Genomic DNA, 144,179 nt, shown 5'->3' with positions numbered 1-144,179 from the left:
GCCACTGCATTTAGAATTTATAATTTACCATTTATAATTTCTAAGCCTTGTCTTTAAAAACTTGTTTTAGTCTATGGAGGCTCTAATTTTAATCTGCAATTTTGCTAGCTACTTAGTTTTTCATAAGATAAGGTCAGTATTTTTATAATGTAGAATCACACCGTGTTGGTTTTATTCCTTGTTTTTGAATGACAGTGAAAACTCTTACCAATGGCACAAACCCAAAGTTATCAAGTTGAACATTCAGGCTAAAAAAATATCATATTTCCCATTTTCATAGCTTTCTAACCTTCTGGACTACCTAAAGTCCTAACCAAATTTACCTTCCTCTTCATAAATCCAGAACAGCACCAGTGGATTTTGGCAGGTGTGCAAATGAGCTGGATATAGCATGTACTTTGAAAGCTTTGCTTTGCCTTTTAATCAATTGCACCAGCTGCTTATTGCTTCGTGTACTATAGTGCAATAGAGATTATCACCTAAATAATTAGTCGTGCTATGATGCATTGCACAGTGATAGAGTGGGTGTGTAAATATAGTAAAAACATGTGGGTATTTTATAACCTGACATCTCTTGGCTCCCCTTGGCCCTTGCACATGTGAATTTGTGCATGTCACCTTGCAAGGCTGGATCCAGAAGCACAGTGTCCTAAAACAAGGGAACCATGTGGGTCTATGAGCAGCTAGGGAAGAATATTATTATCATTATCATCATCATTATCATCATCATCATTATTGTTATCATTATCATTATTATTTAAAGTGAATGGTCTCATAGGTACAAAAGAGAGGAACCTAAATCTAAGGCAATATTTGACTCTGATCATTTGACCTCTATTCTGGAAATCCAGAAGCTGTGAACTGGTGTGTTATTAAAAGTGTTTGTAGTCCACTTTCCTGCACCTTCAACAACAAGCTGAAGCTCAAAAGCAGATGGACTGAGATGCCTGAGAACAGATTTTCACACAGTTCCCATGGCCTGGCTGCAAGCAGGCATTACTGAAAATCTCCTGAGCTACCTCAGGAGTAAATGTCTTCAAACATCTGCTAAGTCTTTCTTCATCTGCTCAGTGTCTCCCTGGGCTGGATTCTTTAGTGTGAGACTGTCAGTGGTAGCACACTTCTGGCACATCTGGACGAAGCACTTGTGACAGCCAAAACTGGAATTTCGGAGGCTCTGGGAGCAGTGAGGGAACCCAGCACACTGATGGAGACCACTGGGTCTCCATGACAGAGGTCAGGGTAAATCAAATATAGTCAGGAAAGGGAATATCTCATGAGTTGTTACAAACATTTCCTTGAAGACAAAGGAAATCAGTTTTTCTGGAACAAATGGCCTTCTCCCATCTCCCTTTTGTGTCTCTTTTGTACATTTTGTTACTATAATAGACTATGTTTCCAAAGGAGTTGGAAAACTGTTTTCATTGCCTGCCTGAGGCCACGAGCAAAAGGGATTTAAATGATTAAATTATATTGGCTGGATGTTTAACAAAAGTACTTCCCATGTGGGTGCAATTGGCAGCCTCCACAGAGAACCACAGTGGACACAATCCTTTTTCAACCAGGACAGACAGCAAACATAATATGTCTTGCAATTTCTGAAGCCACTTTTGACTTCTGTAACTCTATGCTGCACCAAAAGGGAAAACATATGGAGTGAGAAAGGGTATCTCAATCTATCACCCCAAAAAAGGGCAAAGTCTCTGCTTGACACTGTCATTCCAAGCTTCCAAAATGGAAACTTGGTGGAAACAAAATGTACCACAATTCCCACAGCTACTCCCACAGAACTTTCCTTTTTTTGCCTTGGTTACATTTTATCACAATGTATATATATATATATATATAAACAGACATCGCATCTAATTTTAATTAGCATGTATAATATTCCTCTGTGTTTATATGCTACTAGATCCAGAACAGAAGCCATATGTCTACCAGAATAGAATGATTCAGATACCTAAGAACTTAAACAAAAAATTAAAAAAAAAAACAAAAAACAACAAAAAACCCCCCCCAAAAAAAAACCAAACAAACAAACAAACAAAAAAAAAACCCAAAAACAAAAAACCCAAACAGCATTAAAAAGCTTGAATTAAGAGAGCTTTCTAGGAAATTATTTCACTTTGTATGGAAACTGTTTTCATTTTCCACTTCAAGAGAAAGTCCGTACAATTCACAGTATTCTTATAGAAGTGTTCTTGAAACTGTTGTGGGTTTTGGGAAGGCAGAATGTGTGATAATGCTTTCAAACATGACTTCCATTAAAGGCTTGATTTGAAAAGAATCACTGACTTTTGCAGCCAGAATTGCTAATGTTTATGTCAACAACTTTTTTTCCCTCAAAGCTCAGTTTTGAAATTATATGGTTTTCATTACAATGCTTTCTGTGTTCTTGCTTCCATCCTAAAGGCCTGATAGTTTTTTTGCTTTTCTCTGTCACTGGGGAAGCTAAAAAAAGTAATTTGTCAATGGGTTCTTTTCCTTCCTTCCTTCCTTCCTTCCTTCCTTCCTTCCTTCCTTCCTTCCTTCCTTCCTTCCTTCCTTCCTTCCTTCCTTCCTTCCTTCCTTCCTTCCTTCCTTCCTTCCTTCCTTCCTTCCTTCCTTCCTTCCTTCCTTCCTTCCTTCCTTCCTTCCTTCCTTCCTTCCTTCCTTCCTTCCTTCCTTCCTTCCTTCCTTCCTTCCTTCCTTCCTTCCTTCCTTCCTTCCTTCCTTCCTTCCTTCCTTCCTTCCTTCCTTCCTTCCTTCCTTCCTTCCTTCCTTCCTTCCTTCCTTCCTTCCTTCCTTCCTTCCTTCCTTCCTTCCTTCCTTCCTTCCTTCCTTCCTTCCTTCTTCCTTCCTTCCTTCCTTCCTTCCTTCCTTCCTTCCTTCCTTCCTTCCTTCCTTCCTTCCTTCCTTCCTTCCTTCCTTCCTTCCTTCCTTCCTTCCTTCCTTCCTTCCTTCCTTCCTTCCTTCCTTCCTTCCTTCCTTCCTTCCTTCCTTCCTTCCTTCCTTCCTTCCTTCCTTCCTTCCTTCCTTCCTTCCTTCCTTCCTTCCTTCCTTCCTTCCTTCCTTCCTTCCTTCCTTCCTTCCTTCCTTCCTTCCTTCCTTCCTTCCTTCCTTCCTTCCTTCCTTCCTTCCTTCCTTCCTTCCTTCCTTCCTTCCTTCCTTCCTTCCTTCCTTCCTTCCTTCCTTCCTTCCTTCCTTCCTTCCTTCCTTCCTTCCTTCCTTCCTTCCTTCCTTCCTTCCTTCCTTCCTTCCTTCCCTTCCTTCCTTCCTTCCTTCCTTCCTTCCTGCCTTCCTGCCTTCCTGCCTTCCTGCCTTCATGCCTGCCTTCATGCCTGCCTTCATGCCTGCCTTCCTGCCTTCCACAACTTCCTCTTCTTAAGTCTAACAGGTGATCAGAAAGCTCCAGAGAGGGCAGGACTGGTGGCACACAGACACCTGTAAATGAAAGCCACCCACACACCTACACTTTGCCACTTTTCCCTCTTGCTGAAGTGTACTGTGCTAAAATCAATATTGCACAAAGGGATGCACCTCTGCAGTTCTCTGTGTTAATGCCCTGTGTCTCCCAGATGGTAAAGAGTTCTAGTCTAGCCTAAAAGCAAACCAAAAGACCTCTCCTGAATCTCAAGTAATGGATGGTTTTACTGTTTGGATTCAGAAGAAGTAGGGCAAAAGTCTCTGGGCTCCCACTGCTGTGAATCAGGCATGATTATGCAAAACCAGCAGACAGCAGTGCTGAGAGAACAGTGTAAGGCAGCCCAGAGAAGAGCAGGATCCCTGTGCCAAATTTTGAGGCTGTGAGCCACTCTCTGTCGAGCAGGCAAGGATGAGCCTGGCTGCAGAGTTTTGGCCAGGGCAGCAGCTGTCCTGCTGCAAAGAGCACCCAGCAGGTCTTATTTTCTGTGGGCATTTCTCTCTATGCTTTATTTTGGCTTCTGTGATTTGCAGCTACCTGTGGCGTTCCCTCACCCCTGCACTGACTGTGGGAAGCAAAGGGACTTTTTCTGCACACGAAGGCATCTGGGGTGTCTGCAGCCAGCACTGCATCCATCCCAACTCTGGATCCTCTCTCCTTGCAAATTCTCCCTGCGGCTGGGGTTTGCCACCAGGCAGGCACCCCTCTTGTGATGAACCCTGTCACACACTGGCCTCCCATCCCTCTCTTACCCAACACAGGGCTGGCAAAAGCACTGGAACTGGCAGTCCTTCCCCTTCCTTAATCCTGGGATGTGAGTGCCTGAGGCAAAGGCCTTCCCGTGGGACAGAGGAATGGCCCAGTCATCTGAATGTACAGACTGTGTTAACTCAGACAGAACAAATTAGGACAAGACAAAAGGGACTAGCAAGGATTTTCCCATTGTTTCTCCCAATTCTTTTTCTCCACATAATGAAATAAATGGCTGTAGGCTACATGCACAGGCTACTAAACCACTTTGACACAAAACTTTTCAGGTTTGAAATCCCAAATGAAAGTCTATCTATTATTTCTGTCTGCTCCTAAGCCCTACAGTAACCATCCAAGTGTCATTCTGCATGTAAAAAAAGACTTTGAAAAGGGGGTGAGCAGGGAGAAAATAAGCAATATTCTTCATAACCTTTTTTTAATTACCATTTTACAGTTTGGTTCTTTTTCTCAGTACTTCACCTATAGTAGCTATGAACTTGCTCCAGATTAAACATTCATTTGAAAGATGGGGTGACTGGGGTGATCTAAATTTCCAAACTAGCTCATCTCCTTGGGACCATCAGCTGAGATCCCAAATGTGCTCCTTTCAATCTTGTCATTTACTGCATGTAAGCTTTACCACCATTGTGAATTTCTCCATTTGAAAGGGTGAAAAGCGAGCCAAGAGCCTTTATGTCCAATCCCAGTTCTTATGTACACACAGGATATCTTCACATCTGTATGTCTCTGCTGTTAGATTCTGGATGGGAATAGGGATAGGGGTAGGGGTAGGGATAGGAATAGGAATAGGAATAGGAATAGGAATAGGAATAGGAATAGGAATAGGAATAGGAATAGGAATAGGAATAGGAATAGGAATTCACACCGAGAAAATCACCCAGAATGGCTCATTTTAACAACTCTTCCCTCGAAGCTGTGAGGAGGTGAGAGGAGCCTTACCTTGGAGCTGCACTTGTAGAGAGGGTGGCTGATGGAGTCGACGTAGTGGTGCCTCATACAGCGGCTGGGGTCGGAGTCCATCAGGAAGGAGCCCTCTGTTTTACTGTCCGTGTCTCCCATCATCACCAGCAGCGAGAGCATGGAAATCGAAGCCGCCAGTACATGATTTCCCATTGTCGAGGAACTTCTCGCTGGTAACAGCAGAGGGGGGTAGAGCATCAAAAACCCTCTAAATTCTGGAAGCCAGTTCCTTTCCAGGATGGTGAAAAGTCTGGTTTAAGTGTCTGAGCTGTCATTCTTCTTCTCAAGTTGGAGTCTGACGAGATTGTAATCCATCAAAGAATCTCCTGCGCAGCTGGAATAAAAGCAACATAAATCACAATCCTGAGCAAAAAGACCTCTAGAGAAAATAGACATACATAGTATTAAGGTACTCAGGACCTTTGCTAGCCTGCTCAGAGTGAGCCTGCTTAGAGTGAGCATAATTCCCACAGAAGGTAGGGAATATGGTCTTAAGGAAGGAGATGTCAAGGCCTTGTTATTTTTAAGCATTGTTCTATCATTTCAGGGAGATGAAATGATTTTTGACTTTCAACATCTCAAGTGGTGCAATGCCATTCTTTTCCACTTGGTGATGAAATTCATCAGAAATTCCTGCAAATTGGAAGGACTGTGTACCCACTCAGAGTGTCAAGGCAAAGCTTGGCTGCCTTCCACATTACAGATGGGAATGTCTGGCCCAGGTAGCACATGGAGAGGCTGGAGGCAGGTTCAGCTGTGGCTCTGAAGGCTGCCTGGCTGTACCCTGCAGCTGCAGAGACAAGGGACAAGGGACACCCCCAGGGTGGAGGGATGCTGAAGGTCCGAGCCAAGGCATGAGCAAAGTGGTCTCTCAGCAAATTGCTGAGCACTGCATGAGGAACCACCCGGGCCTCTGGCTGAACTGTCCTGTCCTCTGAGCACCAAATTCCCATGCACACACATCCAGGCTTTGTTTGCTTACTTGTCAGGCAGCACTTTCTGGCTGTCAGTCTCTTCCCAGCTAATTAAAGAGCAGGATCTGAAAAATACATTTATTATTCCGTAATATCCAAGTACTATCACAGCTATCAATTGGGAAGAAATATGTTCAGGTGGAGACATATGGCTATCTACCCAGGCATCTGGATTTCTGTTTCATGTTGGAGATCAGGAGATTCTCCAGGAAACAGGTACAGGACAGCCCCTGAAACGCTGCCCAGAGCTTTGTGCATGCAGGGGAAGGAGAATATCTCCATCAGCTGCTTCTTCACAGTCCCTTGATCCTTCTCACAAAGCCTGTAGTCCCAACTGGGTGATTAATTTCACTTTTACTACAAACAGATATAACTTGAAAGAGCTGTGAATTATCCATCTAAACACAGACCTATGAAGGATAGTCAAAGGATACTCATCAGTACAGTTAAAAGTGCAAAGACTTTCTGAAGAAACTTAAGATAAAACAGTTCCCTACTCACAAAGAAATGCTCTGGCAGAGCCTCTTGAGTATTTAAAGAGCTGATGTGTGCCTTTACTGCCTTATACAAGCCTCTTTCAAAATTGTTTTCTGGTTTGCTGGCAGTCCTCTAAACTGACTGATACTCATCTCCCAAACAGCCTCCCCACCAGAGTGCTTGATGATTTGTATATTGCTTTATATCCTCCTCCAGCACTTCTGTGAGAAGAGTGCCTAGCAGTGACAAACAGTTCCAGAGTTCATCCAAGTTGGGATGGTGCTGATGTGACATCCAAAGTCTCATGCTGGGAAGAAATGTTATTAGGGATGCTCTGTGTGTTAGAGAGACAAAGATGCTCTGTGTATTAGAGATTTTTGTTGTTGCTGTTTCAGGCTATTATCCATGTGCTTAAGTAGGAAAGGAAAAATTATGTGACAGTGGATTTAAATGACAATATATTTTTTTTCCCCCAGAGTCTGACATATGACCTGGTATATTTTCCTCAACAAATGCGGCATTAAAAACATACAAGGGCTTTGCAGTATAAAGAACTAAAACAAACAACATAAAACACTTAGGATCTCAGATACAATTATGCACAGCCTCGTTCATGTCAATAAATATCCCTCCAAACATTTCAGCAGCATAGGAGAGAAATCTCTCGGTCATGGGAGCTGGGACAGGCTCGCTCCCTGAAGTGAACTGTGCTACTCCAGCTCATGCAGATGATGCCCAAGGATTAGCTAACAGGAGGAGGGATGCACTATTTTTTTTCTTCATGTTTAACCTTTTACCTACATTCCTATTCTTTTTTATAAAGAGGCTGACCAAAACATGCTGCTTGGCAAGGTCTCCCTCCAACATAGTTAATCATTATTACACACCCAGTAATTCCCTCTCTGTCCAAATAAATTTAGTTGATATTAGACGGTCTCATTTCATGTGATACTACACCCAGGGATCCCCATTTCCCATTCTCTCTGTCCCACTGTTAATTCTGTGCTTCTATATCTTTCCATGGTTTTGATCAGTATGATTTAATACAGTGAGAGAAATCTGAAGTCCTGGCTCAGTTTTCAAAGGCTTATCTCCCTCGTTTTCTTCAGGAAATAATTGGATGACACAGAGGCTGCCTCATGAAAATGCTCTGAGAAAGCTGGAAAGACACAGGGAAAAGTGTGAGAAAAGGAACATGGCTGTACCTTCTTCAGGATAAGCACAGTACAAAAAGTATTAACACTTCCACAACCTTTTAAAATTGCCTTCATACTTCACTAACAAAGAAATGTAGCAGGTTTTGGTAACAATACTTTGAAAGCAGTAAAAAGTATCACATATTTATAAGAAAAAAGAGAGAAAACCATTGTAAGTATGATCCATCTCTTGTGAAATAAGAGGTTACACTTGTTTATAGGCACACTGGTAAAATGTATAGGTGTATCTCCTGACATTCCTATGGGAAGCATGCACATACATTTTTCAAGCACATATGCTATATATAACATATATAACATATATGGAAGAAAAAGTCTTAGAGGGACATTTAAACACATGGAAGTTAGATTTTTGATTCTGTAAAAAAAAAATCAAAATATTTTCACTTAGGTACATCAGCATGATGAGGTATGTTGGCATTATATTTTCCATTTCCAGCTGATATTGTGCAATGGCATTTCACTTGAACTTAGCACCTTTTTTTTTCTTTAAGTTAAAAATTCCATTACTTTTGATATGCTGTCTGAAATTATAAAATCCTAGATAGCACATGCTATCAGGATTGGCTTAAGTAGTTTCCAGTCTATACTTCTGTCCAAAAAAACAGAAGCAAGTACAATTGCACTCATAAATCATCATTACAATGACATTTTGTTTCATTTGGAAAATAGACTTTTTCATTAAAATCAACAATTTCACAGAGAATTTTTTTATTCTGTTTCAGCTGTTTTTCCTTACTTTCTTTTCATGCAAAAACTGTGGTAGACAGCTCATCTGCTAAGCTAACAAAAAGGAAGCCTAAACCCTCCCTCTTTACAGCATCCTGTAAAGAAAAGATGCAAATGTGACTTTATATCCTCAGGCTGAAAATTTGCTACAAAATGGCAAACAGTATATGGCCTAACAGTGGATGAAAATCACTACTTCACATTTTTTTTCAGAATTCACTGAGATATGGGAAGTACATTTTATTAGCAATGGTTAGTTTCCTTTCCATATACCTAGTTTTCAGGATTTCATAGAGACATAACATACTAAAGCTTGTTCCAGCTGTTACCTAAAACTGCTACAGCTGTTAACCTAAAAACTTCAGGGAAAAATAGAAGACATCCCAAAGAAAAACCCTATTAACACACAGTCTAAGACTGTATTGCATGTGGATATAGGTGCAAAGTTAGGGTTATTTTTCCAAATCCATGTTCTTATTAATTGCTTTCTGAATAATACAGATTTCTTATCATAGTTTTAATGTCATTTGGAGAGTGGTGAAGGTTTTGTTTTGCTTTAAGGACAGAAGAACATTCCATCATCTGGAATTATTTAGCAGTCACTTTGTGAGAACGTAAACAGAAATTCCCTTTTTGCTATGTATCTTGGAAAAAATAAAGAGCTGAGCAATTCTCCCAAGGTCTATTGGATCTGCACAGCTTTTACCCTGGCAGGTGGGAAGGGAGCAGTGGAAAAGCTCATTTATGGTGTACTTCTAGTTAGCTGTTCCCTCAGCCCCCCATATTAGGCAGGCATATATGTTCAGCTTGGCCTTCATTTTGCTAGGCATTTTCTGTGTTTGAGACCCCTGCTTGAAGATGAGGGTGCCATTTAAACCACTCAATGCTTTTTGGGTTTTGGAGGCTGCCAAAAATCCAGTTGAAGCAGCGGTGTGTGTATATAAGTTAAGCCTGGCCTTGCATGCTGTGCATATTTAGTAAACACAATTACTTGGATCCTACCATGTGGTTCCCTCAATCTGAATTTGTTATGTAAACAGAAGAGTTGCAAGAGTACTCAGTTTCTCCAAACTCCAGACCTAAAAAAGTGTCACTAACCACGTATGTGTATATATATGTGGGTGTGTCAATTCACTGCTGCTGTTCTGACAAAAAAAAGCACCACAAAGTTCTTCATGAGACGAAAATGGATTCCTCAAGAACTTTACCAAATTTAGAAAAATTTAGATTTTCCAGGAAGATAAGGATTTGGGAGCTTCATTCTCCAAGGTCTTGATTGGAGTGGAAACAACTGTAATGGGCAAATTACTCAGTCAGGCTCCACAAGGGTTTGTTCTGCATGGTTAAATTCTCCACTGCCATGTCAAAGGCAGCATGGTCTGTTCCCAAAGATCCTTCAGCACCCACAGCACTCAGGTGGCTGCCAGCCCACGCTGCCATCCACACCATGCCTGGGAACAGCTTGGGAAGCACTGTGGGACTGAATTACACCAATGACAATCTGAGCCATTCCAAAGAGCAGTTCATGGAGCAGGAGAGGTAACCCCAGATGAGAGGCTGTGTCTGACCCTGCTTTCTGTAGAACCACCTCAGAGCCTTTGTCAGTTCCAGCATATCTTTTAGCTCTCTAAGTAAATGCAATTATCTTATCTAGGTATTTTACTGTGGTCATTTCTGTGCCAGCAGTGAAGGAGCTGGTCTCCTGTGCATGCTACCAAAAATCCTCACTTCACTCTGCAGCTGCCTGTCAAAACATCTGACAGAGCCACTGAGTGGCCACATGGCAACCAGGTAGCGGCAGATGAACACAGGCAGCCCCAGTTGTCTGAGAAATGCCTCCACACAACATTTGAACAAGTCTCTTCCCATCCTGAGGCAAGGAAAATACCAAACCAAATATTTTGAGTGAGATCTTTACAGCTCTAAATAGGTGAATGTTCCCCCAAGGTCTTGTTGTGCTTAAGAGGTTTTGTTTGCCTGACATCTAGCTGTGCTGGAGCTTGTCCCCTTCCATGCCAAGGGGAATGTCTTCATCCATGGTCCAGGAGCTCCATCCACCCATCACACAACAGGGCAGTGTGTGCCTGCATGGAGGGTACACAAACAACACACACTCCTACCAGAGCTGGCAGCAGCTGGTGGGCAAGAGGGGAGGGGAAGGAAAAAGGCAGCAAGAAGGAAAACAGGCTCAAAAGAAGGAAATTTAAGCTTCTTTATCTGGTTGTCCATGGTAAAGAAGTCCATCTTCTGGTCCTACTAAAGCTGTGATGAGAGAAATCATGGAAATAATTTTTTACTGTGGGGCTTCCTTAAGTCTTTCAATATTTCAGGAGATGAATATCTGTGACTGTAAGCAGACTGAAAAAAAAAGAAAAAAATAGGAAGACCATGGTGTGTGAAGCATAAGAAGCAACATGACAATTGCAGCAAATATAATGGAAGCACCCTGGGAGCCTCAGCACACGTTGGATGAGCATACATGGGACTGGTTCCCTGGGCTCGTTTAAGGCCCCAAAAATGTTCCTGCCGTGGGGAGCCGGTGCATGAGGTGGAACAAATCCAGCTGAATGGCACTTGAGCTGTCTGAACTTCCCTCTGCTTTTGAAGTTCCCAAGAATATTTCCAGCCCTTCAGGTACTAGGAGAGGGGGAGCAGGAGGTGCCTTCCTGCTCAGTGGTTGAAATAACAAACTCCAGTGGGTACTGCAGGCTGGCACCCGGCCAGCAGACAGGCACAGGCCAACACGGAGAAAAGGGTTTAATGTACTCGCAAAGAATAACTGCTGGGGGACAAAAGAGTGCTTGTATTTTTATTCTTTCCTTTTCCTGCTTCCAGGAAGCTTTAAATAGATTGATTAGGGGCATGCATGGGATATCTCTCTAATGAGGGAGTAGAGCCTTTTAATGGTGAGGTGATGCCAGCCTTGGATTCTTTCTTTATTCTTGTGTCTCACTGAATAGCAGAGTAGTCATGGTCTCGAGTCTCAGACAGCAGAGGAATACAATTTTCCACTTGGTCATCCATCCAGAGGGTGCTGGATGGGATTACTCCTTGGTGAAGCACCAGGTGCAGACTGAGCAGCCTAGGGCTGCCCATCCCTCTCAGGAGGCAAACCAGCAAGGGTGGCTGCTGGCTGCAGTGCAAGTGTTCCCAGCCAAGCATTAGCTATAGGGTTTGCTTCAGTAATTACCTCTACTTCAGTCTTATGACCCAACATGAGGCAAAATTACTCTTGGCCAAATTACAAGTTGCTGAGAGGTCTAGGGCATTCAGGCATGTGTCCTTTACCTGTTGGAGTGAGTTACAAGCAGGTGGGCCGTTTTTGTTCTCTGTCTTTTGCATATTTTCCAACGAACTCAAAGGCCTGTAGTTATCAATAGATGCGGGAGTAGGAATAGGTCTTTTTATTCTTTAACACTAAGCAAACACATCCCTGCCACTGGGACCAGCAGAGAGTGTTATGCATGCCGGAGACAGCACAAGATTGAAGGGGATGTTCTCTCTCTTCTGACCCCAGGGGCAAAATCCTTTCCTCTTTTATACACAGGCAACATTCAGACCACCATCCATATACCTCATCCTCTGATAATTAGGGAACCTAAATATTTGGCTCATGGTAACAATTCTATGTCTTCTAACAAGGGGAGCAGCATTCCCCTAGGTCCCCCTCCTTTTGAGCCGTGCTGCTATGGCAGCAATGTGATTGTCACTGCCATGGTATGCTTAACCTTTGCCAAACCAGAGCTGAGGCATTAACTCAGATCCTCAACCCACATATCTTAAAGGGCAACGTAACCTGTGCTGCCTTGGCCCAACACAGTCTGTAGCTCAGTAATAACAAGCATGAAAATGTGACAAGCGTGAGCCATAAAAATGATTGATGCAACTAGAAAAATAACAAAGAGAAGCTGAAAAATAGCAATGAGGAGGAGGAATTCCTGGGACCAGTGTCTCCATGGCACCAGCAGCCCCCTACTCTCACATCAGAAGAGAGGCTACACTTGCCTGTAGTAGAAAGGATCTCCATACCACACAGTGAAATTCCAGCAAACAGGACAAGGACTGATGGTGTCTGGAAGTGGCAGTGTCACTGCTACCCTGATAATAGTTTGAATTAGATTATGTGAGAAAAGGAGGAATATATAGACGACCAGCTGCTCAAAGGCTTACTACAACCTTGCTTTTATTGTTCTGCTAAGTTAGAGGTGGGGCATCAGAGGGATTCCTAACATACCACTACTGAGAAATTTTAATATGTTCCACACTGACACATATAAAAAGGAAATAACAGCTGATCACAGCCAGCAGAGACTGCAACATCTCTTTATATGCATGCACAGAAGTGTGGTCAAAGTGGGGTGCTCTTGGCTCAGACACCTGAGCTAACCTGACCCAACTAAACCTTTCTCTGCCACTGAGTTGAGTTTCAGCAAAAGGACTGTCAAGTGTGAAGTCAGGCAACAGAAAAAAAAGGTGATCTGGACATGGCTATTCATCCCATCCTGAGATACCAGGACATGGAGAAGGGCAGGGGAGCTGAGAGGCAGAACACTTAACACTGATGAAAAGAAACACGTGTTTACACAACCGACAATGATCCGGGGGAACAAGATATCACAGAGGGCAAAAGTTTAGCTGGGCTCAGGGAAAGGACCTGTTGTGTATGGGGGGTTACAGTCACAGGGGTTTCATTTCTGAAGAGTTTTTGGAAGGGTTGTAAACCCTCAGGACTCTGAGAGCTCAGTGGATGGTTTAGGGAAAAATCCTTTGCCCCAGCAAGTTACCCCATAGCTGCTGCCATAGGGACTTTGTGTCTTTCTTTTTTGTGGCCTCTTCCAGAGGTGGATTGCTCAAATAGGGAGCTACAGTCTCATGTAGCAAAACCTTCCTAAAACTCACAGGGACAAGTCTCTCCTCATACTCAGAAGAATTATAAGAGAGAAAAATTTGTAATACTTACAATACAACTATCAAATATCTATAATTGTAATCAAAATAGTGCTTGGGAGGTGGGGAGGGGGAAAGAGAGCATCTTGTTTTCTTTCAGTTAGACAAATAATCCACCAGACAAGTTGCAAAAATTGTCTCATGAAAGTGGTTTCATGAAAGCTTTCACCATAGATAGTCAATTCTCTTCAAGTTCCAAGGACAACCTTGAGCACTTCCTAGTGCATCTGAGAGCTGACAAGCCAGGAAGGGAGCAAAGTCAGCCCCAGGAGAAATAGGAAATGAAGTCAACCATGAGAGGATTTGCTGTCAGATGAGTCACAGCAGGCATCAGTGTGAGGTCCCAAGGAGGTGGCTTATTTCCCTCCCACCTGGGCAAGAGAGACTGCAGTCCTGGCTGGGCAAGAAGTCAAGAATATGTAGATGCTACCACAAGCCTCAAAGGTGAATGAGGGATGGTTCCAGCGGGGAAGATGGCTTTTATGGAAATCAGCCATCATGCCTAAGGAGCTACCTGGGGTACTGCTGCTGCAAACTGTACCCAAGACTGTCCATAACAAATATCCTGCTCTGCAAAGGCCAGTCATCAGCACACATTAATCTGATCCAAACCAGGCACTGCACAAACCCAGGAAACCTACATGGGACACCTTCAGGTAGAGAAATGAGCCTGTAACTAATCATCAGCAGCCCCTAATTATACCCTGTCCCTAAATCAAATTGCATTTTACTTTGTAAGCTTGAAATACCTATTCCTTCCACATTTGTTTTTAACTGGAAAATCTTACAGCATTGTTTTATAATACAAAATAAGATTTCATTAGCAGCAAGAGCATATCAGTGTACATATAAGTCACATTGGGAATCCCTGATTCAAGCTGATAAGTAGTTACTCACCAAATAGTTCTATTTAGGTCCAGGAAATTATTCATATGTATAACTACTCACAAATATGAGTAAGGTCCCCCAGCAAGAACAAAAGTGAGCATTATTAGTAATTCAAAAGGAAGGGGGAAAAATAATAGGTACAAGTCCTAAAATGTAGATCTATTCTTTCAAGGACGGACAAATAACAGCACTGTGATTATTACAGCCACACTTATTGCCACACCAGGCAGCAGGATTGCTTCTATTAGAAAATAACTTTGCAATAAAGTACTGATTTCAAGTGAGTTTGTCCCACCGTTGGTTTTAAATTATCATTTGCCTTCAAGGGATTTTGTCCTATTACTGTTTTTGTAAAAACCCTTTGCCAGTCCTTTTTCAACAGGCAGAGTTCCTTCCCCTCAGCTATAAAGCTTTAGGAACTGTAAGTACCATGCAGAATATAGGAAATATATGTTTCATCTCTAAAGAGCTGCAGAAACTTTAAGGAGTTCCTTGCCATGCTGTCTCTCCCCGGGAGAAACAAGTAAGTTGTGTTATAGGGAGTCTATGAGAGAAATTTCAATGAACTTGCAGGGTAGAATAAGAAATCTGCCTGGCAGTCCCACGAGAGTCAGTGCACACACAGGCACACACACACACCTCATCTTGCAAATCCAGATTTGTCACAAGAAAATCGCCCCCCCAGCACACGCTGTGTGTGACACCGCAGCAGTAGCTAACCCAGTCCTGAGACTGGTCTTTGTTACTGCGTTTTTTGCTGCTGGACCCATTCACTTGGACTTTTACAGGATGAGTTCACTCACCTGAACGCCAGCAGGGAGCCGGAGCTCTTCGTCAGCCGCGCTCTGCGGGCAGGGTCGGTTCCCGAGCCCCGCAGTTCCACTACGCTGACACTTGCTCACCGGGCTCACAGCAGCGAAATGCTTCTTTCGTCCCAGAGAAACAGAGAACAGTCGTGCTCGTGCCTCTGGCGCTGACACACAGGGAAATGATCTGCCGGGAGCGGAGGAGAGCCTCCCTCTCTCCTTCAGCGGGCGGTCTGGGGTCGCGCATCCTCCCGTGTCAGCTCCGGGCGGCACAGCCACGCCGCGCTCCGGGTCACGCCGGCCACCTACCAAATATACCCCGGGCACCACAGCAAAGCCGAGCACCGGGGCTTTCCTCACAGCTCTCAGCCAATAAAGAGTGTGTGCTAAATCTGTCCTAATCCACAGCCAGCGCTGTCCGGTCCATTGGAAAGCTTTGCGGAAGTTAGGATAAATAATAATGCGCGAATTATGAGTGCTCCCGCGAAGCGTGAGACACAAAGCTAGAAATAAATATTGCCTGTTGTTTCAAATTATTCTGAGCACTCCAGCAGATGACTGGCAAGAGAACAGCAGGCGTAAGTGGTGATAGAAGTAAACAGTCCAACTTTAAAGTAGCAGGCTTGCCCGTGTTCGTAGAGCCCTATTGTAGTGGGACAAAGTGGGTGCTGGCGATAGCAGCGCTCTCTCGGTGAATTCAGGGCAGAGCCCAGCATGTACACTCACTCCAGAGCCACAAGCCGTGACCAGCACTGAGCTGCAGACTGGAGCTCAGCACACTCACAAGAATAGGTGTTTAACCAAGTTGCTCAGAAGCACCCTGGGCCACCTATTTGACCACATACAGGCAACCTTCAGACAGGAGATAAGGACACAAGAATAAGGAGACACGGGGACTAGAGCTGTGTTGGTTCCATTTAAACACAGTTTAATTTAAAAAAAACGGTACAAGGAGAACATATCTTTGTCAGATAAAGAGATTAAGCACACAGTTTAAGTCCATGTAATACTCAAAATCTGTAGGAATCTCTTATTTGCATGCTTACCTTTGGAAAATGCACCACTCCTTTCCCTCAAACTCTTTGGAGAGCTAAAAGAGGTCCTGTTACTTTCAAATGCTTTTGTTCTTCTGTCCCTCAGTCACATGGCTTGCCTTTTATATTTGCAACACACAAAAGTAAGGGCTGCTGTTTAAGAGAGAGAGGGAGAGAGAGGGAAAGAGAGGGAGAGAGGGGGAATGTCAAATGGAAAAGTGCCATTGCAGTCATATATCAATCAGGGCAGCAGCAGCAGCAGCTCACTGGCAAATGGGAATTCCACAGAAATGTGAAGCTCTTGTTATCTGAGAAATCACAAAACACCACCAGCCAAGCTCCCCTCTGCAGGGACTTCTTATTATTGGCAAGCCAGGAAATAGAAGGAAATGTAGGCGCTTTTTTAATTGCTGTTATTGTTTCAGATCTGGAGATAAGGACACTGTGGCATGTGTAAACCAGTGGAATATAAATCCTGAATCAAATTCCTTCCTAAACAAATGGACCATGTGCAAGATAAAGCAAACCACTGAGAAGCGAGGTAATGGAGCTAAGTGAAGAATCTGACAATAATGATTTAAAGAATTTGATAACTGTTTGCACTTGGAAAATATCCATAGAAAAACTACCTGCTCCCTGAATTACTCATTAATCTCTCTCTCTCTCTCTTTTTTTTTTTTTTCTGACCTGTTTTTCTTAGGCTTTTTTAAACTGTGATTGATCTCAGATATCCTTAATTCAAGATATGCTGCTTCACTATAATTGGTTGACTAAATCATCTGGCATTCCCTGGCTCTCCAATTGGGTAAGCAGGCAAGCATTTTCTGTATAAATACTTCTCTGCAAATCTGCAATTCCCATGCTTCTGACAACCTGCCCTGCAATTCTGAAGTTTCTGTCAAATAAAATCAGAATTTTGCTCAGAGAAGAAAACATTGTCTTTCTACTTTACACACCTTTCTCTGAAGAAGGCCAAGTTTGAAATAAGTTATCCTTAAAATATTTTATAAAATATTATAGGTATATGCAGAAAAAAAAAATGCCCTGAGAGGCTGAAGGCACTGGAAAACCCTGCTTAGAACAAGCACATCACAGCTCTGGATGCACCAAACCCTCTTCTCTGCAGAGGAGGGTGTTTCACTTCCCTGTGGAGTGCCGCCTAGTCATCCTGCAGGATTGTGTGAAGCACAGACCTAAGCTGGTTAATTAAAAAATAGGCAACATAGCTGGCCATTCACAAGCTGGATCTGTTCAGAGGCACTGGCCAGCAGATGGACAGGGTTCTGTGTCGATTGTGTTTGAACTCTACAGGCAAGTTGGTATTTGATGGATGATGTTATTAGCTAAGTGCCTTATGTGGTATAGGATCAAAGAACAGATGGGAATTATGCCTTAAAAATAGAATAATCTAAAAGGGGAATGGCTTTTAGATGAGTAAGCATCATGGAAACAATAAAGGAGACTTTCTTTGGCTTGCTTTGCTGCACAGCCAGGTTTGACTGGTGGGATAAACAAACAACCCACTTAGGAACAAAATTCTTAAGATGTCAGTTTTGCTGCACGTTTTCCCCTTCATATTCAGTGTTTACATTGTTTTGCTTCTTGAGTGAATCTTGTGTTTCTCTTCCAGACCAAATGTGTCCCAGCTCTCTGTTTCCTCGCAGATGCCACTGAGGTCACCCAGGGTGGGTGGTGGCAAAGCTCAGCAGTGCCTTCACCTCACTGCAACCACAGACTGAGACTGCTGCTCTGGCACAGCTCTCACCTTAAACAGAGAGACTACACACAGAAACCTTTGTTAATTTAGCAAGCACCCTCCTTTAAAATGAAGGCTATTGGTCATTGTACTGCTGTGTTTTCTGTGTTTTTCGGCTGTGAAAAGTTATTTAAATACTCTGGTTACTCTCACTAAGAACCTCTCATGTGCAAGACAAAGTGGCTTCTGGATGAAATCCTCCAGGAGACAGTGGATATCCTACTCATGATCCTCACTGAAAATGGTACTTTAGGTTGTTTTTACTGGCACCACTTAGGCTTGTTATCTTTGTGTGCAGGTGACAATATATGTATATTTTTTTCGTTGGGTGCTAAGCATACTAAACAATTATCAATAACTCCTCAAACAATGGTATTTTTGAGATGTAGTGCTCAGCAGTTTGCTACCACAACACAAATCCTTAGTACAGGAAAATCAGCAAAAGTGACTTCCAATTTTTTTATCTTCAGCTTCCAGACTCCGTTTGGCAGCCAGTGGAAGTTAATCAGCAATTAATTGACCGCACAGCCTGGTGACTTATAAACTGACACTCTTGTTTGTGGCCTTCTGAATGAATTTGCACATGATCACAAGCTCAAAAGCAGAAACATTTAATGTAGCCTCCCCCCAACTCAAGAACACTGTGGTCCATAACTTTTTCATAGCTGCTCATAAATCTTCAGCCTCTCTCAAACACCGTGCCTTAATCCCACCCATAAAACCAGACATTTTGAAGAAACAAATAAAAGCAGAAAGAACAGGAGCTCAGAGCTCAGTTTTCAAAGACCACTAGACATCTGAGATGACCCCAGATATAAGATAATATTTCCGGAAGATTTAAGGTATTCTGCTCCCATCAGCTCTGATTTGAGTTCCCTTCAAAAGAGGCTTATCTCACTTAGAAGTATTGGCCTGAAAACTAAATTTAGGCTCTTCCAGAAGCAAATGTAGAACTTCCATTTAAATTGCTTCCAGTCCAGGCCCAATTCAGATCGACATCAATAGCAGTTTTTCTCTCTGTAAACAACCACAGATTTTCTGTTGAACAGTTGAACTAAATATATGCAATTTTTTTTGAAATACAGAATCAGGTGAGATAAATCCCTTCCTTGTAGTCTCAGGATGTACTTTTGAAGAGATGGAGATCCACTACTTCATGGATTTCTACCAAACTCCTTAGTTCAATCCCCATAAAGTGCATTGGAAACCTGCAACTCTATTCTTTATTCCACCAGCACTATATGACCTGCAAGACTCATGTTTGTCCTCAGAAAAGCATTGGACTACCATTAGCTGCAGTTCAATGGGACCCAAATGTTTGCCCTGTTGGCACCATCAACTCCATGTTCCTTCTTCAAAGGAGCAGGATTTCACCTCTCCATCATTCATGTGTTGTGAAATACATTCAGACTTGTGCAGAAAACTCAGTATTTCATTTTCATCTTAAGGATTTTCCAGTGCTGCCACTGTAGTCATTCCCCAGGCAATTTTGACATTCTGAGACAGCAGGTAACAGACCTCAAAATCATCAAACGTTCTGTCATTGAACAGGCATTGCTTGGTATCTGTTCTGGTTGTGTCTGCAAAGACCAGGAAAGGAGTATAAACACAAGGACAACCTTTAAATATAGATACACACTCACACACAGGCAAAACCATTGCACTCTTTTGGTGGAAGCAGTTGGAGGGAGTGGGATGCACAGGAATGCAGTTCAGGGAAAGGCCATGCTTTGTTCCATTATTGAATTGATGAAGGAGGGTTTATATCTGTGGATTGACCATCAGTATTCCTCTCATAGTTGTGAATGTAGGAGGAACTGAAAGCATTGTAGTGGCAATCTGCAGCAACAAAAAATGTAACACTTCTAGAATGAATTTATACTTTGTATATGTAAGAGGTACTCAGAATTCTCAGAGGAAGTTTTTTCTATCATTTTAATAATAAAAATAAATATTAGGCAAATAATATTCCCAATAAATAAAACTACATAACTGCATACAGCAAGGAAGGAGCAGGTGGCACAGAAGTCTGTTTAGACACTCAAAGCTTTTCATCTTTCTCCCCATGGTGCTTTATCTCAGATTTGTTATGCAGGGATATTTAAATACCTAAACACATATAATCTTCTGTGAACTAAATGAGTCTCTTCTTTCAATGTTTATATGTATTAATGAATGTGTGCTGTTAAGAAACAGTAAATGGAAATGTTTATTCAGTAATTTACACAAATACTCATTACAGCAAGACTCCTGTCATGTGGGGATAAGGCTGCTATGGAGAAGTCTGTGAAAATTAGGTCTAAATTAAATGCTTATTGATTTTAAGACAGAAAGACATATTGCCTGTGGACAATACTTAGCCTTTAGGCTGTCTTGAAAATGCAGCTGCAGGAGGACCAGAAGTTGGTGTCCCCCTGGCTTCTTCAGCAGAAAGAAGCAGTTGGCCAGGTAGGGTCACCTCCTCAGAAGTGTGCTGCCCAGAAGGCACAAATTACTGTGGACTATCAGTGCTTAAAAATGACAAGCTGAGGAGCTGACAGTGCAAACAATGTGCCAAGGGGAGATCCTGGATGAACAAGGTCGTGGTCATGTCTGGGGGACAGGCGGGCGATGCTGTGGCACGGGAAGGTTTTCATGAGTGGTTCAGGCACACAAAGTCACAGCCAGGCTGCCCTGCACTCACCAGGAGCCCCGATGGACAGTTTGCACAGGACAAGTGAAGAAGCCTGGATTCCTAGGTATTTTTTCTCTATGTCCCTCATGGTTACCCACTCAGATTTTCCCCTACATAACCATCAGCTCTTTGATCCCCACATCTCTTAATAATGTGGATTTAAACTCTTTGTCCTTTGCTCACTCCCACAATTTTTTCAACTGCTTTTAAAGCCACTACAAGACTGCTGGCTGAGCAAGGGGCAGCACACCCTCACTGAATAGCAAACATATCCCATAGCTTCTTGCCTCCTCAGGCTGCAAATTGTGGGTGCTTTTGTTTCCCTCTGCAGGACAGCAATAGGATGCAACCTTCCTGCCCAAGCACCACACCTCCTCACATGTCCAAGAAATTGTCCAGAAACTTAGTTTTCTCTGTAAGATCTCAGCTTTGCTGTTAAAATTGATTTAATTTGAGCAGCTGGATGAAAAGCTGCAGGGAGACACTAACATCAGGGCCAAGAGACAAAAAGCAACTCAATTCTACAAGAAACTTGTAAATAAGAGAGCAAAAATATCTGTTCTACCTTCAGGCTGCTGCAAGGTGGAGTGCCTTTTCCCTAGAAGAGACTGTTGTCACTGTGATCCTTGTCCCCATCCCCTTTGGATCAACTGGCTGCACCTCTCTGATGTCCTTTGCCACTACTTTATGCTTAATGGAGAAAGAGGAAAGCTGCTGTGTTTCCCTGAATTTCAACAACATGGATCAACAGCTCTGCAGACACTTGTGAGGTTTATCCACCCTTCCTGAAGGCAGCTGTCTCAGTCTCAGCTGGGCTCCTCTCTGTCACTGGAAACCACAAACAGGTACTGCCTGAAGGGCTGCTCATTTTGCTCCTGATGGAAGGTGAAGCTCCCTTTTGGCAGTATCTCTTTATCTCTATTAATAACAAAAGGAGCCAAGAGTCAGCTTGATTTAATAATCCAGCTGTTGAACAGCTTGGTTAGGGCAGATGAATTCCACCTTCAAGGTTGTTTCAAATTATCTTATAAGCACGTGCAGTAGATGCTTAACCTACCAGCTAACAATCTACAGTTGCACATATGTCAGTGTCAAATATCACACCTTTTTCCAAGGCTGCAGGGAAAGTTTTGCATCAAGCACTGTGGGATAATGACACCTGATGTGCAGTGAGCAATTTGCACCACATGTCTTCCACCTGATAGAGAGAGAAAGAATCTCTCTGTGAAAACTTGTGATATGTCAGATGTTTACCAGAGTACCAAAGAATGTGGAAGCTTGCATGTGGAAATTTCTCCAGTGTCTGTATCTCCACATCCCCACGTGGGTGATGTGTGGTGCACCTTGGGTATCAACAGTGATCCCCCTACCCCACTGTCCCAAACCACAAACAATAACCTTTCTGCTGATTCCTGTCCTCAGTGTTTCTCAAGAGGTCTGAATTTGTCAGAAAGTCCTAAGCAGCACCCAGTGGCACAGCTGGAAGTTTTGCATGAATATAAAATGAGGGTTAAGAATTCTAAATGTGGTTTGAAGTAGCTTCCCTCAGCAAGGGTCAGATCCTGAGGGCTCCCTTGAGTCTTGCATGTCACTGAGCATCAAACTGCAGCTTCATTTCTAGGATGTTTTGCACACGATGGAGAAAACTCTAAGGTAGCAGGAATATCTCCATTCAATTGAGAAAAGCATCATTGCCTTCCTCAGGATAACATCAACTTGTGATTGTGGTTTGAACAACATTTCCATAATGACTGAAAACTACCCATAAATTTGCTTAGAGCTGTAAAACTGACCTGGCAAGATACAGCCAGCTACTAACAATAGCAACCTTATTTTATTGCAGTCTCTTGCCAATACCCACACAATATTATTTTCTTGCAGTAAAAATGCAATAAGCAGAGTGGAGAAGACGTTTTTCTATGCTATGTACTATGAAAAATTAAAGTGAAATAATTTGTCTATGGCTCAGGTTTGTGTGGCCACTCCCTGTGCAACACCTCATGTTTTAAAAGGAAGCACTAAATGAAATTCAGTCTCAGCTAGCCAGTTTGGGTTAAATCTGCAGGGCAACTCATCATATGGGAGGTTTCTGAGAAGAAATGCTATTTAGAGCAGGAAATTGGTGATTCATAATTGACATTAACTCCAGTTACCCTCAAATGTTCATGCTGTACTTCATGTGAAGTTATTATAAGGAAAGAAAGGCCATTCCCTTGAGCAAGTTCAAGTTAATGTTTAGGAAACCATTTAAGTTATTATTAGGACAAAAGTCATTACAGTGGAATGGTCAGATGCTCAGACTGCAATCCCAGCTGCAGAGCCTGTGCATTTTAATACCTCTTTGCAGGTAGCTCTTCAGACATTTGGTCATTTTGGCCAATTCGATGAAATCCTGACTTCACCAGTGTCCAAGTCAAATCTCCCACCCACTGGACAGAGCCAGAAACTAATCCGTTTTTAGCACTAATTGCACTGAAATCCATGCTGGTGTCCAGTTTCACACACACAAGTCCCTGTGATCCTGGAGGAACTCCTGGAGGAGATGGGAGCAGAGCCACGAGGACATTCCCACATGTGGGCAGCTGCACGACAACCTGGCCTCAAGGCAATATTGGAGCCATACTGGCAGATACCAAAATTACAGAATGATGCAACTCAGACAATGGAATGAGACAGCCCAGGGCTGGATCCTCACCTAATGGAAGCCAGCAGTGCCCTGTGGCTTTTGCTGTAGCTGTGACCTTGCACCAGGGGCAAATCTGGTGCCACCCCTGCTTGGTCCTTGGCAGCTGGGTGCTTTGCCTCTTGGTGTCTACAGGTCTCTGAAGTTCCTCAGAGTACTGCCTTTTATTCAGTCTAAAAGGACATATGAACTCAATTATTCCACCATAACATTAGCCTAGAATAAGGAATTAAATAGACCTTGTTACGGATTTTGGTTTGAGTAAAGCTTTGGCATCTTATGGAATTTTTTATGATTTTGTTCTTTTCTGAATAGAAGCAGAAATGTCTTTCTAATATAGAATATGCCTTAAACTGTGAGTGCAAATCAGAGGCAGGCTTCAGGTAAAGAAAGAGATTAAAGACTCATGCAGTTATAAATTTAAGTACCTTTGAGCTTGAGAAAAGCACTTTAAACCACTGCCTCATTATTACTTTTAGAAAAGAGAGATTTGTATTCCTCTCTATAAGGAGAGATGCTCTGCAGCCCCAGTGCTGTGACTGACCAAGGACCCCAGAAGAAAAGTCAGTCACTCTCCACAGCTGCTCAAGTTCCTGGGGCACAGGGAGGTGACAGGTGATGGAAAGCCAAAGCATCCACCATCCTCTTTGAGCCACTAGTTGAGCTGTGATAAGTGAGACAACAGAAGGATTTTTGAGGGGGCGGGGGGGGGGGGTAGCAAGAGCATCAGCACCCAGCCTCAGGAGCAAAACAAACTGAGAAAACATTCTTTGTGTGAGACCAGAGGGGCAAAAAGTCCTGGCAGGGCTGAAGCATGCTGGAGTTGAAAAGGATACCACAAAAGAGTATAACCTGTGGTGTACTGAGAGTGATCATAGTAAAGGCTGAGAGAGCTTGCAAGACAAAGACAGAAGAGGCAGGAGAAAGAGCCATTCATTGGTGGTTCCAAATAGTCTTCAGTTCTGCTGGGTAAAAGAATCATTGTAGAAATGTGAGCCCTGTACTTCATCTGAAAGCTAAAAAGATAAATAAGAGGTTATCAAACAGGGGCTGGGAAGTTTGCCTTCACCTAGCAGAGCCAAAGCTACAGCACAGCTCCATGAGCTTCAGGAACACACCCCTGGCAAGAGCCTCTCTTGGAATTACTGCCTGGGTTAGAACTTGGAGGCTACTGCAAGAAGCAGAATTAACTCTGGAGCAAGGAACTAAGATTTCCCAAGCAAAGGAAGTCAATCAGAACAGGCTGAGGCTGATGCAAGGATGCACAGAGACTGAAAAGAGCCCTGAAATGGGAGGCAAAGCCCAGTCTGCTGCAGTGGGAGACACTGAAAACCACGTATCATGTACATACCTTGGCAAGCCACAGCTGAGCCCAGCATTTGGGAAATGAGAAACAACAGATTACTTTTTCTGGGAAAGAATCAACATGAACCTGTGGTGCACAGCATGGGAGAGGATGGAGACAGCACCATTAGAGGCAAGGGGCTTATTTACAGGAGCCATGAAAAATGCTGTGATGCTGTGGGGCAAGATAAAAGGACAACCAGCCCATAGGCAAATGGCAATAATCAACTTTCAGCTGGACAGAGCTGCACAAGCTGATAAGGGTCTGACAGGGTTACGAGCACTGAGAGAAAAGCTACAGGCAGCATAAGGGAAGAGAAGAAAGGGCTCAGAAGGACTGTTCCTCACTGAAAGAGATAAAGGCAAATGAAAGAGAGAGTTCATAATAATGTCAGGGATTTTTAAAATGTCACATCCTTGACTTCACCCCCAGGGTGAGCACACTGGAACAGAACAACAGCAGAAATGGCTGGGGGACTCTCTAAACTGCAGAAGAGAGCACAAAAACACCTCAATGTCCCCATCTCCACAAGGGTGGCTGGAGCCTGGCACCCCCAGCCCAGGGTGAGGTTTAAAGCACACTGCTGTGAGAATCAGTGCTCCAGGGAGAAGTTCAGCCCTGGAGACACTCCACATCCATCCACAGGAAGAAATGTTGCTTTCTTGCAAATAAGGAAAACTAAGTCATTATGTGAAGTTAAGAGGGCAAGTTTCCCTCTCTGCCCAGAGGGAATGGCTTCTAGGAGACAGCTGACAGCACATACAACACCTGGCACACCCAGGAGTGCTCTGGTATTGAGAGTCCAGAGGAGAGACATGAAGATGGTTAGAGGGGTGGAACTCCTCTTACAGGAGAAAAGGCTGAGAGAATTGGGATTGTTCAACCTGGAGAAGAGAAGGCACCAAGACAACCTTATTGCAGCCTTTCAGTGCTTGAGAAGAGATTGAAACTGGAAAGGAACTTTCAAAAGGCATATAGGGATAGGACAAGGGGTGATGGCTTTAAGCTAAAAGAGGGTAGGCTCAGATTATATATTAGGAGGCAATTCTTTGCTGTGAGGGTGGTGAGTAGATTATATTGCCAAAAAAAGTTGTGGGTGCTTAATCCCCTCCTCAATTGTACCTCCCCTTGGCTGCACTGAGACTCTGGGTAGCTGCAGCTTCTGTAAGCCTTGGTTTTGGTCACAATCTTCTACCAGCCTGGAACATCTCTTTGGAATAACTGCAGTGATGCTTTGGAACTGGATGGACTCATCCAGTTAAGCTCACCCCTTCCATTTGAAAAGGCCAGGCTGTATCCCTTGCTTGCAAAACTGGAATTCACTATCATGAATTTCATCAGTGAGTCTCCTAAATTCACACCAGCACTAAGTTTCCCCTTCCAGCCATACAGTGATAGTACCTATTTTGGTATTTTCAATACTTATTGGTCTAATAAATCCAATTAATGGGATGGTGCAATTGCATTGTTTCAGTGCTTAAAACTGTAGGATGCTGATTTCTCGTGGTAATTTTGGGAAGGAATCATGGCTGTGCTCTGAGCTTCCTAAAACCCTCTGGAGACTGGGACTATGGTACCTGCATGTACCTCCAGATTACTGTACTGTTGTTGAACACAGAAAAAGGATGATCAGTCTGCAGGAATTGTTGCTTTTTTTTTTTTTTTTTTCATTTTCAATGTTCTCACTTAAAAAATGAGAGGGCTTCAAAACTGGTTGTTGAAAGAGAGATACACTTATACCCAACAAGACCAATCATTTTAATGCCACAGAGCAGACCATGGTACGATGAAGGCTCTGGGAGTTGTGCACACAGTCAGTGCACTTTGGTCCCTGCTAGCACAGCTGCAGTTCCTGTGTGCCTGAGCTGCCTGTCCTCAGATCTGCCACCTGTAAATAGCCATGAAAACTTGCCTTTCTGGTTCTTCTGAAGTGGGAGGAGTTAAGGCTGTAGGGCCCCACTGGAAGTAAATCAAGCCCATACAACTATGTGGAGCACAAGGAACTGTAGTGCAGGCAAGACACCAGCATCTCTGGAACTGTGTCTTCTGAAGTTGCTTACAGGTAGGAGAAATCCCTGTCCTCCTTTCTTCATCCAAATCTCTCTCCTGTCATTACTGGGGGTGAATTGCAGCTTCCTGATCCAGACTGCAGCTTCCACAGCAGTGAAAAGCCATAGTACCAAACCCCTCAGAAAGTGCTGAGAGCAGAAGGGCTTTGCCATCACGGCAGGGCAGCACAAACACCAACCCTGGTGCTGCATCCTGCAAAGGCTTCAAACCATGAGGCTGCCCCCAGGAACTGCCCTCCCTCTGAGCTTGGCTGCTCCTCACCAGCAGCATCCACTGCTGGTCAGTGTGCAGCAGGATTCTGGCTGGATGGACATCTGCCTGGTGCAGCACAGCCACACTTAGGGCTCTGTGATTGATGCAGTAAGATGTGTTGTATCGTGGCACAATCGTCTACTGAGTTAAGAGAATCAAATAGAGAAGTCCAAACGAAATGTTTTTGCTTCTTCAGAGCAGAAATTCTCAAAATAATTAAAATCAAGCCTTCTGATACAGAAATGCAATATCATGGTTTGATGACTTTGTTTTTCTAAGGATTTGGGTTGTGATTTTTTCCAAGGTTATTACAGTTTCACAGAACATTTCATTTGCATTTATGCTGTATTTTCCTGTAGAAAATGATGTCATTAGAAAAAAAATTTATCTCTTCTGGAGTTCTGCAATAGTAAAATTGCAATTCAGATTGTCTGTAGTTGTAAATCAAGCACACTTATTTTAATGGCCTGCTCTGCAGAGCTGGAGAGGCCAGCTCTACCCATGCAGTTTGTAATGAATTGATGAACATCCCTGCTCCCCACAGGAGTCTCAGACTGCTCATAACACTCAAGCATTGATGTCTCTATATGAGCAGTTTCTTTAATTACCATTGCCAATTCTGATTTTCCAGGTAAAGGCAGCCACCTTGCTCAAACGTTGGAATCATTTATCACCTGTCACGAAGGAAAGAGTCTCTTGGCATCCCCCTGTGCAGTAAGATATGCTTTGATCTCAAAGCATTCTATCTACGGTGTACTAAGACAAAGCACCACCTGCTATGAAGCTTGACAGACTATATAAAATATAATTTATGTACATTACCATCTTGTCTGACATAAAAGAATCACATAAGAGAACAAGATGCAAAAAAAAAAAATGTTGTAACTGTAGTCACAGGCGCAAATATCTTTAATTTATGACAGACTTAATAAAATAGGTTTTCTCCCAAATACACGACTCTTTCCAGGAGCTGTGCAGTGACTTCATTTATATGGTCTTAAATGAAAAGAATGCCTGTAGTCAATACAGTGCTACCAAATGAAAAATAAAAAGATCCAGAAGATCTGATAAACGTGTCTGGTCAGTCTCATGTGTACAAAGGACCAGAAATCTAAAGATAAGGGCTAAACCCACGAGTCAACATGTAATTAATTTTCAGATCTTCAGGTGGTAGAACTCCATTAGCAGCAGCACCCCAGTAGCCTCCCAGATGCACAGGGATGAGCAGGAACATTGTCAGGAAAGATGAGTTCCAGTTCCCAGTAATGGACATCACCACATCCAGGTCCCTCAGATGATCCAGAGGTGCCATCCAACTCCCAAAGGGAAACCAAAATCCTTCCATTCATTAGCAGATTCTAGGTGGGCAGGGGCCACCTTAAAAAATGGGCAGAGGAAAGGGAAGTGTTTGCTGGCAGAGGAATCTGGTGGGATGGGCTTGGGGGTTGCAGTGTCAGGGTGGGGCAGTCCCAGCAGCACTGTGCAGTCACTGCACTGGGAGGGTCCAGGCACATCCCCTCATGACATGCAAGGCATCAGGATCCTGCACTTCCATTCCTTTATAGACATGGCATGTTTGTAGGGCACTGTCTTTCAGGCAGACCAAAGAGGTACTACCACAATTAATGCAATGCTCACTTCTCATTTAGATTCAAGCCAGAAATTGGTAGCAAGGGTTACTCAACCCTGCAAAGTGGAGTTTTTTTCTTGTTTGCTTTCCAAATGAAAAATATTTTTCAGTTGTGTTTTTGATGGGGAAAACCAACACATCTATCACCCCTGGCACATTTTCTTATTCCCTCAGTAGTAAACATCTGTCTTAATGCAAGAACTTCAAAGAAAGCCAAAGTGATTTTTTCATGTTATGAATTTGCCCAGACACTAAACATGTTTAAATGTCATCTTCCGTTTTCTGTCATGTCCTTATAAATAAGATTATCCTGCAAATTTGTTTACAGGAAAAAAATTCCAAGCCCCATTTCTTGCTTTCTACTAAAGTTTGAAGTTTGTTCTTAAAAATTCTTGGAAGCAGAATAAAAATGGTTCAAATTGTCACTTGGTTGGAAAGAGAAGTGAAAGGGAAATACTAAGAGAAAACAAGGCTAAATAGTAGTCTTGCACTTACTGAGTCTCTAATTTTCGAGTGTCCAACCTACAACTGCTACTGCCAGCCAAGCCTGACGTTTTTACATTTTCTTTTGACATTTGAAGATTAAGTAAATCATGTTTATGTGCGATAGTACCAGCACACACTTGACTCCAGTCTCTCCCCACCTCTACAGGACCTGTCGCCAAAGGGATGCTATGGAAACAGCATCAGGTGGAGATGGCCAGGAACACACACCCATGCAGGAGACCACCACAACTAATTAATCTCCTGATTAAAGGGAGCATTGACAAAATCTCCAGCTCTTCCCTTCTGTGCTGAGCAGTTGCTATTGGTCTATGTTCATGTGCAAATCTACCTGATAGGCATGTACTTGTTATCTCTAGATTTGTGTTTATTTACCTCTTCAGTTTTTTAGCGAGGATACAATTCAGGATACCAGCTCTTGGCTGCTGTTTGTTTTATAAAGTAAACATGAAGCAATTGACTGTAAGTATTGAGTCTGCAGTGCTTTACTGAGGTCTGATTAGAAAACCATTAAAATCTCCTTAAAGGCACTCCACTTTCTAAAGGTTTCTCAAAGGTATCTGAGATTGCCTTGCAGAAGCAGAGTATTGAGCTTGCCTTTATTGTCATTTACTTCTGATCCTGCCTCACATGGCTGCAAGTTCATTCCATCAACTTTTGCTGATGGTGAGAACAGACTCGAGTTCTTTTTCCTGAGGATTCCCATTCTGTATGGAGAAGGAAAACAGTTGAGTGAGATATGGATGAAGAGAGGAGTGGGAGGGGGAAGGAAGGGAAGGAAGGGAAGGAAGGAAGGAAGGAAGGAAGGAAAGGAAGGAAGGGAAGGAGGGAGGGAGGACGGAAGGACGGACAGACAGATGGAAGGAAGTTGCGGAAGAAAGAAAGAAGAAAGAAAGAAAGAAAGAAGAAAGAAAGAAAGAAAGAAGAAAGAAAGAAAGAAAGAAAGAAAGAAGAAAGAAAGAAAGAAAGAAAGAAAGAAAGAAAGAAAGAAAGAAAGAAAGAAAGAAAGAAAGAAAGAAAGAAAGAAAGAAAGAAAGAAAGAAAGAAAGAAAGAAAGAAAAAGAAAAGAAAGAAAGAAAGAAAGAAAGAAAGAAAGAAAGAAAGAAGAAAGAAAGAAAGAAAGAAAGAAAGAAAGAAAGAAAGAAAGAAAGAAAGAAAGAAAGAAAGAAAGAAAGAAAGAAAGAAAGAAAGAAAGAAAGAAAGAAAGAAAGAAAGAAAGAAAGAAAGAAAGAAAGAAGAAAGAAAGAAAGAAAGAAAGAAAGAAAGAAGAAAGAAAGAAAGAAAGAAAGAAAGAAAGAAAGAAAGAAAGAAAGAAAGAAAGAAAGAAAGAAAAGAAAAGAAAGAAAAGAGAGGAATGCAAAGAAGAGAAATGCAAAGAAGAGAAATGCAGAAAAGAAAGTGCAAACTGTTTTATAACCTTGATTTAACACTCAGTCTGAGCCAGACCTGTTATACAGAATATGTTTCCTTGGGGGTTTATAATGCAACTACTACAGAGAAACCAGCATGATCTGACACAGCATGAAATATTCAGCAGCCTAGTAAAAATATGAATAGCTCATAATGACAGGAGAATCAAACTGTTGCTGTCTGGAATGTGAGATTGTAAAACGTGAGATGATAAAATATCATGATCCAGATTGAAAATCAATATATTTGTTAAAGTTGCCAGCAAAGGAACACGGACTATTGGAAATCAGCCAGTGCATTCCCTACAGTTGCTACCAGCAATCTTTGGATAAGGCGAGAAGTTGCAAGTTTAAACTAAAAATAAATTAAAGGGTTGTTATATCAATCCAAAGTATTCAAAAATAGAAAATTAAATGGGAAGCAAGTAGTGAAAATTCAGAGTGGAGGGCTGAACAAGGGCAACTGCAGCACTGATATCTCAAAAACAGCAGGTACATTACCCTTACATGGAGGGGTTTTCAGAAGGCATAAGGCAACGCCCTTGCAATTTAAAGGGATTTGCTGTTAGAAGCTCTTGGATTAGGAAATTTTGCATACACCAAGTGAAATATCAAAGAGATAACCAGCCAACCTGTCAGGTTAATCACTGGGGTTGGTGCAGGTAAGTAATAGCAGTGAAGTATCCCTGCTCAGGTAAGAACTTAAACAAATGTTTAGACTGTGCATATTGCTCAAGTGTTTATTTAAGCAATTTAATACACCCAGGCCACACTAATGAAATTCAGCTGCTATTCATCCCACCACACAAGGGTGTCCTCCATAGCATAGATATGAAAGCAAATAAGATAAAAGGAAAGGTGAAATAAGAAAAGAGGTGCTACTTATCTGTGCTATGCATTTTGTCTTTTTTTTTTTTAATGGAGCCATTTGTAACCAATCTTGAGCATGGTTTGTATTAAGTCTGGATCACAAATGACACCTACCATGCAGCTGTTTACATCTGGCTCACAGGTGTGTGACTGTGTTTGCCAGGGGCAGATGGATGCTTTAGAGGGACCTTTCAGTGCAGAGACAGAGAGGAGGAAAGGGTGAGGGTCTTTACTGTTCCCTACCTGGGTTCCCTCCCTATTACACCTCCTGTTATGATATACAAGTCAGTTTGCATGGAAAAACTGATTGGAAAAAGCTCCAGATTTTCCTCTAAAGTAGTGAAAAGTGTAGTAGTGAATACATGAAGGAGTACAGGACAAGCTGACTAGAAAAAACAATATTGTTTGGCAATCCAGGTAAAGCTTCCAGCAACAGGAACTCAGGGTAGAGCTGTGCTGGGATTGCAGCTGCACTGTACTTTGGCTGTGCTGGGATTGCAGAGTCCATTGTCCTGACTGTGTCCTGCCCCAGGGGACTGAAATGAGTCCATTAGATTAAGAATCTGTCAAGTGCTCCCAGACATCTGGCACTGTGGTTTATACCTACACCAAGGATTCCTCCACATGGGCATTAAAAACCCCTGTATGATGCAGAGCTCTGTGCTCCTGTTCCCCACAGGCTGAGGGGCCAGCCCTGGTTCTGAAAACCTATTCACCACCATCTGCTCAGAAACCATGTGCTGGGTCTGACAGAGGACAAACCCAGAGGCTGAGGGGAGACCTTAATGTGCTCTACAACTACCTGAAAGGAGGCATCAAGTTGCACTGGGGGAGGTTTTCATTAGATGTTATGAAAAAAATTCTCCACAGAAAGTGGAGAGTTGTCAGGCATTGGAACAGGCTGCCCAGGGAACGTGTTAGATCACTGGAAGTGTTCCAAACACATGTGGATGTGGCACTTGAGGATGTGGTTTAGTGGTGAATATGGTGGTGGTTCTAGGTTGACAGCTGGACTTAGGATCCTAGAGGTCTTTTTCCAACCTTTGTGATTCTATGGTTCTATGCAAACCTGACTGGAGTGCAGGACTTTTGCACGCTTGACAATGTGGGGCCTATGTAACACACGGGCTGCAAGGAGGATAAACCACCATGTCTTGCCTGTGTTCTCCCACCCATCATAGCCTGAGAAAGTAGAAGGATGCAGCAGGCAGGATGGGGTGAATGAGCAGGAACTCACCCCTTGCATTACCAGCCTGGCACTTTCAGAGCCAAGAGCATCAGGGCTTTGGCAGGAGAGTTTTGTTGGAGAGGAACAATGCCACAGACACGGGTGTAACAAAGAGATCTTTGTGAACACGACTGGCCTGCGGCACAGGATCAGGACTTCTTTTCAGGCTGGCTGCCTGGAATACTGAAGGAGGACAAACAGCTCCCCAAGTCAGAATAACATGACCGAAAATCCCAGTACATCCCCCGAGCTCCCTGCCTGTGCAACTCCTCAGCCGTGCAGCAACTTCTTCCTGGGTGGGAGGATTTGAATGGAAAAGAGGGGGAGATGTGGGGGCTCAGACAGTGGGCAGAGCAGGAGCTCTTTGCATGCATGCACACGTAGCTCTGGAGCCTGGCTGCTGGCAAAGCCTGCCTGGCTGCAGAGTTTGGGAAGCCCTGCAGCACACAAAGGTTGCACCGAGACAACAATCCTAAATTCAGTGCTTTTGCTCTCCTAAGCCAAAGAAAAAATCCCCCCCCCCCCCGCCCCAACTTCAGCAGATCAACTGCTTCCAGATTTTCTGATGAATTATCACAAGGAAGAGAAATCATCCTCAGCCCTTTCTCATCCTCAGCTGAGGATTGTTGGATTTTTCCCGTGGTCTGCGTAAAATGAAGTACCCCAAATTAGCACCAGTCATGCTGCCACAGCCAAGAACTGCCTGTGCAACTAAATCCTCAGTAAGAGTGATGCACCTTCTCTTAAGAATCTGCCAAATAAAATGTACCCACAGATTCACAACTCAAACACACCACCAAACTCACCTACTGCATCTCTGACTCCGCCAATTTTTTTTCTATAAATTTAGGCCATAGGAACCCAGTTTACCCCAAAAGATTCCGACTTCTTTATAAACCAACTTCACAGAAGATTTTTCTTTTTAAGTAACTATGTCACCAAGCCTATGTTTTAACCAACAATCAGAAATCACATGCTCACCAGCTGGATTGGAAGCCTGTATTTTATTTTTAGTTCCCATCGCAAATTCAGTCATCAACAGTGCCATCAAGCTGTCTCTGAGATATTCTTACACCTCTGTCAACTTCAGTGGCACTGTCACTGGTGAAGTGAGACCCTAAATCTTCCATGCACAAGCATGCCTGCAGATCAACACGGATATTGCCACTGAACTTGCAACCAAACATATCCAAAAGATACCACACTGCTGTGCCTTAAAGGAGGTTCTCAGGGACCACTGGTCACTTGGAGGAGAGCAATGATGGCACTTGCTTTGCTGGTGTAAGACTGGGCTTTGCCTTATCAGAAAAACTACCCTTACCTCTCAGTGATTCATTGTGTCTCCAGCATCCTCATGAGGGATGAGGGGCAGGCACTGATCTCTTCTCTCTGGTGACAGGACTTGAGGAAATGGCATGGATCTGAGTCAGGGGAGGTTAAGGTAGGATATCAGGAAAAAGTTTTTTACCCTGAGGGGGGTTGAGCACTGGAACAGGCTCCCCAGGGCAGTGGTCACAGTACAAGCCTGGCAGAGCTCAAGAAGTTTTTGGACAATGATCTCAGGGTACATGGTGTGACTCCTGGGTGTCCTGTGCTGGGCCAGGAGCCGGATTCAATGATTCTGATGGGTCTCTTCCAACTCAGCTTATTCTATGTGGAACCAGAAGCTTGGTTCAGTACAGAAATCCAAGCCAACTGACTGCCTCTATCCCTCAGATTTCACATACTAAACCCTAATGGGATCCAAATGGAAAATCATCAAGTAATTAAAACCAGCAATAGAATGCCATGTGTTCTGAAATAAATTTCCCCCAGCATGTAACTTTCTAACTTTTAAATAACTGCCACCCTCAACAAACTCATGAACAGAAGTAAAACAAACCAAACCTGCCCTCAAAAAAATGAACAGCAACAGCAGAAAATAAACAGTCTGTAAATTCATTTCTGCAGCCACTGCCACACTGCCCTCCAAGCAGCCCCACTGCTATCCAGGGAGCTTCACATGCTCCCCATGAAACCTGACACATAGCACACCTGTACGCTAAGGACTGATGGAAACCATGCAGTTGGACAATATCTCTGGAGTGAACTCTGCTGGACAACCGAAAAAGGACCAGAGCACCCAGTTACCATTTAGAGGATATTTTTCACTAACTGTTCCCACTGACGTCTCAAAGGACCATCCTGAAAAGTGGCTTCTGAGACAACTCCAAAAGGCAACACTGGAAAGCAAAATGCTCAAATCTACTAGAGCAGAAAACAGAAAGAAATTATGGAGTCAACAAAGGCCATGTACTTAAGACCTACTTTGATCTTCCTTCTGTCTGGCTGAATGAAGCTCGTTCCATGTGGGCTGCCTGCCAACACATTTTCCCCCTGCTTTTCTCTGAAGAAATGAACCTGTTATCAACTTCCTCTTGCTAAAACCTCATCTGGTCACAGACTGTAACAACCCTTTTTCTCTAAAGTTGGCTGGTCATCTGATGGCAGAACTGTGATGAACAAAGAGTTATTGTCTCTCACCTGTGTTTTGGCTTCCTGTTTGGAAGATGCTGCTACTGGTTTCTGAGTCATGAGGTGAGAGCTGTGTGTCCACCAATATAGCTGTCAGTTCTCTGGGGTTTGTTTTTGGTTTTTTTTTTGGTTTTTTGTTTTTTTTTTTTGTTTTTGTTTTTTTTTTGTTTTTTTCTTTTTTGGTTTTTTTTTTTTTTTTCAGCTGGTCTAATGAAAGATTTCAAAATGCTCTTGAGCCCTTCACCCCATGATGAGGTGTCCAGGGAATACTGCTGGGGAAAAACATGTCACACGAGTGCCACACACCTTCTTCCTTAGGCACAAGGAACAGAGTTCAGGTGATTCTTGTGCCCACTGGCCTGTGCTGAGGGAGAAATGAAAGGTACACTCAAATTGGGTAGAAGTTGATAGACATCTTAACAAAAAAATTCAGGATAGAAAGCAAATTGTGACTCTGAGAGCTGGGACAAACTCCCTGCTCTCATCCTTTGTACCATAGGGAACCTCACCCCTCCTCCAGGAGTTTGGCTGCACTGGCTGTGCCTTGTGGCACCCATGGCAGTGGTTGCTCTTCCCACCGTGCCCATTCCCATGCAGTGAGAGGCCAGCTGCAATCCTGAGGCTGTGTGGCTCTTTGGCGCAGTCTGTGCTGCAGAAACAGCTTCCCTGAAATGCACATGAGACCTGGTGCTCCAGTTACTTTCAGGAATGTGCCCTACCAAGGATTAAGCAAAATAAATATTATCTAGTTCCATATCTATTTTCATGTTTGCTTATGCATACCTGCCTCCAGCCATGTCCAATGCTTAGACCTTCCAACAGCTCCTAGTTATTAGAGAGCATCTCAGTTTTACAGGGTCAATTTTCACAAGAGCCTTTTCTCTAGAGGACACTTACCTGCTTCTATTCCCTCCCCTAAATCCACAGATATCATATACAGAATTACAGTTCCCTACAGAGGCACTGCAGATACTATCCCTGCATTACAAAAAAATTGTGCTAAAAACAAAACAAAACAAAACAAAACAAAACAAAAAAATCTGAAGAATACTAACAGTGTGCAAGACTTCTTTGGGTGTGCTAGTGAGCTAAGGGTGTCCAAATATTTTTTTCCTGGGGGACTTAGGTGAATTGTCCTCTTAGTTACTTAATTCGTACTTTTCTTGGAGCACTTTTTTTGGAGCATATTTTCTTCTCATTCATAAAGCACAGCTTCATTAACTACTGCTTTTCTTGCTCCATGTTCAAGCTACTGCTTCACAAAGTGCTCCAGATTTTCCATTAATTCTCACTGATGCTGCCAGTGGTATCTTCAAAGTGCTGCCCCATGGCTCTACCTGCCCAACAGTGCTGATTTTTAGTGGACAGTTTTCTTTCTCTTCCTGCACCCAAAATTTTCAGCTATGACAACTCCCGGTTTTCTGGAGATGAGAAAACTCCTGTTGGACTTAAGGGAAAAGACCAACTCTCACACTTGGAGAGATGAGGACCTGCAATGTCTCTCTTTGCCATCCCACTTTAGCAAGCTGGAAGGGAAGCACAGGGATTGTGGCTCCAAAACGAGGGGAGCAGTCAGCAAAAAAACACTGAGCAGGTGGTTTCACCCCCAGCAGGTTCCTCCTCACAGCCAAGAGTGATGGCACTTGAAGCTTTAAGCTTCGAGGGGACAACAGCATCCAGCAGAGCAAAGCAGAACTGAACTCTGTCCAACTTATGCTGAGTGAGAGAAAAACAACTGCCCTCAGTGGTCTGAGTCCTTTGATGTGCACAGCTAGTTTTGGTTAACCAGGACCTCCACACTCTCTTGTTTTATGCCAACAGAGAGTTTGGCCCATGAACTTCACATTATCACAAATATCACAGGCAGCTCTTAAAAATGGGTGTAGATTGTGTGCCTTGGGCATTTCTGTGGAGGCCTCAGAGACAGCTCCTCTGCAGCCATGGAAAGCTTCAGGGTGGCTGTATTGTATAAGCAAGTGGATAAATTTGCACATCAGCATATGTAGCTACGGGAAAACTCCCCAGATGGGTTTTGCAGACAAGGCAGTCAAGAGCACATGGGGCTGAACGTTGTAGGTGATGCTGAATGGAATTGTTGGCTATTGCTTCCTGTGGAAAAAGGAGACAGAAAGAGAAATTACCTCAATTCCAGGCTGGAGTAGCACCTGCTACTGCCAGATAACTTATGCAAAAAAAACCCTAGAATTTTGAACTTTTGAGTATTTATTAGCTTTGTGCCAGGATCCAGATGAGTGCTGTGTGTGGAGCCCTGCATTTGTGAAAGCTAATGAGTGTACAAGAGCATTTGTTGGCCCCATCACTGAGCCAGGGATTTTGCCAGCAGCCCAAGCAGTGTTCTCTTTACCCATTCTGCATGAAATTCAGCTTTGTGGGGAACACCTCAAGGGTCTTTGTGACGAGCCCTCGGGGTGAGAGCAGAGTGTTTGTTCCCCTTTCCTTCCACGCCCTCATTTCTGGGTGATCCCTGTAAGACCAGTGCACAGGAGGGGACAAAACCCTTCCTTGTGAAAAATCGGGCATGAATAGAGGATTTGTACCTGCCAGGAGGACTGCAAGGAAGGAAAAAAAAAAGAAAAGGAAAAAAGAAAAATGTCATCCAGTGTAACTCTGGAGCTGTCACCACAGCAGCAGTGAGTCCCCAGAGCTGTGAGAACCTCGCTGCAGTCCCGCCAGGCAGGGCAGTGCCAGGCCAGGCTGGGCTCACTCACCACTCCTGGGCCATGCCCTCTGCAAAGAAAGGAACCCCTTTTCTGACAAACAAGCTGTGGGCAGGGTGCCAGCTGCCTGTTTCTGAAGGCGGAAAGACTGCTCCTTGGAGAAAGGCTGGACACAGGCACTGGAAAATTTAACTCTTCCAGGGTTGGTTGGTTTTGCAGAATGTCACAGGAGCAGCTGGTGTGCCCAGGGTACCAAAACTCACCAGTGACAAATCCTGTCTAGCACAAGCTGATGAAGATCACTTTTACAGGTGTTGGGCATCAAAAGCCCTTAGCAGCACCTCCAGAGCAGACAGACATCTATTTAATAATTTGCAGCATGGTGCCAATTCAAAGGCATGACAGCAATTGTACTATCCCCAGACATTTAGACACTTACTGTATTTCACATAGCGGCGTTGCAGTCTCCATAACTCTATGCAGCTGTGTGCCTCATACTGCTCAACAGGGCTGCTCAGCATTCCTCATTCGAAAAAATATACATCCTCTTGCAAAAAAGAAGTCAAGGACAGCTTGTGTAGTGCTGCCAGTTTGCTTTTCCTCTGCAGCCAAATGCAGCTGATCTTCAGTGCTGTTTCCCCTGCACCCCCACCCCCAGTTTATTTGTTTGTCAGATGTGTAAGGGCATGCTTTGATTTTTTTACTTTTTTTATCCATCCACAGACCACCCATCTGCTGCCCCACAGACCAGCACAACATGTTGTATTCCACAGACTGAAAAGCACTTTCCTTTCCCTTCCAGAGCCTTGGCATTACAAAATGTTGAGCTAAACTACAGCTTTATGTTAAGAAAGAGCAACTATAAAATCCTTAGAAACAGTCTTGCAGGACACCTCTGACCTATTATAAAGGTAGCAGCTAAAATACAGAGGGGCTAAAGAATATTGCCTACTTCAGAGAGAATGCAAAAGAAGGTTCTTCTCAAATTACACACATTTTGTAGTAACTTGTATGAGCTGGAGGGGACTGAAGCAGTCTCAGAAGATTCCACTGTGATTTACTATGGGTTTGGAAGGAAATGCATAAGTTAAAATGTTACTGGTGTTTGTCAGGTCCTGCTATGGGACATGAGCATCACACAGTTGCTACAGCTATGAAGAAGTAACTTGGATAAGAGTTGCTTGATCCCATGTCACATCCTACAATTGATCTGGTCCCTTCAGGCTTGCCCTGGTTCCTGACCTTTGCCTCTGCTGTTCCCTGATGCCCTCACAGCATCTTTTCACACTACAGAAAGGCTGCTGAGGGGCAGCCCATGCATTATGGATGATACATGCCTTCCTGCACTGTGCCTGAGTGCCTCGGCACTCGCTGCTCAGGAAAGCTCACGACATGACCCCTTGCCCTTCTGTGACTACCCAATAAAGCACTTATCCTTCACATGAAATTATAAACTCATGTGGTTCCAAAAATAGACAGTGTCATCTGGTTTGGAGTTCTGAAGCTTAAATCATTGGGTTAAAGACCAGGGAAAGCCTGCTCTTCTCCATTAATATGAATAAATAATTTCCAGGATGAAAGCCTACACAGAGCATTTTGGCCTAGAAATGCCCACATCCCACTTTTCTTTTAAATGCAGGTGATTCTGGTTTGAGTGGTACCAGTGCAGCAAATTGTGGAATAATTAAATACTAATGTGTTGTTTCATCCCCTTTTTTATATGGCTCAGAGAACAAAATTTCAAATTACTATAGCAACAGGCTGAAACAATCCTCTGGAACTTGTCGATATTTATCCCATGATCTAATAGGAGTTTGTTGACTGTGCTACTCTGCAAAGCAAGGGCATTAAGTCAAAGCTTTATTCTTTTACCATATGGTCCCCAGGAAAGAAATTTTCTCTTACACTTTGTTCTCTGCACTACACTGAAGTGCACCAACAATAAGATTCATAAAGAAAGCCATTAGTTACCTGTGATTAAATCCCATGGCCCAGGTATGGATTTAAAATTTATGGAAATAAAATTATAAACATAAAACTGAGGTTGCATAGATCCAGATGAGTGTTAACAAGTGTGAAGGGCTGCGAGAGTAATGCGTCGTTTTACTGTTATTGTAACATATGTTTATCTTTAAAGAAGGCGCCTGTGAAAGGTACTGCACAGGGATTTAAGTCATGTGGGTAGGTGCAAGTAGCACAGGATTAGGTGGCTGGGGGACCAGGCTAAGATTAAGGAAGTCACGTCATTCCCAAATTCAGAAAACTCAGGAGTGAATCTCAAAGGAATGGGGAGAACTCCAATGGAAAATTCTTTAAGATAGAGGGTAATGAGAGGATGCTGCACTTTTTTGGTTAGTGGGTTTTTTGTTGTTGTTTTGTGGGGGGTTTTATGGGTTTGGAAGAGGCTTTTTCAGCTGTCTTCTTATGAGACTTTAAAAAAATACATCAAGACAGACAGTGATTCTGTTGGTCAGCTCAGGGATCACTCTCAGACCTGTACACAGAGCCCCACCTCTTGTGGGACAAATTCAGTTCAGAGTTACACAGAAGTTTTTGACTTGACTAATTTGCAGTAGCGTTTCTTCCTATGACATCATTTTTGCCGTGTTTTGGAAAGCAGCAAACTGCTTTTTAGGAACACACAGCTCATTCAAAGCTGGTTAGTGGGGGCATGTTGATCTACCTACAGGACTGGCCATGTACCCCTTGGGTATTGCCAGCACTCCTGGCAATCCCAGGAAGAGTGCTTCCAAAAAATCAGGTGTGAATGAGTTTTGAGATGTGGGATTCACTAACCAAGGGGAAAAGCACTGTACCTGGCTTTAGAAAAGAAGAGAAAATCCACATGAACAATGGTAAAACAGTCAGTGGAAGCTCAACACCATGAAAAATACTCACCTGAATTATTGACAACCAGTCAGTGACTCTGAGACCATAAAGGGAACAAAAACAGCTGGGGTGGGTTTGTGAAGAGCAAATTGTGTCAAACCAACTGAATTTCCTTCTCTGGCAGAGTCACAAGTGGGTAAGGGTATGCTGTGGAGGTGGTATATCTTGGCTTCAGAAAGATTTCCAAGAGCATGAGGCTGGAGAGGTCTGAGCAGCACTTTCACAGATAAAAATGGAATTCAAAGCAGCCCTGATAAAACAAAATAAAACGGATCTAAAATCAGCAGGGTGAAACTGAGTGAGAGGGCAGCATTTAGGAAGGAAAACTCAGGTGCCCAGAAGAAGGCCAAGCTGGGCAGATGGACTGGGCTGCTGCTCAAACCAGTCTGGGCACCAGAGAAAAGTGGGGATCAAGCATGAATTGACAATGTGATATTGTTGGGAAAAAGGCAAATGTCATTCTGGGACATGCCAGCAAGTGCTGTAAACAATTACTCCACTCTGCTCTGCTTTGAAGGAGCCTGGGGGGCAACCCTGTGCCCAAACCTTGGCACCAGGCTCTGCAGAGGATCTAGGCAGATGGGAACATACAGGGAAGAGGAGCAAGAGGATCTGCAAGGGACTGAAATGCATTATTTATGGGGAAAGGATGAAGGAGTAATTTGTTTAGGCTGGAGAAAGGATTCTGCCATACATAATACACAGAACAATATTAAATGAGGAAATGCATGGGGTTTCTGGCATGGGGCAGCTACGCTGGTGATCTGTGAGAGACATTGGGCACAGAAGTGGGGAACTAGTCCAAAATGCCTGGGAATAAACAGGCTGCCAGGGACAAGGCAGATACTCGAGGGCTTGCTGACCTCCCAGGCTTCATAGTCCCACCCTCTTCCTGCCCAAGATCCAAACCCACCAGAGCTACCACCACCTGTGGAAGCCTGGTCTGAGCTGATACCTCTGGGGACTGAGTCCCATGCTGTACCTTTCAATGTACAGCTTCCTTGAAATGCTGAGCCCCTGGGGATGCAGTGTGGGCTTTGGGCATGCAAGGTGGGAAGGACAGGACCCTGCTGTCAGTCTGTCTTCTGCCACATGGCACCCTGGGATGGCTGGGCAGGAGTGCAGCAAGAACACTCTCCTGCAAAAAACCAAACCAAAAAAAAAAAAAAAAAAAAAAAAAAAAAAAACCAAAAAAACCCCAAAACCAACCAACAATAACAATTCAAGAAACAAACAAACAAAAACAAAAACAAAAACAAAACCAGCAACAACAAAAAAAAACAAACAAACTAACAAAACCCCCCCCAAAAAATCTCCAAAACTCCCCAAACCCCTAAAAAGCTGAATCAAGACAAACCACCAGCACCAAAAAACCAACAAACACAATAGCAAATGATTTCTGAATGTGAAGCAAAAGACATCTACAGGTGGGTTAGCTCCATGAAAAGAGTGAGCCAGTCAGCTGAGAGGGGTTGAGCTGGAGGTTGTTGTTCTTGTCCAGGACTGTCTTCCTATGAACAGACATCAGTCTGGAGGGTGAGGGCAGGGCATCTTGCTCCCAGCAATACAGTCTGGTGTTATCTCTGCCAAGTACCATTCATTTTGGGATGGGAGGGTGAGGGGCAGATCACACATGTCTCTGGCAGTTACCAAAATCAGGCTTGCTTGCCTTTGGAAAACAAAAATCTCACTCACCTTTCCTGTGCTTCACATGACAGCCCTCTCTGCCTGGGTCTTTTTTGAAAAATCACAAGGTGACCATGAACTTTGTTTGCTTTGCAGACCATGACAACAAGAGCATGCTGTCATTATTTGGCTGGTGCTGCACTGTACAGACCAACATGTCCAGGGATTTTCTTGCTCACAAGCTGCACCTTGGCTGCTTTCACACTGCCTTTCAGTCTTCCCTCACCCATACACCTCTCCTGGTAAAAGAAGCTTTGTGATAAATTATTCAAGACCGATTCTGGAATTGAAGATGACTTTTTTTTATTGATTTCTGGATTTTTCATCAACTTGCTGTTTTCAGACTAGTTTTCTGAGTAGCTGTCCTCTGTAGTCCAGGACTGGATCACATTAGAGAGTTCCACTACCCTCTGACAGTGGTCCAGCCCTAGGCAGGTGTAAACCTTCCCCACCTCCTCAGCACAGCTCATACCAGAATATTCAGGGTTTTCCATGAACCCACCCCAACCGAGCAGTAAATCTGCAGCACTGTGTTCTTACCCAGGGTAGAAATGTCTTTCCCATCAAAGGACATGATTTAATGCACCTCTGCTAAGTTGTGCAAAGCCTTGTATTTTACTGCTAGCACATCTCCTGGGACTGTGCATCCCTTTGGATTCTCTTGGAGGGATCCCATTCCAACCTGGAGAAGGGCAGGGGGAAGTCGTTTCCTCAAGGAACCGAAAGATATCCTCCCTGCCCTCACCCCCATGACTTCTTCCTCAAGCAGTGTATGCAGCCAGACTTTCTGAGAAGAGAAGCATGTAACAGTGCTTTTAATGTCTGCTCTTTTCCCCAGCCCTCCCCTAAGTTTGTTTCCTGGGATTGTACACAGTCTCCAGCAAAGAAAATATTTTTGAGCAACCCTTTGAAAATCCTCCTCCATGTTGTCCAGGGAGATAGTCCTGTGAGACAATACCAAGAAACAAAAAGCATTGTGGGCTTCCTAGACTGAGGAATACTTTTCAGCTTGAGCAGACATGTCCATGGAAGGTAGAGACCAAATGGAAAAAACAGAGAAGCCTCTCAGTCATTCTAATTAATGCAAATGCTTACTCTCACAAAGTCCTCATTTCCATGGATGGAGGTGCAGCCTTTAACTCACCAGGAATTGTGAGTGTGGACATCTGCTTTGACAGGCCTAGCAACATCCCACTGTGTTCATGTTCTGGGTTATGAAACTCTGCAGTTGCCCCAGGCTCAGTGGGTTTGCTTTGTTGTATTACATTTTGGACTTCACAGTACACTGTACAGAAGAAACACAAAACAAAAAATTGCTCAATATTAGGGCCCAATATTCAGAAACTGAGGCTCTGTCCCCCTTGATGTGCATGAATATGTCATAAAGAGTTATGAAGTTGGTCTTCATAACTTATCTTCATTCTCCATCATATGAGCCCTCTGTTCCCATACTGGCTCTCCAATGCTAGGCAGCTGTCATGGGTAGGGAAGCTCTGGCTCTTCAACATCCATGGACATTGGTCTAAGGAAATGTTGTTGAAGTCAATGAAGTGTTACCAGAAGTCTTTGCACAGAAAATAACTTGGAATATGTGCTGCACATAAAACATTAGCATGTAAAATAATATGCATTTTCAAAAGCTTTCTGTGTAACCTCAGGACTGGATCTGTCAGATATAGAATTTTTGATAAGAACCCATTGTGCTGGGAAGATTTCCCAGCATTAAAAAATGCTGGTTGATTACAATATACAGTATGATACAATGCAAACAGTCTATAAACTAAATCATGCCAGGCAGCCCTAGCAAATTCCATTATTTACAAAACTGCATGGGCGATGGAGTTCAGGGAAAAACCATCTCCCAGGGAGGTAGCAGAGACCAGTGTCATCTATCTTCTCTTCAGTACAATATTACTGTAGGAGCATGAAAAACTAGGGGTCTGCTGTAAGGCTGAGGATTTATGATCATTTCCAAACAGTTGCATGTCATTGGTGAATCATACTTGTCATACAAATTAGAAGCAGGTAACATCATGGTTTCTGACTGGACAGAGGAATGTTGTTTACAGCTATGGTTTATTTCCTGGAAAATGCTGCCACAGACTGACAACAATAAGTTCTAATTTATGTCCAATATTGCCTTGGACTGGTCAGATAAATAATACTTTAAAAGAGCCTGACAAAGGGAAAAAAGTAATTAAATGTTCATATTTTAAGGATGAAATTCTATGCTTTCATGTCTGAAAACACAGTTCCAGTTTCAGTTAAGTACTTGCAATGTTTGATTTCAGGCACAAAAGTAATTTTTTCCAGTCACATTTTTTTTTCACTCTTTGATTAATCTAAAACACTTTGAATATTCTCATTTTGGGGCAACCTGAAAGAAACGGTGGTTTAATTCTTTCAATGCGGTCAATGAATTGAAAAAAACCCTAATTACCAATCTTTATTTGCAGGTCCCATGCTCTGTTTTAATCCTTCAAAGCCTCTCTGTTTTCTAGGAATTGTGAGTGTTTCAGACAGAGCATGTATATACATTTATGTGTTAAATAAATTCTGGCACAAAACTTTAGTTAGATGGGAAAAGCTTTTGGATTTATGAGCTGCTTTGCTTTGTTTTGCTTCAGTACCTGACTGAAAAGTAAAACTAACTTAAAGAGGACTTGAGAAGGATATTTTATTTTAACCTAGGATTACAGCCTCTTTAGCTAATGATGTATAAGAAGATCAAAGTCTAAAGATGGGCTTTCTTTCTCTGTCTGAAAAACAAAACAAAACAAAAAAAATCAGATCTCAACTTTCTTCTAGAAGCTTTGATGATATTATGGATTTTTTTATTTGTCATTTACAAATGTCTGTGAAGTGTCAGATGGTTTGTGTCCTTAATGGTTATTTCCATAAAGAAGTAGTCACTGACTTATGTGAGCACTGACAGAAACCAAAATCAAAACTGTCTGTCGCCAGAACAGGGGACAGATTGAAGTGACACTGAGATATCTCTTCAGCAGGGGAGCATTTCTGGCCCAGTGAAGAGCAAACCATCTGACTGAGCATCTCCTTCCTTTACGCTGCCCTGTGGTCACTCTGTTTTTTGTAATGCCACCACTTTTCCAGCTGTCCCACGAAGGCAGCGCCTTCCAGGAATGCAAGATGAAGGCGATTTTTCGATTTGTCAGCTCCAGAAACCACATGAGAACTGAGGCAGTGCCAAGGCTTTGGGCCCAAGAAGATAAAAAGCCTCAGGCTAGGGCTTTGCTCTCCCAAGGGTTACACACAGATGACCTAAAACTTGTCCTTGTATCTATGGCTGAGTGAAGCAGCAGCCCCTGTGTGCCCTGTCCTCCACTGTCACCCCAGCTTTGCTCTCTTGGCCACTTGTGTCCAAGCTGATGCTCCCAGGAGCAGAGAAGGAATTGCCCAACATCAGTGCAGGTGCTGTAAAACTCGGCCACACAGAAAAAAAAATTCTTTATAAACCAGAGCAAAGCTGATGTTAAAAGCTGAGGCTTGGAGGGTGGTGTCTGTGAGAGGGGAAGTGTTCAAGAGTAATTAGATATGGCTGTGTCTCACCCAACCCTTGATGTCTCCAGAATATGCACTTTTTGCCAGGGTATTTTGTAGGCAAAAAAAAAAAAAAAAAAAAAAAAAAAAAAAAAAAAAAAAAGAAGGTGAGAGATAAGCAGTTTTAAATTGCCTGTGTGTGTACAGGATGTCTATCCCACCCAGGCAGCTCTGCTGGGAACATAGATTCATCCACTCATCTCTTTCACTAACAGATAAAAATGAATGCTCAACAACATAATGATATCTCCTCCTGGTGATTCTGACATGAAAAATACGTGATGTATGTGTCAGGTATTCCCAAACAACTCACATTCCTGGAAATAGCCAGTAGAAGTAGAGAAGCAGATTAAAATGTGATGGCCGAACAAAAAAAAAAAAAAAACTCTTTTCCTTATCTTTTCACAAAGCTGTATTCATAGAAATGATTGTCCCTAACACCCTGCAAATCATGTTTGTATTAATACATATTGTGGACAGGCGTTTTCCTTTCTCTCCATCACGGTTTCAATGACTGTATGGAACACAGGAGTATATTTTCCTTTAATCTAGTTCTTCCTCCAATTTGAATCCAAGGTTTACAGAGCTAAAACTGCATTTGTCTTCCACATACTTCTGCCTTGGCAACATCAGCTGTGGTATGAGAGCAATGGCTCCCCAGTGGAATATGGTTGTGGCTCTGAGTTTACTATCTCTCAGACCAAAAATCCCATTTGGGCTACTAGTAAATTCAATCAGAAACATGTCAGATGTGTTGGATGCAAAATTTGCTATATTAGTGTTAAAAGTGGATGAGTTTAATCCTGGTTTTATGAAAGTCTGCAGCAAAGCTCTTGCTGTCTTCTGGAGGGCCAAGCTTTCACTCACTGTGGTTTTTCCAATTAATATACAGACAGTGTTTGTCAAACAGGTTTCTTTCTGTCCTTACTCCTCTCCTAGGAAAAGTCCTACATCCCCAAAATGCCTCACAGCTGGCCAGAGATAGGAAATTTATGCTCTATTTCTTTGGACAAGGCAAAAAATAAAAAATCATTTGTTTTATTGCCTCCAAATTGTGCCAGCTGCCCCAGGGTGGCAGAAGAAAAAGCCATATTGTTACCCAACTTAGCAAGCCCTGCTTTGAAATGATGCAGCAAGACATAGTGGCTTCTTGGAGCAGAACTGCACATTGTCATTTAGCTGGATGAATGCATGACACAGAAAAGTTGTTCTTGATTAAAAACAAATATCCATCATGGCAAGAAAATGAGTAAGGATAAACAGTGATTAAGTGTGATATGTCTGAAGGCTTCCCACAGTATAAAAGCCATATGTGGGAGGCAAGAACCTAAAATTAAACTCCTAACAGTGTGAGTTAAGGTTTTTGAAAGAGGCACCTGACACAATCCAAGGGGGAAAGTTTGAGTAATTGGTTCATCGACAGTGGTTCTCACCACTTTCCCATGATCTTCACCTTCTTTCTCCCCCTGTGCTTATCCAAGCAGGAAAACACCATCCAGGGGTCACCCCAGACAAGCTGACTTACTCATCCCTCCAGCCCTACCCACCCAGGGGAGTTCCCATGTGAAGCAGAGGAGCAGCTGTGGGCAGCCCAGGCTAAGCCATTCAGTGCTAACCCAAGCCCTGGGAGGCTGAAGGTGGTACAAATGTTAAAGTCAAGTCATCCTATGGCAGCCCAACCAGCTAAAGCCCTGCACCACAAGCTCCAGTAAGGGAGAAAAGAGCCACAGTTTAATTGCAAAAAGCAATTGGTTGAGACAGCAAGTAATTAGAACAGGTCCTTCCTTGCAAACAATGAGCTGGTGGTTGTCTCTGTGGTGGTATTGTCATCTGCCTTTCTGCTTGTGAGGCCTGGTTTCACTTGAGGTTACCACTTTTTATTTCCTTGGTGGTGCTGCAGTCTTGGATTCCACAAAGAGCCTGTGATCCCAACAGGAATCTCATCTGGCTTTTCTGGCTCCCGGTGGTCTCAAGGACAGGCAGAATTCTCAGGGTCTGCCATAGCTCTCCACCCTCTGCCATGGGACTGAATGCCCTTCCAGAGGCTCCCTCCCTAACAGCAGAGGAGAGGGAGCCTCTGGTTATTGGGAATGTGTCTCCCAAGTGTTTCCCAAGGCTGCATGACAAACTGTTTGCACTGGCACTTACATGTTTTTGAGGTAGCTGCACAATCAAGGGCTCATTCACCCAGACCAAATTCAATAACTGCAAGTTGCTTTAGCTCGTTAGACACTCAATATTCAGGTGTCTTTCCTATTAATCTTCATTGTAATCAACAACATTTTTTCTTTTCTCCACTAAGAAAGAAAGAAACCAGATAGAGTCAGGGTGTATTTGTTAGCAACTGGGAAATCCTAAAGTTCTGGTTTCTCCCTGTAATGCTGAAAGCCTGATTCCTGCTGCCCAACACCTTGTCCCAAGGCCTTTGCAGAGGGAGGCCACAAAGCAGCCTGGAGACTTTTCCCCTCCCTCTGGAAATGCTCAAGGAGTGAGACTGAAATCACTTCCCTTGCCCACACAAGGACCTGCTGTGACCGTGGAAGGAATTCCAGCTCAGGCAGAGCATAAGGAGCCTGCACATAATATGTGTTGCAAAATAAAGGTCTAAATTTACTCTACGGAGAGAAACAGTGGAGGTACAAATGCCGAGAGGCCACTATGATTCCCAAAGTATGAGCAAAATTTGCCAGGCTTTTGTTACTGACCCTTTTAGCAGTTAAATAACTTTCCTCTCTTTGGGTGGAAAGCCTGTGCCTACTCAGGGTCACACACTCAGCACACCCTTGGCTCTGTTTTGGCAGCCCCAGGGCCCAAGCTGTGGTGCCTGGAAGGATCCTGCACAGCCCTGGGAAAGGCAGGCAGCTCCCTGGTCCATGCCCTACCTCAGGATCAGCCTCTGCAGTCTGCTCCCAAAAGGAAATGCACTGACTGGATTTGTTACTTGAAGCTATCACCCATCCCGTGTCAGGAGTGAAATTAATAAATTTAATAAGGAGACCCTTCCCTCTTCTCTGCCTGTGGAGGAGCTGTCTTCATCCAACTGTACACTGCTCCAAGATGAAGTAATTTTGGCTTCCTGAGTTTTAGCTATTTGAGATAACAAACTCAAATTCCTTAGCCATCCTGAGGCCAAACTGTCTTTATGTTATGGCTTCATTTTCACTCTGAGCTGTGCTCTTGGTTTAGCAGGACACAGAAGCTGCTCCCACATGAGACAAGTTTCCTGAATGAGATGCTGAGGAAGGGAAAGAGGTGAAGTTCAAGCATTATCAGTAAAATTTCCATGCAGTGCCCACACAGCTGTTAACAGGAGAACTTAATTATTGTAAAGTACAACCAAATAAACAGATAGAAAAGTCTGCTGGGGTTTGCACTGTTGGTCACAGGCTGTCCTCTCTTAGTCATATATGTTTATTGAGGCTGGACACAGCAAAGGGATTAAGGGAAGGAGCTTCCAAGCTCCTAACTGTTACTAGAAACCCAGAGGCCCAGCATGCTCCAAAATCCAAAAGGATCATGTCTTTTTTACCATCTATGTTGCACATATTTTTTTTTTTTAGACAGGTGAGTGCACCTTTCACTGTGTTACGCCACAGATATAGCTGGGTAAGAGATATGGTCACTAGAAACCTGATTTTTGGAGCTGCACTTCCTTAGGCAGAGAGCAGAAGTGCGAAGCACAATGAAACACACAACCAAGGCATTTTAAGTATCTACTACTCAATGTGGCCTGCTCTTTGCCAAGAGAGTAAGAAATATTTTTGAAAAGTTACCCACAAAATATTGATTAATGAATGTTTTTAAAATAATGAGCTCTTGTGGACATACATTAAAAAGAAAAAAATGTTATGAGATTTATCAGATTAATTTTTGCTGGCAAGTTATTAAGACAGCTTTTTCAAGTAGCAACAAAGGACTGTATGAGCTCCTTTCCTTTAATTGTTCTGTAATTGCCTCTTGGCTTCCCAGTTGTATAGAGAACTTTTTCTCTTCACTTGAGCTTAAAAGAATCTTGCATCAAAAAGAAAAAAATTGGATTTGAGTTGGCTAGCCTGAGGACAATTCATTTCCATCTGCTTCACTCATCTTAGTCACAGTGGTCAGCCAAAATTTGGGATCCAGAAGACTGTCAAATTAAATAGATAATAAATCCAGTTGACTTTTTGAAGGCATCTGTTTATCTAACAAATTAGGCATGAAGAAAAAGACCACCAAAACTATAAAGACCTGTTCTCCTCAAGGTAGGGATAATCAACATCAGAAATGGAGCTCTTTGCTGGTACCACTCACAATGTTTCTGGACAGCAGATATTCACAAAGTGCTTGGTAAAAGCTGTGTTACCTTTCCATCATCATCATCATCATCATCATCATCATCATCATCATCATCATCATCATCATCAATCTCCTTCCATAGTGGTCTCTCTTTCAAACAAGAGTTCTCCCCAAAAAGCCCACCTATCCATAAGGTTTAAATTCTTGGGCTAGTTGTGACTCCTCTGAGTGTCATAATTGATACACCTGCTGTCTCCTAAAGAAGTTATATCACCCAAAATGTGCTTTCTGTCCCTCAAAAAAAGTTGCCAGGATTAGCTTTATGGAGATATAGTGAAAGATTAACTCAGACAAATCGAATTTGTTCTGATTTGTGTTGGCCATACAAATGTGTGCCAAACTCTGTGTGTGTGTGCACACATATATTTATATATTTATGTATGTATATATAGATATATATACATACAAAACCAATACACATACATATCTTTATGATCACATAGGACATATTTCCCTACAGTTAGACCCATATACCCCAAACACTTGAGTCTGTCACTGTTTTATCTACTATTTTGTCAACAGACAGAAGCTTGCAGATGTTAAAAATCTTCCATCCCTAGAAGAGAGGAAACTCATGAGTTCCAGGCAGATGGTAAGGAAGCTGAAGGATTGTGGAGCTGCTTCTGCCAACTCAGTGTGTTTGCAAGACAAGAGGAAAAGACCATACACAAAGGTGCTCCAAAACAAGAACATTAACAAAACCTTAAAGAGAAAATTCTGCTTCTTCTTCAGGGTGAGATCATCACCTGTCATGAAGTTTTTAATTAAAATTATCCTCTGGGGATGATCCTTCTATTTCCCAATCTCCTGCTATGAGCTAGTGCTGAGATTTTATGACCAGCTAATGTACTCGAGGATGGTAAATGCCCATATTCCTCACTTTCCCATCATTTCTTTTCTCTGTCCTAAGGAATCAGAGCATGGACAAATCCTACTGATGCAAATGTTGTGGTGTAGGAAGAATGTTTGCCACCAGGCCATGCTTTGGAATGACAAATATGCAAGAATTAGCATCTATAACTCTTGATAAACATTGGGGTTAATCTCCAGGGTTTACAAGACTCTTTAAATGTGTTTTAATAGGACAATATGTTTCAGAAAAGACCCATCCAACACTTCACATATCAGCGAAGTTTACAAGAAGGTAAACTGAGCCGGGGTAACAGTTCAGATGTACAGCCAGGGCCCTGATGAGAATGCCAAAGTCAAAGTAATAAATTGATTTGCAAGTCTAATACCTTCCCAAATTGCTGAAGAGCATTCCAAGTCTGGCAGGACATTTGGAAGGGAAGAGCTGTGGGAATTCCATTGTTGCCGCTCAAACTCCGAAATGTAAGAGAAACAAATCACGTTTTCAGCACACAATGATGAGCTGGCTTAGACCTGCTCTCTGCCCACCTCACCCAGCTTGGGCAGGGCTCTGCTCCTGGGACAGTCCTGTTGAGGGGACCAGCAGTGCCCCACAGAGTTTGGGGCTGTTGAGAATAAACAGTAATGGTTAATTAAAACTGAAGGCTCTGTGGATGCCTGTGTCAGCACCTGTTACAGGAAAGGAAAACTGAGACCCCTGACAAATCTGCCATTCTCCGCTGATTGCATAAAAGTTTCCTTCCAGCTTCCTAAAACCAGGTGAGATAAATCCTGCCCTGAGCTTATTTGAGTCTTGGGTGCCTACTTGCTTTAGGTAGATTCAGGTGGAATCAAGCAAGCCATGAACCCCAAGTGGATTTATTCTAGAAAATTATTCTTAAGATGACCAGGCTCAGCCTCATCACTACCATCCAACTTTGGTATGTACAAAATGCAGAATAAGCATTTGATAATAGATAACCAGTTTGTTTCAAGTTGTATGATTCTTTCTGTGTTTTTCACCCAACACTGAATATCAACAAGAAATTAAAGTTGAGAATTTTAAGTGATACATTCCCATTAAATCAGCATGAAAACCAGCCAGATAATCCTCATAAATCGGATGAATGAGACACTCTAAAAAGGATGACTTCATGATTCCCTTCTTTAGCCTAATTATAGCAGAACATTGGCCTAACCTAGACTATCTTTCCACATCTTTGTAAAGACCTGAGGGGACTTTTTGGAGGGAGTCAGCCAATATTTTAGCTGCGTTTGCTATTGTTTCTGTTTATCACTTGGGTAGACTTGCAGTAAAAGGATGATTGCTTCATTATAATAATTCAATGTGCACTGAGACAGGCTGTCTCCTTTGTTACATGAGAAACAGCTAGAAACTTCATTTCATAAGCAAAACCACCACTGCCACTTTAAAATACCAAGAGCAGCTGTCATGACATTGTGGTTTGGCTGGTTCTGTTCTCTGGTGCAGGGGCTGTGGTGGGATGGGGAGCCTGTGGCAGGAAGGGACTGGCCTCCCTGACTCACTGGAGCAGAGGGGTGAGAAGCAAGAGAAGATCCAATCATTTATTTAGCATCAAATCAGAAAGTCCAGGAAAAAAAAAAAAAAAAAAAAAAAAAAAAAAAAAGAAGAAAGTCTGTAATTGCTCATAGAGTGAATTGGGAGTGGTTTTTACTCCTTTAGAAACACAAGTTTGACCTGGTCACCATGACTGAAATCTGGCAAAAAGATTCCCATGGCTGGAATGTTTCAATCAATCTTTATTGGGTATTTCAGGAGGATCAGCTGGGCACCATCTGAGGAGGACTTGCACAGTTGGTGAGAAGGGTTTTGGCCTGTTTCCAGATTTCTAGCAACTTGGGAACAAACATTCTGGGGTGTGTTCTCTGATGTATAGTCCATTGAGAACCCGTACTAAAGACCTAAGTTCAGAGAAGTCACTAATCAAAAATATTGAGTAAATTGGTGGTAATGGCTGTGAATTACAGGCTGTAAATTGGTAAGAGAAGGTAAGAGAAGGACAAATGTAGACATCTATGGTCAGCAGGAGTTTTAAAAGTATGTTAGCTGCAAATGGGATCACTAGAAAGGTATCAGATTGCTTCAAAATGGACAAAGACTATTGGCTAAAACTGTCAATAATAAACCCAAAGCAGTAAAAATTAGAGTAAATATTTCCCACTTCTGTTTGGGAAAAAGCCAGATAATGCACTGCATCTTATGTAAGAAAAACAAGCCTTTCTTTTATAACAATGCTTCCTAAACTTGGAGATTTTTAATTGGCAGTTCCTGAATAATTTGCATCCAAAAGGGAAAGATATTCACTGAACCCCTGCTGCTGATTTTGAATAAGTCTTGGAACACTAGAGAAGTTACAGATGTGAAGCAAAGATAAAGTTGTGCCAGCATTTAAACACAGTAACTAGGATGATGTAGATAAATATAGACTTGTCAGCCTGACACCAATCTGAACAAAATAATAGAATGGTTATTTGGGAACTCTCTGAAGAATTACAGGGGGAAAATAGAATTACATTAAATTATCACAAGCTTATCAAAAACAGACCCTATCAAAATAATTTTATAATGCTGGAACATGAACATGTTTAATCCATAAAGGTGATAGATCTGATATATATACTGTTGGACTATTTTACCAACTGGACTATTTTACCTCAGATAAAACTGTCTTTGGAGAATTGTCCAGTTTCATGAGTGTGGTTCTTGGCTCATCACTGTTTAACTGTTCCCTGCAAGTAAGAGAGAGACTGAGGGACTGGTGAATGGCAGAGCCCGTTTGCCACTTAACTGTGGCAGAGCACAGTCAGGGAGAGCAAAGCAGGCCAGACTTCCTGAGTAGATTGGTGATTCTGCAAAGATCTCCAGATCCTGGTAGAAATTCAGACTCCAGCTCAGGGTCTGTGCAAAGCAGGGTCCACCATGGAGCAGGTATCTGCTGTGTTTCACAATGGTGTAATGGCTCTTACAGTTGTTTTGGTGTCCAGAAAAAAAAAAAAAAAAAAAAAAAAAAAAACCAAAAAAAACCACAACAACAAAAAACCAACAAAAATTTAAAATAAGGAAGGGATTTAGACAAAAAACACACTAACTTGATTGAGGATAGGAAAACATGCCTTATTCTGAGAGATTCAAGAGCTCAATTTATGTGACACATCCAAAGGAAGGCTCAGGGATTACATGATGCTAATGAGTTACGGCTGCACAGACAGCAGAAGTTGCCCAAAGACAAAATCCTTCACTTCTTGGACAAAGGTTTAACAAATCTCATGGTCTGATGATGGATAGATTCATTCTGATGGAAAAGAGGGGAAAGAGGGGAAAAGAATTAACTGTCAGGAGTACTTACAGTACTTGTTAACTTGTTATTAATCAGTTTCTAATAAAGCCTGGAGTATTCCCTAAATAAAAAAAAAGAAAAAAAAAAAAGAAAAAAAGAAAGAAAAATAAGAACTCTAAGACATTGATACAGAGAATTTAAAGATGACTTTAGAGAAATTGATGTAGGTTCCATCGGCTTCATTACAATGAAGATCATTCAAGAAGGCTCTAAGGTCTACTCCACCCCCCAAATCTGAGAAAATAGAGTGGCAGAGTGGCAGTAGTGGTACATTCTTTCAGAGGGTCTTTCAGCCACCAGACTGTCTCACCACTGAGAGATTGGGAAGACCCTATTCTACATCCTAGAGTGCTCAAACATTCCCAAAGCTGCTCTTTGCTTTTACCAGAGAGATCCTCTTACAGACAAACAAAGATGTTTTAGCTAGTGCAACCACCATCTTTACTCAATGTTAAGCTTTTCAGCTGTTGTTCTTTTAATTTTGTCTTGACCACACAGAAATTTCCTCAAGGCAGAGGATTTAACAGGTCTTGCAAATCACTGAACATTTGCAAATCACTGAGCAAGGAAGATAGAGGTTCAAAACCATTCATCCCATTTCTTCATACCCCTCAGTGCCTTTTGTGGCCTTACAGAACTTCTTGCCCACTGATTTTAGGAAGAAGCTAGATATGTTTTTATGCTTAAAACTCATGAACTGATCTGAGAGGAAGCACCTCTGTGAGTAGATCTGCTGCACATGGGGAAGTTTCCATTTACAAGACTTGTTCTTTTATTTCACATGGCCTCGTAGCCCCTCAATTTGACCAAGTCTAAAGTTCTAAATGACAACTCAAGCAAAATCACTGTGGTTTTCCCCTTATTCCCATTAAAATCTGTGTAACTACCAAGTTTTCCATGGCTTTTGCCCAAAACCACAACCTGCTGCAAATTCATTGAAAAATAATTCCAAACTTAACCCAGATTAATAACGCTTCCAATTAGGATAGCCAAGTTTTGCAGTTTAGCAGATTAAAATTTGTCAGGTTTCATGTCTCTTTGGGAACATTGTGTTCCACTCAAACCACAGTCTGACAAGAAATTATTACTGTCAAACTAAAGCTATTAAAAAAAAAAAAAATCCACCTTTGCATTTTGTATGCACCACACTTTTGAGTTCAGTTCTGCAGTTTAATTTTGTCCTGTTGCATAAATATGGGAGGATCCTACTTCTAGATCCAGAGGGGTTTCCAAGTCATAGCCCTACCCAGACTGGAGTATTTGGACCCATATGCTCTTATTTGGACCCATATGCTCTTATTTGGAGCCTTTGCTAATCTTTTCCTTAAAATGGAGGGTGTGATCAGGTCATCTGCAAGTGTTTCAAGCTGTCATGTTTTCAGCCATTAGCCTCCCTTCAGCTGAAAATCATTGCTCCTTGACTGAAGGGCAATTCCTAGCCATAGAATCCCACCAGTGCAATGTGAAACAGGTTTGCCGACCCACCCCAAGGATGAGGAGATGAGAAGGGTGAACACCAACAGATATGCTAATTCAAGTATTTGTGATCATGTTGGATACCCCATATATTTTTTCCAAGGTTGTTTTTTCCCCCTGGCCTCTGCCCTCTTCTCCCTAGGTATGATATTTGGAGACAGAAGCATAGGCTGATGATGACTAAAACCACACTCCCCTGAACAGGATGGCCCTTGCATTTTCTAGACCAAAGCGCTCTCTGGCACTGTGCTGAAAAAAAAAAAGATTTATGGTTTTTAATCTCCTCATAAGGTATGACTGAAGGATGCTATAATATATAGGACAGGAATTAATCCTGAATTTATTTATTATTTTTTTCTTATTTCATCTGTCAGAAGAATGCCATTTCAATTATTTATTAAGAAAATTATGTTTTTCAAGGTGAATGCATTATTTCATTATCTGCTTTCAATTAGCTGGGAATTCACTATGTTCAGCCAAATGTCCATTCATCAACAAATTCCAGATTCCTGGCAGTCTGAGCAAATTCCCAATTTTCTTCTTTTATGGGTACAATAAGTGAAGATATTCATGCCTCATGCTAAATTATGGCTGGGGTTAGACTACCCTGGAGGGAGGAGAAAACAACTGTGGAAGGTCTTGAAATGTATTAATAGATGTTTTTATTGAAGTAGAGCTACAATATTTCATAATATTTTTTTCTTCAGGTGCTTTGTTATTGTTAGCTAGATGCCCTCTCGCCCTTCTTTGTGGGCAACAATGATCTGAGCTGGTCACTGTCCAACCTGTGCACAATGGGCTCATGAGGACACATCTGGCAGCAGGGACAGGGACAAAACCCATGGAAAATACATCTTGCACCACTGCAATTCATGCCCAGTTAGTGAATTCCTATTTTCGGTGCAAGGCTGTGCAAAGACTCTCCAGCAGTGTCACAGGCTGCTCCAGGGCCATGTGGCCACCCTGGAGCATCAAGGGAGGAGTGAGCAGGGAGAAGGACAGCACCCAGCCATGTGCCTGGACAGAGTAGGGTCTGCCTTGGAAATATTGCAGTGCTGCTCCTCCCTTGTCCTCCTGCAAAACAGGGCCACTGAGCTGGGTGCCAGCTCACTGCTGGCACAGCCCCATGGCCTGTGGGACCTCCTGCCCAGTTCCTCACCCAGCACATGCCACGTTGTGGAGCTGCTTCCATTCCAGCCAGCTCCCTCCCCAGGCAGGTGTTTTCAGGGAGGAGAGAGCCCCACTCTCCAGCATGGGAGATGGACTTCTGGCAGAGGGGCTCTTCCTCTCACAAAGGGAGCATGAGCACTTTTTAAAATGCAGACCTGCTTTTTAAAGTGCTTCACGCACAAAGGCACTTTTACTACCTGCTTGCAATTGACACTTTACCCTGCACTGGGCCAAAGCCCTTTAGAAAGAGTCTCTTGGGCAAAAGAGGAGAAAAGCTCTCTCCCTGCTAGCTGTTGTGATGGAAGGCAACCAGAAATGTTGCTCCAGCCTCTGTGTATGCCCACAACACTCTGAGCTCAGTTCCTCACCAGGAACTGCTTGGAGTGGCACTTCTGTGTACAGTGGGAGTGTACAACTCATGGGGAGAGCAGAGGAGTTAAGTGATGTCACTGTCCCATCTCCCTCATTTTGTTGTGGAACTGCTGTCTCCTTTGGCTTCTTCAGCTGTTGTCAAAAATCCTGTGTCCTGTCATCTCCTTCGGGACATACAAAGGCACCTTGGTTTTCCACCGTCTTTCTGTTTCCCAGCTCAGCCACCACTGACCCTCTAATTGTATTTGCTCGGTTGCCTCCTCTTTCCTCCTTTTTCACTCAGAGTGGATATTTTCTGCTCCTTTTGTTCTCTCTTTCCAAAGATTTGGGGTCAGCAATGCATTGCTTACACTGTGGAGCAGGAGTTTCCAGCCTTTCTCATCATATTCAGGTGTTTGTAGGCCTCTCCCTCTCCATGCACGCTCTGAGACAGGGTTCTCTTGTGCACTGTATTTTTCATCACGTGAATGAAGAAACAGAGCCAGTGCTCTGCCTCTCATTCCCCAGGTTGTGCAGAACCATCCTTACGTGGGCTGATGCCTTTCCCACCAGATGTAGGAGAGGCAGGAAGACAGGAGTTTTTCCCTTGTGTGATTTGTGTGCAGCTCAGGCATTGCTCACAAGCAGGCTTAGGCTGAGTTTTGGGGTTAAAGCTGTGCCATCCTCACTTCTCAGGGATGCAGAGTCCTGAGATCCACCTCACCACACAGCAGCTCTGCCAACGGTGAGGGCTCTTCCAACAGGCAAAACCATCACCATCCCCTCAACATCTGTCTAATGTCCTATAGCCCAGGCAACTGAACCCATGTGTTTATTTTACTTGTAGAATACACCTGCAACTTAAATATTGTATGATAAGCAGATGTTCACTTCTATAAATTGAACAGCACACAAAGATTTATGGACCCCAGAGGTTCAGATTTAGTGAGTGGGAGCCAAGGTCACAACTGGACCTTCAGATTTAATAAATCTTGACATTACTGGAGCACTGGGGGAGGGGAGAAAAGCATCGCTATAGACTTATAACAATTTTTAAAGTATGCCAGTGATGATCTGCAAAGCAGATGTAAGCCAGGCTGATTTCGATACGTTAAACTGACCCTGCCAGGTAAGAGATGAAATACCTCAGGGTCTGATTTGGAGTCACATATGGAATACAGGAGTGGAAACGATGATAATAAACCCCTGTTCACTTGGGAAGCAGAGGGGGAAAATGCTTCATTAAAAAGAACAAATGTTTTGTTTTCATGCTCTAGGAAGGACACTATTGGTAACATTAGTGGTGAATTTATTCTAAGTAATACATTAAATGACATATCTGTGCTGTGTTTTTCTTTCATGCAGCGCAGTAATGCAAACCACTGGTTTAACTCTGATAAAAATGAAGTCCTGAATGAGCAGAGTAGGTACCTCTTGGTGGACCCCCCAGTGGTGTCTCCCAGCCCAGGAGGCAGAGTCGGTGTATTCAGAGGCTGGCAAAGGGAACAGACTGCCAGAAGTTATTCAGACTTTAATGTTCCTTCAGACTCTGGGAATTGTGAAAGTTAGGGAGAGTGAGAGGCAATGAGGAAGGTTTTAAATGGGCATCAAAATGTCCTGACATTGGTGTGTTATAGACACCTTTCTAGGGGCAGCTCAGAAGCCACTCCCTTGTGATAGCTGCAGAAAAATATTGCTAAGGGTATAAATACAAATGGATAAAGACTGAAACACTGGAGGCAGCCTGAACTGACCCCTGCCAGCCCAGAGCCCAGCCTGGGCTGTGAAGCCCTGCACTGGAGTTGTACTGGTTTGTCTACTCCAGACTACACAGCAGACCCAGTGACTCTTAGGTTAGGAAACTTAAAGCTAAATTCCATCAGCCAACATGGAATGTGTCACATGTGACACATGTGACCAACTGCAGATGCAAACAAGAGAAAACAAAAACCAAAATGTTTTACTCTTTTTTTTTTTTTATCACTGTGGTTGCTGTGCATGTGAAAAACTCCCCCAAATTCAAGTATGTGAAAGCAGAGCTGTCTGAAGCAGAAACAGCCAGGAAGATGTAGCATTTGATGGCTTCTGAGACAACTAAAATGAAAATTTTCTAGCCAAAGTGATGGCCAGGTGAGTGTGGGATATAACCTGTCTGCCAGCTATAATACAGATAACTCAGAAAGTGTGACAAGCTGAGGCAGCTTAAGATTTTCAAAGTGCTTGCACAAGGATGCTCCAGATGTCCATGAACAGGTTCCGTTCATGCCCTCCTGAAGGGAAATCCAGTGTGAAAAGTTGGAGTCAGGCAGGGGAGGTCAGGGTCCAGTGCACTGCCCTTTTTAGCTCTCATTCTGGATCAATCCTCTCACTTCTGGGCACAAGGCTCATTTCAGCTCTCACACCCCTGCATGCCAGACATGGGTGTATTTTGCTTCAGAGGGCGTAGTGAAGCTCATGATATGTACAGGCTTGGAAAAGGCTGCTCTCACAACCTGATGTACAACAAACCTTCTGCCAACTGGCCTTGCACGATCAGTGATGTTTCTTCTGCACCCAACTCCCAAGTGGTGGGATGGAGGCACAGGGAGTGATTTCCTGCCCTAGTGCTACCCAGCAGTCCCCTGCAGTGATCCCAGTCACCACCTCCCCACGCCTGGGGAATTTTTCCCCATGACCACAATATCCAGGGTCATTAAGGAAAGGCCTTTCTCAGTGTTTTTTCCACAGCTCCTTGTGAAAGTGTCACACAAGCAGGGCAATCAGGTAGTTTTTACATTATCTGGCCTTTGTTCTTGTGTCTTTAAACACTGACTCCAAAATAATTCTGTTTTCTGTACCAAACAAGCACATTGTGGCCTCTTTGTTGGTGAGATACAGACTGTGGATTCCTCTGCCTTGGAATTGGCAAAAGACAGCTCTGGTAACTGCAACATCTTTTAAATGAGCCCCTGATGTCCTTAATGAAAAATTCACTTAGGTAGGTCAATACTCAGCTTCATTGTTGTCCTATATCAGACCAGGCTGCAGGTATGGGTTTAGTGGTAACTGTTTATCCCCAGAGGATTCCTAACCCCATTTCCCACTGCTGAAAAAGGTGTTAAAAATAAAAGTAATGTCTCACTGAAAGGAAGACTTTCCCAACAGCTGTATCCTTCAAAGGCTTTGGCCTTTTCTTTCCCCTTACCCTCTCCCTCAGTAGCCCTCTGGGACCCATGGTTATGTGGGATGCCAACTGCTCACTATTCATCACAGCCCTGTTCTCCAAGGGCCCATTGACTCTCAATAATTTATCACTCTATGCTTTGTGTGCTCCTGCAGAAATAAATCAGGACTGGGAGCACCAGATGCTCCCTCATCCCATCACACTGTGTTAATTTATTAAAGAGGGGTTTTCTCAGCCCAGCCGAGGGGTGCAGGGATCTCCTCCACAAGGAGCAGCGAGGACAGGGGTTAAGGTCTGCTGAGCCAAGTGCAAAGAGTGTTGAGAGAGAGAGACTTCAGCGTGGAAGCTGAACTTGGAAACCCTGGCAGGGTGAGCAGGCGGTCGGCTTTCCAAGCAGAGCTCGCTGGGACTGCGCTCCAAGAAAAATACATTTAGTCCTTAAGCGTGTATTTTTCGTTCTGGGCTCACGGTCTCTTTTTGTTTCTTGGACTAGGTCTCGCACCCGGATACAGCAAGTAAATATCAAGCCATAAATCACAAATTCAATGCTTGCTTTTCTTTCTTCAAGGTTGTATAATATAATGGAAAAGATCAAGCAAACGCAAAGCTATTTTATGCTGCACATGCAGAGTGCAAAAGGCCCTGGGTCTCTTCCAATGACCCCGCAAGAATGATAGGCCTCCTGCTAACACAAAGATCTGGTTTTCTGAGGCATCACACAAATCCTCTCATGGATTGAAGAGTTTCTCCTGTTCTTGTTTACTTTAATGTTCTTGCAATACAGTTAATTTAACTCATAATGACCCTTCATTCAAACCTTCTGCACATATATAATATGGCTGTTTCATCAAATGTGTCCCTGGCAGAACAGGAAACGCAAATTTCCTACATTCTCTCCCAGAGTCCTGAATGCATGTCAACAGCTTATTGGTACTTATCACCTTTGCTCATTTCTCATCTCCCCTTCAGAGGGGGAGGACCATCATGCCTGCTAACACACAATCTTGCCTCTGACACTGGAGAACCAGGCTGACCCCACCTGGAAGATGGAAGAGTGCTGGGACTTCTTGATGTTCTGGGAGCTTGTCCTTGAAATCCAGCCTTGCCAAGGTTGCACATTCTGTTCCAGCACTCCCTCGTGCAGCAGAGCCTGGACTCACACCACTGTTGCTCTTACAAAGTCACCTTCCAGTCACCTGGAAGAGCCCAACCAAGAACTGAGGTTCATCCTACCCCCCAAAATACTGTTTAGGATATTTCCTCTTCTCTAGCACAGTCCCCACCACCCAGGAATGGTATAATGGGATAGGAGCATTGCCAGTTCTGCTGATGCATTGGCAGCCTCTCTGCTCATCTCTGAGCATGTAAAAATGGGATTTTAGAAGATCATGTTTCTAAATGACAACTAGTTTTTGTGGTGACAACAAGAAAACTCTTCCCAGGTTTCAAGTCACTGCCACACCTCAACAGGGACTTCATGACTTTTACAGGAACAAGCTGGCAGGTGGGTTGTACACCCCCATTTCTGCTTACTTTCTCTCCTGTTCCTCAGAAGTTTCCATTTGCACTGACATTTTCCCAAACTTCTAAGCTAGGGAAAGATATCCAGTGTACATAATACTAGCCTGAAAAGCTAAAGCTTGCCAATGTTATGAGAAAGCATAAGCAAGAGATTATAATGGGAAATGTTGGGCAATCCTGTCTTTACTGAAGGCAAAATCCCCCACTGGGCCTGCCACCAAGATTAGTTCCAGATTTCCTTAGGTTCTTGTGACATGCACAGGGCCTGTCCCAGCCCTCCTTAAGTGCTCTCAGGTCTAATGCTTTCTTTCAAATCTCTCCTCCCTAGCATCAAGAGCATTATTCTGAGATTTTTCCTGAAATCTTCACAAAACAACATTGGGAAATGCTGGTTAGTCAGTAAGACCATTGTTTATCCTCCTGGTAAAACACAGCTTCCGCTAAACCAGAGCCCTCCTCTCCTTGAAGATAAGCAAATGTTAGAGAAATGACTGTAAATCATAAGATTTCTGGTTAAGGTTGCAGCAAAACTCCATTTGCATCTTAACTCTGCTTTCTCTCATTTACGGTCTTTTTCAAATGTCTTCCTTGGCACTGAAAACATTTGTCTCAACCTAAAAGTGAACTTTGGAGAGGGGGAGTCTGAATAAAACCCCTACAGCTGTTTTTGAGATATCCAGGAAGACAAAAATGCACATTTCCCAGTATAAACATTGTCTTGGTTTTATTTTAGGGTTTTTTGTTGTTCTGTTTTTTAAGTTCAAGGAGAACATTCCATTTATTCAGAGTTAGGCTGTTTTATTTTATTTTATTTTATTCAGAAATCAGCACAGCACATCTGTACTTCTTGGTGAGACAGAGGGACACAAGAGCTGCTCTGCAAGGTCAGAACAAGGGTTGGTCCAACCCTGGGTCCTGTTTCTGACCATGGCTGGTAGCAGATGCTCAGAGCACAGCAAAGAGGAAACAGGACCCGTGCCATGGGGCCTTTCCTGGTGTCCCTGTTGTGCTCCCACCACTGCATGATCACCAGGATTCCTGAGCTGGAGCTGCAATGCTGTGTTTGACAGTCACCAACAGGCTGGTCCTCTCTGAGCCTGCCTAATTTGGAGCCCCTCTGCCCTCTTGGCCTTGCAGAACCTTGTGGTGAGGGTACCGGCATCAGGCAGCTACGCTGTGGAATCAGCAAATCCTCACCCTCTTTTTAAACCTGGTCATGTCCTTGGGAGACTTTGTTCTTGCATTACGAGAAACACTGAATAGGCTTTTTTCCCCTGAACAGGCCTTTTTCATAAGCGGTTCCTTCACCCCTCTCATGCAAGGTCACAGCCTCCTTCTTCTTGTTTTAATTCTCTCTCTACCTCTGGCTCCCCCATGTCCATTTTAGGGTGGTTGACGTGTGGCATGGCTTGGGCTTATGATTCATATGACAACTTCCTCCCCTGGTAGTATCCAGCATTTGTTTAACTATTTTTTCCTTCCATTCCTGAGTATCAGAACTCTGCTTTCAGAGAGAATTTTCCACCAATATTCCAAATTCTTTTCTAAAAGGCAGCAGGGTGCTGACTGCCAGCTGCTGGCTGAGCAGTGGTCATTTTGTCACTTCTCCTCTGTTTCATTACTTTGCTCTTCCCAGTGCTGGCTTTCTACTGGTATTTGATCTCGCAGTCACTCAGCTGGGAGGGAGTGAGATCCTCCTGCAATTCTTGGCTGTTGGCAGTTCTGAAGAGTTCTGCACCTTCCACAGATGTGATTAATTCACTGCTTATCCCATCTTACAGACATTTAATTAACCCACTGGAGTATACCACACACATCTACACTGTTTTCTAGACTGGAGTAGTTCCATGAGAGAACTTTAGCCCTTTTTCATCCACAGTTTGGCTCCCCAATGTGCCTGGGGCAAAGTGCCATTTTTGGAAAGCTGGATGTGCTTTATCAGTGATGCCTTGCTGAGGCACATCCTCACTGACCTCTGCAAAGCCTGCCAACAGATTTGAAAAGCCTGGATCTCCCCAATAAAAGCAACATTTCTTTCTTGCCACCATCTCTCTCATGCACACAGGATCCATCCATGTCTGCCAGTTCTAATATGTGATAGAATTTTCAATTCCCTGACTGGTATAGAAGGTCAGCACATTAGTTTGCAGTTCTTAGGTTCATTCTTGAATTATTTCTAGTTATAGTTCTTATGTATGGAATAAAATGTTCAAATGTGAGGTTTTATTAATAACTAAAAGGACAACAAATATTCCCTGTAGACAAGTTCAGTTACCTGTGCTAATTTTCCTGTTAAAATTGCAGTTTCTTCCTCAAACAGGGCCAAAGTATGTCCACAATTAAAATACTTAGAAGGTTTTCCTTCTTCCTTGACTAAAGCATTGATTTCCGCAAAATGCATGAAAAACTTTCCCCTGTAAACTCCAATTTTGTATTGACAATTTTCACTCCTATAATCTCTCATGGGTCAAGCACAACATAAGACACCAACTGAACATCCAGACATTGTACATCGTTTGGCATCCACAATTAATGCTATGATCTGAGTTCATAATTAGAGCCCTCCTACACTGGGAAATGCACTAGTGTTGTCTTGCCTCTAAAATTTCAGATATATTGGTGCAGTGGTTGATGCCCCAAGCCTGTCAGTGTCCGAGGGACATTTGGTCAATGACCTTAACAACATGAATTAATTTTTGGTCAGCCCTGAGGTGGTCAGGCAATTGGACTACAGGATCTTTGTAGGTCCCTTCCAACTGAAATTATTCCAGACTAGTCTAGTCTAAATCAGATCTTTCCCTGTGCACAGTCAATTCCTGGAATAATTGTGCATATCTATTGATATTTTAGCATATTTTCCTTCAGCCTGATTATTCCCAGTTTTGCAAAACAGAAATTTGCATACTTTTAAAATGTAGTCAGATGTATAACATTGGGTAAAAATATGAAAGCCTAAGTTTGATGTGTCTGTGTGTCCTGTACACCCCAGCACATGTGTGAGCATGCAAAATACTCCATGAGCATTCATGCAGACATTGGAGAGGATAAATGTACAAACAAATGCATATGTACAGGAGTTGTGATTTGGGTAGTTTTTTTCCCTGAAAATTACTAAATAAAATCCAAATATGTAGAAGTTACCTATAGCAGCGAAGGCATCAAGTATTTTATAATGAACACAGCTACAAATATTAGAGCACTGCCTGTGCAATTAATACAGCCTATCAGCTGCCTGAAAAATAGGCTCCCACTTAAATATTTTGCCCACCCAGGGCTTCAGTAAGTATCACCATGGTACCACCCAGGCAAATAAAAGCAGATTAATGGAGGAAGTGTATGTGCTTTCTCCTCGCTCCCTCAAAATTGGCAGCACCACTGCACTGTGCAATCCCACAAGATAACACATCAGGGCTGTGCAGCTTTGCCTCTAGCCCTGAGTCAGTTCAGGGCTCTGTTTGTTTCTGGGTAATGTTAAATTTAGGGCCTGAGTTTGAGGACTACTCATCTTCACTGCTCAGCTCTCCCAGCTGCAATACATCACTGGCAGGCCAATACCCCAGCCCATGGGGGGGTGTCCCATGTGACACACACTAATTTATAAATGAGAATGATATCTGAATGCATCACATTTCAGTGAAGAAAAACAAACCTTATGGACTCTTTTAAGGCTATGATAAATTAGAATGTGCATGATACAAATATTTATCTTGCACCCTTATTACAAGTATTTCCTTTTTTGCTGGTTAATTTAATTAAGAGGTGTCCCTTCGGATTAAAACTTTGTAAGATGGATATATTTTTCTCCAAGCCATAATTCATTTTGAATGAAGAGAGGAAAACTCATAGCTCCTGAACATATTAATAATGATCTGAATTAAAATACATTCCTGGCTTCCTTGAACACTTACGTATGCTACAGGATAGCTGGGAGGAGGAACAAGAGGGATTGTTTTTGTTTTCCTGAGAAGGACCTGATCCCAGAAACACTGCTGAACACGTATGATGAGGAGTTAGTCACAATGATTTCTTTGGCATGGGAGAAAGAAGCAGAAACAAAAACAACACTGACCCAACTTTCCATCAAAGCGGGGGTGGGGGATGAGAGAGCTGGTATGGCATCATTCTTCTTCTCTCCCGAAGTCCAGGATCCCACCTCACTCCAAAAAAGCCTCCCTGGGCTTGGCAGCCTGTAGCTGTGCAGGATACCAAGGACAGGAGCAGGAGAAATGATCAAGCCTGGCAGGAGCAGCTCATGGCCCAGAGTTTGTCACCCTCCTGCATGGCCCTGGGAGATGTGGGGGCCTTCCCTGTGTCCCCTCTCTGCACATCATCACCCAGTGCAGGACACTGAGCCCCCAGGGAAGACAAAACCCACAGAAGAGCCCAGCTGGAAGTCCTGGGGCATCTGAAGACATTACCTGAGCTGTATACCTAAAAGGAAAGAGGTAAAGATGAAGACACTGGAGAAGGAGCTATTTAGGGTTTCAGAGGGTCAGGATTTTGCCTTGGGTTGCTGTGCTGATCTCAGATGTGCCACTTCAGCTCACAGCTCGGGACCCCTTCCTGACTTTTGTTGGATGCACTTCCAGGGCAGTGCCTGTGGATCACAACCAGACTCCTGCTGTGCCTGTGCAGAGACAACGAGGCTTGGGGAGCAGCTTTGCTGACAAACAGGCATTACAGAGGGGTCATACAAAAAGTGTAGCTGCTTTTCCAAAACCTCTGCTATGCCTCTGCTCACAAAGCAATTCCTAGAACTGTCCATCAGAAAATTAGTCCCCAGCTCAGTCCTCACAGAGGGGTGAGTGATTTTGTGCCTGATTATCTCTCTCTCTTTGAGGTAGAGTTTAGACATACAAATGTTTGGGAGATGCATCTATTTTGAGAGGCCTCTTCTTCCACAAAGGTTTGTGTTTAGGACATCCATCACCACCTCTGTAGCATCTGATGAAGGGTGATTTTAATAACACTCAAAGTAGAATAATTGAAAAAGACTTGTCATTTCCTTTCCTCTTGAGAGAATTTTCCCGATCAGTTTTGGGTATTGTGTCAATAAATCCTGTCACATTTCCTTTCTCATTACAGAGCCCACCAATACACTGTTAGCAGACTCATTAACAAGACAAGAGGCATCACTGTCAGAAGAAAAGGCTACTGAAATGTAAATACAAAGTCTAGCCAGACATCTCACTCATATAAGCTTGAACTTAACTCATTGCTGCAGGCATAATTGGAGGGGTTTCTCCACACATTATTCAAATTCATGTTGAAGCTGTTTTGCTTCCCACACCCGTCCAGCACCTGCAGAAACCTCTCTGCTGACCCTGAGACCCTTGGTGAGACAGAGTGTTTGGTCAATGCCAGCTCTTACATCAGTGACTGGCACTCCTTCATGGCTCACACATCCCACTTTTAAAAGAATAATTACATCAATGCTGTGAGTTGAATGACAAAACTCAAAGAAAAATGAACTTGAAGATGTTTCCCTAGCAACTGAGTACAGCAGTGTTTCCACCAGGCCAACATTACAGCATCACACTCACAAACTGAAAAAAACCAGACTGAAATCTTTACCACTTGAATGGCAAGTGCAGCCTGGCAGAGACCAAGCCCTCCTTGGTCACACCAGCCAATGCCCAACTCATAATGTGGCTTTCACCTTATGTTGAAAACTACTCTGGGTAAGGAACAGCAACAGATGCGAACAGAGGTTCAGAGAGTATAGAAACCTCATGAAAATTAAAAAAAAATAAAACCTTAATTTCAGTATTGTTAAAACAACTGTTGATTGTCCCTTTCACTTTCCATTCCCAGTCCTTCTCACCACTACATCAGTACAATTCCAGCACATGCTGTCTAATGAGTCACCTTTGGCCATCTGATTTTCTTGAAACAGTGGCTGTGAGTTCCCAGAGGGTGATCCAAGGCTTACTCACCCAACTGTAATCATCTTTGTGCAGCCAGTCCTTCTTGCTCATCATTCCTAAAACCACCTCTTGGGAACAACACATCCTGCTGCAAACCACCCTGGCTTTCCTGGAGGGCTCGGGTCCCCATTTTCCCTGCATCACTCATAGCAGATACAGTGAGTGATGCAAGCAGGAGGAGGGAAGAGGCAACAATCCCACTGCTATCCTAATAAACCCACCTCTCTTCTGTTTACCACCATCATTTTAACCAATGTAGCCCAGAACAAGGCAAACCTTTTATGCTGACTCCTGCATTATTACCCTTCAGAAAGACAATGACCATTTAGCTCAAGGATGGTTTGAATATTTAGGCACACAGATGACATCATTATTTAATCTGTTGGCAATGGTACATTATTTATTAATTATACTCCTGAGATAAATGCAACTTTATAGTGTATCATCTTGAAAATGATTTTTGCTCATCTGTGCTGAAAACCTCCTGTTCCACAAACATGGGATCCAGCTTTTGGACCCTAAACACTCTGAAAATGTTCCCCAGAGGTGGGAAACTGATTGCTTTCTTTAATTGATGCATGGTCAGCATCATTAATGTGTATTAAATTAGCAATATTAAATCCAAAAAAATGTCTCTGGCACTATGATTTATAGCTTACCTCCTGCAAGAGGAGAGGCCTTTGGCACACTGAGCCAGAGATGCCTCAAATGCCACCAGTGGTACAATTTTATAAAAAGATTATGAGGGGAGGGAAGTGTTCATCAGCATCCACAGATCAGTGGTGCAGCTCTTCCCCCTGCTTGCCCGGTGTTAATGCTCATGCCACTCGTGCTTTCCATAAGTCTCCATGTGCCACCAGTGCCACGTGCCAGGAAAAGCTCGACCTGGGGCTTTGCAGGGCAGGGCTCAACAGGCCCAGAGTATCTGAAAGCCTCAGAGCAGGATGGAGCAGGAGGAAGACTGTGCACTTACCCTTACCCCCAAGAAAGGCAGTGCTGCCTCTTATCCAGGGAAAGGGGGAGGTTTGTGCCACTGAGAGGAGCAGCCCAGGAGAGAAAAGAATGATCCAAAAGCTGAGGCCTCTCCTTGGTGAGGAGGCAATCCTACAGTTGCTGGACTTGCTTTGGGAAAACAGTCCCCCATCAGCTCCTGAGCTGCACAGAGGGACCTGAGAGCCAACAAGAACCACAGTCGCCTGCAGACTTCAAAGGAAAAGCTTCTTACCCTGCTCCTTCATGGGTTTTCAGAGGACAGGCTGGAGCTGGAGACTCCTCCGCTCCTCTTGGCCCAGTTATGGCTTAGGCCTTTACCTCCTTTGGAGCCAGCCACTAGTTTGGTTAACGGGACCAGTGAATCTGTCACAAACCCCCACACCTAAATATCTCAATACTGAATATCGCAATATTGAATTTTGAGGTGTGATCTGCCAGGATCTGACCCAGTCCTGGCTGTTGCAGCTGAAGCATGTGGGCTATCCCAAGACAAGTCAGGGATTTTGTGTGCAAGGGTAGGAATGCAGAAAAGCAATCACCCTTTCCCAGAAAGTAAAGCCAAACCCTGTTCCCACAGGAAATCCTGTTCCTCTGTTTCACAGAAATCAATGGTGAAACTGTTGGGGCCTCTGGAGTGACAGCTCAGGTCCTTCATGATTGTTTGCCTTCAAAAAGGAATTTTACTTCATTAGGATGCGGAGTCTTTCTAATTCACATTCTTGATTTGTTTCGGGTCTTGTGTTGTCTTCATTCCGTGCCTGACAACAGGGAGTCAAAGGGGCATCTCTGAACCTGCTGCGATGCTGTGAAACTTTGCTGGGGAGTGTTTAAATGGCTTCTCGAGAATTGGCTGGGGGGAGAAAGTTCATGTGATGCTACAAGTGTTATGTGTGGGGTGAGAGGAAGCGGCAGGCACATTCCCGATAGAGTGCCCTCTCTGTTTGATACCATTGTTATGGAAACTTGAAACTTCAGGAAGACCCGTGAAATGGAAATGCCAGGAAGCCTAAGAGAGACCATTTGCTCACTCCTTACCAGGCCTTGCAGAACAAAATGTCTGAGTTTCTGCCTTTTTGAGCTTTCCCGGGGTCCTGAAAGCTCCTGAAAGCCAAACTTCTCACAGACATAAAGGTCAGGATCCAGCAGCAGCGAGGTGATAGACACGAATCCCAGCAGTCACTCGAGATGCTTACTCTGGAAACAAATTCTGACAACAAAAGTGGCTGGAACAGGAGACCTGATGCAATGGCAAAACAGATGAAAACCGTGTGTTCCATCCCAGGGTGAGTTACCTACTGGGAGAGGGAGTGCAGGAGCAATGGTTCTGTGTGTTCCTCCAGGTTTCGCAACCACTTCAACCCAGATGGTGAATGAGAAAAATAAAAACTTCCTGCATTTTGATGAACTTGAGCAATATGATTTTAACAACACAGGAAGAAATGTCCTTCAGCAGCAAAGCAGAACACCAGATAAAGGTGGTGGTTCCTTGCACAAGGATTTGCTAAGCAGAACAGAACCTTACATGCTGCAAAATGAAGTTCTTTTGGACAAAGAAATGTGGTCATTTTTTATTGAAAATAGTTAAATTAGTCACTACCCCCAGCTCCAAATGGAAAGAGGCTTGAGCTACAAAAGCTCTGCTTGTATTAATATCAAGGCAAGTAGATGCACTTTCCTAAAATTCATTTAGCTATCAAAAAAAAAAAAAAAGGAAAAAAAAAAGCCAGCAGCAGAGAGGTTCAAAAACTGTGGACTCCAGGCACTTCAGTGAGGATTTTCCTTTAAAACAATAATAAATGTAATAACAATAATAATAGAAAAGTACACTGAAACCCAACTCCAGAGAAGATTTTGTTCCTATTTCTCCCGAGGGAGAGGCAGGGTGAGGACACCACCAGGCTTTCAAATGCAATCCCTTCATGTAAATGATTTCCAAAGGGAGCTCCTGCCCTTGCCTGCAGACAAAAGCAGAATGCATCACTGTTGCCAGACCACCTGGGACATGGGGAGGAGAGGAAATTTCCAGATGGGTTTTAAGACAATTCATTTATATTTATATAGCCAAAATAAATGTTGGGGTTTTTTTCTGCGATAGCATTTCCCTTTGCTCTATCCAGACCACCAAGAGAAGAGGGAGGCACAGAATTTCTATTACATTAATAGTCCTGGTGTTTACAGTTTTGGCTTTTATGAACTTGTGGGAGCTCTTTATTGAGTCATAAACTCTACTAATGGGAATATTATCTCTAAATTATAAGAGTACTATAGTATTTTGGTTAGTTAAAATAAAGGTTTAAAACAGTTACACACTTACAGTTTATCTCAATTACCAACATGATCCCATAATGGGAATTTAATTGCTAATTGCTGGCTTATATTGTAGAAGAACTGCAATAACAACACACAATATATAGCCTATAAACATGTCCAGACAGTTCTATATCACCTCCTTTCACTGCTACCTTCTTATATGGTTCGGGAGGGAGGGGGGTTATTACAATGATTTAATTCCTAAATGGCTCAAATTAGGGATTTCTCTTTGTTAGGAAAGCATTTCCAGCAGTGCTTTGTGTGACAGATTTTAGCGAGCTGCCTGCACACACTCGGGTGGCTTTGAACAAACAGGACAGCCTTATGCACACGCTTAAATGCGTGGCTAAATTAGATTCTCAGAGAGCTCTAACAAAAGAAATTGTAGTTCCATTTAAGTCAACCCAGATATTCCTGTTTACCCAGCTGGGGTGAAGTTTGAGCAAGACCCACCAGGCAGAGTCAAGCCCAAGCACAGTCAGATCCACCTGATAAACACGGCGCTGAATCTGCTCATCCTGAGCTCCAGAATATCCCAGGAGAGGCATCCTGTGCACGTCCAGCATGGACTCCTGGTCTCATGGACTTGTGGTCCCCTGGTCTCACAGTCTCATGGACTCTGCCCATTCCACCCTTATCAGCCCACACTATCCACAGCTGGCCCATCCTACACATCCATCAGCCACAACCTGCCCACGGGCAGGGAGCAGCCAAGGTCACCCTGCTTGGCCTCAGAGCTCCTCTCACAATGCCAGTGGACCCCAAGGGTGGCACTCATCTCCCCCAGCAGCAATGCAAACATCTACATTTAGCTGGATGTTTCCAATCCCTTCAGCTGGTGCAGAGGGATGGGCAGGGATATCAGGCATCCTCTGAATATTCCTGTGGGCTGGTCACTGCCTAGAGGTGCTGATTTCCCTTCCATCAGCAGTGAGGGATCCAGAGAGCAAGGGCAGGTGCAGACACCTGCACTGCTGACATCTGAGAGCAGGGGACATGAGTGTCACCCAGAGACATTCTAATTTGGAGGTGGCCTTGTCCCTCCTGCAGCATGGCAGCTCCGCAAAGGGTCTTCCTCTTGTCCTCCAAGGCAATGCCATCCTGACAGATTTGCTTTTTTCAAGTTCTGTCAGGGAGTTTTTCAAGTGCTGTCAGGTGATACAGTGAATTTTGTGCTGTTACAGATCATCCCACCATGCTGCTTGCCAGGGATCTGCATCAGATTTCGGGCAGGTTTGTGAATCAGCTCCTTTACTTCTCTTTGTTCATAGTTCTAAATATGAAACAATCCTGATGAAAGGGGAGAGCAGAGAGGACAGATGGCTGGGGTGAAGGGCAGATGAGGATAGCTTGTTCATTTGTGTGTAATACATACCAGAAGAAACTTCCAGATGATTCAGAAATGACCAGAGAAATGTGCAGAGGAAGAGTTCATTTATTCAATCCATAACCTTAATATATTATAGCTATATTAACTTGCTAATCTTTGTTATGCTTCCTAGTTTTAAACTTTACATTGGAAACTGGCAGGGACATGGACCTTCTCCACACCTCTCTCTGGCTTCTTTGACCATTGCCCAAATCAGGAGTGCTGCTTTTGACTGGGTCGGAGTCACTCCCCCAAACAAACAAACAAAATCTAAATTGATTTAGAGCAAAGAGTAACTTTTAAAATGTCTTTTTTCCAGATAGTTTTCTCCTAAATGTTATCTATACTGCCCTCTAAAACCTAAAAATAATTTTAAAAATCTGACTGAGCTCAGATTGTGATACTTTTTTCCTCCTGATATTGTAAATTCTTCACAAACAAGCCACTATTCTCTCTTTCTCATTGTACTGCAGCTTGATGGTTAAATGGCCTTGAAGAGGAAGAAATACTGCAAGTAATCATACAATAGTTCAGTTACTGAGGGTACAGGACATTATTGCTTAAAGAACTGATGTTTCCCTCCATGACACTGAACTACAAAATGTTACAAACTGGAAAATTCTTCTATCAGTTCCATCTCAAACCACAGAAACACTTAGAAGGGCCCAGCAAGCCCACACCTGATGAATTACTGCTAATGATACATGGACTGCTGTTCTCTGAATGCAGTCAAGTGACTGAAAACATCCAGTATTTTGGTCATTGTGGAATTAGGATCCCTGCAGCTTTCCCACAGCAAGTTTTCCTTTCGGAGGCAGTGATGTCACCTGGGCTAAAAGGACAAAACAGAGAGAACAAACACAGGAGCCAACTTAGCCCAAACTTTTTCCATGAAGTAACCAGCATGAGGAACAAATGCAGGACGATTTTCATCCTTTCATTTATGCAGACGAACATCTGCCTGATGTTGGTGCAAGCAGCTCTGCCTGGGAAAATACAGTAGCTGGCTGTATGATGAAGAAAATATTTGCCTGGTGAGGAACACCCATGTTTTGCCCACAGCAGATGCCCGTGCCTGCCCATGTCTGAGGGGACCCAACTGCAGGTGACAGCCCAACCTGTTTGCAGCCATTTCCTTGCCAGCAGAAGCAGCTATTCCAGAGAACTTGGAGCCTCTTCTTCCCAAATGCCGGCTGAGGAAGCAAACATTAACACTGAGCACACAGGGGAGTGGGGCTGTAACGTGAATCCCTGTGCTCCTGCCGGGCCAGCGCAGATACTTGTGGAAAGGAGATACCCTTGGCTGCCCTGCAGAGATCCAGAGCTGAGATTAACGGCAACTGTGGGGGCTGCCTTCCCCTCTGTGCCAGGCGTGCTTTAAAGCCGTGGCCTCCTGCCATCTGGAAACATAACCCTGTGGTATTGTCTTCATTCAGGCCCCTCATCAGCAATGTGAAAAGGGAGAAGAAGCTGGTGGCAGGATTAGAGGAGAGGTTGAAATATTCTGAGCAGCATATGCTGTAAGTCACATTATACAAAGAGGATTATTGGGCTGCTCCTTGGCCAGGGCTTTCCATTCTGGAAGCACTGCTGCTTGTAAGAGAGAAAACCTGGTGAAAAGTGTTTATAGCATGTCGGACACAGCGTATGACACACTGAGCACAGTGACAAGCAATGAAAATATTTTTCAGGACCTGTCTGCCCTCTCCTAGGAGATTGTTTTGTGTTTGTCAGGGTTATGCAAGATGCATGGGAAAAAGGGAAAACAAGAAGTGAGACTAATAATTCAGAATGGTATCCTAAACGTCCTAAAATTACCATCATCAGATGAACTCATCTCAACCTTAAAACTGAGTACATCAGTCTTGGAAGGCAGTTTGAGACCCTTGTTGTTTTAGAAATGAGAAACCACCTTATGTTGTCCAGGTTTAATTTATTCATGGCAAATTATACCCATTTTTTCCTTAAGACTACCAATGTTCTCTACCTGAACCAGATAATTTTCTTCACCTGGCAACAGTGAAAGGATGTTCATTCAATCTGAGCCTTCATTTTATGACACTAAATGAATTATGCTCCTTCAGTCACCTTTCTTATCTCCATTCTCTTGGTCATCTCTCCAGCATTTCTCTGCACTGACTCCAGTTTACAGTCTCCTTTCTTGACTATGACCAGATAAGACCAAACTATGACTGAATAGACCTATGAACATGGTTCCACATTAAATTATAAAATATTCTATTTCTTGAACGATTTTTTTCTTTTAAAAATGTTCCTTTTGTCTCATACACATAAATAGAAACAAACTAAAGTGAATTTATCTTCTCTAGAAGCTATTTGAGAGGTTCTCAATGTTCAGAGTCCCCTTTTCTTGAAAACCCTCAGCTGTACAAGATTTCCACAACTGAAACAAATCCTTCTGAAGTCTTGGGAACATTAAAATTTACAAGAAAAGCTGCATTCATTTAGTATCAATCTCAGCGTTGGTGGCATGTTATAAAAATATCCAGCTTTCACCAAATTGCCTTCAAGCACAAATTGTTGTTTTGGATCCTGACACTGTCCCTGTGGTCAGATATTTATTGTCACATAAAGAACCATTTTCCTCTTTTGGATCAAAAAGCAATTCATAGTCTTTTCTACAACTTGGAGCACTTTGGGTTTTTTGCCTTTTTCATTTTGAGCCTCTGGATACAGACACTCCTTGCCCATTTTATTGCTACCCTCCTCAGCAGCAGCAACATAATTATGCCTTGTCTCAAGACCTTTTTTGCTGCAAAAAACACAAAGAGCTTTCAAAAGCTTTATATTTTGCTATATGGTACAAAAATAATAAGATTTTCATTTACATTATCATGCAAAGGTGTAGGAAGGTATTTCTATATAGAATCATAATTGTAAGGGGGATCTCCAAGTTTCCAAAAAATTACTATTTGTCTCTCCCTCAGTTTGGGGATTTAGATACATTGAATTCTCATCTTTCTAAATCAAACAATTCCTCCCCAAAACTGTAATTTCAGATTAAAGAAAAAACAGGGTTCTAAGTGTTCCCAGGCACCAGAAGAGGTGCACTGGCTCACTCCTCTTCCCCTTCCCCAGTGGAATCTTGCAGATGAATCAGCTCCACTTTCACCTCAGCTCTTCCATTCTTCAGAGTGGGGTAATTACTCCTCTCACAAGAGCACAAAGTAAATCAGATCTAACCATGGCTTTGAGCTGGTATAAGCTTAAAAAGATACAAAAATGCTAACAGGAGCTCCATTAAGCCATGGAGAAAGAGAAGGGCATCAGTGAATTTTCAAAGGGAAAGTACATTTCTGCTGCAAGAATGCTGCACACTGAAATTCCACTGAAATCCCTTCTCTTCAGACATGTCCCACCCAAGCAAAGCTGGGTGGAACTAACCTGAGTCACATCTAAAACAAAATGCAAGAACTGACAGCTTCTGTGCCGTGCCTGCAAAACATTTGCTTCCACTTTCGAAGGCTATGATTATCTCTGATACCAGAACAGCTTTATAGTGTGCAAAAACCTTGCTGGCATTTCCTCCACAAAATAACCAACTTTGACATGAACAGCACTTGAGCATCACCACGGGGATAGAGCAAAACCACAGATAAGAGCTGCAGAGCAAGGGAGGAAACATGAATGGAATGGCATTATTGTGCTAACACAGTCAAACCCAATTTTAAGAGGTCATCCAACAAGGTTTCTTCTCAGAACAAAGGAGGGTCAGTCACATTTTGCAGTGTTTGTCTCAAAGATTTCTCAGTACTCACAAATTCTCCATGCAACCAGGCAGAGATTAGAGGATCTAGTTTTAATTATGCTTGTATAAGTGTGACAGAGTGCTGTTGATTTAGAAAGAGTTCCAAAAACATACAAGTATACATCTCTGTTGGAACAAGAAATTAAATGCAATAAAAGCTGTATCTGCTTTTTTCTTATTATACAAGAAATGTTTTTGGTATCTCTCTAAGTAATCTTCAGAGCTGAAGCACCAATCTTAAATCAGTGCCTTGCACAGATGAGATTATTCCTCCTTGCCAAACAGATCATCCAGAAGAGGAGGGTATCTGATCCCAGTCACAGGAGGGGATCGTGGTAGTTGGTTCCAGATATCTTCCCTCTGAAATTAGTTAACCAGAGAATATCTTAGTATAAAATAATGAAAACAGGAATCATTACAAGCTGGTCAACAGAAGATTGAATGAGAAGCTTCAATTCCACAGACAAATCTGCGAAAAATTGGGTCTTTATATAGGACATCTTCTTAAAAGGTTACAAAATGCACATTCTTATGAATGTTGCAAAATATTTTATTAAAAATATTTTCTATCACTAGCCCTTTTGCAGACATTTTTAAATTAAATAATGCTACATTTTCTTCATTAAAATGCTTATACTTCAAATTCTTGAAAGTCATCTATGTCTCAACACCAAAAATCATGCAAAATAATGAGATAAAGAGAAGAAATAAAAAAGAAAGCAAGCTAAACAAGCACAACTCTGCTGCTGAAATCTATCTGTCAAATACAGGCACTGTAGCCTCAAAATACTGCTATTCATTCATGGGAAGTCATGCACAGAATGACAATTGAATTCTAAAGCTGAACAAGATTTAAAATTTTTCCTGTCTCTGATTTTTTTTCCATTTTGTAGTTACCTCTCTTAAAATACTAAATATTTCATTATTGCTTAAGCACAGAATTCCGTAAAAACAAAGAATACCCCCTCAACAAAGCCTAATCAACACCATGATCCTCAGGACTGCTGTATAAAACATGTGGAAGTATTTTGATTACAAGACAGAAAAATTCTTCACAAAGACAAAGCAAAAATAATCAACCATGGAAAGCAGAACAAACCAACAGCTGGGCCCTCATTAGACACCATCAGTAGTCTGAGATGCTACAGAAGAAAGTCTCGCTAGGGCAGGCAGGAGTGAGGAGTCAGGAGCACAGTGCCTGAGGAATTCTGGTTTAAACTATGCCATGAGTGAACTTGAATTTAAAGGAATGCTTTGTTTCTAAATGGTCTGAACACAATCAAACACATTCTGTACAACACATTGGCTAGCCTAGAACAGCAAAATGATGTGTTGGCAGAAGTCTTTGGATTTATTTGTTACAAAGTATTTAAAATTCAGCATAATTGCCTTATGGACCTTCTATTTTAAAATGTTCCACTCAGCACAAGATGGCAAGATCAGATTAGTCTCTGCAGTTTGTTGATACTGCATTTTTTTTACCCTAAGTAGCAGGCTGAAGATATACAAAGTTGATCCATCAGCTCTTCTGTCTGTACACACCCAGCAGAGATGTGGTGTGCTATGTACAGGTTTCTGTGGAGTTATACAAGATGCAGAGCTATTTTCTGCATATGTGTCAGTGGAGCTTAAAGTATTTTCTGTCTACCTCAGCAAGTGAACAGACCATTTGACATGTGACAATGAAATTTGTGGGGGAAGGAGTACTCATGCCCATTGTCCATGGATAAGTACACCAGCTTCCCCTTCTCTTTTTTTCTTCTATAAAATGTCCCAGAGATGTGATACCTAATAGGTACCTCCTCATCCCTGTTTGACTTCTCTGCTTCATTCTAAACCTCCCTATTAAATGTATTAAAAAATAATTACTTAAAGAAAACAGGTACAAGTGCACAAATAGGAAAAAATATTGTAATGTGTGTTGGTTAAGACAGTCATGTTAAAGTTGAAGAAATTATATTGAGACACTGGTTTTACCTTGGGTGGCTCCTTTTCCTCCACAAAAGCACGGACTTGATTCTCTCTCCAGTTTAGTGCATGAACAAACTTTCTATAGTCTACTTGCTTTTGGTTATCTTCAAACCTGAGCAGAATATCCATAAGATGACTCGAGGTTAAAGGGAATTTTTAACAAAGTTATGTCATGTTATCTACAGCATACTAATCATTGCCTTTGGGATAATAATTTTTATGCTGCTTTATTTCCAAACACTGGCAGGAGTGAAAATAAAGTACAAAATGTCAGGAACACCTATATTATACATTTTTTCCATATTCTTACACCTTATTATTGTCTCATATAGTAGAATTCATCCTTTTCCAAGTTTTACTTCATTTCAACTATTTTTGAAGCACTGCCCAACCTTTTCCAACACTGATCTCACAACTTTTGACAAACATAGAGTTGGAATAATCAGTGTATGATTCCTTTGTAGAAAAGAAACAGAATTACACAGCAGATCTGTGCTGTAACACACTGACCTGCTTTATTATGATTTCTACAATCACCTCCTGAAAATAAGTAATCCTTCAAAAATTCTGTGTACACACACCTTGGGACCAATTTACAATTGACAAACAGACAGCTCACAAACATATCAAATAATAGCCAGATTTTAAAATCATTTGGTAACAGGTTTATGGCATTGCTCTTTATTTCTATGGATAAATAGATACATTTGTTTCAGTTGTGTCTGTCCCTTAAATGCATATAGATGCTGCCAACAGATATATATGCCAGAAGATATATATGCTGCCAGCTAAGGTCTACAGGTACATGTAAATGCCATTTCCCTCCCTCAGATTTCTAAAATCCTTACCCTGCACTAATAAGCCACATGGGAACAGATTTATAAGTCACTTCATCCTTATGCCATTGATTTGGATGAAGCAGCTTCAGAAATAAAAGTCCTCAAATTAGCAGAACACTGAGGTGATTCAGGCCTTGGGAATCACTGTTCTTTCAGTGTCACCAGCCAAATGTTGAAAGATCCCTTTGGGCTGAAGCTTGAAAAGAACAGCTGGAATGCTCTGCTATAAATACAGCACTGGCAGCTTCTGAAGGACATCTGTCTCACCCAACACCACCCACCTGCAAAAGGGACCCAGTTTGGGCACAAAAACATAGCCTGGAAGTGTCTGTGCTTCACTGAGGTTCATGGAGAAATACAGAGACTCAGCAAGACTCAGTACCTGTTACCTGGTCGGAAACACCAGGTTAAACAATTCTGCCCTGCCATCTGGTGAGACAAAAACTACTGCACAGGAAACAAGTATTTCAGAAAATCATTTTGCCTTGTCCTTAATGAAATAGCAGTGCACAAAAAACAGGCCTCAAAACCCTTCAATCATTGAAGAGGGTTCTAACAAAAATTAAGCATGAAAGCACATTAAGGGAGAATTTACAGCACAAACTTGGAAAACAATACCAGAGGAGAAATAGATCTGGTAACAAAAATAAACTGCAATAAACTGCAACTCATCCTTTCCTTCTCTCCCCCCCCCAACACCTTTCATTTAATAGTCAGCAGGAAAGATAATAATAAAATATACTGAGAGCCATAAACAGAGATGGCAGCGATAAACTGGAATGTTAAGTACAGTGAGTTATGCTGAAGATGAAAGCAAAGTCAGAAAAGAATGCTACTGCTACCAGAATTAGATGGATCCTGAAACACTGCCATGAGAAACCCTCCTATCACAGCCTGATTCTTCACCATAGTTCACACGCAAGTTAACATTTCCATAAAGCCTTACTTTTGGGGAATATATCCAATACACAAGAAAATTACCATTCTCACTTCCAGTGGATTCTTAGTTTCAGGGGGTTTTGGGGGTTTTTGGTTTTTTGGTTTTTGGTTTTTTTTGGTTTTTTTTTTTTTTTTTTTTTTTTGGTTTTTTTTGTTTGGTTTTGGTTTTTTTGGGGGGGTTGTTTGTTTGTTGTTTGTTTGTTTGTGGTTTTTTGTTTTTTGGTTTTTTTTCAGGTGGCAATAGGGAAGACAAGTTTTGCATGAGATGTAATAAGACAATCAGAAAGCTTATACCTCTTGGAAAAATAATGGCAGACAGATTGGAATTTCAGAACAATCAGGATGAATTATTTTCCCTTCTACTATTATGTAGTTACCTCTTGCTCATTGTGAAAAGTCGAAAGATTAATTCTACCACCAAGATGCTGAGCTGTATAAGCAGGATTTTTAAACAAAGAACAAGTGAAGGTGTGTAACTACTCAAACATTCTGTTGAGGCACCAAAGTTGAGGAAAGCATTGCTTCTGCTTTTGATGAACATTTACAAAGAGAAAAGTAACTTGATGTGACAGCACTAGTGAGCTGACATGACAATATGGGTTTGAAATTATCTATAACCAAGAATTTTAACATGGGCAGAGGAAATGGGATTCCTAAATCCCATAATTAAATAGCTACAGAAAGCATCTTAAAATACTACTTTAGAATAACCCAGAAAGAAAAAAAATCTACTCTTTAGATCTTTTTACTGCTGTGACTTATTGCATCAATCTACTAAAAGCACACACTAGAGATTTGGCACACAGCATTCAGATGGACTAAGGAGATGTTATCAATTTGTGCATTATTAGGACAGAGATGTCATACATTTCAGTGGCTGGAGTTAATAATGCTGAGACAGTGCTCTTCAGAAAAGGAAATTAGATTTGTCTTATCAAGAAGATGCACCAAAGATAGCTTTAAACCACCCTTCTCTTCAGTTTTTTCCCTGTTACTTCACCAATGCATGGGATTTTAGACTATGAAAGTCACTCCTCCATCCCTATCAGTTTGCAGAGCTTTTTATTTTCTTTATCATTACAGAAATAATCACACATTTCTGCTTATAAAAATACATTCATAATTAAATACTCCAGATCGGTGAAATATCTGGTCAAATCACATTATGATAATTCCTGACGATGCTTTGGTGAGTAAAGTTTACTTACTAATAAGTTTTTCTTTTCCATCAAGAAATCTATACCCCAAAGATTTATGTGAAATTTTAATATACATACAGAGTTTTTTAAATTTCTTCATTTCAAACAACATTTTTTAACAAGTTAATCTGATAATAACAGAGCAGAAGCATCTGCTGCTTTAACCTTAGAGAAAATGTTGGGATTTTTCACCCTGTTTGATACTCTCTTTGCAACACAGTTCTACATGGACTAAATTGCCACAGGTGTACAACTAAATTGTCATAATCTGCTCATATTAAAGGACTTAAACCAGCAAGCACAACAGGTCACTATTAAATAATAATGGCTACCATCCCCCTTTTTTAATTTACATTTATACTACATTTACTCATGTCTTGAACAACCATGAATTGAATCATCAGCTCCTCAGCAAACTGAGTAACAGGAATAATTTGTCTTAAGAGATTTAAATATGAATTCTAGAGATGCTTTTAATCACAAATGGCACAGGGAGTCACAGGCACCAAAGGTACTAAGAAGGCAGCAGGAGAAAGATCTCGTGATCATTTCCACCGCTGCTCCTGCTACTGGACACTTGCTGTAGCAGAAGAAGAGGGTTTCTTCCTGAGAGAAAAAGGTCAGCCCTAAAAAAAACCATTTCAGGTAGGAAACCAGGGAAAAAAACTATTATCCAGCCACAATCCTGGGAAAAACTGAGCAGGCAGGAGTGGCCTGGCCTGGCCTGTAAATGAATTGAGAACTGGGATCACCATGTAGGAGGTCCTGTGTCATCAGGCACTGCTACCTGACTGGAGATTCACCTTTTCAAAACAACAAGCACATTTCAAACAGACCAACCCCAGCAGTGTAGAGAGGTGAAAAACTACTCCTCAGCTACTTTTAACAGAAATTAAAAACCATAATTTAAAAAACTAGGGACCTACAATTAACAGCTGAATTAATGCAGAATAATCAACATGTAATGCTTGTAAACTTGTCATCCATTTTTCCTCCTCTCAGTTTTTCCCTTCCTTAGCTACCAGCTGTTTATAAATCCTCCAGGGAAAGACTGCTTCTTTTTAAGTCCTTGTTAGCATCAATTTAACATTGCAGAAAATAAAAATAACAGAAAAACCCCCTGAACTCATTACTTAAGCACTTCGCAAAATTTATTTATTAAACAAACTGTACTTGTTCATTATGCCTGCATAAATTTAAAGACATGTTTATAATGACTACTGTAGTTTTCTGGCAGAAACAACTGTGTACTGTCTGCATTGCTTACAACAATGTGATTAAATTCTGTATTATTCTGTGATTATAAAAGTAAGTGAGAAAATGCTGATGGAGAAAGCAAATACTTTTTAATATGCCAGCTCAGGTAAATTGGAAAAACGTTCATATTGTTGGGTACCTAAATCCTACTATTTCAACACCCCACAATTAAAAATATAAATTTACACTAGATGGACAATATGAAAAAGTCTTATGAAACCCCAATTTTTTTGCTAGGTCTCCTTTACTCCATGGCAACTGAGTGCTCTTTGGGTACAGTAAACAAAGTCTTGGGTCATTTGGAGGTGACCACAAAATTAGACAGTAATTTCTAGTCTCATCCCATGCTTGTAATAAGTGACAGATCATTGCAGTATAATTTACAAATGCAAATAATAAATACTTTAAGAGTACTACCTTTCAAAATGGAAAACTAGAGTCATTAAGTCCTGGAGAAAGTCTTTGCCACCTAATCTCAGATAGCAAAGCTGAATAAACACAGAGCTTCAGCCTTCAACTATTATCTGATCACATTGTCCAGCATCATTTTATAGCTGAATGGGGTCCAGCTAGTGCATTAGCTATATATACTGATTTTGTGGGAATCAGTCCAGCAACTTTTATTGTACCACTTTCTTCCTTCATAAATAAAGATTCCCAGAGAAGGACCACCACCACCACTTGTTTTAGAAATATCAGTGGACACAAAAATACACGGTTCCTCATTAAAAAAAAAAAAAAAAAACAAAAAAAAAAAACCAAGGAAAGAATACTGGAATACTGTTGACAAACTCGGCCCACACTGAATTGCAAACTCCCCAGGAATGAGACTGTTCTTCATTAACAATAAACCTGCTTGTTTCATGATTCTTTAGTGCAGAAATAAGTGAAAGCAGGAATAAATGAAAAGAAGAAAGCAGAAATAAATTAAAAGAAGAGTTTAAATCTCATTAAGATGACTCAACTCTTCGATTTACACACTACTGGAAATTAAGTCCAATTAAATATCGTTAAAAAAAATATTTCCCTGGCTCTGCACTCTCATAAAACAATAAATTTCCCAAGCAGTGCCAAGTGCACACATGATGAAGAATGTGACAATTCCTCATTACCTGCAGTGCTGTGACACCACCTAAACTGCCACCTTTGAAGCAGCTGATGCTGTAACTTAGAAGTGCCTTACACAAGGCTCTCTCTCAAGTGAAGCACTTCCCACACTGATTTCTGAGGTCCAGCTTCACACCATTCTCATTTGCCTTTCTCATACAGAAATCTGTAACACAGGCTGGCCTCAGCCCCTTTAGAAACTATGGAAAATGGATGGGAATTTAGAAATGCAGCTCTGATGCAGACTGAGGAGATAACTCTCTCCTCCACCACCTACAGAAAGAACCTACAGCAGCTGAAACCTCATCCAGCTGTCATGGGTACCTTGCTAAAGTTGGGTGAAATCCAGCCCTTGATCTCCTCCCTGTGTTCAAAGCTTATCTCTAATATTTATTATAGTGTACTGGGCTTTTTCTTTTTAACTGCCTACACTCACTCCTTAGGAAAGTAGAGGTTCAGGGCACAGAAGCTTTCCCTGGTATAAATTCACAAACAATAAACATGTCCTTAGAGCCCAGGATGTGTCAGGCTTGTCTGCTTCTTATCAGAGCTGAGTTAGTACATAAAGGAAAACTTCCAGTGCCTTGTTGTGCATCTATTCAAGTTCAGCCCTTAAGAAATGGAATCTGTAAGAACCCCTTGTCTAACATGGGATGTCAATTGTCCTTCAACAATTGTGTTGGGCAGCTTGGTGGGAGTTCTAAAATGTCAGTTGTACATTACTGTTAAAATTCAGACATTTCTGAAGACTAATGCTTATAACTCAGTATCAGAAGTGATGAACTGCAGCACAAAGAAGCTTTATCAAAATGGATTCCACATTTCTGCCTGACAAGGGTCTTTTCATTATTTACTAAACCCAGATATTTAATTTATAATTATATTTATATATTAATATATTATATATTTATATTATATTTAATTTGCATCTCCTCCTGAAATCAAGAAGAATATTTACCTGAAAGCATCTAAACATGACAGAAGACAAGACCTGTTCCTGTTTTTAACAGACTATGAAAGCACAGACATAACATATGATTTAAGGATTTCCCTCAAGGGAAAGAAGAAAACATCAAGTATGCATTTAAACCTATTACCAGAAAATCTGTCCAGGAAAACCAAACTCAACAAAACATGAATGTTCAGAGCATGACAGCTTACTCTGAACTCTAATCTTTAATAGAAGTGCTATTTAACTATTTAATAATAGTTCTTTTCACTTCTATTCCCATTAATACAGCCAGCAAAGCCATTTGTCTCAAAAAAGCTAAATGTGCTATAGAAAACTACCAAAGCCATGCCAACACTCCTTTTCCTTTTTAAAAATTACAATAAAATATGTCTCAGGTGAGATAAATAGGAGTAGCAAACCAATTTTGTTTACTACTGATGCTGTCAACTTGATAAAGACAGTTCATTGTATTCATGTTAGTGCGTTCCTTGGAACTCACACAATGTGCTTTCATAAGATTATTGTTTTTAACTCACATCTGTACACAGGAACAACTACAGCAAAAAAAAAAAAGTGAATCTTATTGAAAATGATAAGTATCAGTTACTGACTCTGGAAATATTAATTCCATAGAATTCTGCCAAACCCCAGATGATTTACTATGCCAGGCAAAATGAAGACAAGTTGCTAAGATGGATGCATCTCAGTTGATTATAAATATTCTATAAATAGGAAAGTCTGTATGTGTAGGGACAAAATCTGCATCATGAAATGATTCATATTAGATAAATGACAAATTCTGAAGATTTGTGTCTGCAGTAGATATTTAGCATTGATTTGCACCCACGCATGCAGGTCACCCTACCTTCCCTTAAGTTACCTGGCCAGTAAAGTTTCTAGAAGATCATCAGGAAGTGGCAACTTAAAGGATTTGAAAATAGTCCTGCAGGTCTCATAGGGCAACAATCCACGCCTGCACATAAGAAAGAGAGGGGTAGAAGTATACATTAGGTATTTTCCAGGCTTACTTCAAGTAAATGTTTCTGTGCATAGGAAAATGTGTGAGGAATATCAGGATAGAGAAAAAGACAACAAAGTTTTATGAAATTTTGCTATTACAAAGCTGAGAAACTTGAAGGCCACACTGTAGCCTTTCCCATACTGAGGTCCTCAATGATTCTCTGTGATTCTTTATCTGTGACATCAGAGAACAAAAAGGGCAAATGAGTCACATAAAGAATCCAAATTCTTTCCTTTTTCCCCCTTAAATCACTATTTCTCCTCTTTGATTTAAAATCCTGTGTTTTGCCCATGAGCTGGTATCTGATGTCACAGAATGCTCAGTAAAGCATCTACAATAAAAAGCCCACATACAAAATGTAAAATAGACAAAAAGGCTGTCCTCTTCTTGTCTATTGTCAGGTGCTGAGAGAGGCTTAACATTACACATAATATTCTTTGGCCACAACATACCATTTGCTCAGCAACAAACAGAATGTAGGTGGGTTTACAAGAAGAGCTTCTCAAATAACAGTTTGGGATAAAAAGAGGAAACTTACTTTTCTCGGTCATTGTACAAAAACACTGTAATCAGTTGTTCAAAATATTCAAAGGTATTTTTCTTTAGTTTGTCTTGAGCCACTGAAAGAAGGAAGAGTAGGTCTGTTTGACTGTCATCTCTGATGCCATAATGACGCCCAAGAGTCATAATTTCGTGTTCTGAAAATCGTCCACCAGCGACACTGACTATCCAATTTCTGTGCACAAAAACAACAGCCTACATTAGTTTTAAGTAAATAAGTTAAAACCAGTTAATAATCACTAATGTTGGGGGAGGATGTCCAAATTTCCTCAGTAGCTGTCTATACATACAAAAATACATCCTAACCATGACTGGAGTGTTTTACCAGAGATGCCATACAGAGAATTACACCAAATCACAAGTTCCCCTGGCAAGAATGTACGACAGGAGGCAGGAGCAAGAGCAGCTTACATTTGGATGCTGTAAGTGGAAAATCAGATCCCATGCAAGGATGAGCCTGGGATGTGCTCTCCCAAGCCTGTGTGTGCTGCTCAGACAAATCAGCCCAGCCCATGGAAGAAGAAATTTTCTTGAGATCCATCTGATGGGACAGTGTCAGCTCCCTCAGCTGTTACAAGGCCTCTTGTCAAATCTGGATTAGTGTAACTACATTGGCTCTATGATCCCAAACATCTGCCTCTGATGCACTCATATTCAACCAGGCTTTTTAACAAGCAAGCATAAGCATAGGCCTATGTGTTTAGAAAATTAGATTAATTACATATAATACTTCTGGATAAACTGCACTAAGAATAAACTTCACTGTAATTGCTGGTGCAACTAGTGCTGTGCCTTGTGATACCCATGAGGACACTGAATCACTGTGATTAAACTCCAATCCTTGAAAACAAATGGAAGAAATTAATAGTGATGCACAAAGTTCTGACACAAGAGCTAAATGGCTGCCTGGAGAACACTTGAATTGTTGAATTAATCTGATGAGGGATCTCTTTAACATCCACATGTGAACTGAAAGCACAGAAATTTAGGACCCTTCCAAATTTGCAGACTTTTAACAAGAAACGTAGTTCTTCACTAGCTTCCTCTCAGAGGCTTGTGTGGTCCTGTTCAAAGGAGAGGATTACTTCATGTAATATGATTGCACTTGCACAACTATTAAAGAAAGGTTAAATACTGTAGAGTGTCTATTTGATTAAACTGCTTATTTTTTCATATTAAATAAATCAGAATGATCTTTTATTTGCAGTGGCAGGAAATAAATACAAGGAAGTGACAAGTTGTTGACAGTAGCAAGCCTTATTTGAGATTACACAAACCTAATGACTAAGACCTGGTCCATCTACTAATATTATCATTATCTTGTCAGTATTATTTTTCCACTTTCTGGATATTATCATTTATATTGCAGCACATTCAGAGATCCAGTCAAAGCTGGAGCCTGCTTCCAGCAGCCTGCAATAAACACCACTGCACGCACAAAGAGGACAATGCTGCCTGATAAGCCTGGCACTTCAGTGCTTGGGCTGGCAGAGCTGGGGGCTGCAGATAAAATCAGCCATTTCCACAGTCTGGATTTCCATACATGGCACAGATTTTTCCACTGTCAGGATTTAAAAAGTCTTTTATTTTCTCAATCCAGTCAGTGACAATCAAATCACCAAAACCCGCAGATAAAATTATTTCACTTGAGAATTAAAGAATATTTTAGTGATTGTGAGGGACTAATGAGTAAGACCCAAGACTCACAAAGAGAATGACATCTAAACTCTCCCTGACCAAAAAAAAACAAGCTTCAATAATTGTTCCCACAGCTTAGCTATCTCTTGTTTTACTTCTTTTTTTGTTCTAGAAGAATAAGACAGATTGCAATCTGAATTTATTACAGAGAGAAGTCATCATAATTAACTGCTCAAATCTGCTGAATTGAAGATAGGCATGAAGATAGGCATCTTTGTTAGACTCACATGGTTCTTTGTCTCTAACAGCAAACAGTCTTACCAGTAGCTTATGAGAAAAAACAGCCTGGATAGGGCTGTGTGATGAACAGGCATCTAAGTTTTAATTCTCTTTTTAACAAAGATTTTTTTATCTCTCTTTTAATTTTTTAATTCTCTTTTTAACAAAGATTTCAATAGTTCTAATGATAGCTTAGGGGATAACTTCAGTCTACATTACACATTTATTTCCTGGATGAAGTGCTGAAGATTTGGGTTCTGAGAGCAGTTAAAGTAAATTGTATAATCACAATTCTCTTCACTACATCATACTTACAGATGTAGTTTTACATGCAGATTATATAAAATTACATAGGTAGAAAGGAAGAAATCTGAACAGCCAAATTCAGAGCTGAGTAAAACCTCAGCTTTATTTAAGATAAGGAAAGAGGATTATCATTGAAGCTGTCATAAAGATAATTGCCTGCACTAAAAATAATCATTTGTTGTTAGTTATAGTAATCAAATGTCATGGCAGATTAAAAATAAACAGAGATGTACACAATAAGAAACTGAAAGAAAAATATTCTATTCACATTGAAGTATCTTGGAATTTTTATAGATGTAAAGAAGTGCTCTTGTTTTTGTCATTCAAAATGCTTCTTTCATTCTAAAATAAGATTCACATATAATAATAATGAGAACTTTTAGATTACTGGATGTAATACAAACTAATAGAAGCAAAACCTACTATCACTGTAGAGCACAAATGTTCAAGGTTCCTTAGAGGAAAATTCTTCCACTGGCAGTGTGAACATCCCCTGTTAGACCCCAGGCCTTCCCCCATAGGAGGGATGAGGACCATTAAAGGGTGTTGAGACTGGCCCAGATGAGCACTGAGGCCCAGAAAACCCTGATTATTTGGGTTCCCCAGATTTCCTGCTCATGGAGAGGGCTCCTGCATTTTTTGTGGCTGAAACCAAGTCCCTCTGTTCCACATGATCAGACATATCTCTCTCCATGTCACAGAATAGCACCACCCTAAATTAAACAGTTGAGCTGTTCACAGCTGCACAGATTATGTCTATGATTAAATTTACACCCAGCTGAGCCTCTTCTGGATAAAATAAAAACCTTTGCCACTTAAAAGCACAATCATCCCTTCTGAACGTTTGCTTCCCTAATTCTATCATACAAATGTTCCAAACCTTTGAGCTGCTCTTAGTGCATGCACAAAGTTTTGCAGGTGATTATTTAATAATTTGAACTAAAACATTTTTTTTTTTCTTTTAGTTACCTTGTAAATAAATTAAAAGCTTTCAATTTTCTCTTATTCAAGTAATAACATCTTCCCTCTTAATGTAATTAGCAATTCAAAATCTCCCTTCTGCTGAGTAAAATATCTGAGTTCAGAAATATTTTGACCAAAAGCTGCCAAAAACTGTGGCCTCTTTTAGTTTAAACCCTACCTTTAAATCACTTATTTTTCATTTTTGAATACCAGCTTGTTTTAATTTCTCATTACTTTCACTTTGAATTGCTGAAAGAACCTTCTGCTGATCCATTTCTCTTCTGACATATTTCAGAAGCAATTCCTGCCTTGGTTAGCATTCCTATGGAGATGACATTCCATGCAATATTCATCTACTTACATGCCTTAGATATTATGACAGTTCCTAAATATACAGTGTATTACTTCTGTGAAAACCAAATGCTTCTAAGCAAAGTTTTCTCCTCTGCTTCACATCATTAACCTTACCAGAACTGTGCCCAACACACTTCATACACTTAAGTATACAGGCTGTGGGATAAACTGAAATCAGTTTGTATTTGAACATGATTTCCTCTTTCATGTATCTCTACATTTGCCCATGGCCATATCAGGATCATTGCCAGAATCCAGATTTCTGCTCCCTTTATCTATGCTTAAATTACTATCCAAGGATTAATTATGGTTCTCACTACTGCTTTCCAATCTTTTTTAAACATGCTTAGCACTGCCTTCTATAATTTCAGTGCACCTTAGTTCTTAGTAAAGACTGTCTTCTTTACCAGTGGTTCAAAACTCAAACACCATTTTCAGAAGGCAACTTGAACATTCCTACTTGAATTTCCAAACTACTGTTTGACTCACAGGATGGACTTTTCTTTATCTTTCAGCATATATATTACTGCTGACTTGTGCCCTTCGTTACAACACTCTGTGTCAGCTCCATAAAAAGTAGACAGATTTCTGTTGTGCTTTTCAACTTACTTGAAACTATCACTTTTTTTTTTTTTTCTGGAACATGGATTTACATTCTTTTTTACACATAATCTCCAAATAAATGCAAAACAAATCTATGCCACTTGTCAGCTACTGGGCAGAAAGCATGAAAACCCAGACATGCTTTATAAATTTTGGGGGAATGTGCCTTTATTAAATATTAAGACCCCAAACCCACTGTCTTACCTGAAAGTGTCATACCCAATCACATTGGTATGCTCAGGGTCAGTAGTAGCAAATGTCTTTCTGATTTCTTTGTCACAAGATTCTGTCATGCTCTTCAGTTTGTTGAGGATGACACAAATGTCAGCCATGGGGAACTTAAAAGAGGAAAGTAAGACAGAGATTATAAAGACCTGAAGGATAGGATGCCATTCAGAGGACCTGTCCAGGTTGGAGAAATGGGCCCATGGGAATCTCAGTAAGACTATTAAGAATATAAACAATTAAACAAAAATCATCAGATCATGCATTCTCAGAAAATTTAGTGCAGCTACATAAAATAACATCCACTTCTGTTTGAAACATTGCATTTCTAAAGCAGAAGTAGAAACATTTAAAGTACAGTTCTAATAACTTGGTCTTCATTTTATGTTGGTGCACCTCACTGAATTCTCAAGTCATAAATTTCACAATGTTAAAGCTAATTCTTCACCATTGGCTCCAGAAAAGTTCCAAGAAACAGTCTTATTCATTTTGGACTTCATTGTCTTACATACTCAGAAATAGCACACTGGAAATTTTTTAGGAACCAATTTTACCTGTTGTGTATAAAAATGTTTGAATGTTTATTTTTTCCTAAATAGACCATTAAAATAAATTTGAACTCAGATTAAACAGAACTGAAGCACAAAAGCTTTCAATCTATATTCAGATTGTTGTGTTAGTGCTCTACCAAAGATTTATTTGCTATACTCATTTTTAATATAAAACATATAAGTATTTAGTCATTAAATTGGGGGTGACTTCAAGTATGATTATCTGCTATGTCCTTATATCTGCCATGCTCTATCTAGCTTAAAAAGCACAATGAACTGCCTGAAAATACTTTTCTCCCATTTCTTCCAATAGCAATTATTTGAAATTTGGTATAACTAGTATTAAGGAACAGGACATAAAAATCAGGCCTCAGCCCCAACTGTGCTGAAGTGTGTCTACAGCTTTGTATCAGTTCAAAGTGATCTAGAAAAGGGTATTTAAAGCCCCTATGGCACTGCCAGAGCAGTACAAATTGATCCAAGTTTAATCAATACATCAGCTCTTGCAGGTTTTTCTCAGAATTGGAGAAGACAATTTCTGCCTCTGCCAAAACCCCAGGTGCAGCCCTGGCAGGTAGTGCCCTGCAAGGCAGTGGTTTGGAGCAGCTGGACCAGCAATCAAAGAGTTTTAGAGGCAGCAGCTTTTCCAGGCCCCTCTCCAAGATGTTACTGTTTGGGGCACAAGCACGCAGCCTTCTGCTGCTCAAGCAAGGAACAGGGAGAAAAGACTGAGCAGAAGGGTTCAGAGAGCAGAGTATTTCAGCATGGACAAAGTGTTCTGAATATTTAAGAGCCTGTCTTCTCTACATTATCAAAACAGCTATTTTTACATCTTTTTTCCTAATTTACATATTCCAAACATCTACATAGGCATTAAGTGTCTGAGCAGCATGGCAATAATTTCACCAGCTTTTGCCCTTCTCATGTAACTCCTGACATGTTTCTAGCCACAGTCTAGTTTGGTTAGATTGCCTTGCTTAACTCAGAGATTATTATGCTAAATTCAATGGAAGTAAAATCCTTTTCCATGTTTGTGCTGCAGCACACAGCAAAGTTAGAACAATTGACACAGTTCAGAGAAGCTGAATTCCCTTCCAGTGATGCCTTCTTTGAAACAGTCCTCCCCAAACCGGAATAATACCAGTAGGACTGTGCACAACACACCTGCTCTGTTTTACAAGCAAATTTACACTTTCTAAATAAATTTTTTTTCCCTCAAATTGAAAAAGAAACCCAAAGTGATGAATAGTTTTAACTAGGTCCTTGAAGTTACTTTCAGTAAAGGTGGCAATCAAAATGACAAGACTCTGATTTTTCTCTGCCTTTCATAGAAAAACAATACAATAAGTATAATTTTGAAACAGAAAATTAAAGCTTTCCAACTATCTTAGATGGTGTCGAAAAATTTCAATATTCACCTCCACTATGATTACAATCAAAATTTCATCTAAATCAATATATGCCTATAGAACTGTGGTAAAAATGGCAATTTCCATGAAAAAACATTCCATACAGATTTCTTTTACCAGTTTTAGAAAACATACTGGTGTGTTCTGCTGGAAGGAAATTTCTTGTCTATTCAGAAGGAAAATAATTTGTTTTCTAATTTTAGAAACAACTAACAAATAGCCATATTTACATTGTTTCTCCTTTTTCTAAACAATCTTCCAGCTCTGATCTTCTCTAGTAATTGCTGAAGTCGTTGTGATTTGAGAATGTGATCCCCTGATGGACTGAGGCAAGCTTCTGGAGCTCTAGTCAAAGGATATGAGTGAAGCACCTACCTCTGGGAGAATCAACCTTTTTTTCCTACCAGCTGCATTAAAACCTTAATTGAGCAAAGAACCTTTCAAAGGTTCACTGTCTTTCAAAATTCACTTTAATGACATATTTTTAATGTTGCTTCTTCCCATTTTGCAGATTTTATATTGATACTATACAATCATTCAGTCTGGAGAACTAAAGTCTCATCCATTTGATCCAGGACAATCAATGCAAACAACATTCCAAAGAACATTTACAATCTAAAGATGAGCTCTGAATTTTGGAGAAAAGGCTTGGTTTTGATTCTACCAGGAAGAGAAACCATGCAGCAGGATAGAAACACACTGGATTGCATTTTTGAGGTTTCAGCTTTGTATGTTACTGCTTTAAGCATTTAGCAGCCTTAGCATTTTACATCCACAAGCGTTTTGCAGATCTTCCTCATTGTTCCAGGGAAGGCAGATGGTGCTAGTCCACATTAATTTACAAAAAATTGCACCATTCTGCTAAAGTATAAAGCAGCAGAAGCACCCCAGCTCACAATTTATTGCTCTGCCCTCTGAAGGCAACAAGAAAAGACAATAAAACTCAATAAACACTGTAAGCTTGAATTCTTGACTGGGATATGAATTTCTAATATTACAAGGGAAATGTTTTGGTTGAAAAATGTGTATGAACCCAAAAAATCAAATTAGGACATAAAATAGCCTCATCAGTAAGACTAAATTGGATGTGTCCATGTCTTGAGTACTGAACACTGTTCCAGTCTCCACATCTCACAGTTACTTTGCAAGCACAGACTAAAAAGGCTGAGACTCTTACCTGCACAGGATTAGGCTGAGGGGGAAGAATGTCTTAGATTCACAAAATTATAAAGGTGGTGCATAAGGTGAATAGCATCTTCCCCAAACCTCAGAACAATATAACTGGCCTTGAAACTAGTAGGAGGCTGGTTTGAAACAGATAAAAGATACTTCTTTTATCAGATATTTGTTTTTCATAGCAGGCAGTGATCTTTTCAACCTACTACCACAGAAAGTTGTGGAAGCTGACAGTATCTGTAGATTCAGCAAGGGCTAGATCAACTCAGGGACAAGAGGTTCCTGAACAGCCTCAAGAAGGAATAGGCAGGGATATCCCTTGTCACAACCCCTGATGCAGACGGAGTTGATTCTGAGAAAGGAAAAGGGAATGGACAGTAAAGAGTTGCCAGACTTTCCTGCACTCCCAGCTGGCATCCCCTAAATCCATTGCTAGACAGAGAGCACTGGGCTGTGAGCCTAGGGTGAGGAAACAGGATAAATAATTCTGAAAAATATATGGATAAACCACAGTCCTGAGAGATAAGAGAAATTAACAAGCGCCTGCTTCACCTCATTTGCATTCTTCTCCATGTAGTTGAACGTGTATTCATCAGCATCCACCAAAAGAAAGTTGTGACCATGGAAACAAACTCTGGCTCCAACAAACAGATCCTGAGCCTTGTAGTATTCAGATGGCTCACTCTTAAAGAGTTCCTGCCCAGGCTTCTTAATGCGACTTCTTTCCAGGAACTTCCCACCAGCTATCCCTATGAGAATAGAATTAAAAATAATTAATTATGTCTTTACTTGGAAAAAAAACCACACACACAAAAAAAACTCCAAGTCATCAGCAAAAAGACACCCCAAACCAGATTATTTGTATTTCAATACCACATTTTGTGCTCCAATTTCCTGTCTCAGAACACTCTCTTCGCCTCCCTCTCACTGCTAAAAGGACTGTCTCTGCCAGTGTCCACAGCATTGTGGAACAGTGATATTGTGCACATTCTGTGACATGTCTCATTTGAATGCCTGCCAAACACCCTCCCTGCTTTGCTTTTCTTTACAACAGGACAGAAATGTGCCTCTTCAAATCGTTCCCATAACCCTGTTGCCAGCCTTGGAACTGGCCCTTGAGAAACCTAAGATCCAAACACTAAGATGCAGACAATTATCCTTAAACTGTTAAAAGCAGAAAAAGGGAAATAAAAATCACAACTTAAGAGAGCACTGTCCTACGAAGATTGTGAATTTTGATGTACTTTAATTCTAACTTCCTTTAAAGGGCTTTTTAATTTTTTTTTAAGATGTAGGAGTGACATGATACTGTCTTCCACACATTGTTCTGCCAATGCAATTTAACTGTGATCTGCTCTTTGCTTTGTGAGGTGGGTATGTCACATGGCTCCTTTTCACAGTATAATGATTTTCTTTGTGTCACTAGAAACTGCACGAGGTACTCAAGGGTGGGTAAGATGCTAAAAGGAACATTTCTCTTTCCTGTTTTAACTTCTGGTGTACCACAGGACTGCACTGCATGTACTAAGCTTTCTGGAAAACCTTCTGTCCTGTGTTTAGTTTCACTGGGATATGTGCCCTACAACAACTCTGGGGTTTGCTTCCTGTTGATATTTCAGCTTCCAAGCCAAAAACTAAAATCTTCCTTTAGTAACATTTAATGACGCCTTAATATCAGGTACTGATGCAAGTCCAGTAAAAAAAGGCTGATGAACAGTGTAATCAAATGCCTTATATAGTCAAAATTATAAATGATTGTGAAACCCAAAGTACTTATTAAATCAGAATTTGGAGCAGATGTCTGTCTTAATTGCTTTATTAGCACCATAAAAGACAAAAAAAACCCTTCCACTATGGTAATCATCAGATCTTGCTTGAATCAAAAAACAATTCAAATCATTAATGTGACTCTAATGTTAACACATTCCTTTTCACCCAGCTATAAAAACAAATAAGAAATTTTTAGGTTATACAATCCTAGCAACTGTTTTCAATACTTAATAGGTCTCTGTAAGATAGGAAACTCACTCTTGCCCCTCTATTTCCCTGCAATCATGCACTTATATTGGAAACCTACTTCTGTTCCATAATGGTTTTTTAAATGTTACAGGTTAATACATTACAAGTGGTATAAAGAAAAATGTCTCAAAATATCTCATTAAATTAGAGATTTTACACTGAAACCTGATAAGGAGTTTTGATGGAAATCTACAAAAGCCAGGCTTAAAGCACAAAATAAACACCACCACGAAAACCCTCTTCCATTAAGATCAGATCAGAGTCTGCAGGTGTTTGTACAGCTGTTGGCTGGGTCTTACACTGAGTAAAAAAGGGGTTGTGATCTTCTTCATGGGGAGCCAAAGTTCTCAGGCTTTGATCCCCATCTCAAGAAGTGCTTCAAGATGTCCAGCCCTGTGAATTTCATAGAGTTTCAGTGTTACTAATATTAGAGTGAAGTACTTCTCTGAAACCTTTAGGTTGCTGAAACGAGAAAACTAAGAGCAACTTACTACTTCCCTTTTAGGACTGGGATTTAAAGCATTGGGATTTGAAGCATTACTTACCAATTTGTACCAGTTCATGTAAATAAAAAGGTAACAATTCAGCCCTCTGAACCTGTGCATAAAAGGGATGGCCAAATTGTTATTTTGGATGTCTTACTCCTTTTCCTTAGCCACTATTACCTGACCTCTACAAAGCCTTCTCATTCTTAACACAGAAGAAACTCATTCACTTTTCCTTCAGACATGATGAAAATGAGGGAGGGATAGTGAGAGAAAAGAAGTAGAAAGAAAAGGAAGGTGGGAACAAACAAACTTGTGCAGACACAGGTCTTTTCCCAACTGCTGCTCTACCTCCTCCACCACGTTCCTTGCCTCTTCAATGCTGTTCTCACTAAACTCTCCAGTGGCCAGTTCTCAGCACATCCTTTCATTTCACCTTTCTACCACCTCTAAAAGTCACCTACTCCATCCATTTTAACAACCCAGGGAAGTTAAAAGTCCACTTACAGACACATGCCTTTCATATGTGCCTTGAAGCATTTGTTACTATTAGTGGGCAAATTTGCCCATTTATTTTTTCACATTATATTTGACCAGCAGTGTTCAATGGACTTCCAGGTGAAATCCCAGCACATACTCTCATTCCAAAATAAAAGGAAGGCAGGCAGCAATCTCTGGCCTGGCACTCATGCTGCTGATGGCTTGACCAGCTGACCACATCTGCTCTGCAGTGCATGGTTTGACCCTTCTCTGGGTGCTGCAGGATAAATCAGGAGTCTCACGTCACAGCTATTATTACTGAGTGTTCAAGGCTCTTTGGGGCCTTGTCTAGTTGAAATGGTGCAAAGGAGAACTTGAAGTGACTGAACAGGCAGTACACATGCTTGGGGTCCAAGATTCAAACTGTTCCCTGGATTTCTTCAATTTAACAGTGCTGCTGTAACTCTAGCACCCTTGATGTCTCTGGACATAAAAAATACCAATCATACATGTCATTCATTGGTGGAGAACTGAGCTGCTCTCGAGCCTCACAGCAACATTACATATTAAATAGATACATAAGTGTGTGCACGTGTATTTAGCTGCAACAAAAGATGTTGCATAAATTTTAGGCTGCTGGATCCCAGGAAGTCAGAAAAGTATTGATAAGAAGACACTGCTGCCATAAAAGTGATAAATCTTGATGCTGTAGTGGGGCAGGATTAACTGGGAATGCTCATCGAAGTCCTAAGGAGATACTCTACACCTTAACAAAACACTTCTGAGAGAATTGCTTGTATTTTATTTGGGGTTGAGGTCCCTAATTATGCACTCATAATGAATGTTAACTGCTTGAAACTGTTGCTGAAGATGTTTTGTGTCTTTTCACAGAAAGACATTAATCACTCCACCAGGGTCATGCGTAGCCAAATTTCCCCTGACTCTCTGAACTACAGAATGACTTCCCAACATCCTTCCCACTGCTCTGCTCTTCCATCCAGCCACAAGATACTTCAGGAAAACAAAAAGATGCTTGAAAATCACAAACCTTTTGTATTCTCAGCTGGAGGCACCCCAAAACGGACAATAGAGGCCAAAAGAATTTAAACATGACAACATTTGGTGACCATGCTCCAGCAATAAGATAAATGTGCTCAAGGAACTGAGAAGTAACAAAGCATTTATTTGTCACTTCAATACTGTCAGTTTGGCTCTTGGAATACAGTTCAGTATTGTACACAAACACGCATCCAGACTCTAGCACAGGGCGATTTCCCCTCTTCAGATGCTCAGCACTCCATGATTAATGGTAAACTATGTTAGAAAGTGTCACAGCTGTTTGGCTTTCATGAGCTGCTTCTATACAATGGATGCTGTATATGTTTCATAACACAATTTTGCAAAACAAAGGATTTAGTCTCTCATTCTTGATGTCTTGTATTTCCTATCCCTATTTATCATCAGTTACAATACTATTCCTGTATGTTATCCACAACAAAAGCAAATGTTTAAAGGTCAGATTTTCAAATTAAAATGTAATAAAAGTTCTAAGGTATTACACTTGCAGTTCCCAAAGGATATTGTGAAGTACTGCCATGCAATGGACAATGTAATCCTGAGTGAGGAAGATCATGAATTACTGTGACATCCAGCTATGCAAGATAATGCAGCAGGCTGCTGATGTAATTCCCATTGCATTTAAAAATCCATATCCCTGCTTCTGCTACTGCCGAGTCTGGCCACAATGTTTACTGCAAAGTCTAACCAAGTGAGCAGGGGAACTGGGGCTGATTAGAGACATTGCTACATCTGACCTGAGTTTCTCTCTGCATATTCAAAAATGGCAATGGTGTCATCACTCAGGAAGAAGGAAATAATGAATTTGCGATCCTTGTCCACGGTGTTGTCCGTGATGAGTTTCGCCCCATAGCGCAGTATGTTGCTGTCCATGCCATATCTAAAAAAGCAAAGAACATGTAAGAAATCAAAAACAGAGTGTGAGAAAAAAATTCACCCCTAAGAGATGCCTTCTCCTGAGTTTTGTAACATACATTAATTGTGTTATTACTGCACCAAGAAGGAAAATGGCATAAGATTCACTACTTTGTCAAAAACCATTTTCAGCTTAAATTAACAGAACCAGATAGAGTCGGTCAGACAGAAAGGAATAATTTTCAGGGGAAAATTACTTCTCTGCCACAGGTCTGGAATTAATTTTTATTCAAGTTGAGTTGCAAATCAAGCCCAAAGATTATTTCCTGAAAATTTGTAAAGGAAGAACACATTTAGGTATGTATATTTTCAAACCAAATTCTGAATAGCAATTCATACAAGAATTATCTCCCACAAATTCAGGTCCACCAGATGACCTTACTAGCTAGATATTTATTAAGTGATTGTGTTTTAAATAATTTACAGTGTCTGTATACACACTATCAATACATTCCCAAGCCTTTTCTAACTGCTTTCCTCTTTTACAAAGATTCTCCAGGTGAATCTTTAATAGGAGACTTTGCTTTTTTGCTTTGGCTTCAACAACTGCTGCTTAATAAACCATTTCATAATGGAAAGTAAAGCGTTAAAGCTTTAGTAGTGCTACAGTAAACTGCATAAAATTCAACAGACAAAAAAAAAAAGTAAGTATCAGAAAGTCAAACAAAAACAAATCTGTGTTGGTCTGCTGGATCATCCAAAATTCCTGACTAATGACTGCTCTAAGATTTCTGTCAAACTCCCACTGAAGACAGCAGAGGGAAGGAGGAAGAGGATGGAAGAGTAATAATATTTGCCTTCTCCAAAGAGAAATTTTGCAGAGTTTGCAGAAAATTGGAGTACCATGTCACTGACCCAGGCCTCATGCACCTGTCCCTTAAAAGTCTGATGAGCTGTATATTTTGCTGCTGACAAAAAAAAAAAAAGGCGTCCCCACATAACATTTATCTCCTTCACAAAAATACTATTTTTAAAAACTGAAATTATTTTTCACACAAAATACCTGTCTTTCACCAGGAATTGCCTGTAATCCTTGTGGACAGGCTTGATAACCACACCCTTACAGGAGCTCAAAGAATCTTCTTCAGAACCAAATCCATTATAAGGAGGAAGAATTTTTTCTGGTTTTGCAGGTGGTGGCATCTTATACTGAATTGGGGTGAAATCCACTGCAGCAAAGAGAGCAAGACTTATTTGTTACCGCTGTGATGAAGATATTTTACCAAGGATTTAAACTTCCAATATGAATAGTTATTAGCCTACTTCTGTAACAGACCACAGATCAAAGTCAAACCAGGATCCCTCCTACTGTTACAGGGTAGAAAAAGACTCCATAGAGCCAACAGCAAAATTATTTCTTCAAGGGTTTCAGGATTTCATCTATAATCTTAAAATGTTTGAAAAAATATCATTAAGATACACAGGGAAAAGGAAAGACAAATACAGTTTCAAAATGGGATAAAATAGTAAATTAAAAATTCTAAATTAATTTTTTAGTTTCATCCTTTGAGACAACATGATTAAGTAAACAACTATCTTATGAGTTTCCTGCCTTGTGCTTTTGGTCAGAGGAAAAAAATACATAAATAAATAAAATTTTATTCATTATTTAAAACATACATATATTAAAAGTCCTTGGTACACTAAAGCAAATAACTTCAGCCCACAACTCACTATATCCAGAGTTTTGGGAAGCTTTGTTTTTCCTCATTTTCCCCAGACTCAAGTCTTGTCATGCAGTGATCAGTGATCCTGACTATCCCAGGTACACAGCAGGAGCTGTCCTGACTGAGCAGAGGCGTATCTGGTCAGGGACCTGCACTCAATTCCCACAGAGGTACCTCCCAAAAGTGCTGATCCCCTGATTCTCATTACTTCTCTCTTGGTGAAACTCTTGTTCCATTTGGCCCCTTGCTGCACCCCTGCACTGCCCTTCTGCTGCAGGACAGCTTCCAGTGTGTTCACATAAAACTTAACAGAGGAGCTCAGTCTGCTGCTTAAATGAGGCTCATGGAAAATGGAAAGTGGGAGAGGAAAATAAGGAACTTGTATATGGGAGAAAGCAAATGGGCAGATCTGTGGAAAAAGAAGACAAGGGCCACAGGAGCACAGGATAACTCAGGTTGGACAGGACCTCGGGAGGTCTGCTCAGCAGAGGGTCTGCCTCAGGTCAGAGGAATATAAGAGATAGGAGAACAGTGTATAAAAGTGGATCCCATGAAATAAAAGTTTTTTTCACTTTAAAACTTAACTTGTCTACTCAGAAGAGAGATGGATAACCTAAACTTGTAGCATGGGTTTCAGTGCAAAGAGAGGAGGGTGACAAAACTGCTGTCACTTTGAACACTGAACTGGTTTGTGATTAAAATGTTTTAAACATGGCTATATCAGAAAATCAAAGCACAACACTCCTAAAATCTGACTTGCCTAACAGCAGTGTGAGTTGAAAAATAAAGCAAGCATTCAGGTGTCAGAGTTTTTCTTTAGCCTGAAAACAATGAGTTCTCCTTTAGCCTTTACCTCTCAGAAGAATATGGTCTGACTAAAAAAACTGATACTTTCACCTGAATCAGTCAAAAAGGGTTTTTCAAAACCACACCAACATTCTTCTCCATAAAAACTACATGTGCCCTTTCTGGGACTCAGAAGCAAAAAAGGCCAAGCCCAAAGAAAGACCATTCAGAAATCTTCAAAATAATTTTCACCATGAAAGAGTATGTATGTGTAAACATGCACCAAAATCACAGACTCATAGGATCATAGAATGGTTTGGTCTGGAAGGGACCTTAAAGATCACCTCATTCTAAACCCCCTGTCATGGACAGGGATACCTTCCACTAGACCAAGTTGCTCAGAGCTCCATCCAGCCTGCCCTTGAATAACTCCAGGAATGACAGAATCAATTAGATCATCTGAGATCATCAAGTCCAACCTATGACCAAACACCACCTTGTCAATCAGACCATGGCACTGAATGCCATGTCCTGTCTTTCCTTAAAAACCTGGTAGTGACTCCACTGCCTCCCTGGGCAGTTTATTCCCATATGTAATCACCCTTTCTGTGAAGAATGTCTTCCTAATGCCCAACCTAAACCTCCCCTGGAGCAGCTTTAGACTGTGTCCTCTCAACCTGTCACTGGTTGCCTGGGAGAAGAGCCTGAGCCCCACCTGGCTCCAACCTCTTTCAGGGACTTGTAGGGAGTGGTAAGATCCCCCAGAGCCTCCAGGCTGAACACCCCCATCTCCCTCAGTCACTCCTCACAGGATTGTGCTCCAGACCCTTCCCCAGCTCTGTTGCCCTTCTCTGGACCTGCTCTGGATGGGGCATCTGAGATTTCTCAGGACAATCTGTTCCAGTGCCTCACCAACCTCACAGCACAGAACTTCCTCTTAATATCTAATCTCAGCATGCTCTCTTTCAGCATGAAGCCATTCCCCTTGTCCTGTCACTCCAAGCCCTTGTATAGTCTCTCTCCATTTTTCTTGTCTGTTCTCTCCAGGTCCTGGAAGGCCACATTTAGGTCACCCCAAAGCCTTCTGAACTGCCCAATTCTCCGAGCCATTGTCCATAGGAGAAGTGCTAATCAGCTTGGTGCCTCCTCTAAACTCTTTCCAACAGTTCCATTTCCTGGGACCCCAGGGCTGGATGCAGCACTGCAGGTGGGGTCTCAGAAGAGTGGAGCAGAGAGGCAGAATCCTCCCTTCACCTGCTGCCCACGGTGCTTTGGATACAGCCCAGCACACCCCTGACCTCTTGGCTGAGAGGGCACATGGCCAGGGCACGTCCAGCCCCTCATCCCCCAGCACCCTCAAGTCCTTCTCTGCCTGGATACTCTGGATCTGCCCATCCTGCAGCCTGGATTGATACTGGGGATTGCCTTAGCCCAGATGCAGCACCTTGAACTTGTTCTTATTAAATCTCATGAGATTCCCGTTAAACTCCATGAGATCCCCTATTTCCTAAGCATTCTTTATGACCAAAATACCACATTTTCATAGCTGCACAGCGTGTGCTTGACACAGGCAATTCCTGATACCATAAACAGGGAGCCTATAAATCGGCATAGATGGAGCGGGGAAACAAACACCGATGCCTACAGGCGCTGAGCACCGCAGATAGCACACAGGATACCCCGGCGACATTCCCGCTGGATTCTCCGCTGGATTCCTGGCTGGAATGCCACTGAATTCCCGGCGAGATTCCCGCTAGATTCCCAGCTGGATTCCCGCTGGATTCCCACTGAATTCCCGCTGGCTTCCCCGCTGGATTCCCGAGTCCCGCGCCGGGAGCGGCACCGGGAACGGCGGCTCCGCGCTCCCACAGCGCCACCCGGTGGCGGCGCGGCAGAGGCGGCGGGGGCGGATGCTGCTCCTCCGCCCCAGCGCTCGGTTTCAATCAGGATCGTGGAACGGCGGATTCTGGCAGACACAAGCCCCGCCTCTCTGCTCAGGTGTCACGGGTCCTTCCAGAAGCGCTCGGGATACCGGGGCACCCTGGCCGCAGAGGACAAGAAGCTCCTGTGTTTACATGCTGGTCACAGTCTGCACATTCACACCCACTCACAAGGCATTAACTAAGAGACGCTAAAGCATTTCCCCTTTTGTAAACATTAGCACATGTGGATGAAAATTAGATTTATAAACTAGAAGGAAATTGTAAATTAAGAGGAATAGTGTTTTATCCCTGGAGGATGTGTTGAATACCTCTCAAGTGAAGCTTGGAATAAGTGAAATCCAAAGGGAAGTTCAGCCCTTTGATTCCCATCCCTGAAGTAAAACAGACTTGTGTCATAGAATCATAGAATCACTAATTTTAGAAAAGACCTCTGAGATCACCAATTCCAACCATTAACCCAGGTCTACCACTAAGCCATGTCCCCAAGTACCACATCTACACATTTTTTGAACACTTCCAGAGATGGTGACTACACTCCACTACTTCCCTGGACAGTCTGCTCTACCTTGGCAACCCTTTCAGTCATTAAATGGTTCCTAATATCCAATATATACCCCCTCTGAGGCTGTTTCATCTTGTCTTGTTGCCTGAGACAAGAGACCAACCCTCACCTGTCTATATTCACTAAAAAGAAAAATACAAATATCCAGCCTTGTGTCACCTATATTTTCCAAGATTTTAAAGGATTGTATATTCATATTCTCTCCTGTGAATGAGGAAATTCGGAAAGAAATTGCCATGGAGAAATACAGGTTACAAAACTAGTCAAAAACTCATTTTGGGAACTTGTGAAGAGCCAGCTACCCAAGCTCAAAACTCATTTCATCTTTACTCTGCCACACAGCATTAGAGCAGAATCAGACAGCTGGCACTTTCATACAAAATGCACTCTTCTCAAGGTGATCACTGGTGTTTAAGAAAATTACCTCTGTCCAGTCTAGAAAAGGAATCAATTCTCACTTCTTCCAGGCTGTAACATTTTCAGTGTAAATTTACAGTGGGTACAGAGTAAAGTGAAAGTCTGGGATTACAAATTTCTACTTCCAGAAAGAATAGCACAGGTATTTTTGCCATGTATATTTTCATCCCTTGTTACGGCAGTAACTTGGGGGGTTATTTCACCTCGTTTATCAAACATGGACCACATACTTGTAGCTTTCTCAGGGCTTCAAAACCTGAGCGAGATTGGAACAAGCACCGGGAACAGCAAGAAACAAAACAGCTCCAGCCACATCTTTAGCATATAAACAATCTGAAGACAGCAAAGCCTTCTTAGTAAGAAAAACTAAATTCCTCATGAAGAATTTATTGCTAGAGAGGCAGCATTAAACCAGCTTGAATGAGCTTGTCAGCTTTCAATTTCAATATACATTCTGAGATTTTGATATAGAGTGTGAGATTACCTTCTGCCCTCATTGAAGAACTTCAGGAAAACTCTCATGTGTTAGATAAGACCATATTTCAAGGAAGAGCCAAGTGCTATATACTTTGGATTAGAATGATAACTATACTGCATATCAGGCTTTAGAAGCAGGAAAGAAATTCTACCTTCAGAAGAAGAGGACAGGCACCTCTGAGCATTAAAGCCAGGAACAGGAAAGAGAAATCCCACTAGACTTGGACAATATAGAGAGGTGGTGATAACCTGGGGAGATGGCAGTTAGCATAGCATTCTCTATACATCAGAGAAGATGTACGACAAACAGCTGAGACTTTCTAGTGACAGTCTGCTTCACAACTGAGGTAAGAAGTAAAGTAAGAAGGCAAAAAAAAAGCATGTCCACGACTTTTACATGCTGGAATTAGTGCTCACAGAACTGTTCATGCAGCTGAAACATGACAGCGTTTATCCTGATTCAAAGAAAATCTCCATTTACGGTCTTACTTCTTAATGATTATTACAGTTACCTGGGCAAAAAAAAAGGAATCTATATATGCACAAGTAAATTTAGAAGCTGCTGCTGTCTCCACCACGTGTAGTGGAGAGGTTAAACACCAGAGACACTGACCTCTGACGAGCCTAGTGAAAATTGGCAGCAGGCTTTAGTGCCCCGCTGAGGGGAAAGCAAGGAGTCAGCTGTTATCCCCGTTATCCAGGAGCAGCTGCCTGGCCAAAAGCACACGGCCCTGCCCCGGCAGCGGGTCAGGGCCGGAGCCTGAGAAATGAGGGGGTGGGAGGGGTGGAGAGCCTGCACAGCACAGGGATTGCAGGGTGCTCTGAAAAGCCTCAGCAGCCAGGCTTGGGAGGTGCTGGGACAGGGAAGAAAAAGCTGTAGGAAACCAGATTTTCCTGGTTTTGTTCCATCTTGAGTAATCTGTTATTTAAGAAAGAATACTTTATACTCTGTGCTAAGATACTGTATTAAGTGAGAAGGACAAGTACCAGCTTCCCCCCACTGCACATCAGCCTGTTTCCCATTCCAGCAGGGCGACCACAACACCTACATGGCCACAGAGTCTTTTTCTCCTCCTCTGAGGCTGCACTAGCAAGTCTGGACAGGTAACTTCACGCATGAATGCATTTTCTCTTGCATTCATAGTACTTCTAGGTGACAGTAATGCCAAGAGCTTCCTACTGAAGCTTTAGCTTAAGAGCATTAGCTACATTCATCAATGGAGAAACTCCGCTTTTCACAAACATATTAATATAGGCAAACCCCACATTAGAAATATATCATGTTCTTCAGGAGAAATCTAAACTACTCTTCATTCTCCTAAAAGGCAAATTCTGTGGGCAAGAAACTTGTGCTGAAACTGCAGACTCAAAAATAAATGTCAGCTTCTTTAATGGCTTTGGCAGAAGAGTATAAATTGAAGGGGAGTAATATAAAAGCACAACAACAAAACAGCTGGATTGGTGCCATGAGGTGCTGAGAACTGTGCCTTGATGTAAGAACTAATTTATCCACTTGCTTACTCTTGCTCAAGTAAATGGTCTCCCTGGACTGGAACTGCAATTAAGTTCGTTCCAGTTTTAATTGGATGGGAGTGGAATTCTGAGCACTTTGTGGGACTGAGCCCACTGAGAGTACCTTGTACATCCACAGACACACACAAAATGTGTAAATCACTAAGAGTAAAAGGTGAACATTCACTAGTTCTCTCTAAAAGTCTGCTTTTAAGCCAAAAGCTACCCTGGTCTACTGATTTTACTCCTGGTCCCTTCCAGTTAAAAAGTCATACCTACATTTTTTTTAATCCTTGTGGGGAAAGCAGGGAAGAATTTTACAGCCAAGTGTGTGAATCCCTTAGCTCTAACAAAGTATTGTCTGTGAACAAGACAGGTTGCATCAAGATGGATGGTTTTCCATATCAGCCAGAGTCTTTGCCATCATATATGCTTAAAAGTATGTGTAAAACACTTCCCAGTTTCCCAAAGGTCTCAGCTAGAGCACATCTTCGTGTGTCTGGTGTCAATGAGGCAGAGAAACTGGAGAGAGCACTGAGAAAAATTATCACAGTTATAAAAGAATGGACTATAGAGAAAGACTGAAATGTTTTCCCTTAGCAGCAAATGGCCTGGGATGGGGGCAGGGGAGTAAGGTTTTGTATTGGAATAATGTTCAGATATGTACGAGGTTATTAAAAGAGAATACTGAGCAGTTATTCCCCAAGTCCAACAGAGATAAGAGAAAAAATTTACTCATATCAGTTTACACAAACCAGCTTCAGACTAGTTTTTAAGCAGCATTTTTAACTATGAGGTTAGGACAAGATACCTCAGGAGGCAAAGAAATCTCCTTTACTGCAGAACAGGAACAGACTAGACCACCGACAGTTTTCTAGAATTCTGCACATCAGCAACTTCTGAATTCCCCTAACTGGTAAACCACCTAACTTTAAACATCGAGAGACATAAGAAGTAATTACTGAGCCAGCATTAGAGGAGGGGAAGGGCCTTTGCATTTGTGTGTCACTTGGTTGTTTGATCCAGGATGGTCAGCTGCATTTCATTTATTGCCTGCCCTGAGTAAGAAATCCCCATTCTCTGTTCCGGATAATTTGCTCAAACAGAGGATATTGCTGCCAAAAAACAGCAGTGGTTTTGCCTGAAGAAATTCCCAGAGCAGAACCCCCTATTTTGCATTTCTAGAGTTAAATTTGCTATTATTACAGGTAATACCATGGCTATTGTATATGGCTTCCTCACACACTGGCAAGATCAGGTTTACTTCGGTACAGACATGCCAAGGTATTATTGAAAAAGTCCTAATGAGAAATATTTTGCCAAATAATAAATCTAGTGTTTGAATGGCAATGCTACACCACTTAATTCCCCCAATGCAGCAGACCAGCTCTGATATACACACATCTATCTGATCACAAGGTAACAGAAATAGTCCGCTCAGGTGTTTTATATTCAGAGTGGCAGGGAAAGGCCATAGTAGGATTCTTCCAACCATCTCTGAATAGCCAGATGCTCAGCTATATTTATTGAATGAATAAACTGACAGAAAATAACTAAGTCATTTTTGCAGGAAGATGTCCATGATGAAACCATTAGCAAGTTTGACTGGGGACATTCAAAGACAGATAAATGAAACCCCCTATTGTTATTCATTTCCAAAATGCTTTTCCATAATGGACATAGTTGCTAAATCTTTCCAGAATTTAGTACTGAAACTTCACAAGATACACATTCTAATGGTCCAGAATACACAAAACTGCATTGTAAAAACCAATGATATGATAGACTAAAACTGCCGTGATAGAAAATCTTATTATGTGAGGATTCTGACATCCATATAAAATGAAATATAAGGGAGAATAATTGAGCTCATTCTATTTACCCACTTACTATATGCTCTTTATTATTTTCTGACTGCAAACACAGCTATTGGAAGGGAAGGGGAAAGAACAAGAAATGCCAGTCTATCTATTTGACTGTTTTGTCACTGTAGTTTTCAAATAGAGGCATTAGGAGCAGAACACATACGTTATATGCTAGTTTTCAAGGGAGCAATGTATAAGAAAGCCCTTCTGGATTACCTGCAAAATTACTGCTTTGCTGCTAACAGCCTACAAAAGATTGTTATTGCTAAAGGTTTTTAATGAACATATTTTGTCAGTAATAAAATTTGAAGACAGCTCTGCTAAATTTGGAAGTAGAAAAATGCTCATAAGGAAAGGATAATAATCACTACTTACCAATTCCATACTTTTTCCTGTAATGTTCTTTAGTGAATTCATCACAATCACAAAGTAATATTTGCCTTCCCCAAACATTAATTACTGCCCCTATTTTCAAGTCACTGTCTTTGTAAAATTCCCGATGCACTGCTCCTGTCTAATAAAAGAAGGAACATTTATACAGTAGTTCCATAAATCTCAGAATCACACAACCTTTGTTAAAACCCAGGTCATTTAGTGTGTGTGATTTAACACATAACCTTCAAAGTCCATTGGCAAGTATATTTCACCCCATGTTAAGCTCCTTCACTTTTACAAATGTGGGATTTACATACAGTAAATCTTAGTAGTTCTCATTTGAGCTACTCTCCAGTGGCAACACAATTTCATAAATAACTCTCTTTGTGGCAGAGGATAACAACCATAGAAATTACAAAAACTACGATAAAGATATTCAACAGCTAGAGGCACTCAATAATTTCTGACCTGCAGAACGTCCCGAATGTAATAGCCTTTGTTTCTTTCTGACTTTCCCAACACATTGAGCAGAGTGTAATTGGTGATGGTGCCTGGATGATATGGACCATCAGGAGCATTCTGTGAGGAAAGAGACCAACTCTTCAGAAATATGGGTGACAGTGAAGAAAGAGAATTCTGCTACCTAAGAACCAGCAGGTTTGTTATGCACTGGCTGTTATTGTAGTATTTTCTGGGAGTATTTTTAGTAAATTCTAAGATTCTAGTACTAAACCTAAAAGCCAAAGGTTATATTCCAAAAGCCAGAATGTACATATGCCAGAAGCAGCATTCAGAATCTCACTCTCTTTTGGAAGCAAACAGAAAGCAAAGGTCAGCATACCCAAAGTACCACATCGTTGTCAACATCTGCTCTAAAGAATATTATTTTGATTGGTAATAATTATAAAAACATGCAAAGAACCATCAGAATTGGTCCTATCCACTACACAAACACGAGATTCAGGTCAGCATGATTCTGTTTGCAAAGATGTGGTTTTGTTTCTATTGTTAGTTTTAAAATTACAGAAGTAATTTATCCCAGTAATATCAAACTTTATATATATTTATGTCACATTTCTTTAAATTATGAATAAACTGCTGATGCAAGGTAATTAAAATTAGTTACTTTGTCTTACCACCTCTCCTAACCCCTCAGCTTTTGATTCCTCTGCTGCCATTATCAAAATTTCCAGGAAAAGGCCAATCCTTAAAATTGCAACATGCACCTCAGTGTTCCAAGGGGTCTGATAGCATAGAGCCACTGCTAAACCAGCATCTCAGAACACAAGACTTACAAGGTGAGAAAAGTGTAATATTTTGCTAGTAGGTTTTTATTACAAAATCTCATGTACATCTATGGTATCACAAATAGATTATCAGTGTTAGAAGCAAAGCAGGAAAAGACTCCCAGTATTTTATTCCATCTGTTGGCTGATGTTATTCTACCATCAGGATCTGTCAGGAGTGATAGAGAAGTGTATCCAGATCAGCAATTTTATAATCATAACAGGTTACAGAGGATACAAACCTTTTGAAGATTTCTCTGAGTGGAGCCTTTCTCATGATTAATGCTCAAGAAAACTTATTGATGGATTCCTATTGATTTTAATTGGATTTGTTTAATGTCCCAAACCCAGAAACTCAATTTTAAGAAATCACACCAGATTTGCTATGAAGAGGTAATGTTACAGAATACTAAAACTGACTTTTCCAAAGGCTGCAAATGTAAGTCATAGATCAAATCTGAATTCACCTCATTTTTACATCAGCTTATCAACATTAATTTTCTTGTCTTCTGTTATTGCAGAGTTTTGTTAATACAGTTACCTTACTACATTAATATAGGAGAAAGAAAATCATAAGGCATGTCTGTGACTAAATGCTCCTTTTAGTTTAAGCATGGCAAGCCTAAAGATATTTTTCCATCACTTATTAATTTACTACACAAGTATGTGTGCAAAACCTAAATCATGCAATTATGATTAATACTCTGAAAACACTTTCTAAACATCATTACAATCCTAATACAGGATTTTCAAATCAAGGCATTCAATATTTCTTAATTAGTGGAAGAATTTGAAATTTTCATTGCTCACCTTTGGAAGCTTATCTCTTTTGAGGAAATACGGAACTATGTCCCGGCCTGAGTTTAATGGTAAAATTTCTCTTATATCAATAGTATCATCAGACAAATAATAACGAAGAACAAGTTCCCTTGGGTCAGAAAGCTGCGATTCCGGGTCATTCCACACACAAGAAAACCCCAAAACTTGTCCATCAAACTCCAGAAATTGTTTCAAAGTGTCAAAGCGCTCATAAGGGTGCAAAGGATTCGTGCTCACCAGATGTCTCTGGTAAAGGAGAAATTAAGAGAAATAGGTTTTTAATTATTTACCCCTAAAAACAGGATCACAACTGCATGGTGCTGTCTAACCTTAGAACATGGGTTTAGGATTTTCAAATGACACTACACCATTACAATACATGAAATATGATTTATGCCATTATCAGAGAAGTATTTACAGGGTTGCTGTGCCCTCAGAAAAAAACATAAAAACTATTTTGGATTGGTTTTAATCCTTGTTTTTCTTGCAACAAGGTCCTCTAGATCAGAGAAATGTTAAATTATTTACAGCACAGCTCATATTTTCAAGAAACTGCCTGTGGTAATCAGATGACTAGAACTCCAAATAGCATCACTCTTCCTGATTTACTTCCTTAAAAATGATTTCTTACAGATAATGTGGGGTAAAGAATCAATTTATTCTTTTCCCTTTGGCATTTTCTGTCGTTCAACTTTAAAACATAGATTTTTAACTTTTGATTCATGTTACACAGTTGGCAGATACTGGGTATGTTTGTTCTCCTCTCAAAACACACCCATGGGTCTGATAAGGAACAGCAAATGTTCAACTAAACATATTTTCCAGCTCATGTGACAAGGTGCTTCCTGCAGTCATGGTTGCTGCAAAACCAGTAGCAGTGGGTTAAACTGGGTCCCAGGATGCTGATCCAGTCCAAGGACTGCATTTCTATACTGTTAGTTCACATATATAAATGGTGACCTGAACAGAGTGTTTTTCATAAGTCAAAATCCACATGACCAAAGCGCACTAAAAGGGACAAGATAATCCTTCTCATCTACAAAATTGCTTCCAAAGAAGAATGGTGACAGACATTGACGAGACAATGTGAGCTGAACTGTCTGAAAAGGAAAAAAGTTGACTGTGGACAATTTATATTGTTGTCTAAATTTCTCTTTATTCGCTAACACACCTTCTGGCCTTAAAAATCTGAGAGGGAAAAGAACCATTCTTTCAGAGCATCAAATCTTAAAATAAGGAGAGCAGAACCAAGTTATTTATCTTCCCAGTCCTTCCCTCCTTCCTCACCCTTGAAGATGCAATAGGCAACAAAACACAGCCACAGAACCAGATAACACCAGATTCCATCCATGGAATACCACCTCCAAAAATACAGAAGGAATTTCTTCATGGAAAGAGTTCTTAAGCATTGGAAGGAGATGCCCAGGGAAGTGGTGGAGGCCCCATCCCTGGAGGTGTTCAAGGAACACATGGATGTGACACTCAGTGCTCTGGTCTGGGTGACAAGGTGGGGATTGGTCACAGGTTGGACTTGATGATCTCAGAGGTCTTTTCTAACCTAAATGGTTCTGTAATTCTGTGAAATATGTGTCTAAATGGTTTACTGCACTTTCCACTGGCCTCATTTTCTATCCCATCTTGTTCCTTACCTTCCTTCATACCTTCATTTTCTGGCCATGTACTAGAAGTCTAGTGAAAACCAATTATTTTTGCTCAAAGTAGCCCAGAGCAATCAAAAAAAAAAAAAAAAATTACCTTCCACAAATTAGGTGGTAATTTTTTTCACACTAAAAGTGAAAGCATAAGGCAGCCAGAATTTGCTAAATTACTTTTCTGGACTTTCTCAACAACTGACAACATGAAGACATAGATTTTAGTAATTTTTGTCTTCTGAAACTCATGTTTCTCAAACATTTTCCCCCCTCTCCATTCTCTTTGGGGATTGTTATGCCCAATTCTTGAATGTTTTGCTTGTTGTTCAAAAAATTTTAAAACATAAGTGGGTTATGCAGTACCATACATAATGTTGACACAGTCTGACAGTATCAAGATAACTCAGCATGTGTTTATATACACAGCTGTTACCTACAGGGGCTGAGTAAGGGAAAAGAAACCCATGGCCAGGCTGAGTCACCACAACACAGAGCCAGATGTATTACAAATGCTGCTTTTCACTGGGGGACTGCACAAGCCTGGCAGCATGAATGAAGAGAAACTAACTTGTTGGCCTGAGAGTGCCTCAGAGGCAGGGAAATTGTCCTACACATCTCAGGCACAGGCACCTTCCATTACTGCTGCTGAGACCCGCAGCAGTTTTCTCACTGGGAGCACTGAGGATGCCACAGACACAGGGAGTACTTGCTGCTTTCAGAGGACCTGGCTGGATCTGTCACAACAGGCTGCATATTATGGGCCAACAGTCCTAAGAGTCAGGTCAAGTGCCATTTGCACTCATATTAATCAAGAAAAACAGAACTGAAAGAAACTTGTCATTATTCACAACAGAGAACATCATTCCCATTACTATTCCCAGAGGGGAAAAAATAAATAAAAACAAACAACCAATCCAACAACCAATTCAAAGGGGATTCCACATAGTATCTAGGAGTTGTGAGTGAGACTTCTGGAGATATGTGTTTGTGTATATGTGATCCCATACACTTACAAAAGAGGGAGGCAAATAAAACCTCGCAAGTCTTAAAACTGCAGAACACTGGGTTCTGTATGGCAGAAGAATTTGCTTTACAAATGTAAAAAGCTGTTAAAAACATGCTGGAGTAGAGATGAAAGATAACATATGAATAGAAGAAAAGAGTCTGCAGGAAGCCATGGGTGGGTTGGAACCACAATTCCAATTAGATCTTCCTTTAAACACTTTAAAAGTCTTCATTATGATTAGATTAGCTCAAGCAAAATCATAAGTAGAACATGTAAATTACAGTAGAACATGTAATAGGTACACCTTTTTTTCTTTTCAGTTCGATACTGAAAGGCTTATATTATTTTTCCTAATTAATTTTATTCTGTTTTAAAAAGTGTGCGAACACATCAAGAGAAAATTATTTATACAGTACAATGAGCCACATACCAAAATTTTTAAATCCAAGTTTTCTCTTGGGATTTACTATGTTGAAATAGCTAGTTTCTATTTGATACTAAAGAAATAATGTAATGCATATAACTAATATGCATTCAAATCAAGTTTTATTCAAATCAAGTTTTCACCACTGCTGCCCCTCCTGACCTTTTGCCGCTCTGTGGTGTATGGGTCGTCTGGACGGCTTGCAGGAGGATTTAATCTGATTCCTATCTTCCTCAGGAAATTTTTTGTGTACAGGTCACAATCTATGATCTTGTATTTTCGGCCATAAAAGGTTACTTCTGTGTTGATATTGAAATGATACATAGTATAGAACTGATCCTCATGAGGAGGTGGCAGTGGAATCTGCTGCCGTCGAACAATAGTTCCTGTAAAACAGAGTAAATTCATTAAGTAAACAATATTTGCTCTAAGGATCCTGACAGAACTAGGTTTAGAGAAGAAAAACCTGCCTTAGCAGAGAAAAAAGCATGACTTATCAAGGGACATTGAACTGAGCTTCCTTAAGGAGCACATGGAAAGTAGAGACAAGAGAGGTGAGTTGGGCTGATTGTTGGTCTGAAGCAAATAATCCATCTCAAAAATACAGAGCCACAACCTCACAACCCACAGTCTCACAGGAACATTATCCAAAAGAGAAAGAAAAGAGAGAAAAAAAGAGAGATATTTTAACTTTGACAAAGGAATCAAATACTTAAAATTTTCTTATTCATAGTCTTTAAATGAAAGGACTGTTATCCTGGCAGCATCAAATTTTATTACTTTTTGAAGATTAAAAGACATTAAAAGACAAGGAAACTGCTATTGGCCTATCAGCCGAAAACTCTCAAACCCATTGATGAATTGGGTGATGCTTCAAAAGTACTCACTACTTGTGAGCAAGAGACTGGAGCATCTTTCAAATGAGGAAAGGTTGAGAGAGATGGGTCTGTTCAGTCTGGAACAGAGACGACTCAAGGTGGGGAAAATGTATCAAAGTTTGCAGATACCTGATGGGAAGGAATGAAGAAGGTGGAGCCAGGCTCTTCTCCATGGTGCCCACTGGCAGGATAACAGCAAATTAAAAGGTACAAAATTCTAGCAGAGCACACAAACCCACCTTTTTACTGTGAGGGTGATCAAATACTGGAACAGGCTCTCTAAAAGGGTTGCAAAGTCTCCATTCTCAGAGAAACCCAAAAGGACATGGCCCTGGGCATCTGTCTAAAGCTGATTCTGCTTGGAGCAGGGGCATGAACTAGAAAGTCTTAAGGTATCTCTTCCAACCTCAGTGATTTAGGGATACCACAAGTATTTCAGAAATAACTTATAGGAATTTTAGAACCAACTTAAGGGGTCCTGGGGAGAGAGGGAATAAAGGGAGGCAGAGCAGAAGGGAGAAAGATACCACTATGTGCTTTGGTGTTTGAAGGGCCTTGTTCCTAGGTTAGTCCATGGAAATTCTTTATTGTTCACTTTATTTCCCTATAAACTAATTTGTATGAAATACCTCTCTTTACTACATTATCAGAGTTGTTTGTTAAGTTCTTATTTGTCCAATGAAAACATATCCTTAATTTTTCAGGGGAATAAAGCAACAAAGCAGATTTACTTTATGTTCCCATTTAAATAATTATTTAAGACCCATTCATCATCCTGATGTTTCACATGTATCAAATCCAACATTCTGGTTACTGACCTTTGACTGTAAAATAAACTTGAACCTCTATCTGCTTAAGCATATTATACACCTATTTAGGATGTATCTCCATGAAAGGTGTTAGAAAATGTGGAATGTAGCACATTTTAATCGGATGTAAAACTGCATTGCATATAGCTTTAACAAAACCATATACTTTAAAATATTTACCTGATTTTGGCTAATTCTTAGGTCAATCAATGGACAATGGGGTAAGTCAGAGCATGCAAATCTTGTTGAATCATCACTCTAACTAAAATATAATGGTTGATGATTTTCCAATATGACGTGTTTTCAGAGATTATATTCACTTCAGGTTTGGTGAATCAGCCTCAGCTTGTTTTTCATATCACTTTTAAAGGTGAAACACACATACCCATTTTGTTCTGAGGGAGAAAAATTTCTTTCCTAATGGAAAATGTCTTGTAAAGATATTATCTGTAGCAAACCTTTGTTTTTATTAGGTATCACTGTGCCTGATGTACACATGTAGAGGGTACATTTCATAATGTTGAATTTGAAATTTAATAAAACCTGATCAGCTGGGGTTAGGTCTCATCATTTTAAAATTGTTCTTGCTTCTGGAAAATAATACATTTTTTCTATAAATTTGTTGCAAGGTGTTAAAGGAGCATCTGATTTTGCAGTTTTCAGGTTGCTCAGGCTGGATTGCTATTCCTGACGGTTCTTTGGTTTATTGAGCAGGACATATTACTGCACCACCGAGTGTTAATTTAAATATTTGCATCTGGTCAGACTAAGGCTCTGCTCTACTGTGCTCTTGGAAGGGGAGTTGAGGTACTGGTTTTCTCTGACAGTGGTGGTGGCACTGAACTCCCACACCATAATTTGTGGCATATCTTTTTTGCTCTTGGGGTTTTGGATCTCCCAGCAGCTGCTTAAGGAGATCTCACTAGTAGTGAAGGCCTTTTGACAACAAAGCTGGGCAGAAAATGATTTGGTGTCTGCTGCTTCTCTTCTCTGCAGAAGATATTAATTGGTATCCAGAGTTTCCTCAGCACAGCTCTCTGACTCTGAACAAGCTCAAGAGTGCATTAGAGAGAGGAGGGGAATGAGTAATACCTGGAGTTTGTACATGCTTTGCTTGCACAGAAAGGAGGAGAAGCCACCAGTATTATTCTTGCAACACAAAGAATTAATCCAAATAAACAAGGAGGCTTCTTACATTCACTTATTCACCCTTCGAGAACATAGCAAGGTCATGATTCGGCCACCATCAAATATGGCAAAATCACAATTATTTCAAGGCCTTGGGGGAGGCTTAAACTCTTAGATAATCTGTTATATTGGAGGAGCTGATGCAACTTCACTTTCCCACTTGTACTTTCCTCTTCAGCCAGCCAGCCTTGGGAACCCAGCCAGGAGGCAGCTCCACTCTCTTTTTCAGCTGGCTGACCTTGGGGAAACCAGCCAGCTGCTCCACTCTGCGCTGGCTTGCAGGGTCTGGATTGCACTGGAAGCTACAGTCAACCCCACAGGAACAGAAATGACCTTTTGATAAGACAGTATCAGTCAGCCTCAGTCCTGTTAACTGGGAATGATATGTACAAACACTTGCAACTTCCATACGTAACCTGGCTTTCTATAGGAGGGGTTTTTTTTAATACTGAAAGAGTAATTATCATTCTGGCTGTGGAAGAAGCATTTGGAGTTTGTTATGTGATTAAGTTTACTGTCCTCCTCTCCTTATCTTGACTTGGGCTTTGTGCACTATGATTGTCCTGCTGTTACTTGCTTTGATTCTGGTTTCTCAAGTTCAAGTTCTCTGCATTCCCTCCTCAGTACAGACTTCTTCTAATGTTTCTAATATTTGCCAAATAGCAAGGCAGTATCCAAAATTAAATGAAGTTTAAATTTCAGCTATTTAGTAGCAACCTTGTAAGTCCAAATTCATGTCCAAGTACAGGAGCCAATTTCATAAAGTAGTTTTTAAAGTCACTGAAACATTTCCCACAGATCATTTACATCATTACTTTGAGATTTTGATCAATGGTAAAAACACATTTTCTTGCCTTTTTTCTCTGAAGCCAATTTGTTTTAGTTTGGTAAAATCATAATTCAATCTAGAAATTCTTCTAACTTCTTTGACCACTGTTCCTTCACCAGATCTTCCTGCAGTCTGTAAGCCTGTCCAAATTTCTTTCCACAAAACCACAAGCACTACAAGAGTACAATGGGAAACTACTGCATTTCTCCAATCCCACCATTCCCAGACACCGATTCTGACCACCAAAATCTCATTTGTGGGTTATGGCACAAGCCTTGGCAATCCCATGGCCTCAAGGCATTAACCAGCCAAGATAAGATCTACCCGTGATCTGTGATCTACGCTGTCACAGCACTACCTCCTCTCCAAGAAGCCTCCTGAAAACAGCCATGCCAGCTGTCTGGTTTACATCTTTTTTGACAAGGCAAACATCCAAGTTAAGGTGACCTTCTGCCTTCAACAGTTCAATTCTACTTTATCCATCACTGGTTTTTGCTGTTCCTCCTTTACACAATCCCTTTCTTGACACTGCAACTCTCCAATCCTTCACACAGACTGAGCCCATCCTGCTCCTGATGTCCTCACACATTCTTCTTCATGCACCTGTGCTCTTTTGTTCAGTGCAGTTTGCCTTTTAGCAACGCAAGCTCTCCTACAGCTGAACTCGCCTCTACAAATCTCTGGAATTTTAATTAACTGAAAAGTTGTATTTCAGCAGATGTGCAGAGAGCAGCATAATGGTCAAGATCCTGAACTTCAGTTCAGTTCAGCTCCTCACCCTGTTATGACCTTTTCTGTATGATCATGGGTAAGATTTTCATTCCTTTGTGCTTCGGTTTACCAGCTTCACAATGCAGTTACACTCCTGTTGTTCTTGGGCTTAAAAATTCCCAGTTAGGATGAAAAAATTTGAACCATGTAAGACAGATAGATAGATAGAATTATATTAAAAGAGAAAATGGGATAATTCTTTGTTGAAAATTGTAAGATTAGCAGTTAATGATTTAGTATATATTTTTAAGAAATATTGATTTTGCATGTATTCAACAACAAATATTTAACATAACAACTTTGTGATTGATCTTTAGTTATGGAGCATGAAGTCAAACTCCAAGTGCATGTGAGTAGAGAATTCTCTGATAGGCATCTCCATCATCTCTTTCACTCTACATCATATTAATTTCTAGGACAACAAGAATATTTATGTAGATGTTTATGATAAAGTATAGGCCCTGTATCTATGCATCAAATGTGAAGCCCAAACACATTCCAAATAGTCCTTGGGCCTTTCAATGTACAGTTTTTCTTCCTTCCTAAACACAGCCAATACACTGAGCTTCCTTACCAGCCCAGATACCAGTGACAAAAAAATTAAGTGCACTTTGGATATCTGGAACATTTATTTTTAATCCATCAGGTAAATAGGTTGCATATATATATTTATCCCATATAAAGTACTCAGAAAATTTCATAGAGACTTTCAAAACATCCTTGCATGGAAGACTGAGAAAATTCTTGTTTTTCTCTAATACTATTCAGTTAATTTTAGGTCCAGTATCAAAGATCACTAACACAAGATACAACCAAGGAAACAGGAGGAAATTGAAGCCTTCCTGTCACCAAAAGAACAGGACTAGACTGCCGGGAACATTAGGGTGAAGAGGCAGCCTGCACAACCCATAGTACAAAGACAAAGAAAACAACTCCTTCAAAGGAATCAGCTTTGAATATGCTTTATCCTGCTCTAAAGAATCTGGCTTCCACCTTCTCTCTCAAAGGCATCAGCTCTGACTCTCTGCACTTCCTTTGTCAGTGGACATTTCCTCTAAGCCACAAACCCCAGAAGCAGCTGCTCCCACTCTTGGGGCACACAAGTCAAGGAAAACCTAAACCCGGTGATGTCTCCCATGTCTTACATGTGGGTGCAGGGTGGGGATAAGGGAAAGAGCCCAAACATTCTTTTCTTCACATGAAAAAGCACTTGCCCAGGTAGGAGTAGGACAAGATTTCATTGCATTCAAAATCAGTCCCTGTTGTTGAGCCTACAAAACTACTGATACAAACTACTCTACACAGGAACAGCAGCACCTGAAATACTGTTTTAAGAGATTTACAGGCAATTTTATCCCAGTCCCAACAGTAATGATGCACATAACACCTTTAAATATTATCTTATTCTGTAGACAGAGAAATTGATACCATCTGCTGATCTGGGAAAAGAATAGGGTAGTTAAATGGTTAACTTATTTTTGAAAACTGCTGTGCTAAGAATGTATAAAATGTACAAAACATCTTTGGGGACTGGGAGGTGCAGTCATCCCAAGACATCCTGCTTCTCTGGATTATATCCCTTGAAAACTTTTAATTCTGGCAGTGACCCATGAACACCAAGAAGCAGCAGCTGTGTTCCCCCTCTGCTACAGGATGTTGACCGCTAGATCACATTTTCTTAATATAAACCAAGTCCAATAATACCCCAGTAAATCAGCACAGTAAACCCTCCTCCTAAAGTCCTCAGGCGGGTCCCAGAGCAGGGATGTGACACTGAGGCAAGGCAGCTCCTCAACTAAAAAGGCATCAAGGAAGAATAACTGTGCCAAGGGCACTTTAATCATAAAAGAACCAAAAGCCAGAGGCACAGAAGACTCTAGTCTTCAATAAAGGCAGAGACACTGCAGTAGCTCATGAACAATTACAGAGCTGCTGCCACAGAACTCCCTGTCAGGGCCAAGATGGGAGGAGCCAGGCTCAGGAATGGAGATCTAGAACACAAATTGTCTTTGCAGGACTGACATAACACTGACAAAGATCTTACCATCATATGATTTCAAACAACTATATTAGAGAAAAAATTGTATGTTTGAGTGGGGGAGAGGATTCTGCCTTAGAAAACCCACATATTGAGAAATTAAGACAATAAAAAAGTTCACATCATGATATGTAATAAGAAAAGACAATTATACCTGTGCATTTACACCCCAGTTTAGCTATAAGAACTCACATTATGTATCCTTTGGAATGGACCAAGACTGTATTGAAGAGAGATATAAAGGAGAGGAAAAAATGTGCCAATAAAAACAGGTACCTTGATTTATGCCACTGTTTTTCACTACAGGCTCAATCACTTGAATTGTATCATCTTCAGGGTAGAAATATATTTTACAGTGTCTGATTCTATACAGCTCTTGATTTTTATCAGGCACTTCTTCTTCAAAATAGGCCTCAAAATTCAACACCTATTAAAAACAATAAATAAATATAAAGCAGCAAAATCTCCCAATGCTTTTGCAAAATATGTCAAATAAACTTGTATAGGTCATAAGTAACTAAATGTATGGATTTCAGGAGATAGATTTGTTTTTCAGAAATGTAAGAACAGAAATTCACTTTAAAGCACATAAATTTAAAATTCTTTGCTTGGCGTTTTTATTATCACAACATCTAAGCAGAGATGGAACTCTAAAGTAAAGAAATAAATCAAATACAAAACTATCAGCAGGTTGCTTGGAAAGTCTTCCAAACAAAGCATTTCTGATAACACAATGAGCTGCCTAGGTACTGAAGCAAATTTTAGACTGCTATTCTATGAATTGCTAGAAAATACAGCACATGATGACAGCAATGGCTTTACCATCAAGGTAAGTGGAAAGAGTTCTTTTTAAACAGATCCTACAAGTGTTCAAATGAATGGTACTGAAGACTATCAAAGAGAAATGGCACTTTTCAGGAGGCATTTACAGCTGTGTGATATTGGCATTTCAAAACTTCCCTGGTTCTGCAGTTCAGTGAGTGGGGAAATCTCAGAGAGTGTAGCAACTTCTCTTCATGGTCTCTTGTAACAGCAATAATACAAAAAAAAAACCCACCTTCACAGGGTAGGTGCTCACTGGCCCTCACACCTGGAGATCCCAACTCAAACTCAGACACCATTACACAAATTTTGCACTTCTTGGTATCAGTTTTTAACCACCAACACCAATATTAAGGGAACATGAGAGATGTTTCTACTCCCTAGGGCATTATCCAGCAGGATGCTTGCTTTGGTAAGTATGTGCAGGAAGGCATTAATTAAAACAGGTTTTCATCATGTCCTCCCAACACATTTGGGTCAAATGACTGTTAATTTATACTTAATTTTCCACACTGGTTATATTTAATAAATGCAATTACCTTTACTCTTGATTCATCAGACAACCTGAAGCATTGAAAAAAAAAAATACAGTTTAGCCATTCCCTATGTTTCAACAAGTATCTAGCAGACCATGAGTTGGAAATGTTTGAAATCTAGTAAGCTGGCTGAGTTCCCTGCATGAAGAACACACTGGTTAATAGTCTGCACTCCTTTTGCATGTGCCTTTAGGAATCTCAAAGTACCTTCATAAGTACTTATGGAGTACTCATGAGTACTCTGTCATCCAGAGATTTTATAACACTTCATGGACAAGAACAACCTCCTTTTCTACATCTGGGAAGAGAGAAGTAGCAGCCTGCCCAGGGGCACACAACAACAGCCACCCTGTGTCCTGCTCAGACTTCTCAATCACATTCCCTTCTCTCAGGCAGGTTAAGTGCAAGATGAGAATAATTCTGTTCCCAGAAATTATTTCAAAGGCTCAGATCTCACTGATTTTCAGCAACCATTGAATAGTATGACAGACACATTTTTGGCATCAACTCTCCTGCCCTGTGACCCTCCACTGCTAGAGAAAGAAAATTTAAATTATAATCAAATGACATAACCATTACCTGTTAAACCTGATGGCATTCGTTCTTCACACAAAGGAATCTAGAAAACTCAGTTACAGTTTGTTTAATTAGTACAACATGCAAGTTTCTGAACAATGTACAGACTTGAAAATAAATTTAAAAATTAATACTTGTCCACATTTTTTTAACTGTGGATTTCACTGTTTCATGTATCAAACACAAAAACACTGGACAAAACATCTGACATACAACAGAGGCAACACAAACTATCAATCTGTAACATCTCTTCCTCTTTCCATTTGTCTAAACACTGGTGCAGAGTGCCATTTTTGGTGATCAAATCATCCTTCCTGGCCTCCAGCTACTGTTCTGGAATGACCAGGAGCCCTGTATAAATCTCTTGAACACTCCAGGGGACATAAAAGGTGCTATAGTAGAACCACTGTATCCCAGTCTGAACATCCTGGGCTTCAGCTGACAAGGATCAGAATTTCATTCCTCACCCAGCTGCTGATAACCCATGAAATCAATGGAAACATGGAACCTTCTGCACCCTCCTGTCCCTATTCTGCCAGTTCCACTAGAATAGGGACATTTGATGAACATACTCTTCAAGAGCTCTACTTCATCACTAATTGTTCTTAATTTTGTCAGTGATCTCTTCTGAGAACAGCTGTCTCATGAGACACCAGCCAGGCAAAGCAGTCTGTTTTCACAGAACTCCAAGCCCCATCACATCCTTAACACACTGGGTTTATTTCTTTCTCTGAACACACACCTATACCCCGGTTTATCCCATTTGGGGAGCTTGTGCAGGTTCTTTTGCACTCACACTTTATTCTCTTTATACCCTTATCAACATGCTAGTGTGTGACTGAAATATATGCAGCAACCAACTGAAATTTTGCAGATCAAAGAAGATGATTCCAGAAGCGTGAGGAGGGGAAGGAACAGAAATGAAGATGACTTACTTTTCATTTTCGACCACAGTTAGTCTTAAAAATTTTCAATATGTAACACTTCCTACCTAGAGTCTCATCTGCAGTACAGAACTACAAAGTTCCCATCCCACTCCTTAAAAAATTTAATGTTACCTATGAAAACCAAAAGTAACAAATATTGAATAAACTGTAGCTCTTTGCAAAGTGCCACAAAGTTTCCCCGGCACCTGCGGTAGTCAAATTATAAACATCATTCCAAGCCCAGGAAGCCTTGTGTGTGAACTTAAACATAGGAGAAATTAAATTTACACCTGCTTCCTATTAGGCAAGTGAAACTACAAAGAGTACTTCTCAGCTTACTTAATAATGAAGTTTTATGCCTGTCCTTCTTCCAGTTGCTAAGGTACTATTGAAAGTTAACAGCCAAAGTGGTAAGAAAGCAGCTTACATTTCAAAAGATAAACACTTACTCAAACCTTTTTTCATTAAGTGCATTCTGCTGAGTCCCAAACTGTAGCACTGGAGGACAGAGCTGCATTCCAAGCTCTAACTGGGGAAGCTAAATTACTTGGATGGTGAGTACCCTGTAACAAACTGCCATTAATACAAACACATGAGCCCTCCAGAGGCCAATTCTGAACCTGCAAACTCCTGTCCTGGACTGCCCTGTGGATGCACACATGGATTAGATCAGGAATGGCCAGAGGCCAGCAAGCTCCTCTCACCAGCCAAGGCCAGGACTTGATGCTCACTGGAAGGTCTCTCTGCCTCCTACTAAACCCCTGAATTCCATAGACTTGGATCCAAGGCCTGAGGAGGCAATACACCCTCCTTGTTCTAAGAAGGGAGTAGGAAGAGCAAGTCCAGGTCTGGCTGAAGCCTCAACACCTGGGCACACTGGACCAGGCCATACCCAAGCAGGTTGCTCTGTGAGCAATACCAGGGATCTCAGAGGCAAAGCCAACCAAAGGCACGTGAGCTGTTCAAACATAACATCTTCTTGTTGTAGTTCTGCTCTGCCAAAAATGAATGTGTAATTGTACTCCAATTACCTGCATGGCTTCTCTTTTAAAGCAAAACTATGAGATTTGCCTTTCTTCTCAATATTTAAATATCATAATCATTTAGTCACACAACATTTCTGCGATCTGCTGAATGATTCCTTTTTCTGGATCATTTTCCTTCCCTGATTGTAGACTTTTTGCTTTAGAATAAAATATCTCTAAGTAGAATTTAATGTGAATTTAAACATAGCAAGCAAAAACAATGTGCTACAAAATTCCTGTCATCACAGGTTACAGTTATTTGATAAATCTCTAACTTAAAAGGTGTCACTAAAGTCTTGCCAAAAAAACCAAACAAAACCAAAAAAACAAAAAAAAAAAAAAAACCAAAACTAAGCAAACAAAAAAAAAAATCCTAATTTTAAATTTCTGTGTCTGTATCAGACATACTCAATTACACAATAACAAATCATACAGAAGTCCAGAAGTTAACAGGACTTTGAGCATACAAGAATGATGGCATGAGTGAATCCCAAGCATGTGGCATTCCACCGAGTTTAATGATTCCCAAGTGCCCAGTCACACTTTCTCCTGGACTGGGTTTTACCTTACATTCATTCTTACCAGGCTGCCAAATAATTCCCTTACTGTCATCATTTTCACTAGAAAGGAATATGCTTCCCACTCCTTTATTTTTGTTAAATCCTGTAGGAGATGTATCCCAATACAGAAACATTTTTATATATTGCTGTATGGCATGACATATGTTTATATTAATTGTCCAATACATTAATATAATGAAAAAAAATACCCACTACCACTCTTTTTGCCTATCTAGGAGCTTTTATTGCATGTACAAAATAATCTTCTGAAATATCTGACTAAGGACATTTGGACCACAGTTAGTCTTAAAAATTTTCAAAATGTAACACTTCCTACCTGGAGTCTCATCTGCAGTACAGAACTACAGAGTTCCCATCCCACTCCTTAAAAAATTTTAATGATCGTTATACTCTGTTATATTGCAGCTATTCATCAAAAAAAAAAAAAAAAAAAATTTCTACATACCTGCTTATCAAATGCTATCCAAGAAGGAGGACTACTTCCTATTGCTTCAGGAAACACACTGTTGGTTAGTTTCAGGGTCTGACCAGGTAACAGTTCACCTCCTATTCCTCGTTTATCTTCAAACAGCCTAGGAACATTATTGCTGTAACCACAGATCTGTGATCTGTGAAACTTTTCTCCCCCAGTCTGTCAAGAGTGCAGAAGAAAAAGGGAAAAAAAAATCGTTGTTTTTAAGTCTGTGACAGCTGACCATCCAGGCAAGGAAGATTAATCATGCAAAAGTTTCTTTATATTTACTTTTAATACAGACTCTAAAAACCTGTAACAACTGGAATGCTGCAAGTGAAGTGACATTTTCCAATGGCCAATTTGCCAGTCTTATAGACAAAAATGAAATAATACTCCAGTAATTTACCTAGGCTGAGAGACTGGATAGAACCAGATGTTTAACCCCCACACTGCTTCCCTGCAATAAGGATTCAGGTATGTGGTAGGGAAAGAATCAAATCACCTCCAAAACCGGTTGTAAAAGGTAAAGGGGAAAGGCCTTTCCTACAGCTCTCCAGAGGACAAATGGAAACAGTTCAGCAGCACTCAGAGAACAGCCTGCTCTCCTTATTCATGTCAAAGATCTTATTTACACTTGCATCCCTGAGTGCAAAATAAATTCCTCTGTACTAGTAAATACACTTGAATTTTGGGAGGCTGGACCTGAATCAAAAGGCAGACATTCATTTCACCTGGGAGTATTTCAAAAGAAGGTCTCTGTAGTGATTCCTCTGTATTATCACTAATTTTTCAGGCAATTAAAGATGGAGTGCTTAAAAATATAGGAACAACCAACAGCAAAGAAAACCATCTTGCCCACTCAAATTTCTTGGCTGGGGCTGGAGCTAGCCTTCAAGTGACACAGAAAAGCTTCTGGGCTCACATAAATATCACTCCTGTCTCTGGGAATGTCCCTCCTAATAAGCTGCCTGCTTTGCTTGCCAGAGGCAGCTGGGGTGAGCTGGGCTTGGGCAGCAATCCCCTAATGACCCCACACATCAGTCTCATAGAAGAGGACAGGGAAATAGGAAATGCCAATGGAAAACCAACTTCCTTCCATGAGCAGCAATCCTGACTTGTTAGCTCCTCTCATTCTGCTATTCTTCCCTTTCTTGCCCTCTCAAATCCTCCAAATACTTTATCTGGAAAAGCAGAGAGGGGCCACTGCACCCTGGCATGCCCACCAAGAGAGAGGCCATTGGAGCTGTGCCCCCCCTTGCCCGGGGGCTGGGGGAATGTGAGGGAAGATGAGGCTGAAGTGGGAACTGATGTTATGGGTGAGAAAAGTAAAGGTAGAGGAAAAGGCTGGACAGCAAATTTTTTCACAGCAGCACCAGAGCAGCATGCCAGTAAAGTAGCAGGGGGACAAAATTGCCTCCCCAGTCCATTTGGAATACTGGGCATCACTGATTATCACATGCATATTCCCCTAAAAGGTGTAGACAATTCTTAGTATCATAAATCAAAAAATGGTACAAATAATCATTTTTCATGATGGCAACACTCAAGTGCTCCAAGATAACATAACACACACCCAGCAGAGCAGTTCTGGGAACAAGTGCAAGCAGTGAAGCTGCAAAACCTGAAAGTATTCAAGCAGTTATTTCATTCTGCCAGTATGAAAGAGTCAGGAATCTGAAAGGCAGGGAACCAGCCTCATGCACAGAATTATCAACACCAGTCTGTAGGAACTCCTGCACACTGGGGTCACAGTCTGAACTGTTCACCTGCCTCCAGGTGCTCCAAATCCAATGGCACAAGACAGAGAGCTGCTGACATGATCAGCCCAATCACTGCGTTAGCTTAACCTTGCTTAAAATCCTTTTGCACATCACTTTTGCAAGGACATCAGTATGAAAAAGAATACTTACTATTTTTACAAATCATTATTTTTAATACCATGATAATCAATGGCTATATCCTTGCTTAGGTTAAAAAAAGCTGAGCTAGCCAGTACCCTTTGAAACAGTTATTGCAAAGGAATAAGGTTCACATACTGGGGTCAGAAACAATCAGAGCTATGAAAGCACATCCCCAAAGAAGATACTTTAAAGGTAAGCAGTGTTTTGAACAAAGGTGGATAAAGGAGCATGCAAAAAGTATCATAATTTAAAGAATAATACAAAGGAAACAGAAAATTTCTCCTCAAGATATAACTCAAGAAAAAGAGCTACTGAATAAAAGAGAAAAATCAATAAAAGGAAATGCTTGTATGCAGACTAGGAGCTCATGGGTCCCCTTACCACAGAGCATTGCTCAAGCCAGGAATTTAACCAGTCACATTTGCAGGACTGATGCCCAAAATTAATTTTTTTATATCAGCACAGCTTTTTGAGCTGTGATATAAAATGCCATGCTTCAGTGTGAGCACTGACACTTAGGCATCAGGAGCAGAACTTCATGTGGTCATCTCACATCTCCCACAAGAAGTGAGGACAGGTGCTCTCCTGGAATCTGGAGCAGCCAGCCAGGGGTTGGCAGCTGCTTTGTAACACATTTGCACTTGGGATGGTTTCTTCTCTCTCCTTTGGGTGCTACTGAACTTCCCTTTCTTCTTTTGTTTTTTTTTTTTCTAAATATTTTTTTTCCTCTGTAAGCTGAGAAAGAGCTGGGGAGACGTCAGAAGGGAAGGGAGCTTTCTGCATTTATCAGTTCAAATGCACAGTAACTACAGTCAAGTTGAATTTTAAAAGGGGATTTTCTAGGCAGAAGCATCTGATTTATACTGAAGATGCTACAGAACAGATCCACTTTCTGGCACAGCAAGTATTTAATTATTTTCTCTCTATTACCAAAGCATGTGCTAAGGAGAAAGGCACAGTTAGCAAAGCACAGTGAGGGTGGCAGTTTTCCTGAGCAAAGGAAAGCTTTTCATGTCCTCAAAACTTCTTCTAGAAGCATTTGCTGTCCATATGTTTTGGGGGTTTAGCAGCAAAAGTACAGTAAAGTGTTCATCAAAGTAATCCAGGAATAACCCTGCTGGAATTTCCAGAATTTAGGGCTAAAATCACAACATCCTTAAAATTTGAAATTGAAAATACATGATGAAACAGCTTCAATTCTGTTAAGAATCTTTTGTGTCATTCATGTAACTTTTTAGAGATTGACAGAAAGACTATTTTAGATTCCTAATCACATAATTACTTATTCCCTTCTTCCAAAAAGCACCTAGATCCATAGACAAAACAATCTCTTCTCAAAATCTGTACAGTTATTCCTTAAAAAAAAAAAAAAAACACAGAACAACAACGACAAAAATAGAAATTTTAAGAAACAGATTAGTTATAATTGAGGACACAAAAGAGAAAAATCACACTTGGGAAACTTCAGCTAATGAACTCAGACCATATCCAGCCTAAAATAGTGATAGAACATCATGCTGCCTCCACATGGAATGACTTCTAACAGAAAGCTTTCAGGGAGCAGGGAAAGACCTTGAATGTGTCTGCTGTGCTAATGCAGCTCAACTGAACAGGCTGTGGATCTGCTGAACAAAACTGGACATTTTCTGTGCAGTGAGCCTGAGAAATATTGAGGATCCATTCAATAGTGACTAATATAAAGGTCAGGGTTCTCTGACTGCAGCTCTTGGCTTTGCAAACTCAGCCCCTGCAGTCCTCGGGGAACGCTGCCTCACGCTCACTTCATCTTGCTCTGGAATACAGAGTCACAGCAAAATCCCCAGGGAGCTGCACATTCCAGCTGAACCAAGCACAGCTGGAAATCTTCCAGCACAGCAGCTGGAGTGATGGGAGAGCCCTCACTGAGCTCACAGAAGCCACGTTTTTAACACAGTCCCACAGGGAGCTATGGCAGGAGTGGCAGCACAGTTCTGTACCCAGTATCCATCTGGAATTCCCACCTTGAGAACAGCAGCTGCACCCTGGATGTCCTGCTCAAACCCTGTATCAGGATGAAGTGTGGCACTTCTGAACTATTCTAGGCTGCTGATAAAGTCTCCTGGCCGCTTCAGCTAAGTGATAGAAATAAATGCAAACGCTACACACTGTGCCAGTCAAATTCATGTGACTGATTTCCAATTCTTTTATCACCCCCTGCTTGCTACAGAGGTCTCAGGATGTTCAGGGGTTAAGTGGTACTGGCAAAGGAGGAACAACCTAAGACATTGTTGCCAGCAACTCTGGTGCCACTCTAAAAACATCACAAAACAAGCTGCATCAACACCAAGAGTGTGGAGCAGTACAGGAAAGGCATGGATCTATTGCAGCAGGTCCAGAGGAGCTCCAGAAAAATTAACAGGGGCTGGAGCACCTCTCCTATAAGGACAGGCTGAGAGAGTTGGGGTTATTCAGCCCAGAGAAGAGAAGCATCCAGGGAGACCTTATTGTGGCCTTCCTTTAAGGGGCAGTATAAGAATAAAAGGGACAGGCTTTTTAGCAGAGCCTGTTGCAACAGGACAAGGGGTTATAGCTATAAGTGAAAAGAGAGCTGATGGTATAAGCTAGGTATAAGGAGGACATTTTTAACAACGAGGGTGGTGAAACACTGGGACAGGTTGCCCAGTGAGGTGGTGGATGACCCATTCCTGGAAACATTCAAGGTCAGGTTGCCCTGAGTAACCTGATCTAGCAGAAGGTGTTCTGCTCATGGACTTGATGACTTTTAAAGGTCTCTTCCAGCCCAAACCATTCTGTGATTCTGGCCTGCTCTTAGTGCCTGGGAGAAGACAACAGACGGATAAAGGAAAGGGCCCAAAATGCAGCCACAAGGGGCAGTTACAGGAAGATTCAGGTTTGGGGGCCATGAACAGACAGATCTGGGGGAACAGGGCTGAGGGGCAAGAAGTAGTGGAAGAGGTTCAGGCAAAGAAGAAAGGACAGCAGACACAATTACTTATAAAGAGGTTGGGAAATGTTCTTGGTCAAGAAAAACTAATGTCCTGTTTTTTGGGTTACAGAGCAGCAGAAAATATTTCAGACAGGAAACACTGAGCCACAGTAGCACAGTTGAGGGCAATTCCAAGCTTCTGCAATAAACAAGGAAGATGTGGAATTTCTGTTGTGCCACTAAAGTTTGCAACAGAATTTTTTGCAGTTTTTCAAGGATATAGTTTCCCCCTGAGATCTATAAACTTATTGTCCGATTCTCTAAGAAATGCCATGGAGAATTGTTGCACAAAATTTTCACTCGGAGAGGGATTTCAAACATCAGGCAAGAAAATACACTGGTCAGCCAGCACTTGGCAAATCTGACCCATATGAATATGTGTTTGTGACCCTCCTCCTCAGCTGCTGACATAAGCAAGGACATCGACCCAGTATCAGAAGGAGCAGCTGCCTTTCAGAACAGGAGGCAGACGAGGAACACTAAGAAAGGGAGTACTTGTGCTGTAACCAGTGCCATCCCTGACACAGCCCAGGTTCCAAATTCACAAACTTATAATAAGTAATAAAGCAAACCTTTTATATGCTGTTTCCAGCACGTGCTCAAAATTGTAAGATTTCCTCATCACCCACAAGCAAAAATCACAGGCACTGCTGATGAGCAGCTAGCTGATCCTTGGGCTTCTGTTTTAGAAGAGGGGGAGGGTATTTTTGATGAATGGACCTCTGTGTACACAAACTACTGTAATTTTGATTTTGAACACTACCTTAAAGCTCTGATTTTCTGGAAGTAGCTCAGCCACCTTATTAAACACATCCAAGGTAGACAGAACACAAATGTATTCCCCTTCCTTTTGTGGGTCTACAGATGAGACAGGTGGAAGCATTAGGAGCAGAGACAAGAGAATTTCACTAGGAACTTGAACAGCAATGAATGGAATTAATTTTATAATATAACAATAATTATATTATAAATATAATTATAATAATAATTATAAACCAAGGGCTGATAGGAACAATCCCATCCCCTGTGCATCCTTCTTCAGGGAATGCTTTGCCACTGTTTTTTCTGTGCAATAAGAGGCATTGATGGTGATGCTCGCAGTCCTGACTGGTGGAAACACTTTCTTCCTTTTCAATTTATCTATAGCAGTGGTACCTTTTTTCTCCTTTAAATGTTATTTTCAGCCTTTCATTTGTGGAGAAGAGTTGTCATTATTAACTCCACTGTCTCAAGGACTGACAAAAAGAGCAATCTGGAGCCCTAACAAGGGTCTAACCATGGTTTTATAATGTTGTCTCGTGGTACTTTGTGACAGCTTTCACACCTTTAGTTCTCATAACATACCCACTGTATGCACTTCAGCATGGGGTGTTCAACACTGTTAGTAACTCTTCCCAAGCATGTGAAGTTAAATTTAAATAAATTAAGTTAAATTGAAGTTTGGAGAACAATAAAGCCACAGATATCCCTGAGCTGAGCTGTTCTGCTTCCAGCCAGCAGGTACCAATGGCACACACCTTCCCAGTGTTGCTGACACACCCACTCAGCAGCCACCTCACATGTTCTACACACAACCAATCCTTAACAAAACAAATCTCAATTCAGCAAGAGAATGAGTATTTACCACCTGACCATTTTTTATACCCCTTCCAAAACAACAGCATCCAGCTGTTTCCAGGGAAGAAGATGCCTGAAAGATCCTCAGTCTCTAGGCTGGGCTTGCAAGAGGTCCAGTGTTTGCACACACCTGTGCAGTGCTGACACAGAGTGAGGCTGGGAGTCCACATATTTCTACACAATTTCATGCTCCCTGTACCTGGGCAGCTTTGTGTCTACCTGTCTTGTGTCTATCATAAAATCACAGAACGGCCTGTGTTGTAAGAGACCTTAGAGATCATTCAGCTCCAACTCCCTTGTCATGGGTAGGGACACCTTCCTCTAGAGCAGGTTGCTCAGAGCTGCACCCAACCTGGCCTTGAACACTTCCAGCAGCGGGGTATTGACATGTTGTATGGGCAGCCTTGACCACAACATGTTTATAGTGTGAAAACGACAGATTCCCTTCCAGGTATTTTAACATTATTAAGAACGTTAAAATACACTGTTTCATTTCTCTCCTGAAGGCACCAGCTAGAGTGCTGTGCACGGATTCTGCCTTACCCCCTGCACTGCTTCACATCAGAGCATGTTCAGTGAATTCCTAGCTCTCCTTGAAAAATTGTGAAGTAGTGATGGCAGCCTTCTCTTTTGTTTGCTGTGATAAAATAACCATCTTGTCTATTTAGCTCGCCTTAATAGTATTGGCAACCCTGAAACAGCACATCAGCATTGCTGTCACTGCCCCCTCTGGCAAAGCCTTTTTGGTTACTTACGGAGGGGCTGTCTGTCTCTCCCTGTTTTGTTCTGTAGGAGCTACACCAAGAGCTCAAACTGCCCCAAAGCCGTTGCCAGATCACAGAATCAGTGAGGCTGGAAAAGATCTCTGAGATCACCGAGTCCAACCTGTGACCGATCACCACCGTGTCACCCAGGCCGTGGCACTGAGCGCCACTTCCAGCCTTTCCTTAAACACCTCCAGGGACGGTGACTGCACCACCTCCCTGGGCAGCCCACCCCGATGTCTAATCAGCCTTTTTGTGAAGAAACTCCTCCTGCCGTCCAGCCTAAACCTCCCCTGGCGCAGCTTTGGCCTCAGCTCCTCCCGCCCTGCCGCACAGAGCCCTCACCCGCCGCTGGGGCCGGGGGGGCTCAGCGCAGCCAGGCGCGCCTCGCCTCCACCTGCGGGGCCGGCAGGAACGGCCCCGCCACGCCCGGGACCGCCTCCGGCACGGCCCCCGCAGCCCCGGGCAGGGCAGGAGGGCGGGCAGGCGGCGGCCCGGGCGGTCACTCACGTTGCGGCGGCGGGAGAAGCCGGGCAGCAGCGGCAGCGCCATGGCCGCCCCTCAACCGCTGCCGCCGCCGCCGCGCGGACACCGCGCGGCGCTGACGTCATGCGGCCGTGACGTCACGGGGAGGGGACAGGCGCGGGAGGACCGCGGGGGCTCATCCCGAGCCCTCATCCCGAGCCCTCATCCCGAGCCCTCATCCCGAACTGATCATCCCGAATCCTCGTCCCGAACCCTCATCCCGAGCCCTCATCCCGAACCCTCATCCCGAACCAATTATCCTGAACCCTCATCCCGAGCCCTCATCCCGAACTGATCATCCCGAATCCTCGTCCCGAACCCTCATCCCGAACTGATCATCCCGAACCCTCATCCCGAATGGCTCCATCCCGAACCCTCATCCCGAACCCTCATCCTGAACCCTCATACCGAACCCTCATCCCGAACCCTCACCCCAAACCCTCATCCTGAATCCTCATCCTGAACCCTCATCCCGAGCCCTCATCCTGAACCCTCATCCCGAGCCCTCATCCCGAACTGATCATCCCGAACCCTCGTCCCAAACCCTCATCCTGAACCCTCATCCCAAATGGCTCCATCCCGAACCCTCATCCCGAACTGATCATCCTGAACTGATCATCCGGAATCCTCATCCCAAACCCTCATCCCAAACCCTCATCCCGAACAGCTCATCCCAGGACATGGCCCAAGGGGACGCAGGCAGGTCCCGGCTCTCCTCCGCCGGAGCCCCGGCCCCACCAAGTGCGGAGGGTGCCTCAGGGTGGGCCCAGAGTCAGCAGTAGCAAAGTAGAAATAAATCCATTCTTAATTTTACATATATAATTAATTAATAGGTAAAATTATAGAAATAGATCTAAATATTATATGTATTTATAATTTATATTGTTTTATTATAATATAAAACACATAATATATAAATGTAGCATAATATATAAATATATATATATAACATATGTTTATATAATATTTCTTGCACATCTTTATTTACTGAATGCTAAATACATATTAAATCCAACACTAGCACACACTAAATAAATTTCTTCAATTTTTCAGGATTTGTGGCCATTTTCACCATGAGAAATTTAGAGAAAAGGGTGACCTTATGGCTCCCTACAACTCCCTGACAGGAGATTGTGGCCAGGTGGGGGTCAGGCTCCTCTCCCAGGGAAGAAGTGACAGGAGGAGAGAACATGGTCTAAAGCAGTGCCAGGAAGGTTTAGGTTGGACATCAGAAGGAATTTTTTTCATGGAAAGGGTGATAAGACACTGGAATGGGATGCCCAGGGAGGTGGTGGAGGCACCATCCCTGGAGGAGTGTAAGGAAAGGCCAGACGTGGCACTCGGGCCGTGGGCTGGGTGACACACTGGTGATCCTGGATGTGGCACTCAGGGCCATTGTCTGGGTGACACGGTGGTGATCCTGGATGTGAGGCTCAGTTCCATGGCCTGGGTGACACGGTGGTGACCCTGGATGTGGCACTCAGGACCATGGTCTGGGTGACACAGTGGTGACCCTGGATGTGAGACTCAGTGCCATTGTCTGGGTGACACAGTGGTGACCCTGGATGTGGCACTCAGTGCCATTGTCTGGGTGACACGGTGGTGACCCTGGATGTGGCACTCAGGGCCATGGGCAGGGTGACACGGTGGTGACCCTGGATGTGGCACTCAGTGCCATTGTCTGGGTGACACGGTGGTGACCCTGGATGTGGCACTCAGGACCATGGGCAGGGTGACACGGTGGTGTTTGGTCAGAAGTCAGGCTCGATCTCAGAGGTCTTTTCCGACCTAAAGGATTCTGTGGAAATTTACCTCAGCTGGTGAGGAGCAGTGACTTCTCTGGACATGGTGCCCCAAATACCTCTGGAACTGGGGTCACAGATGGGACAAATCCCACCACATCTGCCATTTTCTGCACCAATTAGTTTTTAATGTTTTTCATTTTGTGACTTTTACACAGCACATTTTACTCTGGGGCCCTTTCAGGCTAGGGGGAGGGGGAGGTGAGATTTTTTTACAGCTTTTTGTTTAGTTTTTTGCATTTTAGTCCACCGGGATGGGGAAACTGGGTCAGTGGGTTTCCACCTTCTGGTTTCCCAGCGCTGTACCACACATCTGCATTTGCATTTAGTGTGGAAAGGTAAACATTTAAAATATATTTTAATTGAAAATTAGAGAAACCGTCATTTTAATCACATTCATTTCATACAGTGGGCGGTATTACGCAAAAATTTAAATTTCAAACAGAAAATACAGTGAGAGTTTCTCACGGATGGCTGGTGGGGGGAAGGGTTGTTTTTCTTTAATGGAAGTAACATTTTCCTTGTTAATAAGGGAAGATGCATTCCAGATCACTTCCAAAGCCAGTTCCAGAGAACAGTAACCGTGCTATGTTATGTTCCTCCATTTTACATAAAGCTGTTCATTAATATGGTTTTTTAAAATTAGACTGCTTTTTACAGAAAAATTAGTTTATGGATAAAATAGCTTAAACTGAAGTATTCCAGTTCTGATCTGCCATCACCCTGTCTCAGAGGAGCTGTACTTCAGCTGCTGAATGTCTTTATTCTCATGGATGGAGTGGATCTCCCCTGCCATATTTCATACTCTCTGATGCATCAGACCATGAAATTCCCATAATGTGTCATTCCTCCTCCCCCAAACAGAGTCTTGTGGAACAGCATGGGAGATGTGCTCAGTCTGAGCAAGCATGGGAGAGATCCCCATCCAGCTCCCCAGGGAGCCTTTTTTTGCAGAATTCACTCTCTGAATTGGAATTTCACCAAATATGTTCTGATTTCCAAAATTGTCATTTATGGGAAAAGTATTTTGGGGTTGTTTTGCTGTGCAAGGAAGGAAGGAAGGAAGGAAGGAAGAAATTGGTATCTCCAATTTTGTGGCTCATTGTGTAACAGGGTGGTTGAAATGTCTTAATATCCCCTCTGATATCAACAATGAACTGTTGCTCCAACATTTCAGGCAGTACAGGCAGAGGCTGCATGTGAAAAACATGCAAAGGAAACTGCAGCCCTGCTGAGGGTAGGTCAGTGAAATGCAGAGTATCAGTAGAGTCTGGTGCATTTCCAGCAGAAAATCCTGTGAATTGTCCCTAAACCCTCAGGTCAAATCTTTCTGCACCTCTGCCTCCACCAGTAAAGAAGCCACAGGGGCTGTGGAGAAGGGGACCATCTTCCTTGTGCACCAAACCAGCACTGCAATTTGATGTTTTCTACCAGTCTTCAATCATTTTGTTTTCTTTCAAATGAAAAAAAATATATAATCTACTTTAGAACACAATTGCTTCTTTCTACATTACCTTCTCTTTGGGGTTTCTCTCACATGTTTATCTTTTTTGTTCCTTGCTGTATTCACTCAGTAGTACAGACTGAGTGAAAACAAATTAATTTTAATGCCTTTTCTAGGAAAAATGAAAGTACTCCAGGAAAACCAATTTTGATAAAAGCTTTTTATTAAATGAAGATTGTTAATGACAACAGTAAGCAGTTGGCAGCAGTAAATTAACCATGTGTTCTGACTACTCTGCAGATGATAGTGGTGGATGTACATAGGGCTGCATTAGTTGTACAGTTCAAAGGAGAGAGAAAGCAGGAGGGAAGCTAAAGCTGGGGAAAACATGGAAAATGCTGTCTTTGTGATAAAAATACAGCTATTATATTCTCTTTGTGTTGGGATTGAGTTTTACTGGCAAACTTGAAATGAGTAAGAGAGTACAAATTGTAAATTGCGCCACCCAAAACTTTCCAAAGAGGCTTAATTAAAAAATAAAATATATTGGCTTTCACTCTGACCAAATGCTGCAGGCTCCAGGCTTAGTCCATTTGTCTGTGTGGAAAGCCAGGTCTGACCAAGTTCTGTCAGTTTAGAATAGGAAAATTTAGAAATAAGAGGAAACCAGGAAAGTTTGACTAAAACCAGCATAATTAATTAAAAAATTAAAATCAGCATAATGTCTGTGAAAACATATCTCTGCTTCTGGCATATGTGTGACTTATCCTTTTCCTGGGACTGGTTTCACAGGCCATGTTAAGTCTGGGCTACCCAAAATCAGATTGTTCCCAGGCTTCCCAGTTTAAAGTGAATTATGACCCTACATGGATCATCATACAGCACACTAAAACCTGAACCAAAATTGAACTGTGGCATACACTTAATTGGGTACCAGAAATTAAGAATGGAAAATTACTACCAATTAATACCTTCTTCCTTAGACCTGTCTTAGAAAAATATTGAATGCTGTAAGAGGCATTGCAGAAGTCACAGAGGGGGTTGGATTAGGGGAATCAAACACAGCCCTGCCTGTGGCCAGCTCGTGCTGGGGGAAGGAGGGCAAACCCCAATGTGGCTGTTCATTGTGGTGCACTGTGGGTCAGCTGCTACCTTCAGTGAACAGTCCAGAAATATTGATTCTTTGTTTTCCTGTGTCTTCTATTACATCATTCATTTTGTTTTTACCAGTCAATGAACATGTAGCCCATGAAGATAATTCTTCATGGCCAGAAAAAAAATGCTGAGACCACAGTATTGGGCTGCAGCTGTGGAGTGCTCCAGACAACCCACACAGGGAAAATCTGGCACCTTTGTGGCCATGGATCTGTGCTGGCCACAGGGATACTTGGCGCATCATTCCTGCAGCTGCCTCCTGCCCCAGGATGGCAAAGTGAAAAGGGTGAATTTCCACATCTCCCGGCCTGGAACCTTTCCCTCCTGGCGATGCCATGGCGGAGAGGAGAACAGAAAAACAGTTACAGCCATTTGGTTCTCACTGGAAGGTTTCCTTAGCTGGAATGACCTTTCCATGGGCAGTTGCTCCAATTCAGCCTGCTCCACCGAGGCACATTTGCACGAGCCACTCAGTGAGATGTGCCATGCCCCTTGGGGACAGAGGTATTGGGCAGGGATGAGGGATGCAGGCACAGTATCCCCACAGGTGCTGCCTGCCTGGCACAGCCTGGGTGTGGGGGGCACTGCACAGGCTGGTTTTCCTGTCCTTGTGCCCCCACCCCATCACCCCATCCCACAAACTCCTCAGCCTCTGGAAACTTGACGGAAGAAGCACTCTCTCTCACAGAACAAGCTCGGTGGGCAAGTTCCACTTTGCTGTACCTGTTTGAAGTGTTTTGAAGTTCCTGCTCATCTGATACCCAGCTCCTTTACATAAGGTGTGAGCTTCTCAGGGGATATTTGCAATCAACCTGACTTCCGTGTCATGGTAGGGGCCACTTCCCTAAGTCCCCCACACTTCTGAAAGTACAGGAAAAGAGGAATATTCTGGGCCTGGTAGATACCTTTGAGTTGCCCCCGCTGCATATATTCAGTGAGATCTGCATCAAGGAGTAGCTGTTCAATTCCTCTTCACCCTTCTTATGTGGGCTGATTTGAGATGCAGGCACACTGGTAAAATGAACCTGACAGAAAAGCCTCTAATTTAATTCAGAGCAGAATGCAGATTTTTTTTTTTTCTCTCAGTTAAGCTATAGACACGCATTTAATACAGCATGCAGTATTAAATGGGAAGAGTTGGAAAAACTTGTAAGTAAGACACCTTACAGTGATGGGAATGAAGTATGAACATGGAGCTTGGCAGCAATGTAACCACACATCAAAGTGCAGCTGAGGCCTCCCAGTTGTGTGTCACCTCTGCGAGAGCCAAGCAGCCTTCCTCCCTCCAGATAACATCACTTCCAGGGTGAGGACAAATCACTTGGGAACACAAAGGCCCCGAGGCAGGGAGGCACAGTGACTCTCACAGCCCAGACAGTCCCATGGAAGTCAGGGAAGTGCTGCTGTCACTCCAGTGCAGCACCCAGACCCTTGTCAGACACTGCAGAATGAATGGGGAGCTGCTCTCATGGGGACAATAAAGGAGGGAAGCAGCTATTACCCTCCTGACTGGACTCATTTTCCTTCCTTCACTCCTGACCTGTTTGGGATGTTAATGGGATTGAACTTATGCAGGTCAAACATTTCCTGACTTTCTTCTCACGCTGCTTTTCTGACAAAAAAAGAGGGGTTTGGCTCAGCAGAAGTGTTAATACACCTTCCCTCCTTTCCACCAGGGGTGTAACTTGCTGGTAGCCTGACTCTCCATTATCAAAGCTCTCTCATCCAGCTAACAGGCACTTCAAGCCCCTAAGAAACCCCAGCCCTGGCTCTGTTCAGCCAGACTTACCAGTCTGCTCTCTTCTGCCTAGGAAAATTCTGTCAGCATTTCCCCAAGTCTTGCAAGTTGCCTTGAGGATATGCCATCAGCTGAGGCTGCATCACTGATCAATTCCTCCCTCTTCTCCCATCCTCCATTTTAAAGCTTCATCTTTGTAGCTGATGGATAAAACAACAAAAAAACCTCACCAGCCATATTTAAAATTCCCATGGCAATAAATAGATAGATAGATAGATTACAGTCAATTACCAGAAACTGCTATTGATCAAGGCTGGTTTAGAATTATACTTGCTTTCACGATCAAGCTTAGAGTACAATTTGCCCTGCATTCATCATCTATTTCAATCAAAATGAGAGGGGAGGAAATGACACTTATTTTAAATAAAAAGCTTTCAAGCTATTCTTGCAGGCTGCTTTGAGGATCTAGGACAGATCAAAGCTGCTTTGAGAATCCATCCATTCTCCTTCAAATATGATAGCTCATTGTCCATAGGAAAAAAAAATTGAGGTAGTATAAGTTATCAAAGCAGCAAGTGGATTTTGGGTTTCTAAGAAGTGGTCTCAAAATTGGTGAAGCCTGCCAGGATAATAGCAGAACAGGAGTGACAGTAATCCCCTCTGTCACAGAGACCAAGATATTGGCAATTGCAGGCACTACACCAGAAATTGTTTCTTAATCAAGCTCTGTCTTAATGGTAGCTAGGTCATCTGTATGGATCAAAAGCCTTGGTCAATACCAGCTTCCCAAGAGTGGCTGACATCAGTCAATTATGAATGGGTTAGGAATTGAGGTTTACCCCAAACCTAATTCCTTTGCTGATTAGGACTTTATTCTAACTTCCAGCCTAAGGGCACTCTTGGGAAACAGATCCTTTTGATCCTTGTGTTGGCATTGTCCTTCGAATAATGTATCTTTTTTTGCCATCCAATGCCTTCTCCTTACATAATGGTAGATAGCAATCACATCTCCCTTCAGCTTTTGGCCAAGTTTAGTGAACAAGACTTTTTGGCACACTTCCTGTGTGATAGTTCATGTTTCTCCTGAACTCCCAGCTCTGCTTTTTTCCCTGCCTGTTCCAGTCCAAGTTCATCTTCCTTGAATAAAAAGCAGCAATGCACAATAACCTAAAAGAACTCTCTCACACCAATGTGCTGCACTGTTCCAGTTACTCTCATCTCTGTTTTCCTCTGCTATGTCTTCTCAATATTTCTTTTCAATATTTCTTTCCCTTGCCTTCCTGCTTTCTTAGGTTTGTGGTTCCTCCTGGCCCTTCTCATTCCCACTTGTTCTGCTTCTTTTCTTCACTGCTGCTTTTCTCATAGAGGGCCAAAATAAGTGAGAAAAGTGTCGGGTCCTCCTTTCCAAACCTGTTCATTGAATGTGCTGAAGAATAAATGATCTGCAGGGAATAGGATTTATTGGGCTGTTAGCGTGAATGGAGACGTCTGGCTCAGCCTGCCGAGTCTCTGAGCACAATTTCTCTCTGCACAGCTCCACTGCTGCTCTTCCTCTCTCTAAATGCACTTTGAAGGGCTTTGCTTTTCTATCAGTGTGTGAGGAGTATGGGTAAGACCTAATTTCAGGGATGGGAGAAGCAGACTTCACTATATAGCAGAGGTGGTTTCATGCCCTTATAATACATTTTTCAAGGCAACTGATCCTGATGCTTCCTGGCTAACTTGGTTTCCATCCACTGAAATCAGAGCTGCTGTCCTGGTGGGGTTTTGTCTCTTTGTTTGGAGGCAACCTTGATGGCACAGAAAGAAACGTCTTCACCTGGAGTTCATTTTGAGCTTGTGATTAATATCAGTTCTTTTTATGAACGAGGTACCTTGCTATGGTATTTTGCTGTGTTTCTACCTTACAGAAGGGGCAAAATCCAGATCCTACAATTTAAAGGATAAAGAAGAGAGAAGAAACCCTTATGCCATGCTAGACATTTGCTGGTCACTAGCACATTCCACACCACAGCAAGACCGTATTTATTTTTGTGTGCTAAATGCTGTAGCAAGGTTAGTCCACAAATAAATAAACGAGTAGAGGTTCAATATTTAAGGGAATTTCAACTGGAACAAAAACTACCATGAAAGTTGAGATTGTAACAGCCTTGACAGTGTCCCTTTAAATTACACTTAATAAATACCAGGGAGCTGAAATGTTCTGTGGTTGTGCATATATTTGTAACAAATGGTTGCACAAATATTTGGCTCCTAATGATGAACTAACTGGTATGACATTTGCCAGGGAAAATTAATTACTTTAACGTGTGTTGTATAAAATATGAGATAATCATGTAATGTATGTGTGTGCTGTAGAGTGTTGCTGAGTGACTAAGTTATTACCAAAGGAAATTTATGAGAAACAAACAAGAAACACTCAGAGATGCTGTAAATGTCATGCTATGCTCAAGGGCCTTTTGCGGCTGAATAGTTTTTATGTGGATGAGGAGGACAGGACCATGCTGTGAAAAATCAAGTTAGAATGAGTTAATCTTTGTATTTGCACTTAATTTTATTGGTATTTAATGTAGCTGTGATGTTTCTGTTTCAAATTGTAGGGACAGTTCATAGCGAAGATGACAAGATCGAATCAGACTGAACTGAGTGATCTCAGCATCAAATTTTGAGCGGTCTATGTTCAAGAGGAAAAGCTGCCTATTAAAGAAATGGGAAATGAAGTGGTCCTGCTAGTCAAGTCATGGCTGCTGGTTTGAGCAAAATTTTACTGCCTAATTTATGTGACTTTTTGGAAGGGTGAAGTAATCTCCCTTAGAGATCTTGCTTGTGAAGAGGCACTCACTGCTCTGTGCAGCTCTAAAGCAGGGAAGGGTCAGGGACTGCCAGGGTTCTGCCCTTCCCTCCCACCAGGATGCTCTGCAGGGTCTGCATGAGGCTGTGGGCAGCAGAGAGAAATGGAAAGCAGTGAACTGAACTGGAGAAATAGGAACAGGCGAGGGAAAAGCAGATACACACATCCCTTCTTAGGCAGAGAGTGTGGAGCATGAAAAACCTGATCTCTAAATGGTAGCAAGAAATAATGCAGTAAAAATCACATCCATTACATCCTGCCTCTTACCCCTAACTAAGGAATTCAGAGAGGGGAGACTCACTCTTGAGCAGATAGCAGAGTCATTTGAAAAAAAAAATCAACAAAGGAACAGAGCTAATTGGTTTGAGGGGGTCTTTACCCACCCTCCTAGTTCTGAGGGACATGATAAAGTAGGGCACAGCCCTTGGTGGGTGTCACCAGCATTTTACCAGCAGCAGTACAGAAAGCAGCTTCCCAGGTGGTGTCCTGGAGTTCCTGCCACGGGAGAGGAATAACTTGGGAATGTGAAGGACAATGTCAGTGAGAGTCACAGGATTTGTAAGCCTCAGGGAATGCAGGGAGGATAACGTCAACCTCAAGGCAAAGGGCTTGAAGGCAGCAGACTTAATACAAAGGATAAATTCCTGTGGGAATCAAATCCATGGAAGAAAGGAGTTCCAGAATGCGTTGATGGTTAATTATAAATAAATAAATAAATAAATAAATAAACAAAAGACTGTAGCAGCAGAATCACAAAATCTCCCAGTGTGTAAAAAGGATAGGAAATGCAGTAGGAGATATCTGTGAAATCACAAGCTCTTCTATGATCTCAAGTGCAAGAAGGGAGAGTAGAGAACATAGAAACTAGGTCAAATATCTAAAAATGAATGTAAAAAAAAAGCTCAGCATGAGCATACAGAGACAAAATCAGAAAGTCTAAGGCACAAAATAAAATACTTTTCCTATTCTTTGCTTATACTAATAAGGCACTTTCAGGGTATTTTTTTAGTAACAAAAAGGGAAAACAAGAGAAGAATTACTCCATGGGTAGGAAAATCAGCAGATGATGCTGAGAAGCTCAGAAAGCTTAGTGCCTTTTTTAAAGAAGACTAGAAGGGGACAAATCTAGTGCTTCTGTTAAAAGAGGCAGGGACTTGTGAAGCCAGGGAATTAGAAACAATAGGGTCAGTTGGATGTTGTAAATGAGTGTGTGCATTGTTTCTCACCCAGGATATCTTGGTGTGTCTCGGCAGTTATGGCCTGGCAGGAGCCTGGAAAGGTGAGGGGATGGATGGCCTTTCACTCATGGCAACCTGGCTCATCATTTGCTCCAAGGTGCACATTCAGGCTTGTCCTTGTGTCCCCTTTTCCTTCTGTACAGCTGGCAGCTGTGTTCTCACTCAGAACAGGCTGAAGAGATCACAGTGACGGATCCAGAGGGTGGGATATTTTGTCTCTGGAGGTAGCTGGGCCAGACATGGTGGGAAGAAACACAGAATCTGTGTGAGGAGATACCCAGGGATTAAACTGCTTGTCGGGAAAGAAGGATAAATGAGAGTCCAGCTTCCACATCCAGTGAAGTTGTGATCTGACGTGCAGCAACCCAAGCCCTGGGGCTGCTTCAGCCCTTCCAGCACAGCTGCTGGTTGTCCCATCAGTTGAGGAGAGGATGATATTTTCTTTAATCCTGCAAGGCTGTCAAGGCAGTGAAGCTTCATCCCCTCATTGTGTGCAACAGCCTTCCTCTCTTCTCATCCCCTGCCTCTGTGTCACTGGGGGGTTTTGCTGTCTTATATTAAAAAGTCAGAACTGCCAGGTCTGCCTGCTCTTGGTTTTCTTAGCTTGTACAGTTATGATTGCTCCCTGTGTAAATCAGTTTCCTCAGTTTTCATTTGGTTTTTTTCCCCAACTTCTCTCACAATTTTCATGAATCATGCCTTACATTTCTGTGTCTTGATAGAGAAAGGGCTGCCCCTGTTTTAAGAGAGAAAACCTGGTTGTTCTGAAGGGTGCTGGAGAACAGTCACTTACCATGAGATCCTTGAAATATCTCCTAGGAGAGAGCCAGAGCCCGTTCCTGTCTGCAGAGAGATCTGAGTAAGCTCCTTAAGCTAAATCAGCTCTTCTGAGCAGGTCTCTGCAGAGCATTAGGCTGACCAGAACCAGATCCACTGTTCCAGGGGAATCACTAAACCTTAATGGCACTGAAATGTCATAATATTGAACCTGTTTTCTATTCCACTCCAAATGTCCCCCAACATCCTGTTTGTGATTTGAC

At 41.7% G+C, this 144,179-nt stretch overlaps 2 protein-coding genes across 5 annotated transcripts in view; both read right to left on the bottom strand.

Annotated features, from left to right (window-relative positions):
* NDP (norrin cystine knot growth factor NDP) overlaps positions 1-34,019 on the bottom strand; it is a 37,440-nt gene extending 3,421 nt beyond the window's left edge. Inside the window, exons 1-4 of one of the 4 annotated variants that reach the window (XM_053936259.1) lie at positions 33,949-33,976; positions 16,219-16,359; positions 6,117-6,173; positions 5,114-5,468 (exon numbers count right to left, since the gene is read on the bottom strand). In XM_053936259.1, coding sequence (XP_053792234.1) covers positions 5,114-5,332 — 219 coding nt within the window. In that variant the 5' untranslated portion in view covers positions 5,333-5,468; positions 6,117-6,173; positions 16,219-16,359; positions 33,949-33,976. Of the gene's footprint in view, positions 1-5,113; positions 5,469-6,116; positions 6,174-15,169; positions 15,760-16,218; positions 16,360-33,948 lie in introns of those variants that run through there. The other 3 variants (XM_053936258.1, XM_053936261.1, XM_053936260.1) reach the window with 3 other exon arrangements.
* Positions 34,020-76,600: 42,581 nt separating this feature from the next.
* Positions 76,601-132,973, bottom strand: EFHC2 (EF-hand domain containing 2). Its single transcript, XM_053935079.1, has 15 exons — positions 132,897-132,973; positions 125,110-125,295; positions 120,475-120,625; positions 113,848-114,071; positions 110,595-110,849; positions 108,967-109,077; positions 108,499-108,637; positions 99,898-100,063; positions 98,717-98,859; positions 94,471-94,667; positions 90,762-90,895; positions 86,392-86,589; positions 85,713-85,805; positions 78,546-78,651; positions 76,601-76,928 (listed from the first exon to the last, which is right to left on the bottom strand). Exons 1-15 carry the CDS (start codon positions 132,936-132,938, stop codon positions 76,833-76,835), a joined length of 2,241 nt encoding a protein of 746 aa, XP_053791054.1. The 5' UTR covers positions 132,939-132,973; the 3' UTR covers positions 76,601-76,832.
* Positions 132,974-144,179: the final 11,206 nt, after the last annotated feature.

This window comes from Vidua chalybeata, chromosome 2, assembly GCF_026979565.1.
Source record: "Vidua chalybeata isolate OUT-0048 chromosome 2, bVidCha1 merged haplotype, whole genome shotgun sequence".
Lineage (NCBI taxonomy): Eukaryota > Metazoa > Chordata > Aves > Passeriformes > Viduidae > Vidua > Vidua chalybeata.
Note: the sequence above shows the minus strand (reverse complement) of the source record. Positions and strands in the feature narration are given on the sequence as shown.

What these genes read in the sequence shown, in the direction of transcription:
- EFHC2 (XM_053935079.1), bottom strand. Translation starts at nt 132,938, where the DNA reads ATGGCGCTGCCGCTGCTGCCCGGCTTCTCCCGCCGCCGCAAC. An exon ending in ACACCACAGAGCGGCAAAAG is followed by an intron (nt 110,850 to 113,847) that starts GTCAGGAGGGGC and finishes CTCCTTTACCAG; the next exon opens with AGACATCTGGTGAGCACGAA. An exon ending in AAAGAGATAAGCTTCCAAAG is followed by an intron (nt 109,078 to 110,594) that starts GTGAGCAATGAA and finishes CTTTCCTCACAG; the next exon opens with AATGCTCCTGATGGTCCATA.